The sequence below is a fragment of the Stenella coeruleoalba genome (assembly GCF_951394435.1).
Source record: "Stenella coeruleoalba genome assembly, chromosome: 14".
Lineage (NCBI taxonomy): Eukaryota > Metazoa > Chordata > Mammalia > Artiodactyla > Delphinidae > Stenella > Stenella coeruleoalba.
In genome coordinates, this window is record NC_137160.1 from 19,506,835 (window position 1) to 19,651,013 (window position 144,179).

At 37.7% G+C, this 144,179-nt stretch overlaps 2 protein-coding genes across 3 annotated transcripts; one reads left to right on the top strand and one right to left on the bottom strand.

Annotated features, from left to right (window-relative positions):
* The first annotated feature begins 13,773 nt into the window (after positions 1-13,773).
* CCDC68 (coiled-coil domain containing 68) lies at positions 13,774-49,255 on the top strand. 2 transcript variants are annotated; one of them, XM_079942640.1, is made up of 10 exons: positions 13,774-14,019; positions 15,153-15,239; positions 16,770-16,910; positions 17,907-18,032; positions 19,582-19,710; positions 25,269-25,351; positions 33,223-33,328; positions 34,652-34,735; positions 43,438-43,514; positions 45,956-49,255. In XM_079942640.1, the coding sequence occupies exons 1-10, from the start codon at positions 13,903-13,905 to the stop codon at positions 46,011-46,013; spliced, it is 1,008 nt and encodes a 335-aa protein (XP_079798766.1). In that variant the 5' UTR covers positions 13,774-13,902; the 3' UTR covers positions 46,014-49,255. The 2 variants fall into 2 exon arrangements, with proteins under 2 accessions (XP_079798766.1, XP_079798767.1); XM_079942641.1 differs by lacking the exon at positions 17,907-18,032.
* A 7,603-nt stretch (positions 49,256-56,858) lies between these two features.
* Positions 56,859-118,024, bottom strand: RAB27B (RAB27B, member RAS oncogene family). Its single transcript, XM_079943211.1, has 6 exons — positions 117,776-118,024; positions 68,528-68,699; positions 66,636-66,721; positions 61,949-62,052; positions 59,335-59,458; positions 56,859-58,234 (listed from the first exon to the last, which is right to left on the bottom strand). The coding sequence occupies exons 2-6, from the start codon at positions 68,678-68,680 to the stop codon at positions 58,045-58,047; spliced, it is 657 nt and encodes a 218-aa protein (XP_079799337.1). The 5' UTR covers positions 68,681-68,699; positions 117,776-118,024; the 3' UTR covers positions 56,859-58,044.
* Positions 118,025-144,179: the final 26,155 nt, after the last annotated feature.

Here is a 144,179-nt window from a genome sequence, read left to right on the forward strand (position 1 = left end):
CCATAGTAGCATAATTTAAAAATAACTGATAGGAGCCAAACTTGTATTTCTATTTATGAAAAATATATTCCTGATATGGATTGCTGATATTTACCAAATGTCATAACTGTGATCTTTCTGTGATACTCCATGAAAGTAGTAAATCGTAAATCCTGTGCCAGTGGCAGGAAGCATCGGTCATTTCATATTCTAGGTTGGACTTAGAAGACGTTTAACTCTTTTTTTTTTTTTTAAATGTGAGAATTTATTTTGCCTTTATTTTATTTTATTTTTTTATTTTTTATTTTTTTTGCGGTACGCGGGCCTCTCACTGTTGTGGCCTCTCCTGTTGCGGAGCACAGGCTCCGGATGCGCAGGCTCAGCGGCCATGGCTCACGGACCCAGCCGCTCCGCGGCATGTGGGATCTTCCCAGACCCGGGCACGAGCTCGTGTCCCCTGCATCTGCAGGCGGACTTTCAACCACTGCGCCACCAGGGAAGCCCTTGCCTTTATTTTTGATAGATAATTTTGTTGGATATAAAATTCTTAGTTGACATTTTTTTCCCTTCAGCACATGTAATGTCACTATCTCCTGACCTCATTGTTTCTTTGAGAGGTCTGCCTTCAATTTTATTTTATTTTTTTTTTAATTTTTAATTTTTTTTATTGGAGTATAGTTGCTTTACAATATTGTGTTACTTTCTACTGTACAGCAAAGTGAATCAGCTATACATATACATGTATCCCCTCTTTTTTGGGTTTCGTTCTCATTTAGGTCATCACAGAGCATTGAGTAGAGTTCCCTGTGCTATACAGTAGGTTCTCATTAGTTATCTATTTTATACATAGTATCAATAGTGTATATATGTCAATCCCAATCTCCCAGTTCATCCCACCACCCCCCTTCCCCTTGGTATCCATACTGTGTCTCTATTTCTGCTTTGTAAATGAGATCGTCTATACCAATTTTTTCAGATTCCACATCTATGCGTTAATATACAATTTTTGTTTTTCTCTTTCTGACTTACTTCACTTTGTATGACAGTCTCTAAGTCCATCCATGTCTCTACAAATGACCCAATTTCATTCCTTTCTATGGCTGAGTAATATTCCATTGTATATATCTACCACATCTTTATCCATTCCTCTGTTGATGGACATTTAGGTTGCTTCCATGTCCTGGCTATTGTAAATAGTGCTGCAATGAACATTGTGGTACATGACTCTTTTTGAATTATGGTTTTCTCTGGGTATATGCCCAGTAGTGAGGTTGCTGGGTCATATAGTGGTTCTATTTTTAGTTTTTTAAGGGATCTCCATACTGTTCTCCATAGTGGCTGTATCAACTTACATTCCCACCAACAATGCATGAGGGTTCCCTTCTCTCTCCAGCATTTATTGTTTGTAGATTTTTTGATAATGGCCACTCTGACCGGTGTGAGGTGATACCTCATTGTAGTTTTGATTTGCATTTCTCTAATAATTAGTAAAGTTGAGCATCTCTTCATGTGTTTCTTGCCCATCTGTATGGAAAGACGTTTAACTCTTGACGTTAACTTCCGTAGAGAGCCTATGTCTCCTTTGCTACGTTTTCTTCACAAATGATATGCATTTAAATTTGGGGGATTTTGATGAGTGTTTGGTCCAACAGTGATAACTGAACTACTCTTAAAGATATGAGCACTTCTTAATAACATATTTTAGTGGTACACTTAACATAAAGCATGAGTCATCTAGAGCCTTAAGCCAAAAAGTAGAAGGGAGTGCATCTGGATTGACATGCTTTTCGTTTTATTATTCTGTAGTTTCTATGACTGTGCTAAAGGATGAACCTGATACAGCGGTTTGTTGATTTACCAAATCAGGCACTAGTTTGAGCTCTTAAAATCTAAAACAGAAGAAATGCCACTCCTTGTTCCTCCAGGACCTTTAGAGGAGCTAGACCAAAGTAATAAATTATTCCAGGTTCCTATTACGTGGTGGTGTTTCTTCTATGAGTAGTCTACAGAACAAATGAAATAAGAACTCTCTAACACTACAAAAACACTGGCTTTTGGTTATACGTCTCTTAGGAAGCCGGGACCTTGAACAGCAGTTCAGTCAGAGCTGTTTTCTTAATTAGCCCCATTCACCCTGCTTTGTGCTAACTCTTAAGACACATGCATTTTTAGTGGGTTACGTTTGACAACTTATGCTCTAACATAGATTTCTCCAGTTGAGTGGAAACTTCTGTAAAATGTTGGCAGATTCTGTGAAACTAAAGAGAAGACACTATGTCTCTGAATGCCTGTAAGTTACTGCTAAAATTGCAAGATCCTATGGGGAAAAAAAGAGCATTCAGATAACTTGAAGGTCTTTTTTATGGACAACTTGGAATGCAAGGATTTTAATTTTATGCTCCTAAAGTTTGAAAATAAGGTAGCCTAGGTTAAATAGTATAGTTTTCTGAAGCTGGATGTGCTCATTTGGAGCTCAGTTTGTCTGCTGGTAATATCAAAACAACTTGCTGAACTCATGGCTCATAACACTAATGTTTTGCTGATCTGTGGTTAGATGAATTAAGTCTCTGTTGGCAACGTCTCTCTCTCTCTCTCTCTCTCTCTCTCTCTCAACTTGGTAAGAATTTAAAAATTTCTATAACAAATGTATTTTTCTAGTCTTACACTGACAATGTCATTCCAATTGTCTCTTGAGAGTCAAATGTCAATTACAGGAATCCATCTTCATCCTTCTCACCTTTTGGAAATTGGAGTGGACACGCTCCCCCTGTTGTGTCTGTTCACCAACAGCAAGAAGGGTCACTCAAGCACTGAGCTGTAAACTTCTTCTAGTTATTTTGGTGAGTTCACTCACGCATCACTAACGGTCACGTGATCTGGTATAAGGAACTTGGTTTCACCCAGAGCCAGGAGCTGCTTCTCAGCCTTGTATCTTTCTATTAGCCCCTGGACTTTGGTAGGATGCCGCACTGGGATCAGTCTAACCTCTTCCTGATATAGGAGGATGGGCAGAGGGGGCAGTGAAGCACAGGGTCCGGGCTGCTTCAGGGGTGGTCACACTTAATAGACTTTGTAGTCACTGCCTCAATGGTCTATGTGTTTATGCTCTACTGTGAAGAATGAAAACATGCGTCTAGACGATGATCAGAAAAGGAATGGGTAGATGAAATAAGGAGTTCTAGGTTCATGAATTAGATTTAAATCTTCTTGTTGCAAATATCCTTGAATACGTCTTATATATTTTTATACATTTCCTCCTACTTTTCCACATTAGTAAATAATAATCATGATTAACTTTCTTAAGATGTTTAAGATTTCCCTTGTTTTTGTCACAATATTGAATGTCATACTTCATGGACTATTCTTCTAGGGGCAACGGCACTAACTACCTGTCAGCAAATCAGTTCCTTGCTTTTTAACAATTCCGATTCTGTCACTATTTTTTTTTTTTTGTCATTTACACTTCTGGAGGGGTTAACAATTTGAATTAAGGAAAACAAATTCAGCTAATTGTGCCTTCCAGTTAGTTCTGGTATAATCAGTGAAGTTCCTTGGATTTTGAAATCACCATTGCACTTTGCATTTTCTAGGGTACTGTTGAATTACGGTTTAAAAAATAAAAGCATATAAATCCATCTTTTTTAGTGTAGAGTTCTGTAGGTTTTGACGAATGGTTACAATCATGGAACCTACATCACCATCAAGATTGAGAACAGTTCCATCACCACTCTCCAACCCCCCAAAATATTCCCCAGTGTCTCCTTTGTAGTCAATCCCTCCCCCACTCTTAATCCCCAGTTCAGTTTTCTGGCCCTATAGTTTCAGATTTTCTAGAATGTCATATAAATGGGAGTACGGAATATGTATCCTTTTGGATTTGGCTGTTTTCAGTCAGCATAAGGCATTTGAGATTCATCTATATCGCTGTGGGTATCAGTAGGTCATTCTTTTGTGTTGATGAGTAGGATTCACCTGTTGATGAATATTTGAATTGTTTCCAGTGTTTGGCGATTATAAACATTTCTGTTTTACGGAACATAAAAATCCCCTAGGAGAGAGGTCGCTGGGTTGTACCGTCTGTGCTTAATTTTATAGGAAACTGCTTACGTGCTGCTGTCCTGCGTGGCTGCACATTTGCTTTCCCACCAGCAACATACAGGAGTTTCGGCTACTCTCCATCCTCACCCACACGTTGTATCATCTGTTTTTCCCTCCTTCGCTGGATGATTTTTAAAGTGACGTAGATGATGTTGAAGCTCAGCTATCCCAAGACCAGCTTAGGAAGCTACAGATATTTTGTAAATGCCTGAGCCTTTTGCTCTTAAAATATTTAATAAAGCCACAAAAATTTTCCAAAAGGGCACCTTCCTTATAAATGTTACAGATGACTGAGATATATGTCAGTGACAACTGCTTCTCATGTTTTTTTCACTGACGAGTCATAAGTGGCTTTTAAGTTGATTGTTAACTGAGAAGGTCAAAGCAAGAGGAGTAATTGACTGGTGGGGGTGGGGGGATGAGAAGAGGGGGGACAACTGGGCTTAGGTGTTGACACTTTCAAATGATGCCCTGTAAGTAAATGTCTACAATAAGTTGTGAACATAAAGATAATTACTTAATATTCTCTGAATGTGTATTATGGTCAGATACGCCATAAGCACTTTTGATGCTGTATCCCATTTAGTTGTCATATAACTCTATGAGGAAGTTAACATTTTCATTTGGATTTTTCAGTTGAGGAAACTAAAGCCTAAGGGAGTTTAAAAACTTTTCCAAGGAGGAGTTTGGGATTAACAGATACACACTACTATATATAAAATAGATAATCAACAAGGACCTACTGTACAGCACAAGGAATGCTACTCAATACTCTGTCAGAACCTGTATGGGAAAAGAATCTGAAAAAGGATAGATCTATATGCATAACTGAATCACTTTGCTGTACATCTGAAACTAACACAACATTGGAAATCAACTATACTCCAATATAAAATAAACATTAAATATAAAAAAAGATGAAAAAAAAGAACAGACATATACCGAAATAGATTAGAAGAGAATCCAGAAATTTACCCCCCAAAAACAGTTGATTTTTGATAAAGATAAAATTTAATTCAATATGTAAAAATTAATAATTTCAATAAATGGTGATAAAGAAATTGAAAAAAAAAACTTTTCCAAGGCTGCTCAGCTAGTGGGGAAGTAAAATAGTCTTGTGGGCAGTACCGAGTCCGAAGCCCTCATCTTTAAGCCATGGAGTCACACTGCCTCTGTTTGTGGAATAAATCTATTGCGACAACATCTGCTTAGGCTCCTGAAGGACGCACCTGGGGGCTCATGGCAGGAGTCACTTGACTGTTACTTAGTCACTTACTTTGGAAAACCCCCGTTACTAAATGAGCTTGGACCCAAGAAACTAGGCTTGGAAGTCCATGCAGAATGCAGCAGGAGACAAAGTGGAAATTTGGAAAGAGCCCAAGCCCTGTGGGTTGGGGTCCATGACCATCATTAACGAGCTGTCTTTGCTTGACCTTGGGGAGCTCATTCTCTCATCTGTAAAATGGGGACAATAACACTTAACCGCCTCAGGTGTTCATGAGGATTATTAAAGGCAGCATACACCAGCCTGCATGAGGTGGGCTGTCATCGGATCCCGGTCCCCTCGCTCTTCCCCAAATGGGAAGGGATTCATGTGATTTGCACCACTCTGCAGTTGAGCTGCTATACTGGTCATTGGGCGAAACCTTCAGCTGTTTTTCAAAGTTTCAAATTATACCAGTGAACTATGAAGATAGATTTTCTCATTACAAAGACACTTGGATTTGGGGGTCAGTCTATCTGGGTTCAGGTGATAAGATTAACTTATGATCTTGAAAAACATGTCACTTTTCTGTGACTTGGTTGCCTTATACCTATGTCTATATTATACATATAGACAGATATAGATATATAGGTAATAATTATAGCACAGTGTGTTGGGATGATTAATTCTGACAATATATGGAAAATAATTTTTGGTAAATGGCACAGTGCTTTGTCAATAGTATATATTTTACATTGTGTTTGTACTAGGATTTCAATCCTTTTTTCCCCCCCAAACTAAATAGCTTTCATTTCATATCTAAGAGCTTGCTATAGCACTGGCTATGATATAAATATATTTGTATATACAAATGAGTAGCATTTAGAAATGAATAAAAATTAATTCTACTTTAAAAATCTTAGATTATTTCTTGCAAACAGCATTGCAGTTACTTGGGCTCCGTGTTAACATGCATGTCTTTTGATATACTGTACATCATTTTCAGGTAAACTGCACAGTCACCTGAGATTTAGCCAGCTGACACTGGATGTCACCATTGTGCCGTGTAATGTCGCTGCAGAACAGGTGTGCTATTCAGCATTCAGTACATGACCAGTCTCTTCAAGTGTCTGGAGATATATTAGCTTTTCTCCTCCATCACATAACCTAATTACCCTTGTAGCACTTTTATTGTAAATTACTCTTTCAGTTTCTAATATCAAAGCTCTCTATCATAGTGGCCAAGAATGATGAGACAATTGTCAATATTGTTAGCTCAGAACTGAGGAGGTGAAAACTCAGAAACTGTGCGAAAACAGGGCTCTCGGTCACTAAGCAGAGTCACTGACTCTGGCTAACCTAAGTAGGAAAGGAATTTACTGGAAGTAAATTCATCTTCCAGAATCGATGGGAAAACTAGGTATGGAAATGGGAGAATCCAGTCCCAGTACCTCAGCAAAGATCAGCCTGTAACAAGAGGGGGATAGACTTCTTCTGGCATTGCCACTGGTCACTAGATACCACGCTGGTGTCCCTGCTGCTGGACACAACGCACTCTCTGTGCCAGACTCCTTCCTGCCCAGAATAATGATGGGATTTTCACTGCCTCCAGCTTATCAAGCCCAAGGGACAATCCTTTGCTGGCCTTTCCAGGAGGGAGCGCTCAGTTGGCTGAGTCTAGGAGTTGTTCCTGTGCTCCAGCCCCAGGGAGTGAAGGAGAAGTAAGGGATCTTTCCTGAAAAGACTCCTGCAGATGGTGACCCTACATACCTGGGAGGGAGATTCAAGCCAGGCGTCCACCACGGTGCTTTTCAATCAGTACCCACAGAAGTGAGTTGAGAATGCTGCCCTGTGGTCAGCTGCCCTGTGGTCAGCTGCCCTTCGCTACTCCTTCCATGGACCTGGACTCAGTTGCATGTGCCCTGTGGCACCTGACAGCATCCCAGACTTTGCTGTCCCTGTCTTTCCTTCAACCCTGAGGGAGCCTTACCAGCCAGGGCTAGACCTATTTTAAGTGGCCAAGGAGAAAACTCCTTAGGTAAATTGAAAGTCTTAACAAGTTCGGTCTATTAAAAGAAAAATTCCTGCCCATTAAAAGAAAAAAAAAAAAAAGGTAGGCCACACTGCCTACCTTGTTCTTAGAATATGACTTCAAGCAAGTTCCAGCCTCAGCTCTTGCTCTGCCCTTTGCCTGGAATCCTCTTCTCCCAGATGGCCACACGGCTTCACCTCCTTCATTCACGTCTTTTGCTTAAATGCCACCTCTTCAGATCGACCTTCTCTCAGCACCCATCCAAAACAGCGCCGCTTTTTATTCTGTTACCCTGCCTCCGCTTTTCTTCATGACACCACCTCTGATTATGTTCCCTATATATTTATTGTTTTGTTTCATGTCTGTTTCCCCCCTGTACTGAAAGTCCCGTGAAAGTGGGGTCTCTGACTCATTTCTATAGCCACAGCTCCTAACACAGCTGTATTCAATAAATGTTTAATACATGAATGAATGAATCAAGGGTTAAGTAAAGGAAGGGAACTCCTTTGTTAAAATCTCTAGACTATAAGTACCACAAACTGAATGGCTTAAACGTAGTACTTTCTTGTCTCAAAGTTCAGGAGGCTGAAAGTTCAAGATCAAGGTGTCGGTAGGGTTGGTTCCTTCTGAAAACTATAAGGAAGAATTTGTTCCAGGCTCTCCTTCACCTTCTGGTGGTTTCCTGGAAATTTCTGGCATTCCTTGGTGTGTAGAATCATCACCTTGATCTCTGCCTTCAACTTTACATGGAGTTTTCCTTGTGTGCAAATTTTCCCTATTTATAAAGACATCAGTCATATTGGATAAGGGTCCCCCATACTCCAGTGTAACCTCATCTTAACTAATTACGTCTGCAACAACCCTGTTTCTATATAAGGTCACATTCTGAGGTACTGGGGGTTAGGGCTTCAACATGTGAATGGAAGGGGGGACAAAATTCAACCCACAACAGGTGCCTTCTTTGTGTTTATTGTATAATGGTTGAGCCATGCTTAGGTCATTAATCAGAAAAGTAGGTTTGGTTACATAATCCTGGGTGCCCAGTGCTGTGCTGGTTTACCACATGGATAATAATTCACAATAATGTGTATGAATTGCTTTGTAAATGGTAAACTATTCATTGGATGTTAGTATAATCAGCTGGGGATGTTGACAAATTATTGACGCATTATCAAGAAAGAATCAATACTATGGATTTGCTAGTCTTAAAATACCCCCAAATGGATTTTCCTTTACAGCCCAGCTCGCTCTGCAGACTGTTTAAAGTATTACCGGACTTTTTTCTACCAGTCAGACTGCTTGTCAGCAGTAATTGTGGATAATGGCTTTATGTTTTATTTACTTATTTGACAAACATGTACTAATCATTTATTATGTGCTAAGCACTATTATAAGTGCTTGACAAATGTTAACTCACAACCACATGTTTATTATTTATATTATTATTATTAATAATAATATTATCTGAATTTTACCGATAAAGAAACTGAGGCACAGAGAAGTTAAGGAATTGCTTAAGGTCACACAGCTACTGAGTGGCAGAGTCAGGCCATGAAACCAGGCAGTCTGCCTCCAGACCTTTTAGCTGTAGAACATTCTTTGTTCACAGAAAGTCTCGTGGAAAAATTCAGTGTGTGACAGAACAAAGCAGAGCTGCTTTGGTTCAAGTCCAGACGGCAAAGCCCTGTCTGGGCAGTGCCTCCCCTTCCCTGGGGAGCCCTGTTTGAAAAGGCCTGATCTAGGAAATAATACCTCTTGGCTTGATGCCACTTGTAAGCTGTCTTCAATCCACTCTAGCATAAAACAAATAAAATTCTTTTCTCACTTTAATTAACTGATTGTGTTTTATTTTGAAAATTTTATCTGCTTAAACTACTTCTGGCAGAAATAAATGTTAAGATAGATTTTCCCCCGGACGGTAACGCCATATGGCAATTTGGACTTTCCTGGCTTAAGTTCCCCTTTGGTTTCTTTATACAAATGAAGGACTGTGATCGTGAAAGTTTCCTGAACCAAAAGAGAAATGGGATTTGATTTCCTATAAATAGAGTTGCATATAAACTTTGCAACCAGATAGGCATGATCTACCCTCTCTGTTACAGACTGCTTATTTTCTGTGGTTATTCATAATATGAAATAATCGGAGCAAGAATTTTAAGAGTTACTGTCCATTGAGTGCCTTCTGCAACCAGGGATTTAAAAAACTCTTCATTTTTTACAACTCTAGGTGTTATCACCCCTATTTTACAGATATGTAAGTCGGGGCTCAGGTTTTATGTAACTTGTTTAAGTTGGCCCAACCAGTGAGGGGAGGAGGGAGGATGTTTTGAGAAATATCATTGGTTAAGGAGCAGAATTTTTTTTTTAATTGAAGTATTGTTAATTTACAATGTTGTGTTAGTTTCAAGTGTACAGAAAAGTGATTCAGTAATACATATAGATATAGATATTCTGTTTCAGATTCTTTTCTGAAAAGAAAAGGTTATTGCAAGATATTGAGTGTAGTTCCTTGCAAGATATAGGTTATTGCAAGATGTTGAGTGTAGTTCCCCCCTGGGCTATACAGTAGGTCCTTGTTGTTTATCTATTTTATATACAGTAGTGTGTATATGTTAATCCCAAACTCCTAATTTATCTCCCCCTACTCTTACCACTATCCCCTAACCATAAGTTTGTTTTCTATGTCTGTGAGTCTATTTCTGTTCCATAAATAGGTTCATTTGTGGAGCAGAATTTTTTGATATTAAGAATAAAAGTCACATAAGAGAATATATTTTAGGATGTATAATGTGAGGCCTGATGCAATTTTCAAATTATGAAAGACTGAGAATGCAGTGGGATCCATTCTAAAGAGTGATTAATTCCTGTGATGAAATGCCCCTTATCATTCGGTAATGTACACAATTATATAACACACTAAAAAGAAAAGAGACGGTGAATCAAACAAATGCGACTATAGATCAAGGGCGATTGGATTGACGAACAAGAAAACAACGCAGACCAAGTCAATTGCTTTGCTTGCCTCTATTTTCCCCCTGCTTTTGCTCCCACCTGCTGCCATACTCTACCTCAGGGGAGGGCAAACTTTTTCTGTAAAGGACCTGTTAGATAGAAAATATTTTAGACGTTGTTTGCCATGTATTTTCTGTGTTGAATCTACTCAACTGAGCCGTTACAGTGCAAAAGCAGCATAAACAATACGTAAGTGCACGGCCATGGTTATTTTAGAGTAAAACTTCATCTGTGAACACTAAATTTGAACTTCATATAATTTTCATGTGTCCTGAAATGTTATTCTTCTTTTGATTTTTTTTTTTTTTGAACCATTAAAAGATGTAAGAACCATTCATAAGCTGTCCTAACAGGCTGGAAGCCAGACTGGGCTCCCCGCCGTGGTTTGATGACCACCACTCCAGCCTGACCACCCCTCTCTCATTTCCAAACACATCATTTCTTGTCTCTGTGGGCATTTCTTTTACTTCCAGCATTTAAATGTTGTTTTGGACTAAGAACTTAATCCCGGAAGAGACTTCAGAGGACCAAGTAACAGAAATAGTTCCGCTCACATCCTGCAAAAAACAGACATGCAGAGCTGCTACGGCCAAATCAAGTTCCCCTGAAACAAATAGAAGCCACGGTGGCTGTCTAAGAGGATTTAACATAAAATGGAAAATTCTTGGCATACTCTGTCAATTTCATTGAAGATTAAAGGATAAATGCAGGACTTTGAGTCATCCCCAGAAGCTATTTAGTTTCAAAGTGATGCTAGCAAATATGAAAATTCTTTGTGTGTTTTAACAGCATAGGTCATTGCTAAATTTTAATTTTTTTCCCACTAGGGAATCTGACCTTAATGTGATAGAAACACTTTTGATCTTGGTGTCCAAAAGACAAAGGTTTGAGTTTCAGCTCTGTTAGTTTTACTGTGATCTTGGGTAAATGAATAGCACCTACTAGATTCTTGGCTTCCTTATCAGTAAAATGAGATTAATAATCCTACCTTACAGGACTTTTATTTTATCTTATTTTTTTAGTCCTTTACTATTTATTATGAAAATTTCAAAGAGAAACAAAATAGTAGAGCACTGTAGGGATCCCATGTGCCCTCACCCAGCTTCTACAATTCCGTGCATTTTATCAAACTTCTTTCATTTTTACCTCACCCCATTTTTTCCTCTCTTTAAATACTAGAGTAAAATACTCTCTTTAACATTTCAAATGTAATATTATCTCACCTGCAAATATTTCAGTATGTATAACCAACAGAGAAGATCTTTCTAAGGAATATCAATTCCACTATCACACCTAAAATTACAATAATTACAAGTAATGCTTTGCAAAATTGCAATAATTCTTTAACATCATCTGTTATCCAGTCAGTGGTAAAATTCCCCTACTTGTTTCAAAAATGTCTTTATATAGCTGGTTTATTTGAATCAGGAGCCAAAGAAAATTCATATATTGCATTTGGTCATATGTTTCTTAAGTCTCATAATTTCTGGCAACTTCTCTTCTCTTCTCCCCATCTTTCTTCCTATAATTAATTTGTGGAAAGAATAATTATTTGCCCTGTAAAATTTTACATAATCTGGATTTGGCTGTTTGCAACCTTCACCTTTGTAGAGTCATTGAACAGTTTCCTCTTTCTCAGATGTTTACCGTCAGTAGATAGAGGGGCTGCATACTTCATAGGTGATGCTTTCTACTTGTGCTTGTACCACATCTAGAGAGCATAGCGTCTGGTTGTCTCTTTTTTAGTTTTCTGTTAAGGTTGATTAGTGGGGTCCCTCGAGTTGATGCATTCTTCATCAAGCTCTCACCTGATGTTTTTAGAGCTGGTTGATGACTGTGGCTTAGATCCATTACTTCACAAAGGGTTGCAAAATGTAGGTTTTCTAATTCTTTCAGTCCTTTTGGGTTTATTAGCAGAAATTCTGTAGCAAAATTTTCCTAATCAACTGTTTGGTTACCAAGAAATACATGGTAAATTCATATCATAAAGGCAAGACCAATGCTTGTTGGTGTCCCCCTCACCCCTTTTTCTGGGCTAATTTTTAGTATAATCGTGGCCCGTCTCCATTGAGTTTGAGGATTGTTGTTGTTGGTGGCGGTTTTTCTCTTGTCAACATAATTTCAGGAATTAAAAAAGTTTTGATATGTTTTAATCCATCACAGTCATTCCTCTTCAGGTTGGTTTTTGTGTCTTATTCAAGTAGTATTTGGTTACTGTTTTGCTTTCTGGTATGACAAGATATCTCAGGCTCACCTTATATACTTCTTGCTCCAGATCTAAATCACTCAAGAAGCCCTGGCTGCATTTTAGTAGAAAATAGTGTACTGAGACCATAGTCTGGGCACTGGGAGTGTTAATTGCTTCTGTTTCTAAATTTTCAGTGGATAGACTTGGAATATACATTTTTAAAGGAAAATAAATCATTATTTTCTACTCATGGTTCCAGTTTGGATTGTAAGGTTTTTACGTAACATTTTTGGTTCTGATTTGGATTTCTTCTTCTCTTATGCTAAAAATCTTGGTTCTTAAGACATTAAGACCATGACTTCTTGACTTTATTCTACATCATGCATTTATGTGAGTGAGTCATGTGAATGTTTGCACACACATATAATAGTTTCAAAATAGCAATACCAATATTTCCACTAAAGTATTATTAGTGAATACGGTTTAAGATTGTTTGGGGATTCTTTTTGTTCTTAGGACATATCACATCTGGGAAAAATAGTCCCTGGTGCATGTTTTAAAGTCACTTCAAGTAATTCATGAGGATATGCCACCAAGTTTGTATGCAGATATATTCATTTGTTTTATTAGTTTTTTATTTTTGAGGATTTTATTTTTTCTTTTTAACTTAGTTTTATTTTATAATTAGGTAAAATAATTACATTTTTCAGTGTCAAAACTGTAAATTACAGATTTTCCCCTTCTATCCTACTCTCTCTTCTTAGAGAAATTATATGTATCCTTTTCTGCACCATGCTTTTTCACTGAATAAATATATCCTAGAGAAAACTCTATAGAAGTAGGTAGTTCATTCAGTCAGTCCTCTTTTTGTGGGCATTTGGGCTTTTCCAAATCTTTTACTATTACAAATAGTTCTTGAGTAAATGGCCTTTACAGGCTACTGAGAGTTAAATGAAATGCAGTTCATTAGAGGTCTCTGTAAAGTATAAAGTGATATACATACATGTATATAAGTTTTATATATATATATATGATTTTGTTATATTATTAGCCCCACAGACATTTATTAAGCACTTATGAATATGAATAAGGCATAGTCTCTACTCTTGAGGTTTTATAGTCTAATTGATACTGAATGAAAAGAAAATTTTCCCATTTTTCATTCTCAGTTTAATTTTTAAGTTTCTAATCAATGACTGTTTCAACTGGTGTCATTTTAATATTAAGTTAATTCCTGAATTTTGGATATATACAGATTTCCATAATTTATAATATTTTTTACTATATTTGATTACAGTGCTAATACAGAACTCCTTTCAGTTTACAAACCACATAATTATAACATCAAGGAGGTTAGTTTTGTCCAACTGATTTGGGCTGGGCTTCACAATGACAGCAGTAACAGTGACCACGACAGTTCCCCTGAAGGGGAAGATAGAAGATAATTCTGCCTCGTATGAGTCCACATCAGCTCACATTATTGAAGAAACCGAATATGTGAAAAAGGTATGTGGGCACTGGAAATCATGTTACCATGGTATGATTTTTTACAATAAAGTCTGATATGAATTAGTGGGCTTTGTTTCTCCGTCTCTAGAACATGTGAGGAAGAACAAACCTAGCTTGGCAAAGGACAACCTTGATAGCTGAAATTTAAACACATGCGTTGTCATTTCTCTTGAGGGTATGAACCTCTGTTCCTACACTTGGACTAAAACTGAATAAAGGGCCAGGAGGGTTCAGAACACCTATCAGCACTTAATTTGTCCCACACTATTCACCACTGCGTCCTACTGTTTTACATCATTTCTCAGTTCTTTCATAAGTATTGATACTTTGTTGCCAAGTAGATATTTATGATGCCTGCTGAGTTTCTGTCTCTCCTTACCTTGTTCCTTCTCAAGCAGTTCAGAGCCACTATCGCCAATGACTTGTACATGTTGGCATGTTACTTCATTAAAAATGTGAAATCTTATGAGAATCCAATGATAATGTCTGACAAAGGTATATATTCTCATGAACTACTTTTTAGAACAGATGGAAAAATTTGGACATAGCTAGTTTGTGACTTAGAGCGATTAATTTATCTTTGAGTGTCTTGCAATTCCATAGGTCACCAAGACACGGGGCTTGTATTTCATGCATAAATTTCTATGATCTCCTCTGAGTAATTATTCTCTAGTAATTATTAAATAGTAGTTATTCTCTAGTAATTACTAGAGAGTAATTATTTTGCAGTAATTATTGGATAGTAATTATTTTATAGTGATTACCAAATAGTAATTGTTTTATAGTAATTACCAAATAGCAAATTAGTACTAAATTACTATATAGAAAAAAACAGAACTAACTAGTATTAAATACTAATTACTAAATTGTAATTATTTTGTGGTATAATATTCATTTGCGTTATATTTTAGGTTTGCCTAAGAAACAGTTGTAAAGACCAAATGCTCATTTTCTGCAATCTAAACAATATTAGCCTAAATGCAAGTTAGGTCAATGGCAGTCATTTAAATCTGAGATTGACACAGATGTAATACTTCCTAGATAAATTTGGCACCCTGTAACTGGTATAGAAAAAAAAAAAGTATTTGGTGTTAAATGCCTTTGAAAAAAATATTTTTCTTTTCTTTTAGATTCGAACTACTCTGGAAAAGATCCGAAATCAAATATTTAAAGATGAAGTAAGACATAATAATACAAATCACAAACAAGATGCAAGGGTAATGAATTCATCAAAATGTACCACTTTTATTCCTTCAGTAAATGAACGTAAAGCCATATAGACTTCCTTTAAATAACTTTCTGATATTATTAAATTATTCTTTGAATGATGAGTATTAAGTATTTTGTTGGTATCTAAAGATGTTAATGGGCATATGTATATTTAACTACAGATGTCATTAGTAGGATCAGATTGGAATGGCCAGGTCTTACTTGAATATTTTAAACTTGGCTTACTTATCTAAATTGTATGGGAAGATATTGGCTCAGCCGGGATACATACAGGTTCACCTGGGCCACACCAATGGACATCTAGTTGAAGCCATTACGCTGCGTGATCAGTCAATAAGCTTAAATGCACCCCCTCCCCTGTGACCAGCCTTTTATTCTTAAGGTCAAATGATGTGCACTTAGCCTTGTCTGGATTCTGCCAGCTTAGACCTCACCTGAGCCACATGCACCTCATCAATGTCAGTGTTATCCACTCTGCAGGATGGCCACAGAGAACACTAGAACATAGCGTAAGATGTATAAACAGAGTCTTCTTTATCATCCTCAGCTCCTAAACTGACACAACTCACTCCAATTATTTTCTTAAGTGCTCTGAAACTGAAAAAAAGATTAAAGTTTGTGAATGATAGGAAAGATCAAACATTCAGTTCTGACTATGTTGAGTTGCCTATCAGAGTGGAGGTTTCTGATGGAAGTTGGATATCTGATTCTAGAGTTGAGGGTAGAAGTCTGGTATAGAAGGTCCAGGCTATGGAGATTTTGGGAGTAAGGATGGTATTTAAAGTTCTGAAACTGGAGGAGATCACCGAACATATCAGTGTGGATAGAAAGGAGAGAAAAGCTAAGCATCTAGTCCTGAATTTATGATATTTAGATGTTGGGAAGAAGAAGAATCCATCACAGGAGGCTGAGAAGTGAGGCTAGTGAATTAGGGGGATAAACAGGAGAGAATGGAGCTACTGAAGACAAGGAAAACAATGGGTTTTAGAAAGTGAAGAGGGACCGCTGTGTCAAATGGCGTCCGTGGGTTAAGTAAATTGAGGGCTAGTTATCGACCGTTGGCTATAAAAATGGGGAGGTTGTTGGACACCTTAATAGGAATAGCTTCCTGGGAATGCAGATGAATTGTGTTGCCAGTATGTCTGCCTCGGCCATCTCAAACCACAGAAGGTCAGCAGACAAGTTAGATTAAAAAAAACAAACAACTGGCTTTGTGGATATCATTTATCTTCTTAAAAGGTCTTAATAGTATATTTTAAACTGTAGGGAATATAAAAGGCATGAAAGATGTACTTCCACCTTCCTTTTAATATAAGAATCTATTCAAATTTGAGCAAATATAGAGGCCAGCTGCGTTTCATCTGGAACTTCCCATTGATATTTGAGATTCAAAAGATTTATTTGTGTTGATCTGAATCTTCCTTGAAATATGTAATACTGAGTGATAATTATTGTTATCAGAGTTAGTAGAGAAAAGGAAAAGTCAGGTGAATGACTTTCTTGTTTGTTCTTTTCAGCACTGTCGACACGTTCAAAATGGCCTTGACTCTGAAATGGACCCCTCTTGTTGCAGTTTGGATCTGCTCATGGAAAGGATAAAAGGAAAAGACCTACAGCTCTTAGAAATGAACAAAGAGAATGAAGTGTTGAAAATCAAGGTATGAGCAGTAGGAGAAATTTCTGATTTTGTACTTTGTGCCGGTAGGATAGATTTGTGGATCTGTGAAATTAGATAGACATCCGCACACATCCATAAATCCACACATGTGCTCACATACTTAGAGAAGCACTTTTACAGTTGATCAATTAAATCTCACTGTTTTATTCTGAAGGCGATTTTTATTATTAAAATAATTTTACAAAAGTTCAACGGGCATAGTTTCAGTTGTACAAGATGAATAAGTTCTAGAGATTCACTGTACAGTATTGTGCCTATATTTAGTACTGTACTGTACACTTAAAAATCTGTTAATGGGGCAGGTCTCATGTTAAGTGTTTTTACTACAGTAAAATTTAAAAGTCTTTATATATGTAATAATTAGGTATTAAAAATGGCGTATTAGTTAGAGCACTCAGTCAAATGTCTCATTGTTTTATTTAGCTAATCTATTGTTGGGTGCCTTATAGTTTCCTTTTTTGGCTTATTTTATATACAGTCCTACAGTGATTTAGTAGGTAGATCTTTGCAGCCATCCTTGATTATTTCTTTAGGTTAAATCTTTGAAAGATTCGTGACACGTTGTCGATATTGCCCCTAACACTTCAATCTTGTCCTCCTTCTATTTCAGGAAATATGCCTTTTAGTACTGTTGTGGCCAATGATACGAAAACGCTTGCAAATACGTGTATACGCTGATGCGGCACTGGGGAACACTTTGCAGGGGTGTGGTCTATATATGCAGGGCACTGATGTTCATAGAGCTCGCTTTGGCCTGGCCAGTGCAAATCACCTGCATGACAGCCCCAATAAATAGGGGGTCCTCATTTTGTTTTCTTCTTACCAGATAACAGCATCTTTCCTCTTACCCATTGTCTATGAAGGTGCAAATGGTACGGTTACAGCCTCTGTGTTTCTGGTTGCCCATCAAACAGTTCTGTCTTTAACCCTTTTTATTGTAAAAGTCAAAACATGCACAGTGACCTTTTGTTTCTAGCTCGAAGCCTCCAGAGAAGCAGGAGCAGTGGCTCTGAGAAATGTGGCCCAGAGATTATTTGAAAACTATCAAACACAGTCTAAAGAAGTTAGAAAGAAGCATGAGGACAGTAGACACTTACTCCAGGTACCGAGCTAGCAGCTTGCATACTGGTGGACTAAGCTCCAAGCTGTTCAAGTCTCTCTTCTGGGGAGGAGTTAGATGTGTAACAAGCAATGGCCACGTGACTTGGCAAGACCTTGGAAGGGCAGGCTGCCCGTCTTCTGCCCTGATCTCCCCCCACCCCTGTTTAGCCTGGTACCCGGATATTATGCCTCCCTTGCCCAGAGCCCTGCCACCCAGCCTAGAAATCAGGGCTGGCCTCATGACACTGGCCAGTGGCTTCTCTTCTGGTTCTGCCTTTGACTAACTAGGTGACCCAGTTTGAATCACTCTGTCTCTCTGACTTGATTCTAAAATGAAAAAGTTGGGCTACATAAATGGTTTCAAAATTTTTTTGGTCCTGGAATACATTCTTCAGAGTAAACGAACAAAAACATGTATGTGTATGTACATATATATATATCATATAAAATTATATATTTTATATTTAATATATAAATTAAAATATAAAATTATACAAATATATATGTGTGTGTATATGGGTGTCTCTATATCATAGACACACACCTACACTTTGTTTGTTTTTGAATCTGAAATATGTGTCCTAGGGCCAGTAAAACTTTATCTGGAGAATGTATTCTAGGACTGGAAGAGGGAAACGTGTGTATGTGTGTGTTTGCCAAAACTCAAAACAGGGAAGCTCATTCAGGCACGGGTAGGGCACCTGGGTCTCTGCCAGCTCAGGCCCTAGGAGGGTCCCCAGGGAAGCACAGTAGGAATCCACTGCATAGGCGACACGCCCTCAAGCTTCAGGTTGGGGTGATGATGGTCACAAATGCCTAGGCACGCAGGCTGCAGGTAAAGTACCTATGTGAAAGAGTGAGCAGGTGTGTGTGGACGGGAGTGCCCATGTCCCAGCAAAGGGAGTGTCTGGGCAGGAATGCCCACCTGGTATATTCAAGGGAAGTCAGACACTTTTTTTTTCTAACCGTAAAATCTTGAGTTCTATTAAACACACAAGCAGATGTGGGTGCGTATGTCAATTACAAGTCAAGTTGAAACAATCCCAAGTGTGGCCTATGGGCTGCCCGCTGAAGACTTCTCTCCTATGTCTTTTAGTATAACTCCTGCTATACGCCTAGGAGATAACCCCCTGACACAGCGGGGATAATTATTCTGCTTTTCTGACACTTTCTGGTTAAAAAGAAAACACTTTTTACTTGAACGTATAAGATTTTATTTTTGTTCTAGATAAGTTTTGTTGAGAAAAAGTCAAAAGTTTTGCTTTTCTTAAATTTTTCTCTCTCTTTCTTATACCAGTTCACAGAGTATGCTTTATGGTAGCAAATGTCAACATTCTAGAAATAATATTTATATGTTATTAATTCTCCATTGATTTAGTGTTGCTGTAGTCCATCAGGTTTATTTTGAAGAAAGACTGAATTCAAGGAAGTAATTCTAAACAAGTGTGAATTATTACATTTTTTTGGCGACTCAGAAAATTTTAGAGAGAGATAATATCTGTATAGGTTTAATGAAAACGATAGTCTGATAACTGTTTTTCTGACAAAAGGTTAACACACTTGAAAAAGAACAGAAATTGAAGCAACATGTTGAAAATCTGAATCAAATTGCTGAAAAGCTTGAAGAAAGACATAATCAAATCACAGAACTGGAGAATCTGGTACAGAGAATGGAACAGGTAGGCCTCTGGAGAATTAAAGGGATTTCTTCCTGACAGTGTTAGGGTGAGAATTAAAGAAGATAATATGAAAATAAATAACATTAAGTGAAAGTGTTCTTTGCAACTCCTAAGAGCTTAGGATGTACTCAATAATGTTCATTTCTTCCCTTACACGTTTAATATGATGTGTATTGTAGTTACTGATTTACCTCTTTACAAATACTGCACTCGAATCATTATCTGTCCCTTTTTCTTTTCTCGTAAATGTATGGCTTAGAAAGGGGAAATGTGAGGCTATGAAGAGAAATAATGGAAAAAATCACAAAGTCTACCTACTGCTAGTAATAATATAGCGAATCCCTGTAATTACAGCATTTTTATGTATTGGAGTCAGCGAAGTGTTTATTTTTGGTCACCCAAGTCCCCTTTAGATTTATAAAAACCTATGACTGCCCTAGGACAGGTATAGTTCACGATTAAGAAAAGACATTCTTGGGACTTCCCCGGCAGTCCAGTGGTTAAGACTCCACGTTCCCAGTGCAGCGGGCACGGCGCACGGCTTGGCCCAATTTAGGGAAGAGTAATAATAGAACAAAAGTTATTAAAAGTTTCATGCAGTGTTCCTTTAAGTAGCTGCCCCTCCAAATACACACAAAAGGTTAGCACATAAATTTCGTTTTGCATGCCTTAGAATTTAGATAAACCAAGCAATAGTTTTTAATAGTAAAACAAACCAATAGAAAACTGGCATCTTTGAGTTGGAGTAGATAAGAATACAGACTTTAACTTCTAGTAAATATTGCCCAGTACATTTTTATATTTATTACATGAATTCCCTGATTTTCCTCCACTCTGCTCAGTCTTACTGTTTTTTAGGAGTCTCCTTGAATTGAGGCTATTTCAGAAACATCACTTCAAAAGCATCACATTTCAACATTCAGGATATTTGCCTGAGAAACCTTGAGTAATTTTTTACATATTTCCCAAGAATTTAATTTATAACACTGTGAGTTTGGCTCAATTGGTGATCTTAATGAAGGTCCTATGAAGAAATCATGAAAATTAAATAAGCCCAACCTTAACTGAATCTAATAATAATAATATACAGCTACATCTGTGTTGTATGGTGGGTGATGCTGAGTGTTTTACTTTAGCCAAAATCACAGGGCTAGAATGTCCTCAAGTAGCTGGTTTGCCCTCGTGTAACAGTTTATAATTATGATGTTTTGGACAAACTAACATTTGGATGAATACTTTACAATGTTAGAATATTTATCCTGTAATAAATAGTTTAGCAAACTAAGACAGCACAAGGAACGTTTGCATTTCGGAAAGGAAGACAATTCTGGAATGCAAATAGGGTTGTTTAATCAAAGTACTTGATTAACCAGCTTGACATTTAAATGTAGATTTGCCATCACCTCAAACCTGGTAACACTGGGTCATGTTTACTGGTCAGCTGTCAGTCCCTGAAAGTTAACAAAAAAAATAGTGTAATGTAATTTCTATCTTCTAGAAACCCCAGGAAATCTGTACTGGATGTGAATTCATCTCAGAATTCCGGGGTGTAGTCACTGGGCTATTTATTCAACAAATATTTGAGCTCCTACCGCCTACCAGGCAGAGCTCCAAGCTAGATATCTATTTGTGAATGAACCAGATACAGTCTCTTTGTGGAGATTGCAATGTAATATATCTGGGTTGTGTGAGACTCAAGGAACTGCCCAGATCTCCTTTCATTCATTCTCCCAGGGGTCCTTAGGGAAGCTGACATCCAACTGAAGGTAGGGATGGACCCCAGAATAAGGTTAAGTGGCTTAGAGACTGGCAGATATTTTTGAGAAATGATGGCCTAGCATTTGTCTTAATATTGACCCATAATGGAGAGCTGTCTCTAGGAGCTCTGTGACATAGTAAGTGGACAGAATGCCCATCGTTCAGCAAGGCCATGCAGGAACCTTCCAGAACATTCTAGTTCAGTGACTTCCTAGAGTGGCGTCTTTTGGAATCTCTGGGAGGTGGAGGTAGGTGGGGATACAGTGGAAGGAAAATGTGCAGGAGTTTTATCTTTATTTTTTAAACATATTTAGTTTAAAGATACATTACATTTGTAAAATGATCACGCAAATAAATAAAACTATAAGAAGCAAAGCTTGGTAACATCTTGGTCTAAGGAGATACTGAGGATAAAAGCTGTGATGAAGGGTTTCTCAGGAGGGAAGTGTGTATCGGAATGAGAGGAGGGGGTACTGAGACCTTTGTATTAATAAGAAAAGGCCATGAGTTCAAAAAGGAAATGAAAATTAAAAATAAACATCCACAACAAAGGTTGATAAATACTGCCCTGGTGGTGGGCACCCCCTGGAGAAGGATTCATTTTCTACTCGCTTGCACGAGCCACTGCTCCAGTAAATAGCCATTAGTGGTATGAGGTCTGGTAATGAACGCATTACTTAAAACCTTCACCATCTGTCCCACTTTAATCAGGAATGCAGTGAGAATGAATTCCATAAACACAGCGATAAGCCAGCAAAACCGCCCAGTAAGAGCATTTTAATACGGCATATGTCCCTTTGGCTGGCAGTGCACTTCTGTTGCATCATATTTGCTTTCCAGTGTCATTGATTTAGCTCTATTAGCATTTTAGAGCTCAAAGGCTCTTTTGAGACCACCTAATTCCTCCTCATCATTTTATAAACGAGGACAGTGCGAATGAGGGACTATTCCACCATCCTCCACTTAGCAGTTCACAATCCTTTCCATTATGCCCACATCTTCTCTGATGTGGGATAAAAGGGATGCCATTGGTTCCTAAATCATTTAGATGTTAACATATGGCAGTGATTTAAGTTGGTGTCCACTCCACCTTGATCCATAAGGTGCGGGAACTCTTACGCTCTTCAGAGGTGTGGTTTTGGCAAGAGTGGATTGCCCCCTGGGTGGTGCTGTGAACGCCTTTCCCTTCCCAGAAGACACTGTCCCTGAGAAGTGCTAGCTGATGTAGTGTGATTTTCCGTGTTGTCAGAGAGGCAGCATTAAGAGTCCAAGCTACAAGGACCTACTGTATAGCACAGGGAACTCTACTCCATATTCTGTAATAACCTATATAGGAAAGAACATGAAAAAGAACGGATATACATGTATGTATAAATGAACCACTTTGCTGTACACCTGAAACTAACACAACATTGTAAATCAACTATACTCCAATATAAAATAAAAATTAAATTAAAAAAAGAGTCCAAGCTAAATACCGGAGGCTTGACCAAGGCAGAACATTTATTTGTCCAGCTGTCTGGTCTCCTTGAACCCTGGTGATAAAGATTCATGAATTGAGAGTAAGTCCGTTAGAAAGAATGTTTGTTAAACACCATTTTTCCTCCTATAAATTCAAAATATATTATCAGTGATGTGTTTCTTTGATGACCCAAGTGTCATAATAAGCTTGCAAAGAGTATCTTGATCCCTCAGATCAACTAAGGCTACACCAGAACAGTATCTAATATATGGACAAGAATGCTACAGGAAATTTTTGAAAAAGTATAAATTTTAAAAATAACGGAGCACATAAGATATGAAGTATTTGGCACCTTCAAATTATTATATATTGAGGTCCTAATATGTTTCAGAGAAGCATGTAGACCTTTCACATACATCTCCAATCATCCCAACATTTCAATATAGATAGTATTATCCCCATCTTAGGGATGTTCAAAAAGTCAAAAACATGACTCAAACAAATATAGAATGAATACATGTCAGATGTTTTAGTCAACTCATTAATTAATGAGGGAACCAGTAAGGTTGTAAAGCTGGTTTAAATAAAATATTTTTTGAAATTGGCTATTTGCATGCATTTTGAGAAAAGGAATGTAGAATAGGATTACTAGGTTAGATACAAAGGTAGTTAATATTCTTTAAGGCAATAAACCATAACCTTTGGGATTACCTTTTCTACCAGGCAGAAACCCACAAATTAACATGCAACTTCACAAAGTCAGGGCTCTAATCAAATAATAAAGTCACACGCAAAGAAATTCTCCAAGAGAATTAAAAAAATCCTTGTGTCAGGTTATTAAACAATGACCCAATATGACATTAAAATTATATATTTTGATTTACAAGTTTTGGTTAATTTTTCTTAACAGTGATAAGGTCTAGAAGGGTTAAAACCTTGGCAAAACTTAACACAGTCACCAAGTTTCAGAACCAGTTCTGTCCATGTCCAAAGACATTCTGAGATTTTTGCTCTAATGGCACTGTCTTGTCTTTTACCCATATAAATACTACAGAAGGAATGATTTTAAACAGCATTGTAAATACTGTCAAAACATCTATTTCCATCAGATATAAAAAAGAACACAATCCTCCCAGCTTGGTTTTTCATGGACTCATCTATTTTCCTGTTGGATATAGAGAGTTTGGTTTAATGGTGACAATCAGAGACCTCTTTAGGGATTCTTTCACAATGTCAACATTTCTGTTATATCCTAATTAGGAAGTGACTTTATCACTTATGACTTTGATCTTTCACTAAATATACATTTACTACTTTTCTACCTCGGACAGATGCCATGTAAGCAGGTAGGTATCAAGACAAGTGCAATAATATCCTTGGATACCAACAACTCAAGATTACCGGAGGAGAAGCAGGTGGAATGATGGGAGAGCCAGTGTCTAGAGAGAGATGGGCAGGCAGTTAGCATTTAGGGCGGGATGGAGAGACAGAAGAGAAGTTTGACTGAGCAATGGACTGGGGGAGGGGCCAAAGCAAAGCTCTCCAGAAAAACGTGGTTAGTGAAGACAACTAGTCTTGATCTGTCCTTGAGCGGCTTACGTTACCGAGTCCAAAACCGCTCTGCTCGCCGCACGACAGGCTAATAAATCGGAAACGAGGTGTTGAGGCAAGGAACACGACTTTATTTGGAAAGCCGGCAGACGGAGAAGACAGCGGACTAAAGTCTCAAAATAACCATCTTATCGGGGTTTGGATGCCAGTTTCTTTTATAGCACAGAGGGGGAGATGAGGAAGTAAAGTAAAAAGGCGTAAGTTTTGCAAATATCACCTGGAATGGCCAGCCTCGGGGAGCGGATGTGTTAATTTCTTCTTTTTTGCAGCCATCCATGGCTGGAACAGGGTCTGGATGTTTCCCTGATCAAAGGCAGTTTGGTTTAACATTCAGACAGAGGGGCAGGGTTCCCCGAGGCAGGCCGTTATGTATAGACAGTATCCTTTTAGTGAACAAAAGCAGTGGAAAGCAAAGGTTAAAGTAAAAGAAACAGATTCAACATGTAGTCAGACCTGGCTCTTCCCTGTTACACTTGTAAACCATGCTGGAGAATGCCTGCCCCGGACTTCACTGGGGTGGGTTGTAACAGCTCCGTATGAAATGAGCTCTTTAGCTCAAAACATATTTCTAGTATTACAAGAAGCATCTTTTGCGAACAGTTTGCAAGAATTCCTTGCTGAATACACACGCACATAGAGAGAAAGAGAACGAGAGAGAGAAAGACAGAGAGAGAGAGAGAAATAAAGGAAAAGAAATGAGCAAAAATTGTATTTTATTTTCTCCTAGGAAAAGAGGACACTGCTAGAAAAAAAACTGTCTTTGGAAAACAAGCTGCTGCATCTCAAATCCAACGCTACATATGCTAAAAGGTTTGCAGATCTCCTACGTAAAAGCAGTCCCTGATATCTTTCCTCTCTTCAGGTCCACTGACCAGTGGATAGAAGGCAGCTATCCCCCAAGGGAAAGGAAGCCTGAACGTGCAGGAGGAAGGGAGATTTCTTAGCATTAACAGCCGTGTGCCTCTCCCTCCCTACCCACTGGGGAATCTGGATGGGGCAGAGGTCACTGGGGGTACGGGGAAACTGGTGTGTGTATATGTGTGTGGTGGCTCGTTAATCCTTTTGAAGAGTGAATGAGCCTGTCCCCTCCCTGTTTACCCTTGGTGCTGAAGAGGATGCTGTTGAGGTCTCCATTCCCCTGATGCTTCTGATTTTGTTAATGGATCTCCGCTACAGCCGGCCTTAAATTAGCTAGCCCGCAAGTGGAATTGTAAGATAGTTTTGTCGTGCTCCCAACTTCGTAGAGAATGAAGGAAATACTGTGAAAAGCATCCTTAGTTCTTGGGACTTACTTACAAATATTCGTAATTCACAAGCAGTCCTGGTCCTTGTGTGCTGGGGTAGGGATGGATTTATGGGTTGATGGGTATCGAATGGCTTGACTACTTGGCTGCTGTTAGAAAAATTCTCTGGAATGTCATAGAATAACTCATATCATATGAAATCTCCTGAACTTTTTCTTTTCTTTTCCTTTCCTTTCTTTTCTTTTAATTCTAAACCTACCACAATCATTCTATATTCTGATATAACATCCAAAGTCAAATCTATTTCAAGATCTTAGTTTATCCATCTAGACCTCTTGATCTAGGCACTATTATGAATCTCAAAATGTACACATTCTTATTCTCATTTATTCAATAACATCTGCTCAGACATCACTTTCTCTTGGTCTTTTGATTTTTTCCTATCTCCTTTTCCTTTCCCATTATCTCTCTTTCTCATCATTGGACCTCATAAGCCAAAGTCCAGAACTGGGCTGACCCTGGCAATTGTACCTACATATTTGAAACACACTGGGATACCACTGATATTAATTTCCTTATACGCTTCCCTGTGAACACGCATATAGCCCCAGAAGGTGGATTTCTGAGTTTCATAGCACTGTACTCTCTGTAGAGAATAAAGGAAATATTATGGAAAGTATCCATAAGTCTTTGAAATTACTTGTATATACTCATAATTTAACTCTAAGTAAATTTTTGGCTTACCTCTTTTTTTTTTTTCCCTAAAGAGAGCTTTTCCATGCAGCAGAACTACAGCTGGTACACTGTGCCTTCCATTAAGAGTCCAGACAATGAGTTTGATTTATTCTTTAAAACATGATTTTTTATTGATAATAGAGGTTTTGTCAGTCTTTGAGCCAAAAATGTAATGATTTTAAAAACCAAGCTGAGCTATTCTTTCAGTTCTATTATATATGAGCAGTCAGGATAAAGAATTCTCAAAAAGCTCTTGAGGAGGTTTTAGAAATATCTTGAGGGAAATGGAGTTTCTGTGTTTCCAGAAAGGTGTTTGAACATCCTGGCTCGTGCAGTTTTCATAAATTGCAGGTGTCACAAATATTTATTTTACTTGTTATTTTGAGCCGTGCGTAGAGGTATTCCCTTTGCTAAGTGACAAGAAAATGAAATCAGTATGAGTCAGATTCCTTTAGTTAAAACAACAGAGACTTGGTTAAGCTACCATAAATAGGATTTCTGTTAGGTGAAGACTGAATAGATATGGCCATAAAGAAGATGTACTCATGGGAAGACAGGAGGACAACCCTTTAGCACCTAATGTGATTTGAAAAACCAGATTATTTTGCTGATCCCACTTAGTGATGCGTGTTTATGCAGTTTCACTCTTTTCTTGTTCGTCCTGGATGATTCATTACCTTTTCCCACCATTTTTCACCAGCTGGTTTGTATTCTCTGTATTCTCCTTTCAGATTCCAGAGGAAAGAGTCTGACTGGCCTAATATTACTTCCTGTATTGGACAGATAGATCATCTTGACCAACCCCTGCATTGACATCCAACCAATAGCCTTTGGCAGGCGTCCCCTCCCATCTTTGTGGGTGGCCTCCCCTTACTCAAAGAATAGCCTAGGGCTTCTTCCCTGAGCAGGGGGCTATGGGTGATTTAATTTCCCTTAAACATAGATAGTTTGATAGGTGCCATGACTTTCTTGAATTGCAGTGAGTTTCATTCTACAATTTTGATAAAGAGATAAAAAGATTCAATATGTTGTAACTTGGCATTTCTAATATTAGAAAGCATCTCTGAGGGTGATAACTTTTAAGCTTTTATAATTCAGAAGAAAAAGAGTTTCTTCTTGCACATGGACTTGTATGTACCATTATATTAAGCTACTCCTCACAATTACTTCTTTTTTTTAAACATCTTTATTGGAGTATAATTGCTTTACAATGGTGTGTATGTATATGTATAGCTGATTCACTTTGTTATACGGCAGAAACTCACAATTACTGTTAACGGGAGTAAAAAGGTTTGGCAGAAGCCATCTTTTTTAAAAACAAGGTTGACTCCATATTTCTACTACCATCACTACTAACTGACACTACTAACTGACTAACTTTCGGTTTATAAAGTAACCTGAGGGACCTTATTTAATTTGATCTTCCCACGGACCTTTCAGGGAGGAAACAGAGCTTCTAATTGGTTACATGACCTGTCAAGATCACTCGGCTCTCCAGAAGTTGTAGGGCTGGGAGTTTGGGCTCTAGTATTGCGGTAGCAAAGCCTGTGCTTGTTCTTCTATAGAGGAGACTTGACTTTTTGTCTCTTATTTCTGGAAACTCCAGAGACCTTTTCTCTGCCTGGTTTCCTCAGTCCCCTGTGTGGCTCCGAGCAGAAGGCAGTTTTCCAACTTTTCTCTCTGCCCTGTGATGTCACGGACAAACACACAGGCCCATTTTAGAGTTATCCCTTGGGGAACACATTTGGGCTTTGTAAAGACAAGTAGTGTGTTGGCTTCAACATACCTGTAGAAGCTGCTTAGGGATGGTACGTTCCTTAGAGGAAGAAACAGGGTATCTTGAAGATGTGGTTGCATGTCGCAGCATACTGTTGTTACTTACATTTATCTTTGGTAGTTTTGAGGGCTGTCTTAAACACCCCCATGCCCCGCCCATCTAGTGCTACCACTGAAAACAACAATGGGGAAGATTTTGACTGGCAATAGTAATACATATTCCTGAGTTCTGGTTGAAATGTGAACAGAGCTATACCTACGTCTTGTTTATTCTTTCACCTTGGTCTGGCCTGGGAAAGGTAAGGACCCGGCTCCTCCTATTCTTATGGTTGTGATTGTCAGTTTCCCTCTCTTCTACTGGCCACCATAAAGGTCCAAAGAAACATCAAATCCTAAATAGCAGGAAACCTGAGTCCCTGTAGATTCTAGTATGATTTTTTCATAGCTTCAAAGAAGCTCCAGGATGCCACCAATCTCACTATCTTCTCTCTCAAGTGGGAATTCCATATGGGGTTATTCATATGCCCAATGCTATGAGTAGTGTGCCCAGAAGTAGCAGCATCTGGTACATGCAGCATAGTTTCAGTTGCCACTTTTATTGCATTCATTTTGTCTCTCAGTATCTAGCTCTTTTTATTTCTTCTGGAATTTTCATTCCTATAAACAGCATAATGCATTAATCCCTGATAATAAGTACAATTTATAAAGACTTAAAAGGGTTATGTTCTGGGGTTGTGCAAACATGGCCATCCTCATGTTCTCATACCCTTTGCAATTATGTATTTATGTACCTGAGTTCTAAGAAAATGTAAGATCATTTACAAAAACTACATAAAAGTAACATAATCCTTTAACCGGAAATAGATTAGATGAGAAGGCCAAGGAGATACAAGAACAGGTAATATAATGAGGTTGCCCCACAAAATGTATACACGTGCTCACAGTGGACCACTGACTCAATTTTAAATTTTCTAGCAGCCAATCCAACGAGAAAATTATGATTAGTTTTGTGATTCACAATGTCCAAATGACTAAACCCAACCAGTTCTTTAGGAAACGTCCAGTTCTTTTTAATGTATCTGTAAGTCCAGAGAGAAAAATTTCCAGGATATATTCATAAAAAGTACCATGAACGATGTCATTATAGTAAACACAGAAGCTGTACCTCAGAAAATACTCTTCAAAAGGTTACCATGCCTCCAAAGAACAATTCACTCAAAGCCATTTGAATAGCGAGCAGCAGAGGGCAGTGTGGCAGGGCTCAATAATGCTACCTCGGGTGGTGGACGTTAACCCCGAGATAGATTTTAAAGTATCCTGACCATTGGATGGAGAGACAGTCCTCCATGACCTTGATTTCCTTTGACCACGTCTTTCGCAGACATTGGCCAGCAGAGAGATTGAGGATGTGCTTCTTGCCTAGTACTCATTCTACCGTTATCCTGTGTTACTAAAGACAAACCATTTGTTTTCACATTTCTGCAAGTTAAAGATAAGATTGACTTCCTCTCTTGAACACTAGGGAATCTAACATGAAGAAAACCAGAAATGGTACTCGGTTCACTCTCCATCCATAGTGATTTGAGAGAGCATCTTCAGTTCCCTTTCTCAAAAGGGTGGAGCCAGGGTTTTCCTCTCTTTTTGTTTGGGCTTTTTCTATGCTCCCATTGCCGTTTCTAGGCTGTGGACTTACTCAGCTCCAAGCCTAGCATCTATAAAGCAAAAAGAAAACCCAGGGAGGTCACCATTGTGTTGTTCCCTGCATCCCAAGGTCCCAAGCTAGTGTTCCTCCTTCTTTCCACCTCTCAGAGTCTTCTTGTGTTTGTTGATGTACAATGTTCAGGGTTTGGGTTGACTTAACAGGAAGAAGAGGGGAAAACACATCTTCTACATCTTTCTGGAAGCAGCAGTATGCAATTCTATTTTAATTTCAACATTGACTTTGTATTTATATTGAGGCATTGGGAAGCAGAGCATAAATCCTAGATACAGACGTTTGGCCTCCTTTCCTAGGCCTGGCCTTCATTATGTTTCTTCTTACTGTTTTGCTTTAGTACATTAAGACTGAGTGCTTCAGCTGAAAGATAAATAACAGAGATTAAAGGGAGCTCAAATGCAGCTTATTTAGCTATATTCTCACATTCAAAGACCTTAAATGGATGACTAGGTTTTCTGTTTGTTGAACAAACCTAAGAGATTTTTTTTTTGCAACTTCCTTAAATCACTGTTCCAGTGTATAATGCACATAAGTCTGAAACCCCTACGCTCTCCAGAGTGCTTCCAGAAATACTTTTCTTCCATCTTAAGACCTGTTTCAGATTTTTATTTATTTACGGTGAGCTTGATGGTAATATTCTCCTGAAATACATGGGGAAATCTCCTGAGTTTTCTATTTTCGAGAACATATCTACCCACTCCCATCCTTCTAAAGACTATTTTTCTTTTCAGTCCCCGAGTTCTGGGTCATCATAAGACACGATGAGACCATTTTGAATACTCACCTTCAATAACATACGGTATTTTCATATTTTATGAATTTTCAAAGCCGACCTGGCTCCGCAAAGCATCCCGAGTTCCTTCTCATTACTCCCCAGGAAAGTCCTGAGTCTGGCTCCTCTTTCCTTCTTTTCTTTTCTCTTTTTTTCCCTTCTCTCTGGAGCAATTTTGAATCTTAGCACCAGCTGTGGGCCAGATTTCCGTTTGCCTCCGTGTCACTTTGATCCTTATGTCCACGACTCATCTGTTTTTGTGAAATGCCTTTTTGAGTCACTTTCTAATTTTTATGCTGAGTTCCTGTTCCATTGATCTGTAGATGTTCCTTATATATTCTGGATACAATGCCTTTATTAGTCATTTATGTTACCGAGATTTTGAGGCTATCCTACTCACTCTGATTTGATGACTAGAAGTTTAAAATTTTTGTCTAGTCAAACTTATCTTTTACTTTGCAGGTAATACTGTTCTAAGCTCTATTTGAACAATCTTTCTCTATTCCAAATTCATGAAGATGCTCTTCTGTATTATCTTTTGAAAGTTTTTTGGGTCTCCGGTTTTATCTACATGGAATTTATTTTTTTGATGAAGCGAGGTTAGGATTAATTTTCTTTTTCATTTTTTCCTATGAGTATCCAGTTGTCACAATATCATTTGTTGAAAAGACCATCCTTTTATAATATTCTGTAACATCATCTTTGATATAAATTGTCTATTGGTCTATCTCTGTTATATATATGTAAAATAAAAGTAACATGGATACAGCATAATTTGTTTTATCAGTCTATTGATGAACATTTGGATTGTTTCCATTTTTTAATGCTATGAACAATAATGAACTACATTTCACGTATATTTTGTGACATACATTGTGTAATTGTACAGTATTTTATAATATAAATTATTTCATTCCATAGGATAAATAAATAATAATGGCTATCATTATACATCATTTGTACTTGTGCAAACATTTCTATAGTTTTATAGAAATTAATTTTTTCTACAGTAAAACAAACTCTTTTTAAAGCTCTCTCATACAAAACTGAACAAGGGAAAAAATCAAGACTGTCTTAAATATTGCAAATTGCCTGAAAGTTACTTGGCTTTGAGTGACCTTACTGTATATTAAACATTATTGAGACAACTGTAGTGGATTAGTGCTGTGCTACTCAAAGCACTCAAAGCCTGGCTCATGGACCAGCAAAATCACTGGAACACCTGGGAGCATGTTGGAAATGCAGACTCTCAAGCCCTTCCCCAGGCTATCGGATTAGAATGTTCATCTTAACAAGATCCCTGACAATTTAACAAGATCCTCCAATGCATATTAAGTTTGAGAAGCAATGTTTTAGTACATGATGTAAAACAAAATGGAGACTCTTTTGAAAAAAATGAGAACAAGTTCCGTCGTAGTGTCACATGAATTTCTATGACCTTTGTAATATTTGTAGAGACTCTGAAAATCCGAATTGCGATTGAATTGGATGTTGGCTACTAATTGTGAAACCTTAATAAGCTAAAATAATATATTACTTTATAAAACGCTCGTTTTCAGAAAGCACATTCACTTTATCTCTTTAAGTGTGCAGTATAATCTTTCAATGCTGTAAAGGTAGGGATTGTTATACCTGTTATGCTGAGGCTTAGAAAGGTTATGTGACTCCAAAATTACAATGCTCCCAAGTTTAGGGGTCTTGTCTCAAGGCATTTTGCCTCAAACTCTAATAACATTGGCAAGAAGAGGAATAGTCAAAAGGCATGTAATCAATACCAGTTACTTAAATGGAACTTTGGGAAAGGATGAATAATCTAAATTCAAACTTCACTCATCTTTCCTCACCATGGTTCATGTGGACTCAAAATATTAGCTGGAATTTAATTTTTCTTTCCTTGCCTTATTTACATGTAGTAGAGTTAATGAAAATAGGAAGCCAAAAAAAAAAAAAAAAAGACAAAACAGGCAATTCACAACCTGTACTAACCCCTGTATCGTTGGAAGTTGGTTTCTGATATATGTGTTAAGTCTCCATTCCTGGCCCCATGTTCTAACCCTACTGTCCCATATGTGTGTGTTCTGATGGATGCTAGGTCTGTGGATGCTCTTAGGTGAGACAGATTAGATATATAAGTGCTTCACCTGGTTCGATGCAACTTGACTCAACTACCTGCTGGAGGGAGGGAGTCACAGGTGGCCAGAGAGGAGCTTTGGACATGAATTGATCCTCTCATTCAAGTTCATGTCTGAGCTAATCAGAGCATGCTTCATGACTGTTTATCTTCAGTGTGTCTTGTTTGGCATAAGGGACCCTGGGCATCTTACCCACATGTTGCCCAGCAGTAGAGTCAGTGAGGAGATCCTGGTAGCACAGCTGTAAAAATAGCTGTATAATGCTTTAGCAAATCTTTCTCTCTTTTTTTCCTTTGCATTTCCAGTTGCCAGGATCTTCAAAAGGAGATTTCCCTCCTCCAGGAGCAGATCTCTCATCTGCAGTCTGTGATTCACTCCCAGCACCAGAGCCTGCGCAGTGTCATCCAGGAGGTCAGATTAATCAAGTGTGTTTCTGCGGTAGCTAGTATGTTTCCAGTGAGAAGACCAAATACGTGTGGCTTGCCTGGACTCCACGAGCACTGAGATTCTTCTCCCCGTTGACATTTCCTTTTTATCCCCACGTGACAAGGCTCTGTTTTCAGTGTCCTCTTTTGTCTCTGTGCTGACACCTGTGATGTTCTCAACGAAGATATGTGGGAAATTGTGTTTGCTTTTTCGATGTTTTGGTGTTTTTTTTTTAAGTGTTCTGAGCCAGATAACGCACTCTGTTCTTTAGCAGATTTTGTAGATTAGGAGGTTCAGCCCTTTCTTGAAGAAGAAATGATCTGTTTTCATAACCTCATAAGTGGTTAATTTACGTAGAGGGTGTGTTAGCACAGGGCTGTAACCTGGCCCTTCCTCGCTGGGAACATCTTGGCAGGTGAAAGAGAAGAGGTCGTCGTGATGGCAGCCAGATGGATGGTGAATTGCATACTCATACAGTTTACATCCAGATTTGTATTGATCTGGTTTGGGAATCTGCTTTAGACTTAAAACCAGAACTTCATCCATTCGTTTTTTTTTTTTTTAAACTACTTAATATTTGTTTCTAAAAGGAGTCCTTCTAAATAACTCAAATGCCTTCTTGACATAAATGTAACATTCATGCTTGCTGCGGTAGGACCTCTCCAAACAGCCAGAGAATTGAGTCATAGCACTTGCGAGTCAGGGAGGACAGAGGGGGCATCCCATGTCCTCATTTTGCAGATGAGAAAACTGAGGCCCACAGTAGTTAAATGATAGAGCTAGCCTTGGAATCCACGTGTTTCTTCTCTTCTGGCACCATCCTGGATATCACCCCACATCCCCCAGTTCCACGTTGCCTCTTAACAGATGCTTTTCTTCCAAAGCAAGTGGGCTCACCTTAATATGCTGCTGGTTGACCAGATCTCTGCCGCAGGGAGCTTCCCCATGCCAGACCATGGCCTTGCATCATGTCCCCTGGCCTCTGCCTGTGCAGGATGAAAATGTTAGGTGGCTGAGACACAGAACAAGGACCAGTGTTGCTTCCACAGGATGCACTCCTGCTGAGTTTGGTTTAAACAGGTTTTCTAAAGATTAAAGTGTTTAATTGCACTGTCTGTGTGCTCTCATCCCCAGGTGCCAATTTGTCCTGTTATTTTCTGTAGCCTGCTGAGTCCGCCAATGCTTGGGATTTAATTTTGTTGATTTGATAAACATTACTTGACCACAGAAACCTGTACAATTTCTGACTTAAGGAACTATTCTCTGTTGCCTGACAAGATTTTTGCATTTGTGTTTCTTAAATCTTAGATGGAAGGCTTAAAAAATAATTTAAAAGAACAAGATAAAAGAATTGAAGATCTGAAAGAAAAAGTTAACATACTTGAAGCCCAGGTAAGGAGGGAACCTGTTCTATATTTCAGTATGAAGTGAGTATGTGTGTGTTCAGTATATCTGTGAGCCTGCGTACGAATGTGTCCTGTGTGTTTGTGAGTGCTTGTGTGCGATGGTGTGCCAGTGTGACACTGTGTCCAAGTATGTCTGTATGTGAATGTGTCTGTGTGATTGTATGTGAATGTGTCTGTGTGATTGTGTGTGATGTGTCTAGGTGTATGTGTGAGGACATGCATGTGTCTCTATGTGGGTATGAATGCCTTTTTGTGAGTGTGTGTGTGCATCTTCTATGTATAAGAATTATAGCTTTGTGGGGGAGGTACTCTTAATCATTATTAAAATATTAAGTATTAAACATAATTTTATATTATTAAATTATTAATATTAAATATTACTAAAGAATTGTTGAAAGTTTATTCAAATGTTCCAGAATACTTTCTCTACTGGGGAGACCAGTGATACTATCTCTCGATGTGGACTTGAGTTAGAAGCTTGGTCAAGGCCTCTCTTGCGTGAACTCAGCTCTAGCCAGATAGCCGGGTCTGCTGTCTCCTGTCTTTGTTTCTTTCCCCCGTCCTGAGACTTACTATTCCTCCTCTTTCTCCATCCGTATCCATCAGGGCATCCAAGCTTCGCCTCAGGGCTCACCTACTTCAAGAAGCCAATTGAAATTTTCTTATGTTTCAGTGTTTTAAAACTTATCATAAACCTTTATACTACACTGTGATAAGATGTGCTTTACTTTTGCCCACTCATCCCCGCCTTGACTGGGGAAGCCCTTTTCAGGTGTTGAGCTGCAGTCCTAGGCTGGTGGTACCCCTACCTCACAGGAAGTACAGAGAAGCCCTGTGGTTATTGGAGCACCTGACGACCCCCAGGTGTCTCCAGCCCAGCTCTGCTTTGTGCTCAGTGTCACCCCTTCTGTCTCTGTTGAATAGCTCATCACGGACCGCCTAGACCTGGTCATCTTTTCTACTGCATCCCTCAGCATTGTGACTTCTCTGTGTGTCACGTTGTCCTGTCCAGAGATGCTCTGTCTTCCTTGGAAACCTGCTTATCTTTTGGAGCTGTTCTCTTCCCCAGGACAGACCAGAGAGGAGCTCCATGATTGGACTCCCAGCACACGCCTCACCATTCTTTCCACCACCACATTCTTTCTGCTTCCCTCAAACAGAAGAAAAAAATCATAATAACATAAAGAGGTTGTAAATATTTTGCAACTTAAGTTTTGGAACCATCCCCCTGTTTTGCCCTTTCTACCTTCCTGGGACCACTGTTCTCTTTATTTTAGAGGGTAAGCTCATCGCGTCTTGGGTTTTCCTTAGATTCTCACCTAAGTAAGATGTAAATTGGTTAGTTTACATCAGGTGATGTGATTTATGTCGCATTAGAGCCCCCCCTCCTAAGAAATGTCTTTAAACGCATTTCCTCCCAACTTTTCTTATGTAGTGGCCTTTTGACAAATGTTACTTGATAAAATATTTTTTCTTATAAATATTTTTCTTATAATATTTTAATAACTGTTTTTTATTTTTTTACATAACTAACATATGGTCATTCATCCCATACAAATTAGGAAACATGGATGAGCAAATATAACAAGAAAACCACTCAAACATACCATCCAAGGGCAATTATTCAGCACAGTTGTGTATCTCTCTATTTCTGTGGGAATTTTGTGCCTGTTACATACTTGTGTGTATATATTAGAGATACAGACTATATATGGCATCATTTTATTGTGTTTTTAAACTTTTATTTGTTTCAACAATTTTTTCATATCATTAGTTACGTAAGTCTATAAATACTTTTTTTTTTTTTTTTTTTTTTTTGCGGTACGTGGGCCTCTCACTGTTGTGGCCTCTCCCGTTGCGGAGCACAGGCTCCGGACGCGCAGGCTCACCAGCCATGGCTCATGGGCCCAGCTGCTCCGCGGCATGTGGGATCTTCCCTGACCGGGGCACGAACCCGTGTCCCGTGCATCGGCAGGCGGATTCTCAACCACTGCGCCACCAGGGAAGCCCCTATAAATACTTATTGAGTGGCTACTATGGTGTAGGCACTACGTTTGGATAAACAGTGTTGAACAAAATAGACATGAGCCCTGCTGTCTGGAATTTACTAACTGATGAGGGAGATAGATACAAATAAATTAATATGTAACTAATAATATCTTGGAAAAGTTCTGCAGGAAAAGGACAAAATACTCTGGGCAATAATACCTGGATGGAGGAATGTATACGGACCATTTAGATTGGTGGGTGGGAACAGTCTCTCTAAGAAAATGAATTTCAATATGACCTTTGTGGAAAACTGGGTGGTAGGGCCTGTCAGGTAGCCAGACAGGAGGCCATTGTGGGTGCTTCTAATCTAAAAGCTGTAAATAGCGTAGGATGACATTGGAAAGGTAGGAAGGTGCTAGATCATAAAAAGCCTTTAGGCCATGCTAAGGGCTCTTTTTCTCTATAGAACAGTATAACAAGAAAGTCTTTGCTTACCAGGCAAATTAAATTTACATTATCTTTTTAAAGAGCCACCAAGGTTTCCACTGTATTGCTATGAAATAACTTAGTTAACTTAATCCCTGCTGTTGGATTGTTTTCCAGTACAGCTTTTGTAAACAGCAATGAATTCAACAGACTTTTACAAACGTTACCGATTATTTGTATAATTACTTCCTCCCTTAAGATACATTTTCAGAAGTTGAATTGGTAACTCGAAGACTATCCATTTTTAAGATTGTTGATCTGTGTTCTCTGAATTTCCATGTCTGCTGGATCAGACATCTCCCTCAGCTGCCACAGCCTCACCTGCTGCTGCCTCTGCTCTTGCAATTAACTCTTTACTCACATTCAGTCTTTCAGTTCTGACATTTCCGATCTGCTAATAGCCCTCTTTTTTCCTCTTTATTACTAAGGGATTTCAATATTTAAAAATCCTTTGGTATCATTCTAATGAAATCTAAGAAAGTAGAGATGAAAAACACATGTGCTTAGGGCTTCCCTGGTGGCGCAGTGGTTGAGAGTCCGCCTGCCGATGCAGGGGACACGGAATTCTCATTTAGATCCAAGTTTATCTGTAATTCAAGGCAGTCCGGTGTAAGGTAGGGATCTAATTTTTTAGTTGTCTCACTTTATTGAGCAGTCTGGCCTTCCTTCATGATTTTGAAATGCTGATATATCCTAGACTAAATTTTTATGCTGGAAATCTGTTCCAATGGTGTATCTGCCTATTTGGCTCCAATGCCCTACTGCTTTAATTATCATACATCTGTAATACATTTTAATTGGAGAGATTGTTGTCTTTCTCTGATCTTTCATTATGGTCCTAGGCTCTGGTCATGTCTAATTAAGTGTTAGCCCTCATCACAGAGTCAGGGCATCAATGGTGCTACTGCTTCTAATTCAATCTTATATTTTTAGTTGTGTCTCTATTTATATCATCCCCAAAGCTAATTTTATTGTCCTAAGTAAACCGGCAACTTAACCTATACACTACATTATCCAATTGGCCTTTTGGTATAATAGTTAGACCAGAATAATGTATTGCTTCCATTGCACTACTTCTATATCCCCAAATTTAGCAAATAATTGCAGACTAGCCACTCAGTGTCATAGGAGGAAGCAATAGATTGTGTTCTCCTCATGGAAACTTCTTGGTTGGATGCAGTCTGCCCACATTGATGGGACAGCATCTCTCAGTACTGCCTAAGATTCTCTGTATGAAGTTGATTCAAACTACTATTTTCTAACATTCTCTTTTATTTAAAAAAGTCTTCAGATAAAGCAGTATTGATGAATGTCTTTTATGACCTCAAAATTTTTTGTCTTCAGTAGATAAATCATTTCCTTCACTGTAAGGAATGTTACAACGCCCTTTTCAGCTTTAAAAAGCCCGGCCAAGCCACATTAGTTTATTTATTCAGCAAATAGTTTTGTGTGTTTATGATGTACCAGGAAATGTTCTAAGTGGTAGGTACATAGTAGGAACAGGACACACTGTCCTGACTTCATCTAGCTTTATTTTAATTGAAGATACATACAGTAAATACATAAACAAGTAAGTATACAACTTAATTAGGGACGGGTAACTGCTCCAAGAAGAGTAAAACAATGTGACAGTTATAAAGTGATGGGAGTCAGGAAGAGCATCTCTGAGCCTGTGATCTTGGACCAGGTACCTGAATTTAGTAAGTGCTTGAGCTGGAGTGAACCTGTTTCTAGTCTAGCCCTAGTCAATGCTTCGTTATGAAGATCTTAAACTGGGAGGGCACGCAGGGGTACACTATCTTGCACACAAACTTAGGACTATCCTATTTTGAAATAACGGTGTGAGCCGATTCAGTTTGTGAAAAATTGGTCACCAGAGCTGAACAACCCTTTTAAAGACATCAACTTTCTAAACCATACAGACAACATAGTTTTCTCATCCATAATAACTCATCTCTTTTAAGGCATGCTACATACTTCATTTTGTTTAATCTTCAAAGCTACTCTGGGAGAAAATTATTATTTATTCCCTCAGGGATTAAACTGAGATTCAGAGAAGTTAAGACACTTGTTCAAAATCACTCGGCTGCATTTGAGTCTAAATGAACAGATATAATGTTAAATTTGCAGAATCATTTGTATGTATTTTAGCCATTGTCACAGTTACTACATTAAATGTTTTTCTGTTTTCCAGTTTTTTGACTCATGGAAACTAATACTTTTTTCTGTGTATTCTTTTCTATCCTACCAAGGACTTCCCACCTTCCCCCCCCCACCACAAGGGGATAAAATTCACTCATCTAACTCTGTCCTTTTTTTTTCTTTTCAATCTTTCAGGATCTTAAGCCTCTTTTAAGTATCACCAGAAAATTTCTGCTTAACTCTGCCAAAATTATTTACTTTTCTTTCTACTTTGGCATATCTTTCATCATCTTAATTTACAGCTCTGAAATTCATCTCACATTTCACACATTTCTAACTTCTTCACTAATGACATGCTCATATGAAAATGCATCTTCAGAAATTACTCCATTTTCTAGACTTTGAAGAGTATCCTACTTTATGTAATCACCATCATCCCTAAAATTTAATTTACTTCCAAGAGCATGTTGCTAGAAGTTTAAGTATGCAAAAATTAGGTTCTTTTGGAAAACTGTGTCTGTGAACTATCCTTGGATTGAGTCATAATAATGGTGGACTTACTCTGGTCATTGATTTGTAATTTTGTAAACTAATGATGAAAACTCATGCATTTGGTTGTTCTAGTTAAAGAAAAGCACATGAAAGCCCATGAATCAAAAATAAAGACCTAGGGCTTCCCTGGTGGCGCAGTGGTTGAGAGTCCGCCTGCCAATGCAGGGGACACGAGTTCGTGCCCCGGTCCAGGAAGATCCCACATGCCGTGGAACGGCTGGGCCCGTGAGCCATGGCCATTGAGCCTGCGCGTCCGGAGCCTGTGCTCCACAATGGGAGAGGCCACAAACAGTGAGAGGCCTGCGTACCACACAAAAAATAATAAAATAAAAAAAATGAAGACCTAAATCCAGTAGATGAAATAAATCATCACAGAAGTTGAAATATATGAAAATAAAGACAGTCTAAGCTGATAACTCTTATGCTTCTGCAATGTTTGGAAGGCAACAACTTCAGAAAGTAGGAGTTTATTTTGGAAAAACTCCAAATAGCTTTTACATACTTGTCCAGCCACAAAAATATTTTTATTCCAATGCTTGTTGTCATCATGATATTGTGTTTCGAGTTGTGCTTCATAACTTGTAAAGTACTGTACAGAGAGGAGTTTTTCTTAGCCACGTACTTGGCCCTGATATATGCCTGCACTTGTTTGGAGTGTATATTCGATATATCTCCATTATACAAGGAACATCTATATCATCAATTTGTCAAATCTGAAGTACATTTCCTGAGTGAGACTTAAGTGCTTAACTCTTGAAATATCACAGTGAAATGATTCATGTGTGAAGATTTTTGCTCCATCTTTTAGTTATTATTCTGTGTAGATGCCGAGGGGTAAGAAGGTACAAAATTCACATCTTGTCTCTGCTTTCCTTAGTTCAGTAGTTCTTCATCTTAACTGTACATTAGTATCACCTGTGGAGTTTTGAAAACTCCTGAACCTAGATTACAACCAAATTAAATGGAAACTTTGGGGGTAGGACCCAGGCATCACTAGATTGTAAATCTCCCAGGTAATTCCAATATACAACCAACATTTAAAACTACTCTGGTCCAGTGGCTCTCCGATGTGAGCAGACATCAGAATCATCTGATGAATATCTTAAAACACATCACCTGGCCACCCCGGATTTCTGGTCCAATGGCTTGGTTGGGAATTGAGGATTTGTAGTTCTAATAAGTTCCCAGGGGATGTTCCGATTGTTGATTCCAGGACTACACTTAAAGAATTGTGTCTTCATCTTTTTTCTCTCCCTTTTTTCCACCTAACCCATTTCACCTTGTCTTCAAGGTCCAGGTTAAACGTCCTTGTGTAGGAAAATTATTCTAGTCACACTGATTTCTGTTTATACCTTTGAATTACTGGCTGCCTTATGGCATCTCTTGAATCACATTTAATTAATTTATTTTTAATTTTTGAATGGTCACATGTTTATCACCTCCACCATACGGTGCATCCTGTGTACTAAAAGGGAAGATACTATCCTTTCTTGTGCTGTGTCACATTCTCTCTGCTACTGGTATGGTGCTGCAGACATGGCAGGGACCGAGTAACTGGGTGTATTGCGGGGGGCTGGATGTTTGGGGTAGATTCATTGTTGATTAATTCCCTGACAGTTTGCTGTCTTCTCTTTCCTATATATCATACCTGGAATCCTTTCAGAAATCACTGAATCTCTTTATCTCCTGGGGTCCACCGATTGCTTATTTGTAATATAAGGAGGCTGGGCGAATTCCTCTGGTCACAGAAAAATAACTTCTTGCAGGGAAAAGAGCATGAGCTTTGGAGTCAGACAGGCCTGCATAAAGCCTGCACATTTGCAGACCCATGCTGCATATACTGCCTGTGGGTCATTGGAAGCAAGGTTCCTCGTCAATTTGAGTTTTGCCAGCTTTATTTCTTTCACATACATAACAGCAATGAAAGTTACTCCTCAGAGATGAGTTTATATCGAAGAAAAGAATGTCTGGAAAACACCAGGCAAAAGTCTTGACATTTGCTAGGTACTCAGAATTATGAACTCTTCTGCTTCCATCAAAATTCTGGTGTCTACTTCCCAAAACCATGCATTCTGGTGCTGGCTTACTCCAAACCAGCAGATGGAGTCTTACAAAATAACTTTTATTCAGTCCTTCGTTTCCTACACGGGAAGGGAGCTGGTGTGTTGCTGTTCTTTGAAAGCCGTGGTGTCTCTTCTGCCTTCCTCCCACGGTTACCTTTCAGGCCCAGAACTTTCTGTACAGATGTATCCTTGAAGGACTTCTGGCCTGCCCATGCAGCCAACTGGCAAGTCAACCTTGGGCATGAGTCTTCACTGGAAAGTCTCACTTTCCAGATCTGTAAAAAGCAATTGTTTGGCTTTGCTGCATTGTAGAGAAAGTATTGTCTCTGGACTGGGAGGCCCTGACTTTGTGGGGGTTTTTTCTTTCACTTTTTCTTTTTATTAATTTTTATTGGAGTATAGTTGCTTTACAATGTTAGTTTCTACTGTACAGCAAAGTGAATCAGCTATACTTATACATATATCCCCTCTTTTTTTGGATTTCCTTCCCATTTATCGGAGGACCTGACTTTGAATCTTCAGTTCTGCCCTGAACAAGATGTTGGGCACTTAAACTCTTTGGACCTCAGTTTTTATATATAATATATAATAATGGGCCTTGGACTAGAAAGTCATAACCAACTGCCTTTCATTCTTAAAACCTGTGCCAGACACCGAGCTGAGTAGTTTATGTACTTTTATTTCATTTCAGAACTTGTGAAGAAGAGACTATGATCATATCTGTTAATACAGATGAGGAAATTAGGCACAGAGAGGATAAGTAAACTAAATGAGGTCACACAGCTAGCAAGTGGTTGTGCTAGGATTTGTACCTGAAAACTTAAACGCTTTCCCTTCCCGTTATTAGCCATTGCATTATCTCCCAGAATTCCAAGGTGCTTCCAGATTTAAAATATTATGGTCGTATGATATCTGTTTCTTCCACCTTATATATGGTAGTCAGGACCACTACTACTAGAGATGAAGAAACTGAGGCTTCAATGAGAAAATTGAGGCTAAGGATGCCGTGAACCAAAAGAACAGATGGTGCCTATTTTCATGGAGTTTCTAATCAAGAGATTGCACAAGAAAGACAAATGTGTAATAAATATTGTGCGTGTCTTTCAAAAGGTTCTTTAATAGAGTTCTTTCATGAAGTTCTTCGCATCTGTCCATATAAAAGAAACTGTAAATTGAAACAGAGAGTTCAGCTGTTGAATTTCAGAGGCTAAGTCAGAAGACTGAATTTGAATCCCTTGGTAAATTATGCATTTTTCAAGGAGTGTTTGTATTTTCAGAAGTAATATTTGGGGACTCGCAACTGGCTGTGTTCTGTGTTCTAATACAGTGACTGAAACAACAGACTTACTGCTAAAGAGGGATGTAGATGGTGGGTCGTCCAGAAACACTAAGCACATGGCTAGTAAATGTGCTAACATGCATGTGATCTCTGCACAATTTTTGTTTTCTATTTCAGAACAAAGAACTAAAAACCAAGGTGGCACTTTGGTCTGAAATTCCTAGGCCGAAGGTATCCAAGGCCATCTCTACAAGGTAAGGCCTCTCTTCTGCCCCCACCATCTGCCTTCACGACTCCTGTTGAACACGGTTGACATTTATACCACTTGAGAAATTATCCATTCAATTAGTACTTACGTAATCACGTGTTTACGGTCTGTCTCCCAGTTCTTTGAGAGTGGGAACTCTATTAATCTTGTTAACCACTGAATCCTTGAAGCCTGATATACGAATACTTACTTTATGAGTAAATGAATGAACAAATTTAGATATCATTTTTCCTCTTCTTTGACATAAAACAAGCCCAGTCTTGGCTTCATCCAAACAATACAGATTATCTCCTCCACCATCCTTGTTCCTCCATTGCTCATATTTTCTGTGTCACCGATGGGCATTTTAATCATAAATCATGTGTATTTATTTAGGTTTCCATGTCTGTCTCTCAAGTCGATTGTAAGTGTCAAGAGGGCAGGAATAGTTCCTTGTTTTTCCCTTTATTTCCTGCATTGTTAAAGGCAAGTGTCTTCAACAACTACCTAATAACGAATGAATGAAGCAATGATAATGACCCCTAAAGCAATGGAAATAATAGTCGAAACCATCAAATCACTTTCTAATTTTGACAGAATCAGAAGTGACAGGTTTGTTAAAAAAAAAAAAAAAAAGCCTTCTGGGCTCAAGTCTCATTTCCATAAAATTCCATGAAATTATCACTTAAAAGAAAACATAGTCTGTAATTACATGAATCATTTAGAAAGTGACTAAAAACTTCCTGTTCTAGCAACTTTTGAATTTCCAGCCTAGTCTCTCTAGGGCCGAAACCCATTTTCTGAAACTCTCTTCTGCACAGTGCCTGACGTGGAGAATCAGGTCCCCTATGATTAGCCCCAGTCTAGGGAGTCAAGTAGATCTTTCTCCCTCTTCAAGACACCCTGCAACCATGCTTCACTTTGCTAATGATGTATGTAATTAGAGACTAGAGATGAAGCATTATGCATCAAGTCTTCTAAAATCTTTGGGCCCCCAGAGGCTAAGTCATTAACTTTTTGGCCAATAGCCCTGCAACGTCTAAAAAGGAAAATTAAGCCCAAGAAGTATTGAAAGAGGAAGTGAAATGCCCACATTTTAGAAGCAGTAAGAGAAGCAGACATTTCAGAGCAGGAAGAGTTGAAGAGTTTAGAATAGAAAGGGAAGCATGACTTTCCAAGGAAAGGGAGGATGGTCGATTTTAGCTCCTTTACCATATACATCCTCTTGGGGTAGTGAGGTATCATGGCCAACCTCAGCTGTTTTGACCCTGGAGGGAATGGAGCCAGAGTGGAGCAGAGGAAGGAGCAACACGTGGTCTCCATATTGTACTGACTCCAGTATTGCGTGATGAGACTCAGGCTGGTACAGAGGGGATGAGTTTGGGAGAATGACTTCTATGGCCAGTTCTTTAGCTGCAGTTCATTAATAAAGGTAGTTTTAAAGACTTTTTTTCTCCCTATGACTGAGGAAAGGTCAAATGGGAAATTTTCCTAATTGAAATAGGGAAACTGGAATGAATATGCCCTTTGTTTTATAATTTTGGTAGAAATTCCAACAGTAATGATATATCTATAATGGTAGGTCTCATGTTTGCCAAATGAAATCTGACCAATTGGCCGTTTGAGAATGTAAGTGGTAGTATGGTTTGGTAAGTCTAGATTCACCAACGTAGAATGGAATTATAACTCTCGGGAGGAATTAGAATGTAAAAGTAGCTGTTAATGCAAAGAAAAACAAGCATCACATATATTTAAAAATTAATCTTGGCAAATCTCTTAAATCACTCATAAAATAGAATTCTCTCAGTCAGTGCAGGAAAAAAAAAAAAGTTTTTTTTTTCCCCAAGCATTAGAACGTATAGATGTTTCTTAAGTTGAACACCAAAGAAATGGTTTGCTGGGTATTAGGGATCAGGTTCTTAGAAAACAGCAAAACAGCAACAATAAAACACACATATATACATATATGTGTGCACACACATATTGATGTGTGCGTGTGTATATTTGTGTGTGTGTGTGTGTGTGTGTGTGTGTGTGTGTGTGTATACATATTTTTTAAACTAGACTCACACAGTGAGGAGAGACGTTTAGGCTATGAGAAACCCACAGAACTAAAACGTCCTGACAGAACAGTCTATTTGTGTGTCCCATCTCCAAGTCACTCTGGTGCACGTCTTCACTGAGTAGAAGGGCAGACACACCCTCACTCTTCCTCACTCCTGTCCTCTTACAACCAGATGCATTTACCTAAGGTTAATGCATCCATAACGTGCTTCTACTGTGCCTCATGGGGAATTAGAATCAATTAACCATCATCAACTCGGTTAAAGCAATTTGTTCAGACTTGGTAGTACAGCAGTAGTGGAGATGGTGATGAAGGTGGTACAGCAGTTATGTCAGTAAAGCTTTATGTGCTCGATTTTGAGAATTGTGTGGTCTTTTCTACAGTGAATTGAAGACTGAAAGCATGACCCCATATTTGATGTTGGTTAGGCTACGGAAATGAGGCGCCTGGCTGAAGATCTGAATGAGAAAGACCACTACCTGCGTCTTACTTACTCCTTGAAACACAGTCTAAATTTACATATTAAAACTGCTCAATGACAGTATTTAATGGAATGTATTGTATTATATTTAATGTATACATCAATAACTTTGCAGGAAGATGACATTTCAGAAAATCAAACCAATATATATTCAAAGAAAGGACCTCTTTCTTCAAAACTTACTAATGGATGAAGAAACCAGATGCTTTCCTATGATGGAAGATGAATTTTGCTTTAAACTTAAAAAAAAAAAAAACTGAATTTTTTTTTTTTGGCAGATTTTTGCTGAAGGGACTGGTTAAGGTTGTCAACTTTGACCTTTTGATAGTGTTTTTTATGTACAGTCATCCCTAGGTATCCACAGGAGATTGGTTCCCAGAGCCCCCTCGGGTACAAAAGCCCATTCGGATGCTCAGTCCCATATATAAAATGGCAGAGTGCAGTTGGCCCTCTGTATCCATGGTTTCCACATCCATGGATTCAATCAGTCGTCAGTGTGGAACCTGCAGGTACAGAGGGCTGACTGTACATAAATATAAGGAAGAATATACAGGCATGCTTCCTTTTACTGTGCTTCACAGACTCTGTGTTTTTTTTTTACAAATTGAAGGTTTGTGGCAACCTTGCATCGTCAGATGATGGTTAGCATTTTTTGGCAATAAAGTGTTTTTAAATTAAGGTATGTATATATATATTTTTAGATATAATGCTATTGCACACTTAACAGGCTACAATATAGTGTAAACATGACTTTTAGATTCACTGGGAAACCAGAAATTTCATATGACTCGCTTTATTGTGATATTCTCTTTAGATTGGTGCTCTGGTACTGAACCTGCGATATCTGTGTGTGTGTATGTGTGTGAATAAATGATATATTTTAAAGTTGACTTTTGGAAAATAAGAAATATCTTACCATGATATAAATCATCTCCTAACCCATGGTCAGTGGGAGAGTTATTCTCTACTGAATTAAGGGCAGAAAAAGGAGTAGATTCTTTTTAGCTAATTCCCCAAACCAAACAACCCTCCAAAGTCAAGAATTCTGCCTGCTTCACAACATCTTAGGAGGCGGCTGTTCTTCAGCTGGGGTTGAACTTTGGTTGCTAGAGGCAACCCGTACATCAGCACAAAGAAATACACCTTGTGATTCTGTCTTTGTGACTGATTTTCTTTTCGATCTTTGTTAGTATTATCTAAGTAAAATGTTTAGGGGAAAGAACAGAACACAGTGCTGTTAGCTCATACCTCCCTAAAAAGGTAGTCATTATGGGTTCAAAGGAACAGTGGCTGCTGTCTGCAGCCAGGAGGAATCTGAATTCATGAACTTGGAATTATATGTCTAGTGATTTTATGAAAGTGACTTACATTTTGATACATGCATTCGTTACAGGTGGAATTTGAAATTGCTATAAGTAAAAGAAAACTCTAACTTGTAGTAATACAAACATACTGACACTCAGGAAAGCAGAACACACTTCAGCTAAAGGCATAATGGGAGACCTTTGTCATCCTAAAAGGTGAATTACCTGTAGGTTTTTTCATCATTCTCTTTGGTGTATAACTCTAAACATTTTCTCAGGAAAGATGCTTCATGCCTTTCAAGGTAGAGTGTGAAACATCTGTATGATCTATGAAATATTTAAAGGTATTTACAAATGAGATGAAGTAATATCTTTCTAAATTCAGCAAAGTACTGTAATCCTTGCAATGTTGCGTAACTATTTTGTGAGTTTCATACTTCTTGTTTTTATTGCTTTGTAGTTTTTAAGGTGTAGTTACCTAATAACATTTAGGACACAATCACCCTATGCCAGGAACAATTCTAAGTACTTCATCTGTATTAATTTCTTTAATCCTCCCAGCAACCCTCAGAAATAGGTCATATTATTATCCCTGTTCTTCAGAGGAGGATACTGTCATTGATTAAGTAATTTTCCTAACTGCTAACTACGGAGCGAACATTTGAACCTTTGACTTGACTATTGATACTCCTACCTGGTGGTCTGAGACACCTCCCAGCTATAGAAATGTCTCTCTTTTTGCTACTTTAACAAACACAGCTTTTTTGTTGGCTTTCTGCACCACACCGTGGATGACAGTCAGAAACAACACTTACTAATCAGGTAAATACTTTGCTGAGATGAGTTGGCCTTTCGCTGTTGGTCTACCCTCGTGAGTACTTAGTACAGAAAAACTTCCTGCTAAAAATCTGCTAATTTTATCATTCATGCCTTTATGCCACATTGAAGATTTCTGGTAATGCATTTCCTGGCACATGTGTAGGGGTGTGGGGATCATGAATTCTGCTTTAAGCATCTGCGTGTGGTAGGAGATCTCACCTTTCACTTAGAGATCACTTAGGTTCCTCTTATACCCCAACCATCATGCTGGGTTGTAATAAATGTGAGCTTTTGGAATGGACCCATCTAACTGACCTAACAGCCTGGATGATTTCCATTAGAATAATGTATTTTCAAATCAAAAATGGAAGGACACTGTTGAATTTTATTTGGGTTTCACTATATTCATTTTTGAACACAGAAGTACAGTTCAATGTAATACAGGTAGGACCTGCTCATGTGGTCTCCAGCTTCACTTTGGGATGGTGTTTGGATCTTTTGAGAATAAGAATAAGCATCTTCAGAAGCCTAAAAAGATCTGAACTCTTCAAATACAAAAGTATTGTTTTACTAACATCAGTAGATCATTTATACGTCACGTATGGATCATTTCCTATCTCCTCATCGTTTCGGCTTCATCATTTGAACTCTTCGTTTAAATAAACATTTCTGAGTGATAAAAAATCATTACAATGGAGAATGAAATTTATTAGTCTAAAACTAGTACCACACAGAAAATACAAAAACAAAAACCTCAATTGTAGTCAAAGTATTTGTGCTTATAATGATACTCATCAAAGTATTGGATAAGAAGGTCTGAGGTGGGCTATGAAGTAACTACGTGGAGGTGGGAAATGAAAAGAAACTTAGTTTCACTTTGATTACATATATTGTTACAAATTATCATTAAGAAATGTTTAAACAATTGGTATAATATATACCATTTTAATAATTGCTTATGATATGCCTTAAAATAAAGAAAATTGATGCCATATTTTGTGGGTTTTGTTTTTCTTTTTACATTAAAATTATTATGCATAAATGAATTAAGTAGCTGTTATTTGACTGTTAATGACAATATAACCCATAATAAATAGTTTTTGTCAGTGAGCAGATATTTAGATAGCTCCTTGAATTTTTCTCCTAATTTTCTGTGAATCCAAATTAACAGCAAAAGTAATCTATTATGTTTTTATTCTAAATTTGAAAAAAATGGTAGCATTATAAAGTTAAGAACACACAAACACTTTATCGAATTCTTTCATACTGCTTCAGTTTGAAAATTCTTACCTGGCCTGAAATCTTCTGATCTGAAAATAATTATAGAATCTTTATCAATGTCAGAGTAGGGATCCAATCTATCAATAACTAAAAATTCTTTAAACAAATATCATAAATATTATGATTCCTTTCCTACATCTCTTCCTTCCTTCCTTCATATTGAAATATAACTCAACAATAAAAACAAACCACAATATTACAACAATGGATAAATATCAAATTATTACACTTGAAAACATCCAGTAGAAAAACAGAGGATATACCATATTATTTTATGGGGACAGAGAGCAAATCAGTGTTTGGGGACAAGAGTAGAGGGAGAGAGTGTGAAGGAGTACAGGGAAACATTAGGAAGTAATAGCATGTTCAGTGTGTTGATAATGGTCATATTTTCGTGGGTATGTTTTATGACAAAAAATCAATAAATTGTACAATTTAAACATTTACTTCAATAAAGTAGTAAAAAAAAATTTAAGTTAACACTATGTTATTCTACAATCCACCCAGTTCGTTTCTCACACTAGATTCATTCATTTCTTCTTTCACCAAATATTTATTGGGGCTCTCTATTTGCCGGGCGTTGTTCTAGATGCCAAGGCGACAGCAGTGGGGAGAGGGAAGAGGTGCATCTGGCAGGGAAGAAAGAAAAGGGGAAAATCTCTACCTTCATGGAAATATCTTCCAATGATGAGGAACAGATAAACTCAGGGAAGTGCTGTGGACTCTGAAGAAAAGTGAAGCAGAACCTAGGGAAAGGGAGGTACCAGGGGTGAAAGGCTGTGGCGGCAATTTTTATCTGACCGATAATTGAAACTAAACTGTGTGTAGATTGGTCAGTTAAATAGGATACTGATTTTAAATAAGACCTTTCTCTTTGAAGGTAATATTTAAGCAAAGATAGGAAGAATGCTAGGGAAGTGATTGGAAGGAGATGTTTTTTGGTGGAAGAGGGGTCCAGGCAGAGGCAAGCACAAGTGCATGAGTCCCTAGGGGCAGGCAGGCCAGCTGTATTCCGGAATAGCCAGGAGGACATCAGCTGGACGGGCATGTAAAGAATAAGCCCCAGGGGGGCTTCCCTGGTGGCGCAGTGGTTGGGAGTCCGCCTGCCGATGCCGGGTATATGGGTTCGTGCCCCGGTCCGGGAAGATCCCACATACCGCGGAGCGGCTGGGCCCGTGAGCCATGGCCGCTGAGCCTGCGCGTCCGGAGCCTGTGCTCCGCAACGGGAGAGGCCACAACAGTGAGAGGCCCACGTCCCGCAAAAAAAAAAAAAAAAAAAAAAGAAATGAAATTTTCCTTGGTGTAGAGAACTGTGATCATACAAATACCTTACATCCAGTTTTAAAAAGAGAAATCCTACCATTACAAGATGGCCTTATTTTTTCCTCAATAGGGGGCATGTTATGACTATTTTTACACCCTATAAACCATTAGTAAAAGCAAGTTTCTACTGACTTGTCTTGAATTATTTAAGATGAATCCAGGAGGCAAAAGATTCTGCCTGTGTGAAACAGCATTACTGCTACCATGGAGTAAAGTTGAGAGAATGGTGCCAAGGATTTATTTGCTTGCAGTGGGAGAGTTGTTTATCTTTAAATTAAAAACTCATCATTATCTTGGCAAAGCCTATCTAAGTAACATATGGAGGGAGAACAACTCTGGGAACAAGGCAGCCTTTGCAAATGAACATTTAAGAGGAAGCTGTATGGTTGTGGTCTTGAATTGGCCTTGAACATTTGTCCTGTCACCAGTCTGTAACTAAAGGAGATATTACCACCTGCCTCAGCATTTTATTATGGTGAAGAAATAGGTTATAATACATTGAGGTGTTGACATACCATGGAATACTGTAACATGCTAACTGCTAAATTTATAAATGTATCATTTAAAATTATTAGAAAAGGTGCCTTGAAAATTCCAGCCTTTAAACAAATAATAAATTAGAAAGTTTAGAGAGATGGATAAAAACCACTTGGCCTTTTTTTTCTTAGATTCCATTATATGTGTTAGCATACGGTATTTGTCTTTCTCTTTCTGACTTACTTCACTCTGTATGACAGACTCTGAAGAACCTAGGGGTAAGACAGGAATAAAGGCACAGACCTACTAGAGAATGGACTTGAGGATATGGGGAGGGGGAAGGGTAAGCTGTGATAAAGTGAGAGAGAGGCATGGACATTTATATACTACCAAACGTAAGGTAGATAGCTAGTGGGAAGCAGCCGCATAGCACAGGGAGATCAGCTCAGTGCTTTGTGACCGCCTGGAGGGGTGGGATAGGGAGGGTGGGAGGGAGGGAGACGCAAGAGGGAAGAGATATGGGAACATATGTATATGTATAACTGATTCACTTTGTTATAAAGCAGAAACTAACACACCATTGTAAAGCAATTATACTCCAATAAAGATGTAAAAAAAAAAAAAACCACTTGGCCAAATCCAAATCACTTCTTTCCTAGTTCTTGATGGATATCACTTTTAATGGGATACAATTCCCATACTGATGCTAATTTAATGTTCCCCATTCACCATTCATTCAACTTCAGCACAGAAATAAGATTGCCTTGAATATACAAAATAATTGATAAAAATGCATTTTTATTTGAAAAGTGTGCAGAAACAATCACTGAATACAGTTCTCAACCATAGTTTTGAAACCCACACACCACAAAATCATTGGATGCTCTGATTTCTGAAGCTACTAGAACTTTGGTACAACAAAATCCTGACCTAACAGTGTCTGTCAGGCACCACAGTCTATTCAGGGTCACAGAGAATAAAAACTCCATGTTTAGGGTTTTAATTTACATTCATGGCACTAGACAGAACAGAGATCTGAGTAAATGACAGACAAAACAACCGAACGTGCTTAGCCTAAAACTGAAGATAATATCACTTAAATGTAGACCATTGGGGTACAGTGCAGCACTTCAGCATTATGCCAGAACGTTGTCTACTTTTAACACATTAAGTGGGATAACTTATTTTCCTCAAATAATTTCAGATACAGTCAGTATCTTTTATAAGGCTGTGGACACAGAAGCCCTATTTATACAAGGAGGATTTTGGCCCGATTGTAATATACTATCTAGAATGTAATTGGATTCCTTGAGAGAAATACAAGATGACCTACAAAATGAAATAGGACTCATATTTTTTCAATAACTTGAGATATATTAAACATTTTCAATCAAATACAATGACAGTAAGCCGACTACCCATTTCAAGTTTCCAATATCTCGACTAAAATTAGTGTTTTGTCCCTGCTATAACACTTGTGAAAGTACGGTTGTGAAAGTATGACTGTGATATTTTATTATTCTTAGCTTGGGATAATAGTGTCAGTTTATGAAATGGAACATAATTTACAAACCAGTTTCTACATATGTTCTCCTTTGGGCCAGACATGAACCCTGTGAGGCATGTAGGATCTATAAGCCTCCTACTTGGAGAAGCCATATTTAATGACATACCCATGGCCCCCAAATTGTTCTTTTTGGCCACTTTCCTTTCTATAATACTAGGCTTCCTCTCAAAGAACATTTGAAAAAAACAACCTGGAGAAGAGTAAGGATAAGCATATGTTATTACTTTGCTAGGGACAGATACTATTTTGATGTGCCGGCAGACATAAGGACAACAGCCATTGGTTAAATAAGGGATCCATTAGGTTAAGAACAGACATGCGGCTCCTACAGAACTTGCTAATGACTAAGTCGACTGAGGGATAATAGCCAGGACTTCCACGACCAGTTGGAAAGAAAATGAACTCGGAAACAGATTTAAATAACTCAATTCAAAGACAATTTCTTTGTACTCTTTTTCTTCAAAAGAGAACACCTTTTTAAATAACCCCATTATTTTGGTACTCATGGTTTTTTATGTTTGCTTGTTATTCTCTCTAACTATGAATTTAGAAAATATCTCAATCATAGGCTGTTGGGAAAAAGAGCTCTGCAGAAAGGCATCTTTGTGATGCTACCTCTTAAAAAATTAAAGTGCAATTTATGAGAAAATTTGATTCAGATAGAGTAAATATTTCTAATTTTCCCAAATTTTGATGCCAATCATGAAATATTTAGTGTTTCAATATTTTTATTAGCTTAGTTCTAAGGGCATAAACCTCTAGTTGGTTGATAAAAATAATGGCTAAACATTTGCCATAGATCTGGTTACAAACAACTTGGTCAGTCTTTTTTTTTTTCCTGCCTAAAAATCAACCTTGTAAGTATGGTCTTCTCCGTGTTCTGCCATAGTTAGAAACTCTATTTAGACAACTTTAATCTCTAATCTCTACAGTTCTTGCTCAACAGTGTCAATGTGGTTGAGTCTCTACCCAAGAACTCCAGGGCAATAAGTTTATAAAATTCCCTATTCAGCTAACAATGTTTCATTTTTATCAGTTCTACTTTATGAGACAAGTATCTCCACAGATTTATAAAGCATTGAGACAACACTCATCTCAGAGAATACTCTCTATCTACTTTCCATATTTAAGAGCTCAGCACTCTCCCCAGAAATAAACTTATACCACTTTGGTCAAAGATCAAGAAGAAAATACAGCTTTGGGTGAATTCTTAGACAAGCTTTTCAAACATAGACAGTATCTTGGAATCTTTAAAAATGATAAAGCTTTCCCTAAAATATTCAGATACACTAGACTTCTTTTAATGCTTTCAAGCTTGGGAGTAGAAGGTGAAAGACAACTTTTCTATCACTTTGGCTAATGTAGCTCCCAGATCTTCCTTTTAAAGAGTTATTAAGTATCTTAGGACACCAGAAACTTCAATATTATCTCTTTACAATTAGAATTTTAATCTCAAAAATTCTTTATGGATGAGGATTCTCCCTCAAATGTTTAGTTCCAGGCTATATGCTACATCGTTATACACTGTATCTCTTTACACATATTGCTTCTCCTTCTAACCGATGCACCCACTCCATTGGTGAGAATGTATATGAGCTTCATCAAATTTGTTGATTCCCAGTGGACAAAATTTACGCTTTAAAGAATATTTCAGCTGTTAGTAAACTATCTTTTAATGTAGTGAGTCCTCCTCTATGGTCAAGTTTCTCTCTCTTATAAAGAAGACAAGAAACGCCTGATAAAAACTCTTGCCCCGTTCCTCCTATCTGTACAGACTGGCAGAGAATAACATACTAGAAGCATAACAAAGACACCCACTGATACATAGAATGTCCCATCTGGTTCAACACAACAGGTAAAATATTTACTTTAGAAAACGCTGGTTTCAAATTTGTTGCAGCGTGCTAGCTGATAATATGGAAATGACAGCAACTTGGCTGGAGTGGGACTGGCCGGAGTCTTGAAATTCTTACGTAGAGACCCACAAGCTCAATTCCCAGCATTTAGCATTTTTTTTCCTGCCAATTTGTGACTTGTTACCCTCATCACACCAAGACAAACATGTTCTCTCAACTATATTTGATACATTTTTCAAAGGATTTTTTTCTTTTTTACATTAAAAGGTAACCTTGTACCTAATCACAGAGTCTCAAATAATGCCCACTCCCCAAAAAGTGACCAGGAGATGGTGGTAATAATCTCCAGATTTGAATAAGATTCTTATACCCTTTGCTGAAAACCTCAGAATACCTTTAGCTGCACTAGAGTCTCTGTGAGGCCTTCCTACAACATGGTATTATAGGAAATAAGCTATGGGGCTGGAGACAACTCTGGTCAAGGAGGTCTCCGAGGCACTGTGTTAGAGCAATGTAAACATTAAACCAGTGTAAACACTTCCAAAATGGTTTCTATATCAGAAAGGAACTTCATGTACATTTTAAATAATTCTCCAAAATATGATATGGTTAACTAAAGCATTTGGGACAAAATAAGTAATACATATTGCTGTGTATTAAAGGGTGTATGCAATTGTTTAAAAGCAGTCTGTATACTTCGTGACCCCCAAGTCAATTTGAAATTGTAAAATGAATTATACAGAATAATTAATTCTGAAATAATGAAAGAGTAATGGTTACTAGTAATGGTTACATAGACTTCAGGGTCTTACATCAAACTTGACAGAGAAAACATTTTTTTTAGATTAAGTGTTTATTTATAAGTAGAATACTATTTTAAATTAATTTTCTTGTCTGTTTTAAATTTCATTCCTCTTGAGATTACCCAATAATTGTTATTTTTATAGGAATAGTTCTTCAATTATAAGCATCATCACCCTCTGCTTCACGCTATGGCTATCAAATAATGATCCTAAAATAGACCCTGAATAAAGGCTTGTTAAATAACTGACAGTGACAGAATCTTGGATAAGTAAATCAATCATGTAACTGGAAAATAAATAGAAACAAAAAGGCATATCAAAAATAAAATGCTTTTTGGATTTTAGAAAGGCTAAGTGTTTCCTGTTGTGGAAATACAGGGGGCATCATAATTTGAATCTGAAGGAGAAATCGACCTAATGACCGAAAAGTTCACCAAATTTTGCCACACCAATGGTTACATTGTTTTTGCTCATATTCGTTTCAGAAGAAACATCTTTGACGATAGCTAATAGCTTTCTATCCTCCTGGCACAGGCACTGAGGTCATGAATAGCATCATAGAGAAAAGCATCCTGGGAGCGAATACCCACTCATGACCAACCTTAGAAGTTGGCATCGTGCTGCAGAAATCAGAGGACCTGGGCAGCTGACAGTGAGAACTTGTTAATCTGTTAAGGACTAACTCCATTAAAGCTTCCAAATTACCTGGATTCATGGCACATTTCTGGGTCTTGTAACTAGACAGTCCCTTGGGTCTGTGTTCCTAAAACTGATTGACACCCAGTGGAGGTTGGCAGACGGAGGTTAAAGGTGGGGGACTGGGATTTAGAGTTTCCTATGTTTGTAACTTAACAAAAAATATACAGAGAGTCTAGAAAAGTGAAGTTTAATTGGAAAATTTTTCTACAAAGAGGAACTATCCTGTAGAAAAATCATATATTCACAATAAAAAGAGAAAACCTAAAGTATGATGACTTTGTTATTGACAAAATTGACTGAAATACATAAATAATAGTAATAGGAGTGGTTTACGTTTACCAGAAACTAAATCAAAAGCCAATGTTTAGATGCAATAATAATAGGCCAATGGAAAATACCTTTGTGATCATTTTTAGAAAGAAAAGACAGCATTATGTGAAAAATAAAGCCATTAACAAAAGTTTTGCTTAGATCAGATACAGCTCCATCTCTGCCAGCCCCCCAGTATAGTTCAAGCAGAGGTGTTTTGCCTTAGGCAAAATAAAAACAGATGCTAAACACACTGTAATGTGGCATGATGTATCATCCATTTTTATGTGATGAATGACATGAAAATTCAGAGTGACCATAAAATCGATCCATCATTATTCTAAGTTGATCTACAAAGTGACATCCCTCTATTTTTACAATCGATTCAAAGCCAGGGGTGGGTGTGGGTTGGAGGAGAGTAATGTGATTTAGAGTTTCCAGTACTTTGTAAATCAGAAAGAAACCTAGAATTAATAGTCACTTTTTATTTCATATCACCGACATATTTTATCTAAAAAAATTAAGGCTAAATCGTTTTTCTTGAGTGCATAAAGAGATAGTTAATAAACAGCAATCTTTAATTTCTCTTTGTGACTTTTTATCATGATTGCTAAGAAATGTGAAATGTGAAGCTGAACACTACACCAATTTCTAAAATTTTGTTGGAAATGCAAACCTCTGGAGACTCTCTTAATCCCAATTGATAATGTCAGCTTCTAATTGGCTTGAGTGAAATTTGGCTAAGTACCTCTCCCAGACATCTGTAACAGATACATTTAATTTCAGTTGCCCAAATGCCACGTTCCCATACCTTCATTTTTCTCCCTGGGCATTTCTCTTGTCCTCTGTCATTCAGTCCTATTCTTGTCTATCTGCCATTTATTAAGAATATACAAATGGCATTATTACGCAGTCTCCTACATTTTCTCAGAAGTCTGACATTCATCCTCTCGTAAGGTAGTCATTCTAGCACAGCTTATAGGATGCACATGGTAATGTCACTCTTAATGAACCACTTAGAATTCTTTTTTGTGTATACGCATTTTTAGCTAATGTTTCTCCCAATGCAAACCTATAAAAGTACAAGTCAGATTCTATATAAGAAGTAAATCCAACTATTTAAAAAAGTCATCTTTCTACGTTATCCCTTTAGAAGCTTATTCTTGTCCCCCATGTGACAAGGTACCTTTGGTTCTTTTGGTCTGAAAACTCCCTGATACTTCTTCTTGTGTACTTCTCTTATACACTCATCTTCTTTATAAGGAAAACAAATGGAGCATCCACGATGGTATGATGACAATGGAAAATCTTTGATCTTGTTTGGATGGGCCTCAGGGACTACTGGTCAACTCTTTTGAACACTGTTGACTACTGTGACTTCTTAAAATAGATTTTCTGGCAGAAAAAGAAAGACATGCCATTATGCATGGTCTACTCAACAACAATCGTGTGGTTTGTCACTCTTTTTGGAAGTGATGCTTGTGTGGGGTTCTGGATGATCAGTTCACATGGTAAAGTTTAGCAGGCACACTTCTTTTTTTTTTTTTTTTTTTTTAGCAGGCACACTTCTTCTCTGCTGGTTTGTCCCCATCCAGCTTCCCAGAACTACCACCATTGACAGTGTCGGGGACTTGCGTCTTCTCTACACACTGTTCCATTCGTTTCATTATTAAGTCCAGAAGGGTTTCCACAGCCTTTTCCACGTTCTGGCCAGTCGCTGCACTTGTTTCAAAATATGGTATGCTAGCATGGAAGAGATGACAAATATTTTTGAGAGGAAGGAACCAGAAAAGATACAACAAGATGCGCCAATGAGTCACACATGCAACAACATGGCTGGCTGAGAGATTGTGAAATAATCACGATCTTGCTGGCTGAGTTGGAAAACATCCTTGTTTTTCCTCAGTGAGTGAAAGCTGGTGGGTTTCTTTTTAGTATGGGTGTAACAAGTTTTATGGGCAAGGAAACTGATACAGGAGGTAATCAGGGACTTGAAGCCAAAGCATCATCCCTGATTCTTAAAAATTAAGAGGGTAAAAATGCCTAAACTAGTGAACAATATTACCATCAGAACTATTACTTCCCTCCAATCAATTATCTAGGGGTCTGATTTAGACTTCAAGCGGGCACTGTATAGGGTATTTATGTGAACACAGTCTATATTTAGTTGGAATCCAAAGTTCCAGAAAGACATGTACATTTATAAAGCTCTCAAGGAGAATCCTTCAGCAAAAAATGGACAGATTTGGCAAAGATGCTTACATTTGGAAAAGAATGACAACTTCTGCCTTGGGAGTCAATTTACAATTACATGGAATATTTAAAAAATTTTAAAAGCTGCCATTTAAGCTCAGCTAGGATAATGATTGCAATATTATGTCCAGGTCAGGTATCACTCCTTAGAGTTTTGTAGTTATTGACTGAGAGGCAGTAGAGTACAGTGTTGAAAAGCATGGACTCTGATTTCAGTCTGCCTGGGTTGAATTCTAGCTCTACTACTTACTATCTATGTGGCCTTCCATCAGTTACTCAATCCCTCTGTGTCTCAATTACTCATATATAAAGTGGGATAACTCTAGATTTCCTACATATGATTATGAGGGGTTAGATGAGTTAAAGCCTAGGAACAGTTGCTAGCACATAATAAGCATTCAGTAAATGTTAGCTGCTAGTATTATGAAATAGTTCATTAAAAACATCACATATATTCCTCTGGAAGATCTTTTTCATTCATGCGACATTCCTGAATCAAAGGTATCCCTTCTAATATCAATCTTGTGAGCCTACCCCATTATAAGCAGCAGTGTGCGAGTTTAGAGGACATCTCCACATGACTGACTTACCTGTATTTGTCAGCCAGGTCCCGGGCTTGCCGTTCGTTGACTTCTCTCTGGTCTGACAGGTCCGCCTTGTTGCCAATTAATACTATATCTGGATTTTCACAATAAGCATTTGCTTGCAGTTGGCCTTGGAAAGAAAACAGATGGAACCAGCAAGTTAGTTATAAACAAGAGATGTCAAATGACTGCTCATACTTCAGAGTCCTAATCTAATTGTTCATCTGCAGCTTGGCTGCTTACGCGTTACATTATATTAGCCAAGTTGCTTAACTCTTCCCAGCCACAGTTTCCTCATCTAGAAAATGGAGCTAATTCCTCACAGGTTGCAGGTTGTGAAGATTAATAAGAGTGTATATGAAGCGCTTGTATGAATACCTATCAGTGCTCCTCTCTATCTGGGGAAATGCCCTTTGAGATGAACATACTGTTTTTCATTCCATTTATTCTTCAAATATAAGTGGAGATAATGGAACGTGATCTTAAAGTACATAAGTTTGCTCTTTCCTTTAGGAGGCTGCTACATTTCCCTTTCCTGAAGTTCAAGGTGATGATCCATAAGAGCAGAACCTTTTTGAACCACCACAAATTCATGTAGAAACAATATTAAGACAGGTCACTTGTTTTTCTCTTTTCTCCAGGAGACACTGTTTAAAAGAGAAGGGGGGTGGGGGGAGGAGGAGGAGAGAAGAAGAAGGAGGAGAAGAAGAAGGAAGGGAGGGAGGGAGGAAGGAAGGAAACGATAAAAAACACTTGTCAATCTATGTTTTCAAGGTTACGGGACTATTTTACGGTCTACCTCAAGGCAAGCTATTTGCAACCTTGCTGAGGTCAGAGAAAGAAGACAAATGCTTACTCTATAACACCAATTATTTGGATGTTAGAAATTAAAGCCTTATTAGATACGGCAATTAATTATCTTAAATCCCAACTGTATCTTTCTGGAAATTTCAGTAATAAGGGAGCATCTCATCTACCTTGAAAAATGATGAACGAATCAGTCTCTGAAAGAACTGAATAATCTTATTATCTCCTTATCTCCCCAGAATCTAATAATAACACCAAAATTTGGATAAAGAAATGTAATAGCAAAAGAAAATGGAGACAGATCCTAGGATAAACACTCATTTGGAGAAGGAATTAAGTCAGAATTTGTTGGTATTTTTCCCCACTGTTAGTGAACTTACATTTAAAGCATTTATATATATTAATAATTATATATAATATGTAATAATAAGATATGTATATATTTGAGAATCTACACAGCCAGACACTCAGCCAGGTGATCTGGGGTATCGCAATGGAACAAAGAGGACCAAGTCCGCACCTTTATAGAGCTTACATTCTAGTGGTAGAAAGAACCCAAACCACAAGTAAACAAAGAAATAATATAATAAATATAATATAATATAATAAATATAATATGTGTCAGGTGGTGGCAGTGACCAAATGAAATAGAAAGTGTATTGAGGGCATACAGAGTGGTGAAGAGCACTGTTTTAGATGGGGCTGTCAGGGAAAGCCTCTGCCAAGAGATAAATAAGGTTTGAACGAGAACCTGAAGGAGATGAAAGAACTAACACACGCTATAAATCGGAAAAGAGAAATCAATGCAGAGGCGAACAGAAATCAAAGTCCCCAAGGCAGGACTGTGCTTCTCAGGGGAGAGACCTTTAGCTGGAGGCCAGTGAGCTGGGGCAGAGTAAAAGTGAATTAAAGAGGCATTCCAAGTGAGATGGGAGATCCCCAAAGGACTTCGAGCAGAGGAATAATATGATCTAGTCTTTTAAAAAATATCACTCTGGCCACAGACAGCCCTGACAAATCTAGAAATGACAAGTAGCACCAGCCCCATGCGACTGCTGGTACGTCCCACTAGGATCAAAACTGGTATTTGTAATTTAAAACATGCAAATGAAATATTGTCTTTAGTGCTACATCAGTTAAAAAAATAAAGGAAAAATCAAATACCACGCTTCTGTGCTGACATATCAATGTGGCTTTAATAACTGATTAGGCTACTTTGAAACTTTATATTATGTTTAAATTGCCATGAAGGCTGGAGATTTTTCTGTACCAGTCTTCCTCACATTTGAACACTTTTCTAAAAAGAAGTAAAATTTCAACGTCAGCTTGCTGACTGACACGCTACCGTATTTTCACGTGGCTGCTCTGCTCTGAAACAATTTCTCACCTAATTAACCCATTAGTTCATTAACACTTTAGTTAACCCACGTGCAAGGGCACACACTGTAGGTACCAGATGCCCCCTCAGAAAACGCTGCTGTTTTTCTGTGTCCCCACCAGGCTAGATGGAGTAGATGTGACCACTCATTTAGTTTTAAGAAGTCCTTCAAGACTTACTGGATACGTGGAATTAATGGCCTGTCAATTGCAACAATAAAGTCCTTACGTATAGGTGGTGATTCTTCTAAGGCGTCAAAGGAAAACACAATTTTAAGCCACTTTGGATGAGCCATGTAAAAGCCACCGCTTTGAAGGTGACACAGGAAACACTAAACCTGTGACTTTTTAGAGTTAATCTGTGGTCCCCAATCTGGTTTCATCTTGTGAGGCAGAGAAGCAACGTGGCCAACGGAAGTTACTCAGTCCCACTTACTCATCCAGTTTCTGACATTTAAGAAGCTCTGTTGACTGGTGAGGTCAAACATTAATAAGAAACCCATGGCGTCTCTGAAAAACGCAGTGGTGAGGCTCCGGAATCTGCCAAAAAAGCACAGTGGATAGTTCTGGAAGTCAGTCCACATGCAAATTCTGATGACAATACAAACAACACTATTTCCCTTTCAGATATGAACTCCCCATGGCATCCCTCGGGATTATTCTGCCGAATGGGCAGAAAGACTGCTGAAGGGTCGGGGAGAACACTTGGTTGTGGATTTGTTTAAGATCGCGTCCCGGCTTTATGTTCCAGAGCAGGTAGGCGTGCAAGAGTTTGTAAACTTCAACCACACGCTCGCTTACACAGCCCCTTGGAATCTTTCTCTCATTGGCTCACGGGCATCTTGTGGCCCACAATTAAAATAGAAGCCACTTTAGAGTTGGGACTTCAACTTATACTTTTCAAATTTCTTGTCTGTGCCCAGAAGGAAGCTTGGCACATGGTAGCCTGAAGATGAATGCCTGTGATTACATGCAGAAAATCACAACTTGTTAGCAGCTGGAACTAGGGTTCTTTTGTAAGGAAGAACATTGGTGAGAAAACTCTTTTATAAGCACTCCTTAGGGATAAAACTGAGCTTTAGGCTGGCATGCATGTCTCTTAAGGAGAAGGACGACAGTGAAGAAAGGAAAAAGAGGATGTTGATTAGGGGAATGAGGGAAGGGCAGAGAGACTTGGTAGTTGAGGAGAGAAAGCAAGAAGTCTCATCTCTAATGGAGGATTCTGAAGAATGCACTCCTTCATGTGCGATGACTTTCCCTTGTTCCAACCCCTTCTACCCCAACATCCTCAGGGAAGTTGAAGATGCTTTGAGATCCACTTCAATGTCAGCAATGGGCGAAACAAGAGATCACACGTAAGGTCCAGAGAAGGTTTGGGTTATACTGATAAAGAAGTGAATTTGGCAATTGACTTTTAGAAAGGCACATGACTTTGAAACAGAGAAGCGTATCACTTCCTATCCTAAATGTCCTCCTAATTTTGGATCTCCTATTTTGGCCTATTTGTAGATTCTTGGGTTTCCTCTGGGTTCTATTCTTGACCCCTTCTTCCTCTACCTATATTCACTGGTTAATCTCATTCACTTCCCTGGCTCTATTATCCCCTATATGTTGAACCCCAAATTTATAGGTCTAGATTTTTCCTGCCCTCCGCACCATATGCCCAATTACTTGTTTGATATTTCCACTTGGAGGAAACTAAGGTACCCTCAACTTCATGTGTTTAAAACCAAACTGGCCCCTCCTCCTGATTTTCTGTCAATGACATCACCATCCTCCTTGGTCACCACAGCCTTTCTACCTCACCTGCTATATACAAGCAATCAACAAATATCTCCTGACTTTCTCATTTCTGTCCACGTACCCTGCCACTATTCTAGTTTTGGACCCATTATCTTCCACCTGGATAATTTCAACAGCCTTCTCAACAGTCTTCCTGTCTCCAGTGTCGTATGGGATCCTCCCCTTCCCTGATTTCTTCCCACTGATTATATAAATCCTCTGCTAAAAACATTTAAATGATGGTACTTTGCTTAAGATAATGACTGAACTTTTCAACAATCCGTCAAGGCTCTGCATGAACTAACCCTTGCTCATCTATCCAGCTTCATCTGTTGACTACCCACAGGCAAGCTGATCTTCTTTTGGTTCTTAGAAAGTTCACACTCTCCCCTGGGCTTTCACACACACTGTTATTCCTGTGGGAAGCCTCACCTTCATGCTTCCTTTACCTTCTATCCTTTTAGCCTGGATAAGATTCACTCATACATTGTGTATGAGTATGTATATTTACATATAACAGTATCACCTCCCCACGCTGACTTCCCAACACCCTCATGTAGCTTATGGGCTCCTCTTGGTGCACCTGACAACCACTCTTTGTTTTCCTGTTAGTGCCCTAAAGCTATTATTGCAATTGTTTATTTGTCCAAATTCTACCCCGGTAGCTCCAAGAAAAAAGGAGCTGTGTTTCTAACTTGCTATCCATTGCGTTTCTATGGCCCTGAGCACATTTTTGGCTCGCTAAATGCCTGTCAAATATAGATAAAGAAATAAAGAAAGAAAATAGCAAAGGATATAAATCATTAAAGTGTTAAATGACTTCAATAGAGAACAATACTTTCAATACCAAAGCAGGGAGAAGAGTTTTTTTTTTTTTTTTTTTTTTGCGGTACGGGGGCCTCTCACTGTTGTGGCCTCTCCCATTGCGGAGCACAGGCTCCGGGCGCGCAGGCTCAGCGGCCATGGCTCACGGGCCCAGCCGCTCCGCGGCATGTGGGATCTTCCCGGACCGGGGCACGAACCCGTGTCCCCTGCATCGGCAGGCGGACTCTCAACCACTGCGCCACCAGGGAAGCCCAGAAGAGATATTTTAATGACTTTTTATTTCCAAAATAAGATTCCTTTGGTAGGACATACTCATGATGATTATGAAATACCAAAAGTTTTACTCAGTTTTCTTCCTGTGGATTTGTTCCTACCAGTCACTAGAAGCTCGGAGATTACAGGGCTTTTATTGAAGGGTTCTTTCTCTGTCTTTGGGAACTAGCTGTACTCCCAAAACTGTCTCCTGCTCCAACCACAAGAGTGTGGCTAACTCAGCCACAATAGTCTCCTCTCTGTCCTCTCCTTAAGAGTGTGTGTGTGCGTGTGTCTGATTTGAGGATAAGACTGTGCCTTATCCCCCTCTCATTGCCCACAGCACATGACAGTTTCTTTAAAACACACTTGCTCGATAAGATCTCATTGGAGCAAACACTTCTGCATCCACAGCAACATGGGTAAAATACTCTTGCTCTGGACCAGCTTCATACCCTGGACCACTCAGCCCAGTACCCTTGTTAACCCCCTTACTTTCCAGGGTTTACTCCAGGGGAAAGCTTATTGATTTCTAGCTTCACTCACCAACCTCATTGTGGCCCCAGGGTGGAGAAAGCTAGGACCCCATCAGAAAACAGATCCTAGGGCGCATTATAGCTCCTTCTCCCTCACTGAGAACTAAGTCTGTGCCCTACATCCTTTAGGTTTACATAAGGGGTATGATTTCTGTCCTCCTTCCCATAATGTGCCTTTTATCAATAATCATTATCTTACATGGCTTATACTGCCAGCCGTCCTCAGGCACAGGGTTGAGGTGTGAGGCATTGTTCATCCTGCTGCTTAGCTGCACCTTTTGTATACAGAATGCAAAATTCTCAAGGAATGAATAACCTTGATGTACTAAGACTGTCCTTAGTATTTCCTATTTCACTCCTGGAGCAGCTGTCTTAAGGGGACAGATGAGAGAAGCCTGCCATCACGCTAGGCTGACATATCGTGTGCGAAGACATATGGGAACCACATTTTCTCATATTCCTTCTTCAAAAATGAATTAAATTGGTCTATAAAACATACATCTTTGTGACAACAAAACTGACATATGAACAGAGATTCTTGTAAGGAATGACTTCAGAAGAACCAGCCGTGTTGAAGGATGTGTGTAAATGGAATTCACAGTCAAAAAAGCTCACAGAGAGGGCCCAGCCCCTCTCCTGGCGTTTACACTCACTGAAAGCGAGAATGTTTTGGATTCATTTCAAAGACTGAAGTGTTTACCAGCATAAACATTGTAAGACATGTGATGTAGAATTGGGAGGTATGTGCCTTCTAAATGTCTTCTCTGACAATCTATTGCCAATTTCTGTTTAATCTAATATTGAAAAGCTTCACTAGCTTGGGGTCTTTTGCACTCCGGAAGTTTGAATCTCAAAGAAATATATTTTCATCAAATAATGGCATAGCACCTCCAGCTCTCAACAAGCCACACTACTGTCTACTGAGTGTCTCTTGACTTGGACGCTGTACCAGAGACGAGGCTGAAAAACCAAGTATGGCCTCTGCCCTTATAAAGCTCACAATTGTGTTGGGGTGAGAAGGTCACAAGTGAATCAGAGACCAGCAGTTACAGATAAAAATAAAAGATTCACCTTACTGCAAGGTGGTATATAATTAATTGAGTAATTTAAGGGATGGAAGAATAGATGTAGGAGTTCAAGAAAGAGGGAGTTTGTTTCACTTGGGGTGTTCAGAAGAGCCCCGACAAGCAGGTGTAATGTGAGCCAGGCCTGGTGAAAGGAGAGGCTCAGGGAAGGTGGAAAGGGAGTAAAACATTCCAGCTGGAGGCTGATGGTGAGACCAAAATCTCAGAGAGTTAAGCCAGTCAAACGGCACAGGATGAGAGTCTGTGTGTAAGGGCAGGAAGAGATGAGAAAGATATTAACACCTTTTCTTCAACTCCCTCTTCAAGTAGTACTTGTAACAATGTCAATTTCCCACCTCAATTTAATTAAATTCTGGAGAAGTTTTTTTCTTTTTTCCCCTATTACAAAGTACAAAGACAATGCATAAGAATTTTCACAGAGATTTCTGAAAATCTGATTTTTGAAATCTGTACCAAATACACAGTGCTAGTTATGGTCGATGAACTACAAGTAATTTATTTTTATTTTTTGATACAAATGTTTATTTTGAAACCAGAAGGAGAGTTGCATATCCTTACAAGTCCACATACCACATACAGCGTTCACATTAAAATAAGTTTTCCTAAGATATTTGTAGCTAGAAACAAAGTAATTCACTGTTACCTCTCTTGTCCTGCTGTGTCCCAAAGCTGAAGATGTACCTTAACTGCTTTCCCTGTTGACCCATTTGGTCCCTGTGTGTTATAAACCTGAAAAATACAAATGTCATCAGTTGATACTGCTTTGGATTATGTCAGCATTCAAATTCTCTGGGTTCACTCAGCATATTTTTTCTTCATTACTATAATCAAAGTTCATAGTGCAAAATAAATATTTGCTCTGTTTTGTTTCCCCAGAAGTATCACATATACTCTCACTTTTAAATGTCAAGTATAAGTATGGTTTTCAAAACAATTTAGGCATCCTGCAAACTTAAATTAGACACCTTCTGTCATTTCCTCATGGAGGCAGCAAACATTAGATTTAGGACCCAACTTCTACATTCAAATATAGACTCTTCATTTAACTTCATAGAATCTTATTTTCCTTTAGCAAATTTAGACCCATCATTTCCTCCTACTTTACAGAGTTACTGCTAACTTGAATGAAATAGCAGATGTGAAGGCATTTTTAAAACAGTAAAATGCTTTACAAATACCTGAATATCCTCTACTGTGAACTGGACTTTCAAAATGAAAAACACATGGAATTTCTCAATAAGTTTACACAGGATATTTCAAGTCTTTCCTTGCTAGTCGTTCCTTCAAGGGCTCTTTTTAGAAAAGTTTAAATTTTTTAAATGATGGCATTTTGACTTCTTATTTAAACAAAGCATAGAAATTTTAATATTTATCCAGTTCTTTTACTTATGGCTTAATGAAGATGTTTTAAAGATAAGCTTTGCAAAGATTTATACCTAGATTGGGGTTGGGGGTGGGGAATTGGGAGGGGAGAAGGCACAGAAAAACCCTGGAAGGGTTGGGAGCAAGTTTGCTAAGACTATAGTACTGGACTTTCAGATAAGGTACAGGACATTATAAGGAACCATGATTTAACTTCTCAACATCATTTTCTTTGTTTGTTGTTTTGGATTTGTGATATCAACTGGAAGCCACCGCCATCTTGGCAATCAAGAATACCTTGGGTGGCAGTAAATCTGGCTAAGCTTCTGTGCCTATGTTACACGTCTCACATGTCACAATATCCTTGTCATTAGCGTCTAGCATAGGAGAAGGAAGTGGTTGTGATTCTCACTTAAAATCCCTTATCTTGAAAAATAGCAAGGATTGGTCTCACATTCTGTTCATAAGAAGCTAGTGATTGATGGCTGAGTCTACACATAAATAAAAATGCAGCAGGAACTCACAAAGCTCACGTTCCAGCTATTTGCCAATCATTCTTTTAACTTTTTTTGTAAGCATAGGGAAATGAACACTTGTTTTTATTGAGGAACTCAGATAAAGAGTTAATGATTTTAGATACTAATTCATGTTTTGAAAGTTTCCTTAAGAATTCATAGAAAACACACTATGCAAACCCATAAATGATTTTAGTTGCCCTGTGTACTTCTGGGGGCAAGTGATAGTGCCACTCAATTTTTTCTAAGCAACATGTTATTTATAATTGAGACAGTAAAAAATAATATTTAAATTGGATTAAAGTGACAGGTTATGAATTTCATGTGATAAAAGACGGTCACCTTGCAATGCAATAAACATAGCTTCTTAATCCTTATCTTTTTTTTTTTTTTTTTTTTTTTTTTTGTGGTACGTGGGCCTCTCACTGTTGTGGCCTCTCCCGTTGTGGAGCACAGGCTCCGGACGCGCAGGCTCAGTGGCCATGGCTCATGGGCCCAGCCGCTCTGCGGCATGTGGGATCCTCCCAGACCGGGGCACAAACCCATGTCCCCTGCATCGGCAGGCGGACTCTCAACCACTGCGCCACCAAGGAAGCCCTTAATCCTTATCTTATATAGTAGGATCAGCAACCAGTTAACAGTATGGTTAAAAACTCACCACACGTTTTTCCCGAAAGTCTATCCCTACTGTCGTGATGAACTTGGGATTGAATTTATTGTCTGTGTAGCGATAAAGAAATGTCGTCTTCCCCACTCCCGAATCTCCAAGGGCCAGGAGTTTGATCAGATAATCATAGTCCCCATCGGTCATAGTGATGGTCTTGGTGGGCCTGTGTAGGAGGAAAAATAAGTACTTATGATTAAAATTGGTTTTCCTTTGCCTTCCTGCAAAGCAACGTCAATTTAGCTTTCAAGGGTAAAAACTTGGAATGCCTCTATTCTGTGACTCAGTGAGTTAACTAGTTCAGAGCAGCTTCAGGAGTAAGGACTCTTCTATGATTTCACTTAGTACCTATCTTTTTATATCATGTCAGGTAATATGGAACAAAAAGCTATGTGATACCCACCATGGCTATTGCCACAGCAATAGTAGAACTTAAAGAGTTATAGCCTTTTTTTTTTTTTTAAGCCAGTGTCTCTTGGAATCAGGAGTGTGGTGCTAGGAAAAACAGTCACAGGGAATAGAAAAAACTGTCCAAGATGATGCAGGTGTGCTAGAGGGAGACTGAAATTATATATGAGTAATGGAAGAGAAAAACCTAGGGGGATATTCTGCCTGTAATCCTGCAGGATGACCTTTCTATTATATGCATACAAAATATTCCTTTTTAATTTAAAAAATTTCACAGCTGAAATGACAACCTTTAAAAACACTGATTTGAAATCATTTCAAAAGCAATGTTTTAAAATCTTACGTTCTGAAATACTGAACCCTCTGTTCTCCAACGGCAAATATGCTGTATTTGGCAAATCTGCCGAATATTTTCTAGGCCTTGAAAAAAGGGAAGAGCTATTCAGAGGCATAACTATGGTAATTCTTCTAATATTTCTCCTGAAGGAACATCACTTGCCATTTCACCCACTGCCCTAACCTCTCCTGCCTTGGTTTTAATTTCTTCCGTTGTTACAATGGCTATGGGTGATGCCAAGGGCCAATGCCAAAAACAGTGATGACATGAAAACTACCACCACATACCTTTGAATTACACCATCACCCACTAAATACTTGATGTACTTTCCACTCTTGAGGTTAGCAAAATGATTTGCCATTTGGTACAACTTTCTGATTTGTGGGTTATACAGATGGATAGAGGAAGGCTTATGAAGACATCCCTAGAATAGAAACATTTCTCTCCTATTAGGTAAGAAGGAGGAATATTTCCTCACCTCTACAATCCAGAAAACATTGTACCCTTCAGGAGTTCTGAGGTGATCAAGATTAAATGTCAACAACAGGCTGCTCCATGGACATATCTGAAAACTGCTACATAATTCGAATCATTTTTCTACATGTAAGAAAATGATGCACATATTCATCAATTTACACAAAACTTTATTTTTTACATTGTCATTTTGGTACAGGGTCAAAACTAAAAGGTTCCATGTCTTTGGATAAATAATGATGAAGATGATGATTAGGTAGTTAGCCAGCCAGTATTATTACATCGTTTGGAAGATTTACAATGATTTTACATTAGAATTTTCTAAAATTTGAACCCTATTGATGCTAAATCCTCCTAAATGTATTATGGTTGATGGATGTATATTTCTTTAATTAATGAATGGTTTTTGAGGTCAGGTGTTTTGAGGGCTGCCAATATATATTTTTGCACTAAAGTTTTCCTCTCTTATAACATCCTTTCTTCACTGAGTAGGGCTCTCAGGGTAGATGTTTGCTGACTGTGAATGTACTCTTTTTCTTTTTTAAGATCTATACAAAGTATAACCATTGCTCAGGAAGAGGTGCATAGCAACCATCAACAACCAGCCTTCCTTAATGCAGGGATACAGATATCTCCACTACTGATGTGAAATTCTTCTTAGAAAATGTCTGCATTGATCAACCCCCTGGCAGTGAGTAGTTCTGCGTTTGGGTTGGTGCCAAATATCTTACCAGGACTTTTTGGTTGAAGATGTTGCTGTTTCTAGTCTTTGAGCCAGATGGGTTGCTAGAGGAGATTGCTGTCAGAGTTGTAAGGTTTCCCCCATCTAAGGTCTATCATCACCACCATCACTCTACCTTAGTCTCTCTTTCCCTTCCAAACTTGCTCATGTGAAACTCCTCTGAAGGGTGATAAAGTCTGTTATTTCACCAGTAAAATCAGATAAAACTGTTAATTCTCTTGTGAAAAAAAACAGATGAAATTTAAATATTCTAAGATAGTTAAGTAATTAAAGCAAAATTCGTCCCTGGACACAATCCTTGATAATCAGAGGGAAGAAACTGAAGCTACTGGTTACCTAAATACACGATAAAGTCGGAGGATATTGTGGTTTCCTGGAAACATGAATAGAATCAAGAAGATACATCAGCACATTTTAAAACTTTGCTTACAGTTAACTATGCTTTTTGCAATATTTTTGGTGACAGTGTCACTAAAGGCTAAGTCTTGAGCAAATCTAGTTAAATACCTCCAATATACAGTATCAGGCCCAAAGATGAAAATTCCAAAAATGTAATCCATAATCTACTTTCTGTCAAGGCACGCATACCCCGAATAAGGATGAAAGAAAATACAACATAATTTTACAAGACGGAACATGATTAGTTGATAAATGAGTCAAATCGTTGTGCTTTTAGTTCAAACAAAACAATAATCTTCATGGACTGCAATGGTCAGAGCAGATTTTGTAGAGGAAGGTGAACTTGCATTTAACCTTATAGCATAGGGAGGAATTAGGTACGAGAGGAGATTCAGGACCATCGCGTGGGAGATGAATTGTCACTTACAGAATGAGACTATCACTACTTGCCAACTACATGCCCTACCATGTATTTCTGACCTGTAGCCAATCTGCAGTCCATAAACTGCCTGGGGTTGCCTCCCAATCAGGCTCTAATCCAGAGTCAACAATCCTGGCTAACACAGATCAATTCTACTGCAGCCCACACAGGGTCTTTTCTTTAACTGAAAGATGGTGGAGATTTTGTGGCATTGAACATAAATTCCACCTGAAATGAATGCAAGCTTGGTACTGTGGAAACCATTTATTTAGTGTCTTCAATAGACTAGTTAAAGAAATTGACATATTAAGCTGGGTATGAGATAGTTTGCCTCCAAGTTTCTTTTAAAAATGAATTATTTTATATATACAATTCTTTTGCATTTAGTTTGTAACTTTTAAAGAAATTTCTTTTGTATTTAGCTTCGTTCCTCTTTTATTACTATGTGATTTTCTGAGTCCTAAAATCATGTGACCTCAGTAGTCTATCCCTGGCACAGCAAATACACCACCACAAAGAAAAATAAAAGCCTTGGTAAAAAAAAAGGCTGTTTTCCAAGAACTGGGCTAAAAGAAAAGATCTGGTAAGGATCAAAAAGCTGACAAGTTTAGCAGTATTGTTTATTCCCACGCAATGATTGATGGGATTGTTAGTTCTTGGTTCTATGAATCTAAAAGGGAAGAAAAAGCCAGAGGATTGCCATGTTTCAGGAAATGCATCTGACTCTCTGCCATTATCACTGTGTCACAAACGATACCACAAGAGCCAGAAGGTCTTTTAGATACAGAAACCACAGCATCGACCTCAGAGTCTTTCGTGGGAAGGTAAGAGGCTGGAAGGAGTAGGGAAAAGAATTCACAATGCCCATGAGTCTCTGTTTAATGAAGACTCTTAAAGGTAGAAGGAAATCTAAGTAATCATGTGGTCTAGCCCTTAGTTTACAGATGAGAAATCACGTGCAGGGAAGTTACTTAATTTATGGGGTGACATTTCTAATAGAGGAAACCCCAAGACTGGTGTTCATTATGATTTGAAATGGAAACTGGGTTAGATAGGTAGAAAGTAGAAATATATTCATTCTATGAGGGAAGGGAATTTTCTCTGGGAACATGATTTTCATAGTTAGAATATCTCAAATGAGGTTGCCCATACTGTCTCTCTCTCTTTTTTTTACCCTGCTTTGTTTCATTCTTGTTCAACATAAATTCCATTAGCTCAGGAATTTAATTTCCTTGTCCACTGCTGGATCCACAGAGCCCAGTATAGTGGTTGGCATACAGGAGGAGCTCAATACATATATGTTAGTGTATATTTAATATTTAAGATTCTCAGAGCCATGCAAATGTCATGATTAATGAAATGTGTCTTTGGGCAGTTGGTGGAAGTGGAGTCTCTCCAAGTTCAGAGCTTGGATTCTCCTTCCTTCCTCATCTGTAAAGTGAATGTTTAGATTAAATAATGACCTTGGTACTTTCCAGGTCTGGCTTCCTGAGCTCATTTTTCTATTTTAAGTTGCACAAGAGTATAAAAACTTCCTCAAAGTAGAATATTTATATCTTCAGAAGAGCAATTTCAAATAACCTGGGAAAAGAGAAAGTACAGAGGGACTATAATTTTTGAAAGTGAGATTTGTGCTGGCAGACAGCATATTAACTTGTCAGTTGAATAGGTCAGAGCTCAGAGAACTGGGCTCCCCTATGAAAGCATCCATTTGTCCATCTAACACTCATTGGCACCTTCTGTTTTGCATGATATTTTGCATGGCTCTGAGGATACACTCCGATTTGTCTAGTGGGGAGCTTAACAAATGCTACAGATATGTGTGGACGACTACTACCCAGATGGACTAACCCATGCAAACTTTGCTAGTTCTCCAAGTAACAATCTTAAGGATGCCATGACAAGTTATGACCTTGTGACGTGAACTTATTAAATTCATAAAACCATTCTTAAGGTACTTCAGAAAGCTTAAAATAGTAGACAAATAAAATATCACGGATACTACGTTGCATTCAGTGTAGATGGTTTCCATAAAATAAAACTATCAAGCATAAAATGGACAGATGTTTACTATTTCCTCATTTATCTTTATTTGATTGGTTTGTGTTGGGCTCCAGTAAGAGCATTTGGGGTCTGGGATTCTCACAGCAAGCACTTCATTATCTGAACGATAGCCTAAAGGTGGTTCTCATTAACTGACCTTGAAATACGGCTTCCTACCACCACATTCATGTCCAGGAGGTTACAGTTAAATTATGGACGGCTGAAGTACTCTAGGGGCCTGTAGCCTGTGCATCAGAACAGAAGGCATTTTCTGGAAGGAGGGAAGTTGTGGGGGAGGGTGTAAATTAAAAAATAAAAAAAAAAAACCTCTTCAGTGTATTCCATAGCATTTTGTTCGGTTAGCAAAGTTTATCAAAGGTAATTTTTATTTCGATACTTCCTAAATGCTATTTAGAATTAATGGATGTGAGCCTATATGGAACATTCAAACTAAACTGCAAATATAAATCAACATCAACTGAACTGAACTTTTATTTGTTGACAGTGGTCAATGTGTCTACTGGAGCAATCAAATCTATTTTTAAATGTGTTCATTTTGTTTCAATTTATGGTCAAGGGATATAATATAATAGAGATAGACTAAGAATTCACTGAGCTTACTCACCCCGAAAATAAAGGGTAAAAATTCCAACACAAGTCAGCTTTAAATTGGTTTTTCTCCATTGATATATCATTATTCTCACATAGTAAGTGCACTTCTAAGCCAATGTATAATTTTATTTCTCTAAAATTCTTTTTTCTATAAGGTAAAAATTTCCCTTTAGCTTAATTTTGTGGTATCCTTTGAAACTGTATGAATTTTCCCCTTTTTCCCTTTACTTTTTATTATGAGCACTTTCAAACATATACAAAATTTGAGGGAATAGTAGTGTACACCCATATACTGATGGCCCTGCTTCTAAACTACCAATACATGGCCATCTTTGTTTCATGTATCCAAAACTCTCCCTTTACCAGATTATTTTGAAGCAAATACCAGGCATCATAACATTTTTTTCATGAATAATTCAATATATATCTCTGAAGATTTCTCAGCTTACCATTTATATTGTGCTTACCTATAGAGAAGATTGTCAAACATCTGGCTTTCTATTTGATAGGTCTGAAGCCATATCTTAATACTGTTTTAGCCTGTGTTTCTTTTACAGTGATCAAGGTCAAGCATATTTTCATACGTTTAAGGGTTATTTGTATTCCTTTTTTGTGTGACTGGAAGGCTCATATCTCTTGTTCAGTTTTTAAAAATGGTTTATCTCTCCTATTTTTAGAAGTTCTTTGTGTATTAGGGACATTAAAACCTTGTTATTTAAGTTGCAAATACTTTTTCCCCATTTGTCTCTTTGCTTGTGACATTTATGCCACCCAAACGACTTTTATTGTTATTGTTGATGTCTGGGGGAGGAGAAATCAAATTCTGAATCACAAGAAGGTTTTCCCATGCCAGATAATAAAGTAATTCACTTATGTGTTCTTCTGCTACTTACATGGTTTCAACTTACATTTAAAAATCTAACTCACCTGGAATTTACCATAAATATGTTATGAAGAATTGATCCAAACTTATCTCGTGATAGCTGTGCAAATACAACTTACATACAAATTCATCTTTTCATCACTGATTTAAGATACTACCTCTATCATATAGTAAAATTTCATACACAGTTGTGTCTATTCCTGGATTCTTCTCTTCTGTTCCCCTGGTCTAGCTGTCTGTTCATGAAGCACCAGTTAAGTATACAATGTTTAATATCTGAAAAAGTTATCCCCTCCTCATTGTTCTTTTCTTAACATCTTTACAATATTGAGTCTTCTAATCCAAAATCATATGTCTTCCATGTATTCAAGTCATCTATTGTGACTTCCAGGATTAATTTATGGTTTCCCTCATACAGATTTTGGATATTTTTGTTAAGTTCACAACTAAGTATATGATTTTCCTTATTTGCTTTTGTAACTTGGGGTTCATCTGTCAACTTTGGCCTATTATTGTTTTGTTGTTTATGTGAAGATTATTGACTTCTGTATATTGGTTTTATTACTCAGTGCTTTGCCAAATTTTCTTATTTTTTTAGTGGTTTTTCAATTCATTATTTTGAATTTTCCAGATGTACAATTATATCCTTGATTAAGAGGTATACTTTATTTCTTCCTTTCAAATTTTTATGCTTCTACTTGTTTTTTCTTGTCTACTTTCAATGGCTGATGCCTCTACTACAAAATTAAAGAGTAGTAGAGACAGTGGACATCCTTGTTTCTGATTTTAGTTGGAAATTCTCTAGTGTTTTTCCATTAAGGAAGATGCTGGCTGCTTTTAACATGAGTGGATATTAAATTTGTCAATTACTCTTTCTTCTTCTATTGAGATGATCTCCTGGTTTTTCTCCTTAGCTTAATTTTATGAATAGATTTCCTTATATAGCAACACCTTTATATTTCTGAAATAAATTTCACTTGCTCATGATGTAGTATCTTTTAATGTGCCACTGGTTATGTTACTTACATTTTATTTAACTTTTTCATCAGTATTAATAAGTAAGATTTGTCTTGCTTTTGCAACAATCTTTGGTTTTGAGCTTTACATTACAATCACTTCATTGAAAGGATATGAAAAATGTCCTTCTTTTTCTGTGCGCTAGAGTAGTTTAAGTATTATGGAGGTTATCTGATCTTTAAATGTTCGAAAGAATTTCTATATGAAACCATCTTGTCCAGGTGATATGTGTGTGTTGTTGGGGGGGATTAAATTGCTCTCTATTTCTTCTCTGGTAATTGGTCCCTTTAATCCTGTCTCCGGTAGGATCAGTTTTGCAAAGTTGTAATTTTGTAGGACATTAATCATCTCATCTAGAAATTCAAATGTACTTTATAGAGTTGTACAAACTACTCTCATATGATTTTTTAAATCCCGTTTTGATACTTATTTTTCCACCTGACATTTCTAATCCTGTATAATTGTATTGTACTTATTTGTGGAAGGCTTTAGAAAATCAATGAAAGTACCAGTCTTATTATCTCAAGAGTTTATTTTAATTTTCATATTATAGCCCATAGTCCAGTAATCCTATTTTCTACTATCATTAATTTTTCCCTTAGAATGTCCTCTCTACCCCTACTCTTTACCTTCTAAACTCAAATCATATCCACACTTTCCTTGTTCGTGAGTTCTTACACTTCTCCAACTTTATTCCAGTTTTTCTGTATCCATAAGGGGCATAGTACTCTGGGGTCAAGGTCTAGCAGACCTTGAAATTCTGGACTTGAAATTGCTAAAACCCAAATCTGCTCAATGAGTATTCTTACTGAGAACACTGCAGCTTGCCAATAATTCTCACAGTCAGGGTCAGGATAAGGCTGCTCCCTGATCTGAGAAATTTTTACCTGAATTGAAAGAGCTTCTAAATCATTTGGTTCACTAATATAGATCCATTCAGAATCAATGCTTTTCATGTGTTTCCCTAATATTGGATCATTATGACTCTGTAGGAGGCAGCAAAACACAAAGCTATTTTGTTCCCAGTTGCAGCATGATATTGACAGATGTTCTAAATGGAATCATTCTGAAAAGGACATGAGAGCAATGGTCTAGCATTATCTCTGAAGCTCACATGTACCCCTGGATAGAAAGCAAACCCCTAACGGATGTGTGCTTGAAAACACTGTTTAGCAGACATGACTCAAATCTCAGGGTAGTTAAAGCAATTCAGGCTTTTGGCTTCAGATGAGTAAATTATCAACAGGAACAAAATAGTACTTTACAAAGTTGCTGTTTCAGATTCAGAGAAACCTCTGAAGGCTTGTACTTATATTTACAAATGCTGATAAACTGAAATACCTCTTAAAAAAGAAAACTTCACAGTCTTCTTAGAAACTTAAATGTGTGCAGTCCCAAAGTGTGTCCAGGGTCATACTGAGGGCACAGGCCTTGAAGCTCACATAGTTTGTCACTGATCTGTCACCTCACCTTGTTGGCACAGGAAAGAACTGGGCGTTCAGTTTCTCTAGCTCTGACAAGATCTCCTTGTTTGGCTTCTTGGAATCCTAGGCTGGGTGTGTGTGCAGCTCCATAGAGAAGGCACAGACTCTTTGGCAGGTCATCTGCACCACTGAGGTTAGAGGTGGTGAGAGATGCAGGCAAGTTCCAGGCATCCTCCTGGATTCCAGTTTGTCCTCATGGATTTTCCTGTTTGACCTTGCTCTGACTTTATGTCCATCTTTCTCTCCTGACCCTGGTTCGGATGACTTCAGGTACAACACAACACAGAAAAGCAATAGGCTTACATACACTGCCAAGCCAGCTCCCACAACTGTGAAAAATCCAATCGGATTAATAAATCGCATGTTCTGTATCACTTACAGTGATTCTGCTTTTTTTGATAAAACCCTCACTGATACCAAATTCTAGAATCTTGAGAATCTCACTTCATTTTATTTTTTAAGGTTTAGAAAATTAAATGGACACTGTTATAACCAAGATAGTGGCAGGGAAAGTATACCTATTTCATATCAGATCTCCTGTATAACTTACTTCAAACTCATAAATTCTAGTTTTGAAAGAGAGCCACAAAATTACCACATTAAGCATTGCTTAGATATCCTGATCAACAGCTGAGAGGGTCTTTCAGTGCACTCTCCTGCAGTATTTCTATATCCACCGCAAAATAGTTTTAAGCTTTAACATTAACTTACTCAACTCTAAGACATGGTTTTGGCATTTCCCACCAAAGTCTCCAAAAGAAGCCCAGTGGATGCTGACATGTCTGTAATCAATGAGCAAGTGAATCAAAGACGAACTTCACTTTAAATGTACACATTAGCCTTCAGCTCACGTTGGTGATTTAAAGGAATAAGTTGGCTTCTAGCCAAAGCAATCTTTAGAAAGAAAAACGGAGCTGGAGGAATCAGGCTCCCTGACTTCAGACTATGCTACAAAGCTATATTCATCAAAACAGTATGTTACTGGCACAGAAATAGAAATATAGATTAATGGCACAGGATAGAAAGCCCAGAAATAAACCCACACACCTATGGTTAATTAATCTATGACAAAGGAGGCAAGACTACACAATGGTGGAAAGACAGTCTCTTCAACAAATCGTGCTGGGAAACCTGGACAGCTACATGTAAAAAAGAAAGAAAAAGAAAAAAGAAATTAGATTATTCTTTAACACCATACACAAAAATAAGCTCAAAATGGATTAAAGACCTAAATGTAAGACCAGACACTATAAAACTCCTAGAGGAAAACATAGGCAGAAGTTGGCTTCTAGCCCAATTTACAGAGTATTAAGCCAATGGGAAAACAATTATTTTATGGATTGGAATAAGAGCATTTGCAGATATTATTCTTAAGTTTAAGACTTCATGAAATTCAGAAATAGTAATGAGAAACTTCACAGATGCTTCTCTACAATGTTACAATGTGGGATTTTATGACTTCTTCTCCAGACAGGTAAGAATTACACTCAGGCAATTCTAATAGATTTTACCAATTAACATAATTTTCATATAAATATAATAATTTTTACCAAGGAAAGCAATTTGTGACTATGAAGAGAAAAATGCCACACAGAAGACAGTTGCAGTATAAAATACAGACGTATCAAACAGAAAGGATTACTTGAGACAATTCAAATGATAACATAGTGATATCTAACAACTTATATTGCCTTCTTATATATCAGGCACTTATTCTAAGGACTAAGTACTAAGGATTAACACAGTTAATCTTTAACATAACCCAATAACACACAGATTCAACTCAATCTCTATCAAAATCTAGCTGCCTTTTGGCAGAAAATACAAGCCAACCCTAAAATTCATAGAATAGCCAAAATAATCTTGATCAAAGAAGAACAAAGTTGGAAGATTCATACTTCTCAATTTCAAAACTAACTACAAAGTTATAGGAATCAATACAGTGTGGCACTGGCCTCAGAGTAGCCATATAGATCAATGGAATAAAATTGAGAGTCTAGAAATAAACTTATACATTTATGGCTGTTTGTGATAAGGGAACCAAGACAATTCAACGGGGAAGGAATAGTTTTTTCAACAAATGGTGCTGTGGCAACTAGACAGCCACATTCAAAAGAACAAATTTGGACTGCTGTCTTATACCATATATAAAAATTAACAGAAAATGGATCATAGCCCTAAATGTAAGAGCTAAAACTATGAAACTCCTAGAACAAAACATAGGAGTACATATTCATAACCTTAAATTGGACAGTGATTAGATATAACACCAAAAGTACCAGTAACAAAAAATAGATAAATGGATTTCATCACAATTTCAAACCTTTTTCTTCAAAAGACACCATGAGACAAGTGAAATTACAACCCCCAGTTGGGGTGAAAATAGTTGCAAGTCATATTTGAGACTTGAATCCAAACTATATAAAGAATTCTTACAACTCAATAATAAAAGACTAATAACCCAATTTAAAAAAATGGACAGAGGATTTGAATAGATATATTTCTCCAAAGATTTTATACACATGGCCAATAAGCATACGAAAAGATGCTAAGATAGCATCAATCATTAGAAAAGTACAAGTCAAAACCACAATGAAATACCACTTCCTAACCACTAGGTGGCTATAATAAAAATAGGGACACCATCAAGTGCTAGTGGAGATGTGGAGAAATGGAGCCCTCCCATATTACTAGTGGGGATGTGAAATGGTGCAGCCACATTGAAAAACAGGTTAGCACTTTCTCAAATAGTTAAACGTACAGTGATCCTAAGACCATCAATTCTACTCCTAGCTCTAAATCCAAAAGAAATGAAAACATTCATCCACACAAAAAATTGAAAACAACCCAAATGTCCATCTGTGGATGAATGTATCCAGACAATGGAGTATTACTCAGCTATAAAGAGGAATGAAGTACAAATACATGCTACAGCACAGACGGGCCTTGAAAACATTATTCTAAGTGAAAGAAGCCAGGAGCGAAAGGCTACATACTTTATGATTTTATTTATATGAAGTGTCCAGAATAGGCAAACCTGTAGAGACAGAATGTAAATTAGCATGTGCCAGGGGATGCAGAGAGGAAGAATGGGGAGTGACTGCTAACGGGCATGAGGTTTTTTCGAAGAAATGATGAAAATTTTCTGGATTTAGATATTAATGGTGACACAACTTTGTGAATCTATCAAAACCCACTGAATGATACATTTTAAAAGGGTGGATTTTACGGTATATGTATTATATCTCAATAAAGCTACTATTTAAAAAAACCCAACAGTGTAAGAATACTATATTTTATACTAAAAATAATTGATTGGGCCTAGCTCCTCTAGCTAGGTGTTAATTAATACTTGTTTACAATGGAGCCACTCCCTAGTAAGTGTCTTGTGTATTCAAACAATACGTTCTTACAACCTAACGGAAAGGGCCTGTAGTATATACTCAAGGAAGTATATTCCTGAGACTCTGTAACCCCTTTCAGCAACTGATTCTAGTAGAGAAAAACTCAATGGTCAGGAAAGGAGTCAGTTATCTAATTTGATCCTGTTACAGTTTAGAGCAATTTCCTCTTGCTGATTATCATCAGCAAAGCTCAGCATACAGTGGATTCCTTCCTTTGCTGAAACCCATTATGACAATGCCCTTAATATGCTTTCCCAGCTACATGCTTTTGTTCCCTCACATATCCTAAATTTTGCTTCCCTACACATTAGTAGCCCCAAATCAATACTTTACTTGCTCTAAACACATACACTATATCACTGAGATGTTACGTAAATATTTGGATTAAATAAATGAAGCTTCAAGAATTTTTTGCAAGATTTAACATTTGACCCGGAAAGCTTTTCCATTTGGTTTCATAAATGGACTGCATGACTTACTTTTTTTAAGGGAGTCGTACTTTTTTTAAAAATGCTTTCCTAGGTCCTTTTCTCCAGAACTTCAGCCAGGAGCAAGAAAAAAAAAGTAAATCCCTGAAATTCTGCAAAGCCTTATATTGAAAGAATCTTTGACATATTATTGATATATCTCTTCCAGGCTGGAAAATCTTGTGATGCAATAAATCAGATTAGTAAGTATACACAAAGAGGTCAATGCCTTCCTGAAATCTATCAGCAAGACCAGAAAATAGGTTTTTCCAACTTAGTGGTTCTCAAACTCGGCTGCATTTAAAATTCCCTGATGCCTAGGCCACATCCCAAACCAAGTAAATCTGAATCCTGATGGTGAGACAAAAGTGTTAGTAGTTTTTGATGCTCTCCAGATGGTTCCAATATGCAGCCACCTTTGAGAACCACTGCCCTATCTCCTAGCCCAGAGACTCCTCACTGCCAATGAGTGATTTCTAATCTGGAAGTAACCTCAGCCCCCCATCCTATAGCTAACAGAAGAGCAGAGTGGACCACATTCATAAAGACATCTCTTTTCCTAAGATAGTGGCCTGTTGGAAAGATAGTCCTTTCCCACTATAGGCCTCTGCTCGATGGGCCAACCAGCACCAGTCACAGGAGTGTTCCTTTCCCTTACCACAACAAGGACATGTCATCCTCTATGTTAGCGGTCAATCTGTAGAGTGATGTGATATATGAAAGGACATTCAGTGTAGATATGTAACTTGAACCATCTACACTTAAACCATGTCTTCACATGAAAAAAGACATGATTTTAAGTTAAAGAGATGTTTGTTGAATAAGATGTTTTACTAAGTTTTCCGACTTCGGCCTAATAATCTTGCAGATCGGGTTCATTTTCCAGCTGGCCGCTGCTTTGAGAAAGTCATGCCACACTTCTACTGCTTTGCTTCAATATCTGAGAAAGGACATACTAATCAAAATATCTGCCCACAACGTCTGCCTCTCTGACATGTGAGGAAGCCAAATTAGATAGCATCTAGGAGTCCACAGGCAAATATCTATGAAAATAAGATGAGGGCCATATTATTACAATTTTCTCACTTAAACATAATTCTAGATAACTCCCAGAGCCATACAATTCCAAGAATAAGACAGATAAAAAGTCCAAGGCCTCTTTAGGAAAAGAACGTTGGCTGGTCATTATTTTAGCCAATATTTAACAAGATGCATTTTATTAGCTTAATTAAATGCGGGGAAAAGAGAGATTGTATCTACAAAGAATGGAGTTAGTCCAAAGAAAGTGCTTATTTGTCTCACAAGGGCTCTTTCCACATTATGTAGATGCGTATGTTAATTGAAATTTCTAAATCGGAATTTTATTTCTGCAATAGATGTGATCGGAGGCTGAATAGAAAATTTTAAAAAAGCTATTCCACGTGGTTCTTAAACCTTATGTGGTTGGGGAGAAAAATGAACAAATGTTCAGTCCTTTCCTCTGATAAGTTATTTGAAATGAGGTCTACATCAGAAAATCTAGGGCTCGAAGTCTGATAGATGTTCAGAGGAGAGAGAAAAACTCATAAAGAGGAATATGCAGGTGGGGCCGGAATTAATCAGGCGGGCTTCACAGAGGAGGTGGGATGAGAGCTGGAGTTTGACCGGGAAAGGGGAGAGAGAGGGATTGGGATGAAGAGAACATGCACCGGTCCTGGAAGCAGCACGTGCACCGTGGAGCCCTGGCTACAGGAAACGTGGCTCAGGTGGAAGCAGAAGCAGCTTTCTGGGGGCCTTGGCTGATGCGGTGGGATGTGCAGAATCAAGTGTTGGCTGTAAGAGGTGTAACCGTAAGCACTGGAGTCCATAGTCCTTGTTTACAAGTTCAGTTTTAGCTATTTGCCAACCATGTGGCCACGGGCAGATTACTTAACCCCTTATTCTTAGGGTCTTTATCTGCAGCTGTAAGTAGGTAAAAATACCTGGCTCGATGCATTCAGTCACCATGAATTCCCCTTCACTCTGGGCTTGCCAAGAAGCAGAGAACCTTAAAAAATGTTTTGATTGATGACACAATGTAACAAAACACAAAATGATTAATCAACTAACACGGGTCACTTCATAGCCTAACGTGAAGTCACCAAATTTCTCAGAACAAAGGTGGTGTAGAAATCCCAAGGAAAAGCCGGTCTTACTTCTCTTTAACAAAGCACTAGATTATTTCAGCCACTTTATCCCCTGATGGAGCTCTGATTAAAAATACAATATGTCAACAGTGACTAATTACAACTTTAATGAGTCTATTGTTTACTTCTTGGCGGTAACCTAATCAACTAACCATGTCTTAAACTCACCTAGCGTTTTCCAATATCAAATATTTATAATTTTGAATTGGATAACTTTCACCCCCAGCTGTTACTGGTGTGAAAAGAAAAGTCATCATTGGCACAAAGACATTTATAGCAATGCCCTCCTTTTCCTGCTGTTTGGTGCATTTTAAAGACTAATCCGAACAGAGCAGACGGCAGCTTGTTTAGTGCCCTGCTCAGAGCCCGCTAAGGTTCTGACAACAGAGAGAGTCCTAACAGGGCCGTGTGCTTCTCCTTTCTACAACATTCTTTAACTTTACAGTAGGTGAACATTTTTTGGTTAATAACAATTTGGGGCTGAGAAAAGGTATGAAATGTTCAAAAGTGTGAATGGTTTGCTGAAAGGACACTTATGAAGAGGTTGCTCCTCAGAATTTTGCATTATGCCTTTGGTTAACTTTTCCTTAAACCGAAAAAGGGACTTTCGTGTGGAAACTTACTCTCTCCATAGCTCCTAGTCATAGTAACTGTTCTCACTGTAAAAGGATCACGGTTTTAGCAAAGAAATAAGGGCGGAGAGTTGGACTTTTAATAACCTAGCATTTGTGATAAGGCAGCTCTTATGAAATTAGCTTGGTCTGTATTTTCCAGATTTGACCTAAAATGAGAGGAAAGCTCATGGGAGGCTGGGAGAACACAGACTGGCTTATATTGTATCTCATTTCTGCAAAATCACCTTCCTGATATCCACTCCTGTCCAAGGAAAAACATGATTACATTTTCCATTAAAGATTTACATTTTACTTTCTGGTATTTTTGGCCAAAAGAACAAATACCATAATCTACTATAGTAAGTCAAAATACTGAAAGATAAATGTTAGCACTTTCGTGGAAAAAAATCACAGTAAGCTATCTGACATGAAGAATACATTTGCTATATCCGACACTTTCTAGTGTATAGAAGGTCTGTGTCTTGAAGAAATCGTTAGCAATCAGTCAATTTCTGCAACATCATAGAATGTTCTTCCTATATCATTTCCATCAAGTTTTTAAAAAGGAAAATTCAAATATCTTGCTTTCACTGTCTTTTTTCTTACGGTTCCAGTAACTTTAACTGCAACCGGGGGCTTCTGTTATAGTTAAACTAAAGGTTTTCCTGCTAAAATCTGTGCCCATTTTGGTAGGTTCTATTATTCCAATAAATGGCAAAATTATGAAAGTTAAATGCTTGCATATTAAATTTCAGGAGTATAACTTCTAGTTACATAGAATAGCAAAAGAGAGAAGTTCCACATTTGTTCCTTCTAAATATTTCTGTTGAATATATTAAGGTGAATATACACACCAACATGGATGACTATTTGGGGGTTTATATTTTAGGATAAAGTTGGCTCTGCTCTACTCTGGTAATGTTACTCAGCAGCTAACCTTCTAGTTCATATTTACAGAATGATGAACAGAGGTTACTACTAAGTTCCTTGTCTTTCCCCTAATTGAGCAAAGGGTGGGACTATGATAGTATACACCTTGAAATCTTCCAACGTCATCTGAAGGAGCTGAATTTCCCTAGGATCTGAAACAGAAACTAGTTTTATAAATCCAGCTAGAGGTAAGGTGTCATCATTGAATAATCACAAATGTCAGCAAATGATATAGTCTACGTCAAATACGTAGGGTAAAATATGAGGAATGAGTATAAGAATACAAGCTGGAATATTTTTTCTCCAGCATAACAGCACTGACTGGGTTACATGAGGTATTGATTATAAAGAACTGGCAGGGTTGTAATGAGCGCATATGCATACAGATGCTCAAGCACACACACACACACACACACACACACACACACACACACACACACACACGCATGCAGGCACATCACGCATGGAATCATTATGACTGTGTATACACTCTCTAAAGTCAGTCTTCTATTTAACTTGACCTTGTCAGAAGATATGTCTGCTTTGAATATTAATGGAGTAAGCCAGAAATACATACAATTTATAATACAAATTTTATAAAATAAAACAGTTTGAATTTTTTCTACGTCCATAAATCAAAGTACGAGAGGAAGATAATATTTCATGTTGAGAATTTGGTGCAAGTTATACAGCATGCAAAAGCGTCTCTACCTGCAAAGAGTGGGAGGTGGTCTTATGGACATGATTCCTAGGTTTCTTTACCTGGGAAAAAGGTGGTACTAATTTCCTGGAGGAGCAGAAGAGGACGGAGGAGGGGGGTCCCCTGTCAAAGAAGCGAGTGGAATGTTAGGGCACCACGTACCATCAGCCCTAGTAAACCAACCCTGACAGATTGCCCAGGTGGAGGCCTTCTGAGATTGGGCATTAAAAATGACACAGGATGCTTCAAAGAAAAGCTCAAAAAGTTGCCTGGGGATACTTAGACTGTCAATGCCTTTCAGATGCCTGCCTTTGATAAAACTACTGCAGCAAATACATTTCAGAACCTCTGTATGTAGGACACTAAACCCAGGAGAGAGGAGGAGATGAAGGAAGAAAATGGAAGTCTGTGTGAGATGGTCTAGAAACATTTAAAGAGCAGCAACAGGAGGTATTATGTAAAAAAATTGAAATTGTGGTTTTTTATAATCAAAATTAGACTTCACAATATACTTGTAGCACAGCAACATTTATAAGGAAAGGATACTAATCTCTCCCAGATTCGGTCATTTACTCACTCACTCAACAGACATTTCTTGGGCACCTACTGTGCGCTGGGCACAGAGAGTTTTCTGTGGAGATCAAATGAAGTTACCTAACAGGTTCTGCTACTCTCACCCTCCAGGACAACTGTAAGAGCTACAGCAACCACAGGTCCTGGTATGCCCAGCTGGGCCCAGTTTCTCCCCGCTATTCTATTAATAGTCTCCCCTTTCACTCTCAGAAGGATATTAATCTGAACAAACTGTATGATCACTGAAACTAATAAGAGCCTCCAGACTTGTGTTCATGCCCCCAGTTCTGCCTTGCCCCCATCCATCCTCCACATAACAGGCAGAGTTATCTTTTAAACATGTAATACAGGCCATGTCACTGTTCCGCTTAATCTTTGCCAATGGCATCGCATCAAACCGAATCTGAACATCCAAAGTCCTTCTTCTGCCTTACAAAGTGCCGCGTGACCTGCCTCTGACTCTTCTCTACCAATTCTCTTTTCCTTGAAGGAGCCAAGTTTCATCCTGTCTTAGGACCTTTGCACTGGCTATTCCCCCTGCTGGTTTTCACAAGCTGTCTCCTTACTATCATTCAGTTCTCAGTTTAACTGTTTCTTTGTCAGAGAGATCTTGCAGGGCCCCCAAATGCAGAATGCTCCCATTCACCTTCTACGGCATCACCCCATTTTAATTTGTTGAATAGTGTTTCTGCCCCACAGATATCTGTCTTCCTGTTTATCATCACTCACTTTCCCCTCTAGAATGCAAGATCTTGCGGGGTGGTGCGGGGGGCGGAATTCTTACAGGCCTTGTGCACTTTGAGGTCTAGGTAAAAATGGACGTCAACAAATGTTTGCCGGATGCACTAATATATGCCCTGTTAGAGCTAATTTAGTGTAGCTCTGTTATAAAGACTGCTGGTCTTGGAGAGCTTCAGGTTGTGCACTAAAAAACTTGAATACTCTGTATAAGAAAATGTATCTTTACTAACAAAGTTACCTTGTATCTTAAGAAGAAACCAATCTAAAACTTACAAGTTGAGTATAAAGCTACAGAACTAAAGACTCTGATGGGTGAATGTATAGTTTCCAACTCTATTAATACCAATTTTTAAGAGGGTAAAAGGCTTAATACCTACCTCGGCTTCCTTGATTCTTAAAACCATGTCCAGGAAAAATAAGTGATGGGGGATTTTGATGAGGTGCGGGGAAGGGTCTTATTTAAGTGCTCCAAGGGTAGATTACTGAAGAGGGAATCTCCTCTGGGTTCCTGGACCTAATTCCAACGTGTGTGTCTATGTGCGTGAAGCCTTCCCCCACACCAACAAGCAATTCTCAGACATGAGCAGGTGTCTGAGAAATCAACTCAACTGAACTCAATTCGGACACTGTCTACCCATCAGATTCCACAGGTAAAGGGCTGAGTCCCGCAAGGCTGCCCTCCACTTCAGATGCCAATCACAAGCCCTTTGCTTCTGACCAACCAGCTACAAATCGGAGGTTCCAGCGACCCCCTCCTACTCAGGATGCCAATCCCACAGCCAGGTTGTTACCTGAACTTCTGACCAACTGGCGGTAAATCAGAGGTTCCCACAGTCCCCTCTTGGAGTTCAGTTAACTTGCTAGAGTAGCTCGAAGAACGCAAGAAACCCACTTATTCACTAGATTAGTGATTTATTACAAAGGATATTAAAGGATACAAAATCAACAACCAGACTAAGAGATACATATGGTGAGGTCCTGAACAAAGGAGCTTCTGTCTTCATGGAGCTTGGGGCCAGGCATGGTGGCATGTGGGCTCATTATGATTCCCTATCCTGGAAGCTCTCCAAACCTCCTCCTTTTAGGTTTTTAAGGAGGCTTCATTACTTGGACATGATTGACTAACACATTGGCCATTGGTGTTTGATTCAACCTCCAGCCCTTACCCCCTTCCCCCCAAATCAAGGGAGAGACTGAAAGTTCTAACCCCCTATTCGTGGTTGGTCCCCTTGGTAACCAGCACCATCCTTAGGTGCTTTCCAAAAGTTACCTCATTCACATAAACTCAGTTGTGGTGGAAAGGAGTTTGTTATGAATAACAAGACACCCATTTTGCCCTTATGGCTCTGAAGCACAGGCACTGAGGACAAGAGACCAAATATTAAAATAAAAGATGTCCCATTGTTCTTATCACTTAGGAAATTTCAAGGGTTTGGGGAGTTGTGGGCCAGGAACTGTGGATGAACATCAAATATATATGAGAAATATATTTTGATCATCTGAATGACCAAATATATATATTTCTTACAAATCACAATATCACAGGATCTCATGCAAGAGAATCATTGGCTCAAGCCCTCATTTCTACCATCCCATATGCAAGGTTCTTAATGGAGCAACACACTGTCTTGGATATGCACTTTTGAGGATATATGATAAAAGTAGTCTGTACTTCAAGTAAAAGCAAGACCATGTTTTAAATGTATAAAAATGGCTAGTATTTCAGGAAAATTCAAGAAAACATTATCACCATAGCAGGCAAATAACTCATATTATATGTAAACTGAAGAATGAAGTTTGCTACTGAGCCATTGTTTTTACTTTGGACTCGATTCTTGGAAAGAATTGCTCAGTAAGGGACTAGACTCTGGAGGCCGGTCTGCCTGTGGACAAATTTCAGCTACACTGAAACCTTCAGAACCTGTATTATAGACATCTTATGGACGATTAGGAAACTTTTTACTTAATTTATCTGTTTTATTTTTCAACCTCCACATATTTTTAAAATAAGGTTTACGGTTGATCTTCTCTTGTGCGATGCAAATGCAAACTGTATCTTGTGCGCTCCCATATCTTTTTTCCATAGTTGTTCTCTACAAGTGGCCTCTGTGGACAGTTTTTTTGTTTTTGTTTTTTCTTTTTTTTTGGGGGGGGGGTACGCAGGCCTCTCACTGTTGTGGCCTCCACCGTTGCGGGCGGAGCACAGGCTCCGGATGCGCAGGCTCAGCGGCCATGGCTCACGGGCACAGCCGCTCCGCGGCATGTGGGATCTTCGCGGACTGGGGCATGAACCCGTGTCCCCTGCATCAGCAGGCGGACTCTCAACCACTGCACTACCAGGGAAGTCCTGTTTTTGTTTTTTGAGGTATACTGAGACTGTCCTGGACCCCAGCATCTACCCAGCCACAGTGACTGAAATCCTCATGAAATCAGGGTGAAACAGACATTCATAATGAGTCTAGTTAAAGAAGTAATGTTAACTGTATTAGGGCAAGAAGTCACCAAGGAAGTAATATATTAACTAGCTCCCTTCTTAGTGTTGACTAAGTTAACTCATTAAACTCATTACCTCCCACTGTCACCAATGCAAGTTTTCATTAGCAGTGTACCTGGTAAAAGGAGATGTAACATACTTTGTTGAATGAATAATGAAAAGGTGGACAAGATCAGAACAGGACATATTTGTATTAATGAAATTCCTGAATGGGAAAGTAGAGAAGAAACTTAGTAGAATAAGGTCCACGGGCAGATGGAGGGACACTAAAAACGATGGGGGATGGGGGACAAAGCCAAGGCCCCATCACTCCCCACTTGGAATTTTGCTCCTAGTTGGCCGTAAAGATGTCATAACACATCCTAAATATCTGTATTGTAAATGGTCTCAGCCCACATTTGTTGAGCTCTTCAGATTCTAAAAGCTATTGTAAATAATTAACTTGGGAAAACCACTCTGCCCTTTACTGGTGGCATTTAATTAAATCTATAACAATCTGAACTTTTACTAATATACTAAGTCTAAAGCTGTGTGTTGACAAAAGATGCAGTAAAATGGCGAGGAGTCAAAGGGAGACACCAAATCGTTCACAGCTAGAATTTATAAAGACATACTCGTGTTATGTGATTCCAGAAGCAAAAGAAGCCACTGGCAAAAGGCTACCAAAAACTCAAATGCAAGGGGCCTGAAGAAAGAGAGGTGAGAACGTTAGATGTGAGATAATGATAGGCCTGGCCTGGACAAAAGAGATTTTATAAACTTCCAGCAAGAGCTATATATCATTCTGAGCTTATAAAGGCTAGTCCCTCAACGACAAGAAGGTGCACCAACAGTAATACACATGAAGAGAACCCATTGTGATACTTCTGAAAAAGAGTCAAGAAACTTCAGGCCGCTTCATAAAATTAACAAAACACTAAGAGAGGGGCTTCCCTGGTGGCCCAGTGGTTGAGAATCCGCCTGCCAATGCAGGGTACACGGGTTCGATCCCTGGTTGGGGAAGATCCCACATGCTGCAGAGCAACTAAGCCCGTGCACTACAACTACTGAGCCCACATACTGCAACTACTGAAGCCCACGTGCCTAGAACCCGTGCTCTGCAGCAAGAGAAGCCACCACAATGAGAAACCCGCGCACCTCAACAAAGAGTAACAACTAGAGAAAGCCCACGCACAGCAACGAAGACCCAACACAGCCAAAATAAATAAATAAAATTAAAAAAAAATAAGGTAATTAAAAAAAAACACTACGAGAATTAATAAAAATTAAGAAGTTGCTCTGGTTTCCATTTTTTTTCTTCTTTCATAGTCTTTAGAGAAAACTACTTACAATTTCTTTTGATGCTGTCACAGCATTATCCTTCGGATTCTGGGCTGAGACCCAATTCCAAACTACTGGAATAACTCAAACTGTGGTTTCATGGATGTCTTTTTTTTTTTTTTTTTTTAAAGCAAATCCACACTTGCTACAGACTGCCAAGCATCAAGTTTTCTCTGAAATTCACTGGGCCTTAAAGAGTTCTTTCTCATCTACTCTTTGCTGAATGTTAAGATTTCAAGTTTAGTTGAACTTCTAAAGATGCTTCTAGGTGAATTGAAGTTGTCAAAATTAAAAGAATTTAAGATCCCATTGCAGCTTTATGGTCTCTGATTCCATGATAACTATGCTTTCAGATTCCGCCCCACTGTTGTCTCCACATTGTCAAAATACCCGGAACATAGTATACCTTCAGTTTTAAAAAAGAACATCAAGACAGTTCAGCAAACATTTACTGAACATCAGCTACATGCAAGAGACTTTCAAAAGTGTCTGTACTGTCCTGTGTGTTTTTTGCGTGTCTTCAGAACTGTATTTAAAGTTTCTCTTCCTCTCCTCCTGATGTAAGTATTTACATCCCCTCAAGAGATAATGAACAAGAGTTAATACAGAAGCCCTTGTGCTAGCCCACAAATAAACTGTATCCATACTGGAAACAACAAAAGTCCACCAATACTGAAGTACATATAGACATTGTAGAGTATTCATGTAATGGAAACTAAAACACTAGGGAGGAGAAAAACCTACTATTATAGGCAACAAAATGGGTGAATCTTCATGAATGCGCATGAGGAGAGGGGGCGTGTCACAGAACCCTTCTATCATTTACGTTATGTGAAGGTTAAGATCAGGCAACACTCATCTGTAGTGATGGAGATCAGAACGGTTGTACAAGAGAGGGGAGTACGAAGGAAATGAGAGTGGTGGAGGCAGTGGTGGTTGTACGGTATACATGAGGGGACCTTCTGGGGAATTAGGATTTTTCTATCTTGATTTGGACATTGGTTACATTTTTATATATTGAAATAGTCATTAATCTGTGTATATTCATGATCTCTTCACATTATAGTGTGCAAGATTTGCTTCAATTAAAATGGAAAGAATAGGGACTTCCTTGGTGGCCCAGTGGTTAAGAATCCGCCTGCCAATGCAGGGGACACGGGTTTGATCCCTGGTCCGGGAAGATCCCACATGCTGCAAAGCAACTAAGCCCGTGCACCACAACCACTGAGCCTGTGCTCTAGAGCCCGTGAGTCACAACTACTGAGCCCGTGTGCCACAAGTACTGAAGCCTGTGCACCTAGAGCCCGTGCTCCACAACAAGAGAAGCCACTGCAAGGAGAAGCCCGTGCACCGCAACGAAGAGTAGCCGCACCCCCCTTGCTGCAACTAGAGAAAGCCCACATGCAGCAACGAAGACCCAACGCAGCCAAAAATAAATAATTTTTAAAAATGAAGGAATAAATGAAGAAAATTAAGTGCCAAAATCTGTACTGTGATGGAATTTCCCACCATCAATCTCCAATGAAGAGACCGGTGGTGTGATATGACCTAACTGTTCATTGTATAATCAGTTCCATATGAGTCTTATTTGGGGTGTTTTCCTCATCTTTTAACTCCTCCGTCTCACAACACTGTTATAACCTTTGAAATAAATAGATTCATTCCCCCCCTCCCACAAAAAAGTGCCGTAAATATGGAGACAGATGAAAGCAGCTAAGCCAGGAATAGAATTCACTCGCCATGTGCAGGACAAGATATACACTGCCAGTGTTTTAATTCAATTCCTTCATTTAGTCACACATCCAGACATGGATATGACAGACACCCAATTTGATCAGAAAGATAAGGTTCATTAGCAAAAGACACTGCTTCCTTTCCCCCTAATTCACAACTTGTCATTATGTCTGTTCAACTCTTTTTTCACAAGTCCATCACGCTCAGGTGATACAAAGCAGGTGAACCAAACAACAAAATCCAGAACGACCTTAAAGGATTTAATAGCCATGAAAGAGCCTTGAGCCTGAAGGAATTTTTCCTGTTTGGTTTCTCTCCGGCTGGTTCTCTCAAGAAGGTATTTTAGCTGAGATAGTCATCCACTGAGAAACAGAAACTCCTGCTCTAGATCTTTTTCCAAATTAAAAATAGGAGTTTTTGAGGAGTGTTAAGAGAGCTGGAATCTCAAAATTAGGCCAGATTGGGATGTGACCTGAGCGAGACTTTGAGGTCAGACATGGTTCAAATCCCAGCTCCTCTAATTACTAGCTACCTGGCTTCTATTTTATTTAACCTGGGTCTCAGATCCCACCGATGTAAAGGGGGGGCGGGGGGCGCCGTCATACAGTACATGTAAAGCCCCTGTCTCTCCACTTAGCCAATGGGGAGACAGCAAGCAGGTGGAGTTGATCTCTTTGTATAAAGCACTGCGGGGAAACTATTTCTTTGCAATGTCTGTGTGTCTTTGTAATTAGCGTTGCAAACACTCATTAATAACATTTCTCATTTTGTGCATTAAACCTAAATAATGATTGCAATAAAGGACTTTGTGGCTAATCAGCCTGCATTTATCTGAAACACGAATGAGTGCTCAAGTGTTAAGGAAGAAAAGTAGCATAAAATACAATGCTTGCTCTAAAGCATTTACACTTTAAGAAATCATTTTTGGGTGATTGCCAAAATATATTGTTAAGTAAAAACAGGTGTATTTGTCAACGTTCATTGAACTGTACACTTAAAATGGGTGCATTTTTTGGGGTGTAAATTATTCCTCAATTAAAGACAATCACTGAAAGAAATTCTGTTGCCCAAGTACAGCCATTAGAGATTCTGACGAAATTGGTCTGAAGTGTATGACTTGGATACAGGAAGTTTTAAAACCATTCCAGATGATTCTAACATGAAAAAAATAAAAAAACAAAAGTGGACAAACAAGATGCCAAACAATGTGAATAGTGATTTAGGGATGCCAGAGTTAGCAAATAAAATTCAGGACACTCTGTTAAATTTGAATTTCAGATACAACACCAGTTAACTTTTTAGTGTAAGTGTGTCTCAAATATTGCACATTTAACTGGATGTCATGTATTTCATTTGGCAAAGCTAAATAGTATGTTAATTTTGTGCAAAAAAAAGAGAGAAAAAAGAATATGTGAATCCAATTGTTTAATTAGATATGCATAAAATGGATTTGGAAGATTTGCTTCTGGGGAGGAAACCCAGACAGGAGGCAAGGAAGGGAAAGATACTTTTCACTGTTTAGTTTTTGTGCCTTTGTAATTTTGAAACATATGAATGTATTACATATTTTTAAAAAATAAAATTATAAAATTTAAAATAAGTTCTAAAAGGAGTGAAGATTCATTATAGGAAGACAAAACTAATACACATGATACACTTAGAAAATAAAACTGACTGAAATTGGCCCCAATATTTTATTCTATTATACTCTGGTAGTTAGATGTAAGTAGAATATTAACAACCACTTGCTGAGTTGCCAGGCTATAACGGGAATTAATATTAGCAACCTCCTGTTCAGTTGCTATTATGTTAATTTAATTTAATCCTCACAATAATCTTTGGGGGTTTTCCAAATGAAAACGCTGAAAAACAGAAACATTAGTGGACTTGCCCAGAACCACACATTTAATGATTGGCAGGTCTGGGGTTTGAATCCAGGTTTTTCAGTATCCATAGCCTGTTGCTTTTAAACACAAGACATCACTGTACTGTCTTCAAGAATATGAATTCCTAAAGTCAGGACATTTGTACTTGGGCATGAAAATTGATACAAAAAGGAAGAGCAATGAACGAGCACTCTCATATGCTAACATCAGTTACTGAGCTATGAAAAAGGACACACGGGCAAGTATCATGTTTGTTTCTAAGTAAATATGCAGGTATATTTCACTTTATGTGGTCCTTCTGTTCCAAGACAGCCGTTTTTATACATGACATTTATGCAAATGTAACCATATTTAGAGTGCAATTGGGAGTCTACTTTTTAGATAAACTGTTAAATTCTTTTTTAGAAGGGAAGCTATTTCTGTAATATGGCTGACCCAGATTCAGTTGGTTTTGGACAAGGTACAAAATGGGATATTCTCGGAGTTTGATAATTGTCCTTTGGAGTTAGGGGTCTTAATACAAAACATGATGGATGGTCTATGTATGGAGAGGGTACTTTGCTACATGACAAAGGATTTAACTAGTTAAATTAAGTTTCTAACTGGAGCCTACCTTTAGCAGATTTAATGTCTAAAAAGTATGAGTAAATATTTGCCAGGGAGACGCAGAACATTGCTTCACTTATCAAACCTGTACTATCTTCGCAGCTTATCAGACACAGGAGTATTTCGTTTTCTAACACGAATGAGTAGAAAGTCTTCTAAGACTTCTCCAGAATTTGTTCTGATCTACACCTTCTGTACATTTCCCAATGATCTGTCCTCTTTATACTGCAGGGTGTGGTGAGTGGGATGAAGGGGTCTATCTGTTGCATATGACAATTGAAAGCTATATTTAGTCTTCAAAAAATTAGTTTTAAAAACAGTTGACCAAAAACTATCATTCCATTGAGAGGAGAGCCACAGACTCCTTAAATAGTTGTCAGGATTTTTGTCAGGTATTGGGGATGGGAGTGGTGGTGAGGCAGGTAATCGTCCTCTCCAGTCCAAGTGCAACCAGAGCAGGGCAGCTGAGGTTTAGGCAAGATTTGACTTCCCCATGTTTAAACTTTGTGCTTTCTCTCATCACACATTTACTCTTCTGAGCAGCCAGTATTACAATTCCAAATTCAGGCTTTTAAAATATCGACTCTGGACTGAACATTTAAGACTATGCCCCAGAGGTGCTGTTGGCTGGGCAATGGTTCCATTTGTCAGTGTTGGTCGCCATATTTGCAGAGCAATGTTTGTGCCATCATCTGAATATTCTATTTATTTTCTTCTTTATTCCTTAAAAAGTGAGCATTTTCTTTGAAAGAAAAAAATGAAAGGATATGTATAAAATGCTAGATCTACACCATCAAAGATTGTGTCTCAAAGGCCATGAGTAATTGAGAATTTCACATCACTTTTACTCATGGAAACAGATACCCCTCCATCTCCCTACTTTTTACCACCCCACCCAGCACCATGAAATTTATTTACTTTTTAACATATTTACACATATTTGATTTAGTGGACATTTTTCAGAATGTATCACATTCTGGTAAGGCATTACCAAGAATTAATCTGCATAAAAATTCATATAGTTTCCAACAAATCAAATCGCATCTCCATTTAATTCTAGTTTTACATCTAATTGAATCAAGTTTTTTGTTTACTCTTCTTAATTTTAAAAATAGGGAAATTGAATGGTTTACATCTTTTATAAATCATAATGGTTAAAAAATGTTTTTCCCTCAGTTTTCTGAAGGTCTTTTTTTTTTTTTTTCCCCTGTAGGTCAGTAGCCTGTTCCTCCTTAAATGTCTCCTCATCTAGAGTCTGGGGCAATATTTGTACATTTATTTATGAATAAGTTCCATGAGTTTTCCCCATTTAATATTTTAATAATATGAAGGCCAACATTCAATAAAAAACTTTATATAAAAATTTCGGATAATATAGGGTTATGAAACAGACATAAACACCTATTTTTATAAATTCTGACAAGAATTGGGTTAATATTCAAATCAGGACAAATCAAGCCCAAGATTTTGGACATCAACAATCATGAAATATGTGTTGGGAGGTTTAAATGAGTTTATAAGCTTTCGCTGAATTTTTTTCTTAACATTTCTTTACTCACTCGTTGAGCCTATAATTTATACCTTCCTCCAAATCTTACCAGAAAATTCTTAGCACCAGTGGTAGTATTAATTAATAAATAAAAATGATCATTGCTATTTAAAAGAGTCAAAGCTTGGAGGGGACAGTTTCAGATATGTTTATGCTCATAATCAACATGATACTTCTAGTTAACATCACGTTCCTAATTGGAGTTGTCTGGCGTGGGTTGGAGGCCATAGCCTTCCTCATTCTTCTGGCCTCCCCCTGTTGACTCTCTAATCCACAGGCAAATGCAGATATCCTTGTTCTACAGTGATTTTAGAGGCACCAAAACAGCCACCTGCTCAAAGATAACTCTTCCTCCAATTCACCAGAGAACTGGGTAACTCCACTATTACAACCATTTCCTCTGAAGCTCTTTAGAATGCAAATGTCAGCATAATACCTGTGATAGTACTGCATTACATGTCAGCGTCCCAGCAATATACAGAACATTCAGATCCCTTTAGAAATCCTTCCTAGGACGATGAAATAGTATTTGTGCCTTGGGCTTTGTTTTCAATATGAAAGCAATCACATAAGGTCCTTTTCTACATCACTTATAAAACTACCATTAGAAACATTATCTAGTCTGTGCTTGTGCCTTACAGTTACTCTTAGAACATAATAATAGAAAAAAAAGTCTCTCTCAATAAACTGATATACTTTCTTTAATCTGATAAGAAAAGCTGTGGTACTCATTATCTTTTTTGCCCGGAAGATCAGAGTTCAGGGTTTTTTTTGCTTAAATACAATAAGCATCAAGTTTCTCTTTTTTTAAGCTACTTTACTTCTCTTTAATTCTGAACTACATGACTCAGTTTTTGCTTGTTTTTTATTCTTCCTTTAGCTACTTGACCGCATTTTTATCACTAGCCCTTAACTACTGCAAATGCTTTTACGGGAAGAAGTAAACATAGTCAATTCTTGTTATTTATGGTAGTTTTATTCTATAAAGTCACTGCCAACACTGAATTAGCAAACACTGAAGAATTACTTCTAGGGAAAATACAGGGTGAGGTTCCCGTGAGCCTCTGGTCACAATACTTTCACCAAGTGATCCACACATCACCTTGTTTTATGTGTGTTTCTGTTTAAAGAGACCTTATTGAATATAGATTGCTGATTCAAAAACATTGAACTCAGCTAATAGCGCAATAACTCATGCCTGAATGAAGTTCATCTAACACACGTACATTCTTCATGGGACACATCACAGTTTTTTGAGCTTAGGAACATTAGCCCTTCGGCAATATCCTTGGGAGCCATTTTAAACAGAAAAACTACCACCTAAAAGCACAAAAATGCAAAAAGTGTGGCTCTAAAACAACCACGAAAAGGATACTTGTTTACTGTATGAGAGTTGAAATAAGAAGGGAGAGTGTCAACTTGTTTGACCTCAGCTGGGCACTTGCACGAAATTCTCCCCACTCCACGCGTGTCTGTGAACGCCTACAAAACCACCATGAGTATTGATTTGGGAGTTACAAAGGAATTTCAGCCAGTAGGCACATTCACAAATACACAATCAGTAAATCACGAGGATGGATTGTATGCTTTCCAAGGTGAACATCTTATTATATTTTGGCCAATTAGCACATTAGTAACAATTAGAATACTAAATGATTGAGTAGAAAGGAGGGCCCTCAGGGAATGAGGTACCTGGGACAGGTACTTTTTGTTGATCCTGTGGAAACGTGAGAAGGGTAAAGACAAGAGGAGTGGATGCAAAGGGAGCAACCAGAGAGTCCCACAAGGGACTCAGGTCTCTGGGAAAAGTATAGGAGAAACAAGATGAGGCTAAAAAGGAGATTGCATTAACCTATTTCACAATTTTACTTTTTTCCTATTGCAGTGATCCTTTTTTTATATCCATTATTGCCTACCTCGGGGAATTCAGGGGAACTTCTTGCTTACCTAGGGGAGTTCAGGGGAACCTCTTTTCTTCCCCAGTAGATTCCTACCCTAAAGTTAGAAACATGTATCAGACTATATGACCAAGTATTGCAATGCTAAAATGTCTGAGGGAAAAGCAGCTTCATATGTACTTAGTTAGTAAAAGTTGTTAGTAAAAGTTAGTAATTGTTAGTAATTGTTAGTAAAAGTTGTAATACCAGATTCAGAGGGAAGATCCCTCTTTCTAGTGTTGATGATGAGAAACAGAATTAAACCGGGAACAGCCACTCCCCTCCCCAAAACCTCCATTTTCCCAGTGACACCAACATAAAGACACATACTAGGCAAAAACTGGCAGAAAGGCTGACTGGGAAAGATTCTTATGAATTTTGTAGGGCTAGTAGTAAAGCAGATCAGTCCATTCAATTAGGATGTTGCTCCTAGCGAAGTCCTCCAGGGATCAGCTATGCAAGAAGTAGCTCTGAATGAAAACTTATTAGCTCAGGAAGTGAAAATTCAGCCTGGTTTTCTGCCTGTACTTGGCTTATCATCAACACTAATTAACTCTCTTGGATCTTTCATTCAGCGAAAATTATTGCGATTATTAGCACCGCAGGGCTCTGTAGATATTTTAACTCATGGCTATTTGTCATGGTTGATGGCTAATTCAATGCCTTTTTCACAAAGTTATTGTCTGTAGAAGATATTGATGTATAGATAAACCGCAATTGTACACTGTGCTTTATTCATGAACTTGGCTTGGTTCTTCAAGTCACGCCCTTGTTATTTCAGACCCCACCCTGATTACTGTGATACTCTTCTCTGCTCACTAAAGCCATCTCAGGGTAAGGGCTTTTCTAGTTCTGGGACACTTGTACTTCCTGGGCTTCATTTGGACTATGGTCCTAAATCTATTTGGATGAGCAACTGGCATACAGATTCCAGTATATGAGGAATGGTTTCTCTAATATTCATGTTTTTTTAAAATTAGTTTAATCTTGATTATCTGAAAAGGGAGAAAAATGTATAGCTAGAGTTTGGCCAAACTTTATAGAGTTTGAAGAAACCTTTCAAAGAAGACTTTATCATTCACATTTTATATTTCATGAGAATAGAAGTAATCATCTTGTTATCATAGAATATTTTAAAGCATTAGAATCAAGTGGATTGAGCTAAAAGTTTGAATGTGTTGTATTTCCAAATAAGCCAGTTTGCGCTGCTTTATTTTATAATAGTTTGACATTGGTCCCCCGGCTCAGATGATATGCACCAGGTACACAGCAGTGTGGCTTAAATGTTCCTGTTGTTATTCTTATTGGTCAGCAGGTGCCATGGCAGTTGTTTAATGTGTTTAATATCAAAGCCCTAGCCCCTTGGGACATCAGGAGAGGAAACAGGAAAGATGAGTGCAGATACATCCCTGACGCTATTTCTAAAACCACAAGTGCAAGTTCTCCTGTCAGAAACATCTTCTTAATATAAGGCAGTTTACCACTGCTAAGACAAAATAATGAATTTTATTGAAAATGTAAAATTATAGGTACACTATTACCACAAAGCTTTAACAAATAACAACGGTACGAGGTGCTAATTTTTTTAATGCCTTCCTAAACCTCAATCACAAGAAAAAGTTTAACCACAAACTCTCATCGGGTTATATTACTTGCTGACACAATGCCCAGTGACAAGGGTACAAGTAAATTTGAAGGACAGTGACTGACCTTATAGAAATCTACAGTTTCAGCTCATGAAAAAATAATATAAATGCATGAATTCAAGATACGTTTGCCTGAAACTAGAAAATCTAAGGTGAGATTTTTGGCTGCAGCAGCCCTCCGAACGAAGAATATTTTTAAATAGGCTTTTTGCTCTTAGAAGTAGAGACAGATAAAACCTAATGGTAATCGGTGTTTTAACATATATTGCAGTCAGTGTTTTGAATTCTGCTTTGACCCACAGTAAAAAGGAATTCTACCTAGCCTATTGATATGTTCTCAATGGATATTTTCTTTGGTTTTTTGATATTATCATCTAAGCTTTGATGGAGTTGATAATGTCCCGATAAACTGTGTTATGCTTAAAAATTATTTGAAAATATCTATAAATTTCCTTTCAAACATGAAGCTTTACAGAACTCTCTTTCTGAAAAACAGCTCACAAACCTCAAGTCCTTGAAAAGATACTAGAAATTATTTCAGTGTTGTTTACATGTTCTAGTAGTTCTGCAAAGAAAAATCCATAAAATATTTCTAAAAATTTCAGTAGTTATCCAACGTAGGTTTTCCATATAGTGGAATAAATGAGAAACTGCTTACATATCACTTCGTTCAAACAAGAGGGTCAACCACTTTCATGACAGTGTTCTAAATTTCACTGACTTAAAATTAATTATTGTTTGGAAATAAGCCAAGTACAGACAGAAAACCAGGGCTAAATTTTCCCATAATGAAATAAGTAATTTTACTTTAGGGCTATTTCTTCCATAGTGGTCTTATGCCATGTGACATTTGACCTTTCTTGTTACTTGACAATGCTTCCAAATATTTTTATGTGGCAAATACTGGACTCCATTTTGCTTACAATGATCCATAATGTATGTTTCTGTCTCTAAGGAAAATCAAACTGTTATCTCTTTGTGGTTCCTGTGAATTGTTGAAATCCTCAGTTTTGAACCATTTTATTCTATGTAATAAGTCTGTTTTTCTAGGCTGGCAGGCTAGAAAATGAACTGAACAGTAGATGGGTATCCATTTCTGAAGGCAGCAACTCAGAGGGCATTGATGGTGTTAAGGATTACTCTAAAATTACGAAGATGCAAACAACTGTATGTATGCATCTGGCTGATTCACTTTGTTGTACAAAAGAAACTAACACAGTATTGTGAAGCAATTATACTCCAATAGAGATCTATTAAAAAAAAAGAGAGAGATCTTTTGTGTCTATAAGTTTGGCTATTGAGTTTGCCATTGTGGATCTGAATCTATTTAGAGAAACTACAGTTTTTTATGAGCCCATCTCTTATATTAGCAGTTGGCTGAGGTCACCTAAGAAAAATGCCACCATTCCTGATGGAAAAATACTCAGGCAGTTACTATTAATTTAACCTGCAGACTAACCAGAATGTCTGCCAGTTTATCAACTGAGTTTATTTACATATACTTGTCATGTTCACCCAGAAGACAGGAAACTAAGAACTTACTGTCAAGGATACACAGTTAAGTGTTTCAAACAGTTTTGGTGATCAAGTCTCAAACTCTGTGAAAGAATCTTTCCGAGGATGGACTTAAGAGGCTCTACCGAAAGGACATCCTTTCTACAAAGGGACCATATTTTCAGAACTAGGGATTTGAATATCTATCTAACCCAGATTCTGCCCTGGTAAGGGAAGATTTTAGATGGTGGCTGCTCCAGGAATTCTCAGCCAGGGCATCACCATCCACATAGGCTACGTTAGCTTTTACTGGTAAAGTTCTTTTTGTACCAAATTGTTCCCCTACAACTCTATTCTTAAGCCTGGAACTTCTAACATTAGGCATACCTTTGGATTTTTGCTACATGTTTTAAAGCAAACATGCTTACCAGGAAGAGTGATTCATTAGCTGTTTACAGCTACAACAAATTGGTAGCAACAAATTGGTACTAGCACTGTAGAAAAGTATCAAAAGAGATAAAAGGGGGCTCTGAGATGAAGTTCTGACTGTACTAAAAAGAAAATTCCTTGCTCCACCTTCAATTAATGTCAAAGAAAAAAGATTCAAGGAGATAGTCTTCCCTCCATGATATAATAGATATGTAATAAAACGATTCACCTAGACAGGAGTTTAGGGGCTGTAGGGAATATTTGGCCTTATAAAAAGCTTCATTATTTCCAATTACATAGGAGAAGCTGAGGATATATCATGTTTACAAAAAGTCTGCAGAAAAGCATCTTTTGTTTCTTCCTTAATAAAGCTTCATGGTAAAACCTACTATTGTTAAGAATGTTACAGATTTACTCATAGACACCATGGCTACAGTATAAATGTAGTTCTGGAAACTCACTCCTGGAATGGATATCATAAAAATATTCACTCTATTTAATTCTAATATAAATTCATTTCAGATCCAGTTAAACAGGAATATTTTTAAAGTAATCAGAATTAAGTGATATTTGCTGTAACAAACAAAAAATATTATTCAAGATCTAGTCTACTCCTTAGGGTTTTCTTAATTAGTACTGGATTTTATATATGCTCTCAGTATCAGGACAAGAGAAAGGCCCTAAATAGATAAAAACTTCTATTTTTGCCCATATATACCCCTTTCATTGGGACTCTGTGATTTGGAGAAGACGTCCCTGTTGCTTCGGTCACTCAGTTCAATTTTGCCTTTAAATGTGCCTGGGGCCAATTCTGTCAATCATATTAAAAGAAACTAGACTCATAAAGATTATGGATAGAATGGGAAAAACGTTTGTTTAACCTTCTTTCACCTCTTTCATACTTTGGCATGTAGCCTGTATTAGTGTCCTGAAATCTCAACAAGTTACATGCAAAAAATTATTCCAAACAGGAAGCAGTTGTAAGAGAAAGTAGAATTTGTAAAGCTGTACCCATTAAAATAAAAATTACCAAACTTTTGATTTTCTTCCACAATGGCCTAGACTTGAAAATTGGTGCATTCATTGAACGCATTCTTCGGGTGATGATATTTCAAAGCTGAAAATGAGGATGCTTGCTGTCAGTCTTTAATCCAAGGTTAAACATCAGTGCAAATTTTCACCCTTGACAACCATGTCAAACAGTCATAATTTATAGTGATATACAAATGTTCATCATAAGTTATACAAAGGATTTTTTTGCAGTAATGATATTTGTCTTTTCTTCATATTTATTATTATACTCCCACACAAGTAGGAGTGCCAAAAACAAGAGATTTGTGTCCCTAATGTTAGCTTACATATACTCAAACCTATACAAGAAAAAAAACACACTGATATTTCCCAAGAGACTATGAAATCTTGATGAATTTACAGAATGGGATAATCTAGATTCTAGAAGATTCACAATCACAGTTGGATAATAGCTTAGTAAATAATGTAAGGAGGGCTTCCCTGGTGGCACAATGGTTAAGTATCCGCCTGCCAATGCAGGGGACATGGGTTCGAGCCCTGGTCCGGGAAGATCCCACATGCCATGGAGCAACTAAGCCCGTGCACCACAACTACTGAGCCTGTGCTCTAGAGCCCGTGAGCCACAACTACTGAGCCCATGAGCTGCAACTACTGAAGCCTGCGCACCTAGAGCCTGTGCTCCACAACAAGAGAAGCCACCGCAGTGAGGAGCCCGCGCTCTGCAACAAAGAGTAGCCCCGCTCGCCGCAACTAGAGAAAGCCCGCGTGCAGCAATGAAGACCCAACGCAGCCAAAAATAAAAATAAATAGATAAATAAAATAAATTATTTAAAAAATTGTTAAAAAAATAATGTAAGTAACCAAATGCTGGAGAACAAAAAGCACTAAAGTCAACATGGATTTAATTAGAAATCTTGACTGGGATATTTGTAGACATGGATTATGTGTCTAACTCATAGATGAGTCATTAAAATGTTGTTTAGAATTTTTCCTTCTCCATCTATAATAATCAGAACACAAATAACTGAGCTATTGGCATATTACAAGAAGCTTTTATGGAAAAACACATTTGTTCAGAACTAGATGTCTGAAATGATGCATCCATAACAAAGAAGACTTTAAACACCTGAATCCAGAAGGAACAGAGAGAAACGTCTCAACTGGACAAGTACTCATGCGGAATAGTCTCATGTTGATAATCTAATAATCAGAAATACTTTGATGGAGGGTGAGAGGCAGCCAGATGGTTGTATAAGGAATGTTCTTAAATGTAATAAAATATTTCCCAAACTTTTTCAAACAATGAACTGGAAAGAGTATTAACATGGGGATGGAGATGGGGTGGGGAAGAGGAGGTGGGAGACAGAAAATAACTTTCCGTAAACTAGACATATATTTACAAGTCAATTACTTAACAATATTTTATATAGGTTGGAAATTTAAAAAGTAATCATTACTAGATAATTATTCTTTAATTCTTTTAGAACATAGAGATACATTTTGTTGAGATTTCATAATCAGATCTTGAGGTTAAAAGTGTCATAAATTCAGACACAGCAGAGCTAGAAAAAAGCTATTGCGTAAAATAAAGAGAATGGCAGTTAATTTGTTCTTAAATTAATACTGGTTGGGCATCAGTTATTAAAGCATGGTATTAATGAGCCAAAATCAATAAATTCAATCACTTTAGTAATCTATTAGGTTTTTTGTTCTACGGTACTAGAACACATTCCTAATGGAGCTATGACTTCTCATTTTTCACAAGGGGGGCTGGGAGAAAATATGGGTGAATAGAATTCTAGGTAAAGGAAATGCTTAAAGCGGTTGTCCCACAGAAAGGGATAAATGGCACCTGTAACTAAGAGTTACAGGTATATTTAATACGTCCTCCCAATTTAATAATAATAATAATAAACATAATTATATATAACATTACATTTCCCCAAAGTCCTTCCAGAGCTTAAATGTCATTATTAGCCAAAGCGAATCAGTGCTGACAGAATAGGAAGAAAATTATTACTCCTATCTTATGGCTACTACTCCTCCCTCTTTCCAGGGTCTCCTTAAGGGATGGCACTAGGTCTTGTGGATTTTCATGATCACTTGCAGGCCAGTACTTCCCAGTTACTATTACCAGCCTGACCTCTCCTAGGAGATTTAGATTCCAGAAGCCATTTTCCTGAACAAATCCAATTGAATCACTAAAGGTACACAAATGCAGTATGTCTTCCTCTTTCAATGCGCTTCACCTTTTCTACACCTAATTTCAATTTGGGGGACCACTGTTCATTCATCTAATGCCTCCTTAAAACCAGCAGTTGCAACTATAAAAATCTCTCTTTTCTCTCAATATCTAATCAACGTCACTAGTTAATTATTTCCCTATTCTGACTTCTCCAACCTTACAATCGTTGAGCTAATTTCAGACCGTTTGTATTTCCCACTTCTAACTGATCTCTCTACAGTTTTAACCCCCTTAGATTTATCTTCCTCTTTATTACCACAATACTGCATTCAAACCACTAACTTAAACTTTACCAGGTTATACTCAAATTATCTGCTCATGTATCTACTGCACCAGATTCTAAGTTCTTCAAGGGCACAAGCTATGTCTTATCCATCTTTACAACCAAAGTACCAAATATGCTGCTGACACAAAAAAAGCACTTAAGGAATATTTCTAGTAAAAAATTCAGATATGTAAAAATTATACCAGAAATTAAGTTGCTATTATTAGTTTTAACATGGTGAGCAGATCTTTTTATTGTAAGTAATAATGTTGTCAAATTTAACATAACTAACTTGACATCTTCTCTAAAGTTTATACGGTACAGGTAGAATTTGTGCTCTCCAAAGGATGTCAATAATTCTTGAAAAAAAAATTTTTTTATTTTCATGCTTTGCGTCAAGTGATGATGCACAATAACATGGTTATGGTAGAAAAGACTAAAAGTAGTTTAGAGCTATTTCTTTAACCTTCCAATTTCAATTTCTACACACTTTTAAAAACATGATTCCTGAGAAATAAGACAAATAAAAGCGTTTCTACTGGTTATAAAATATTATGATGAAATAGACATCTTTCTTTGAACATATAGCTAACATTTATGAATTCGAATTTTTCTTTTTCTCTTTTGAATTAGTTTTCTGTTCTCAAGGTGCCAAGCTTATCCCCATAGGTGTCTGCATTTTTACTATATTGATTTTAAGAATCAACACTACTCTAGAAAAACCACACCATACCTCAGGCTTTATTTCACTAAAATCACCCTAATCCAACACCTTCCAAGAATTAAAGGATAAGAAATGAGTTTACGGTTCCCTGGGCCTCACACAGGAGTTGACTTAAAAAGTCAAAGTGGACTTTGAAAGAATGAAAACTGTAATGAGTCAGAACCATGAAAACCACACTTGATTAGCAAAGCTGTTGGGAACCAGAAAGAAGAACATTACAATTCAAAGGAAATTAATCTTCATAGCAACTCAGTTATTGTCAGATAGTTGTTTTACAGAGAAAACCACACCATAGAACTCAAAGACCTCCTCCCCAACTTGCACTGGAAACAGACACATGCCAGGCTTCCTTCAAGTCTGCTGAGCAAAGCAAGCCCACAGCTGGTGAAACTACCCCGGTTAGAGGACAAAACACACGTGGGACATGGGTCCATACTTTCCATTTCTCACCTCATTCTCACCTTTATCTAAGTATACTCTTCGTGATCTTAAACGGAATGACTTCTCACCAAATGTGCAAGCTCCTGGTGGGGGGAGAGGGCACCTCAATTAAGAAGCTATCCAGGATAGCCTCATCTACCAGAGGGCAGACAGCAGAAGCAAGAAAAACTACAACCCTGCAGCCTGTGGAACAAAAACCACATTCACAGAAAGATAGACAAGATGAAAAGGCAGAGGGCTATGTATCAGATGAAAGAACAAGATAAAACCCCAGAAAAACAACTAAATGATGTGGAGATAGGCAACCTTCCAGAAAAAGAATTCAGAATAATGATAGTGAAGATGATCCAGGACCTCAGAAAAAGAATGGAGGCAGAGATCGAGAAGATGCAAGAAATGTTTAACAAGGATCTAGAAGAATTAAAGAACAAACAAACAGAGATGGGGGCTTCCCTGGTGGCGCAGTGGTTGAGAGTCTGCCTGCCGATGCAGGGGACACGGGTTCATGCCCCGGTCTGGGAAGATCCCACATGCTGTGGAGCGGCTGGGCCCATGAGCCATGGCCGCTGAGCCTGCGCGTCCAGAGCCTGTGCTCCGCAACGGGAGAGGCCACAAGAGTGAGAGGCCCGCGTACTGCAAAAAAAGAAAAACAAAACCAAACAAACAGAGATGAACAACACAATAAATGAAATGAAAAATACACTAGAAGGAATCAATAGCAGAATAACTGAGGCAGAAGAACAGATAAGTGACCTGGAAGACAGAATGGTGGAATTCACTGCTGTGGAACATAATAAAGAAAAAAGAATGAAAAGAAATGAAGACAGCCTAAGAGACCTGTGGGACAACATTAAACGCAACAACATTTGCATTATAGGGGTCCCAGAAGGAGAAGACAGAGAGAAAGGACCGAGAAAATATTTGAAAAGATTATAGTTGAAAACTTCCCTAACATGGGAAAGGAAATAGCCACCCAAGTCCAGGAAGCGCAGAGAGTCCCATACAGGATAAACCCAAGGAGAAACGCACTGAGACACACAGTAATCAAATTGGCATACGTTAAAGACAAAGAAAAATTATTGAAAGCAGCAAGGGAAAAACGACAAATAACATACAAGGGAACTCCCAGAAGGTTAACAGCTGATTTCTCAGCAGAAATTCTACAAGCCAGAAGGGAGTGGCATGGTATACTTAAAGTGATGAAAGGGAAGAACGTACAAACAAGATTACTCTACCAGGCAAGGATCTCATTCAGATTCAATGGAGAAATCAAAAACTTTACAGACAAGCAAAACCTAAGAAAATTCAGCACCACCAAACCAGCCTTACAACAAATGCTGAACGAACTTCTCTAACCAGGAAACACTAGAGAAGAAAAGGACCTACAAAAACAAACCCAAAACAATTAAGAAAATGGTCATAGGAACATGCATATCGATAATTACTTTAAATGTGAATGGATTAAATGCTCCAACCAAAAGACACAGGCTTGCTGAATGGATACAAAAACAAGACCCATATATATGCTGTCTACAAGACACCCACATCAGACCTAGGGACACATTCAGACTGAAAGTGAGGGGATGGAAAAAGATATTCCATGCAAATGGAAATCACAAGAAAGCTGGAGTAGCAATACTCATATCAGATAAAATAGACTTTAAAATAAAGAATGTGACAAGAGACAAGGAAGGACACTACATAATGATCAAGGGATCAATCCAAGAAGAAGATATAAAAATTGAAAATATATATGCACCCAACATAGGAGCACCTCAATACATAAGGCAACTGCTAACAGCTGTAAAAGAGGAAATCAACAGTAAAACAAGAATAGTGGGGGACCTTAACACCTCACTTACACCAATGGACAGATCATCCAAACTGAAAATTAATAAGGAAACACAAGCCTTAAATGACACAATAGACCAGGTAGATTTAATTGACATTCATAGGATATTCCATCCAAAAACAGCAGATTGCACTTTCTTCTCAATGCACACGGAACATTCTCCAGGATAGATCACATCTTGGGTCACAAATCATGCCTCAGTAAATTTAAGAAAATTGAAATCATATCAAGTATTTTTTCTGACCACAACGCTATGAGATTAGAAATCAATTACAGGGGAAAAAAAAAAACGTAAATAAAAGAAACACATGGAGGGTAAACAACACATTACTAATTAACCAAGATATCACTGAAGAAATCAAAGAGGAAATCAAAAAATACCTAGAGACAAATGACGAAGAAAACACGATAATCCAAAACCTATGCAATGCGGCAAAAGCAGTTGTAACAGGGAAGTTTATAGCCATACAAGTCTACCTTAAGAAACAAGAAAAATCTCAAATAAATAATCTAACCTTATGCCTAAAGGAACTAGAGAAAGAACAAACAAAACCCAAAGTTTGCAGAAGGAAAGAAATCATAAAGATCAGAGCAGAAATAAATGAAATAGAAACAAAGAAAACAATAGCAAAGATCAATAAAACTAAATGCTGGTTCTTTGAAAAGATAAACAAAATTGATAAACCATTGGCCAGACTCATCAAGAAAAAGAGGAAGAGGACTCAAATCAAAAAAATTAGAAATGAAAAAAGAGAAGTTACAACAGACACCACAGAAATACAAAGCATCCTAAGAGACTACTACAAGCATCTCTATGCCAATAAAATGGACTACCTGGAAGAAATGGACAAATTCTTAGAAAGGTATAACCTTCCAAGACTGAACCAGGAAGAAATAGAAAATATGAACAGACCAAATCACAAGTAATGAAACTGAAACCGTGATTAAAAATCTCCCAACAAACAAAAGTCCAGGACCAGATGGCTTCACAGGTGAATTCTATCAAACATTTAGAGAAGAGCTAACACCCATCCTTCTCAAACTCTTCCAAAAACTTGCAGAGGAAGGAACACTCCCAAACTCATTCTATGAGGCCACCATCACCCTAATACCAAACCAGACAAAGATACTACAAAAAAAGAAAATTACAGACCAATATCACTGATGAATATAGATGCAAAAATCCTCAACAAAATACTAGCAAACAGAATCCAACAACACATTAAAAGGATCATACATCATGATCAAGTGGGATTTACCCCAAGGATGCAAGGATTCTTCAATATATGCAAATCAAACACTGTGATACACCATATTAACAAATTGAAGAATAAAAACCATATGATCCTCTCAATAGATACAGAAAAAGCTTTTGACAAAATTCAACACCATTTATGATAAAAACTCTCCAGAAAGTGGGCATAGAGGGAACCTACCTCAACATAATAAAGGCCATATACAACAAACCCACAGGAAACATCATTCTCAATGGTGAAAAACTGAAAGCATTTCCTTTAAGATCAGGAACAAGACAAGGATGTCCACTCTCGCCACTATTATTCAACATAGTTTTGGAAGTCCTAGCCATGGCAGAGAAGAAAAAGAAATAAAACGAATACAAATTGGAAAAGAAGACGTAAAACTGTCACTGTTGCAGATCACATGATACTATACATAGAGAACCCTAAAGATGCCGCCAGAAAACTACTACAGCTAATCAATGAATTTGGTAAATTTGCAGGATATGAAATTAATACACAGAAATCTCTTGCATTCTTATACACTAATGATGAAAAATCTGATAGAGATATTAAGGAAACACTCTCATTTACCACTGCAACAAAAAGAAAAAAATACCTAGGAATAAGCCTACCTAGGGAGACAAAAGACCTGTATGCAGAAAACTATAAGACACTGTTGAAAGAAATTAAAGATGATACCAACAGATGGAGAGATATACCATGTTCTTGGATTGGAAGAATCAATATTGTGAAAATGACAATACTGCCCAAAGCAAGCGACAGATTCAATGCAATCCCTATCAAACTACCAATGGCATTTTTTACAAAACTAGAACAAAAAATCTTATAATCTGTATGGAGACCCAAAAGACCACGAATAGCCAAAGCAGTCTTGAGGGGAAAAAAAAATGGAGCTGGAGGAATCAGACTCCCTAACTTCAGACTATACCACAAAGCTACAGTAATCAAGACAATATGGTACTGGCACAAAAACAGAAATATAGATCAATGGAACAGGATAGAAAGCCCAGAGATAAACCCACGCACCTCTGGTCAACTAATCTATGACAAAGGAGGCAAGGTTATCAATGGAGAAAAGACAGTCTCTTCAATAAGTGGTGCTGGGAAAACTGGACAGCTACATGTAAAAGAATGAAATTAGAACAGTCCCTAACACCATACACAAAAATAAACTCAAAATGGTTTAGAGACCTAAATGCAAGACCGGACACCATAAAACTCTTAGAGGAAAACACAGGAAGAACACTCTTTGACATAAATCACAGCAAGATCTTTTTTGACCCATCTCCTAGAGTAATGGAAATAAAAACAAAATAAACAAATGGGACCTAATGAAACTTAAAAGCTTCTGCAAAGCAAAGGAAACTACAAAGAAGACAAAAAGACAAACCTCAGAATGGGAGAAAATATTTGCAAACGAATCAATGGACAAAGGATTAATCTCCAAAATATATAAACAGCTCATGCAGCTCAATATTAAAAAAAACAAACAACCCAATCCAAAAATGGGCAGAAGACCTAAATAGACATTTCTCCAAAGAGGATATACAGATGGCCAAGAAGCACATGAAAAGCTGCTCAACATCACTAATTATTAGAGAAATGCAAATCAAAACTACAATGAGGTATCACCTCACACCAGTTAGAATGGGCATCATCAGAAAATCTACAAACAACAAATGCTGGAGAGGGTGTGTAGAAAAGGGAACTCTCTTGCACCGTTGGTGGGAATGTAAATTGATACAGCCACTATGGAGAACAGTATGGAGGTTCCTTAAAGAACAAAAATAGAATTACCATATGACCCAGCAATACCACTACTGGGCTTATACTCAGAGAAAACCATAATTCAAAAAGACACATGCACCCCAATGTTCATTGCAGCACTATTTACAATAGCCAGGTCATGGACACAACCTAAATGCCCATCGACAGATGAATGGATAAAGAAGAAGTGCTACATATATACAATGGAATATTACTCAGCCATAAAAAGGAACGAAATTGGGTCATTTGTAGAGACGTGGATGAATCTAGAAATTGTCATACAGAGTGAAGTAAGTCAGAAAGAGAAAAACAAATATCGCATATTAACGCATATATGTGGAACCTAGAAAAATGGTACAGATGAACCGGTTTGCAGGGCAGAAGTTGAGACACAGATGTAGAGAACAAACGTATGGACACCAAGGGGAGAAAACGGTGGGGGTGTGGGGATGGGTGTGATGAATTGGGCGTTTGGGATTGACATGTATACAGTGATGTGTATAAAATGGATGACTAATAAGAACCTGCTGTATAAAAAAAATTCAAACAAAAATACACACTACTATATAGAAAATAGATAACCAACAAGGACCTACTGTATAGCACAGGCAGCTGTACTCAATATCTTGTAATAACCTATAATGGAAAAGAATCTAAAAAAGAATATCTATCTATCTATCATCTATATATATATATATCACTTTGCTGTACACCTGAAACTAACAGAACACTGTAAATCAACAATATTTTAATAAAAATTGGAAAAAAATGCCAAAAAATAAATAAAGAGAGAAGCAATCCAGGAGCCTACTAATCAGTTATACATTCTACTTTTGTTTCGTTGGGTTTTCTAGTAGCTAAGTGCAAAATTATCACCTAACAAGGGGTATTTGGGGAAATTAAATAGGTCAATTTCAAAATGACTAGAACCTGATGATGGCCTAGTGTGGTCCTGAGAAAAAAGCAAACCCAAAGTTGTTCATTACACTTTATTGCTACCATGTAGTCTTCATCAACTAGCATCCCGTTTCTTTTTTTTTTTAATTTTTAAATTTTTATACAATTTTTAAAGGTTTCTTTCCATTTACAGTTTATTACAAAATACTGGCTATACTCCCCATATTATACAATACATCCTTGAGCCTATCTTACACCTAATAGTTTGTACCTCCCACTGCCCCACCCTACCTTGCCCCCACCACTGGTAACCACTAGTTTGTTCTCTGTATCTGTGAGTCTGCTTCTTTTTGTTATATTCACTAGTTTGTTGTACTTTTTAGATTCCATGTATAAGTGATATCATACAGTATTTACCTTTTTCTGGCTTAGTTCAGCTGACTTAGTTCATGACTTAGCGTAATGCCCTCCAAGTCCATCCATGTTGCTGCAAATGGCAAAATTTCATTCTTTTTTATGGCTGAGTAGCATTCCATTGTATGTGTGTGTGTGTGTGTGTGTGTGTGTATATATATATATATATATATATTTATAATATATATATTTTATATTATATACCACATCTTCTTAGCATCCCATTTCTAACTTAAGATTAAAGAATAGGTCTTTGTCATACCATGTCCTATTCATTTAAACCTGTTTCAGTATGTTTTTACCCCTCAGTTATAAATACAAGGATATTTTCAGTAAAGCGACTTTTTCCTAAGATATGTTTTGCAGTGTTTGTTTTCTACATTGTTTCTAATAGAAGCTTTCACTTCCAAACCCTGAGAAGCAGCCTTTGATAACTGGCATTGCCAACCTTGGAATGATTAGGATCAAAGGTTGAATCGGGGAGGGATAGGGGCAGAGACTGGGAGTAATAGTTTCCACGTATTTACTTGTGGTATTCATCTTTAGTTCACACAAGAAATTAAGAAATTAGCAAATGAGGTGCATTGCTCCTGTACTTCCCAGCATTTGGAAAAAAATTTCAGAAAATCGGAAGCCTAAGTCAGTCCAAGAAGGTGCCTTGGGTCAATATAAGGCAGTTCTTGATCTTGGAAAAGGTTTCTACTTTTTTTAGGCACTAAGAGATGCTTCATTTTTTGTTCCCTCTTTGAAAAATCTACGTTCGTTCTATATTTTTTACCATTTTGACATATCCAGAAACACTTATCAACAGTACATTTTGTTTATGAAAACAGTATATTTTGAATAACAGTCCATGAGAACTGAGTACCTCTTTTAAAGAACTTCTCAGGCTCTGAGGACCTTGCCTAAGTTAGATTGGACAAATATCATACAAACCCATTTTGCTTTTTCTAATTATTTTTGTTCTGGTGTAACCCTCAGGTCAGACTTAACACACAGTTTCATTTTTCTGAGAAAGTTAAGAAGAGAGCAACAAGAAAACAGATCGGGTTGACCCCAAGTTCACTATAATTGAAAATAAATTTATGGGCTACAGAAAGAAAACTAAAATAAAATCTTGTATTTTTTTCCTAAGCCTCTTAAAATGAAAATTTTCCTCTTTTATAGAGTGTATGTATTTCTCTTTTTTCTTTATCTCTCTGTGTATGTGTGTGTATACACTTACACATATATACATCTATATCTATGAACATTGATACTCACACACATAAAAACATCTATAACTATGAATATCTATCTATCTAACTAAATGGGTAATAGGTACATAAATGAAAGCGAGGAAAGAAACAAGGAAAAAAAGGAAGGTAAGGAACTAAACATGAAGTAAGAGTTGTAGGTTACCCAGGCCTAGAGCTAGACAACAGGGATATTAAAATAACCAATCTATTGCTTTTATTTTACACCGGAGAAAATTATGCCTTAAGGAGGCTGAATGCCATACCCATAGCTATACTATTCAGCACTAGTAGAATTTGATTAATGATGGGCTTCTTAAAGGTTTGATTTAAATCCCACCAATTTATGATATCTATATCTGCCTTCTCTAAAATTTCTCCCAGATTATGTGAGTGAGTCTTGATGTCCTTTTTACCTACTAAAAATATGTTGGTCCTGCATTTCTGGATATTAGGCATTTGGTTTGTATCACAGCTACAACTTACTTTACTTTGATATTATTTTTTACAACTGTATTAACTAAACTCTCACTATTATCTCTTAATTTGTGATCTAGAATATCTATCACATACCAAACAAATTGTGTCCTTTCTTGTGTTTGTAGGATCACAGTTTTGGAAGAGGGGTTGAAGGTGACTTAGTTCCTCTTCTCGGTACAAACCATCTCTACGGTGAATAAGTCATGCAGTGGACTTAGTTTTCTCACATCTTATCGAGCCTTTGCAATGGCTTCCCACTTCTCTCCAGCCTCACCTTGTGCCCCTCTCCAGCCCCTGCTTTCTACTCTCTAAACTCTTCTTTTCAATAGACAATATCTAAATGCTAGTCGTCTTCTTCTACTCCGAATAAAAATCAAAAGCCAACATGTACTTTCAAAAGCCTTCTGTGACCTGCCCCATTATCGCCCCACCCCCAGACATACAGACAGGCTTCTTTGCTGCTCCTGGAAGATGCCAGGCAAACCCCTGCTTGTCGTTCCTTCAGTCTAGACAGCTCTTCCTCCCCGTAACCACAAGGTACGCTGCCTGGCTTCCTTCAGAGCAACCTTCAAATGTCACTTTCTCAGTGAGACTTTCCCTGGGCACTTGATCTAAAATTTCAGCACAGCCTGGGCCGTGCCACTGCCACTTTCTGTGTGCTTCCTCTGCTTTATATTCTCTCCTTAGCTCTTATCTCCGATATAGCATGGATCCAACTTGCTCATCTCGTTTGTTCTCTAAAGTAAAAGGCAAGCTCTCTGGGGTCTGGCATTTTGGTCCATTTGGTCCACCTCTGTCCACACACAGCCCAGAACAGGGCTTGACACTATTAATGAATATTTGTTGAATAAATGAACAAGAAACTTAAGTCCTTTTTCTCACTGCATTCAGCAGTTGTTTAGTTAGAAAAGACAACTTACTGAAGATTTTTTGGCTGTGTGTTAAACAGCATTTCATTCTCATTACTGATAATCCAGACAAGTTTCCCTCATTTAAGGAGGGCCTATAAGAGAAGGTTAATATTTAAAGAATATGAATAATGCAAAGGGTGTGAAACAAATTAAGTAATACTCTGAACTCCATTTATGGGGTTTACAATAGGTTTTTATTGTGCTTTGTGGTGTTGCTACTTCCTACTACTATATAATAAATGTCAGCTCCATACTACATCTAATAATGAGTGAAAAATCGCTCCCTTTTAGCCACCAGCTCCAGAAAGTGGCATACCCTTCATGGGAAACCCCTGGTTTGTCCTGTCTGTTTTTACTGTCATTGTTTTCCTGTCTCTCAACACTGCAAAAACTTGCTTAAGAGCTGAACTGTTGGTTAACCTACCTCTATGAATCAACTCAGGCAACTGGATTAATTGTGAGCTGAGCTTTATGGGAATAGTTGGTCTATGTTTCATGCTCTCCTGACCTGAAAGACCTGAAAAACTAACCAGAAATGTCCCAGGCTGAGGGTGGGAAAAGAGCAGGTTTCTGTTCTGAACCACCTGGGGCTTTGGATGACTTCCACCTTTCCAGAAGTACAGCTAAATAAACGAAAAGCAATTCAGAAACCAGTAGATACTTTTAGTCTAAGATGGTGCACCAAGGAGCTGAGCAAATCAATTATATTAGGGTTACCTTTCCTGTAAGGGCGTCAAAGATTCCTGTTCCAGAAACGGCCTAGGAGAGAGCTGTGGTTTGCTTACATTTGAGATTCCCTTTATTCCTTCTTGGCATCTTTGAGAACAGCCTCATCCAGTTTCATCTGCAATGTTTTGTTCTCCTTTCTAAAGCAAAGATGGTACCATTTTATGGGAGGCCATTGTCGGTTCTTAAGCAGAAAAGGCTCATTAATATTAAACTACCTGCCAAGATGACCTTGTTTTGGTCATTCCTGAGAATCCCTTCTTGCCTTCAAGAAGGACTGATTCCCTCTGGGTAGAGGATTATGATAGGAAACTGTGAAAAATAAGTATTTAGGGGGAACAGCACAAGGCAAGTATGGCTCTCACTTCAAACTACAATTTGGACTTTATAGTAGCTTAAAAACTCAATAAACTTAAATTCCTGAGGCTATCATGCTGAAGTTAACTTTTCTGTTAACTTTCCAGATTTAGAACTCTATACCCATGCATATAAAAATATATATATTTATAATATTACCGTGAATGTAACTCAATTTTAAGAACAGTACACATTTTTCTTTGAAACAGACTAAATCAAAATTCACAGCTATTATTACGTTCAACAATAATTTTGTTGCTAAGAGCTCTGAAACTACATGTTATTAACTTGGGCTTAATTTAATAATGTGCCATATACACAACTGGAATCTTATATACTCTTCATTTTAGGTCTTGAAATAAAAAGCAGTGTCCGTATTACAAGCGTGATGAATTTAACCAAACTCAGCCTCTTCCTAGGAACACAGCCTCTAGCTTCTGTTTAGGGACATTTCACCGGCTTTAATAGTTTTCAGATAATGAGATAATGTATTGAGTGGAAAACTCTTGGAAGCTAATTTATTGTGACCAGTTGAACAAACACACATGTACACACCCTCTAGGACTGCAACACCCGGATCACAATTCAGAAGGAACACGGGGGAAAAAAAAAAAAAATTGGCAGACAGACATTGCTCTTGAGTTCTCTGAAGCTCTTTCACCCACGGACGGACATAGAAATGTCCTGTCGCTTACCTGGCTTGCCTCACGAAATGACTTCTCCTTAAACGAAACTCTAAACACATTATGATAATGAATTGTTTTTGGTTTTTTGTTTGTTTGGGGTTTTTTTTGAGATACAGATGAAAGGAAATTGACATTGCTGTGCTAGGTTCTTCTGTAATCCGAACCAGCTGTTTGATAGGCAAAAGCCAAAGTAAAGAAAGACAACCAGCTAGTTTTTGGATGACGTCCGCGTACCCATCACGTCTGCACCTGGATCTCGGTGGAAGCCGCCCCCCTACTGCGCTCACACCCAAAACCAGGCTCCAGGACCCGTCTCCCTCTCCGCGAGCCTGCGGCCCCTCATCCATGTCTCACTTCCTTTTCGCAGGCGAGCCGCCCAGCAAACCCCGAATTGGTGGGAACACATTCCAGCAATAACAGCCCGGCTTCCCCAACTCACCAGCCTGCGAAGTTTCCGCGGCGGCAAGAGGTGTCGGGTTTCAGAGGTTTCCTGCCCCCTTCCCAAGCCTTTGGACTCCTGGGGTCCGACTCCAGCAACGATCTGCCTTCCAGGGCGACAGTCCTGGGGACAGCTCCTATTTTTCCAACCTGTGGCGCTGGATCGGTGCAACGCCGGCCGGTTCCCAGCCCCTGCCAGTCAGGACTGCAAGTGGCCGGACTTGTAGCACCACCCCTGAGTCCGCGGAGACCGGGGATCTGGAAGGTTTGTGTGAGAAGAAGGCGTGTCTCCCAGTCCTAACGCGGACGTGCGGAGCGCACCTCAGGCTAATCTTGGTGGCGACTCAAAGGCGCTCGGCTTCTGGTTCACTTCTCTTCACTGCAGGGCTCCAAGCCCTAGCAGGCAGCTCATTCTTAGTCCTTTATTTTTGCGTGTTTTCTTTGATTTCTCTTTTTCATAGAGCCCTGGGCACCGGGAGAACTGCTTCCAACGCACTGCATTTCTCTCCTCCGGGGAGATGTCTCATTAACTAGAGAGAAAGCAAGGAACTGCTAGTGGAGAGCAAACAAAGACTTCCGGAAATAAAAGGGCTTAGAAGGAAATCCGTGTTTTAAAAGTTAGAATCTGTTAATATGAATACATTAATCAGTATGCACCGCCCTAATCTTTGCCTCCTAAAGTCATTTCAGAGATAACGTAGGTTAGTAAATAGGTGTCATGTCTATGAGATCAGAAGAAACCAGGAGCACATACATTCACTGAACAAATCTTTATTAAGTACCTACTATGTGGCCGACCCTGTTCTAGACACTTCGGATTCATCTGTCCACAACCAAGATCCTGGCTGGCTCTCTTGAGGTCACATTTCAGACAGACTCTGACATCCCTGATGGTAACAGTAAGAATCCAAGGTTGAAGACATATAATAGCAATTGAGTTTTTCCACTGTGAAGAAAATCAAAAAGTTCCAAATATGTTGCTTGCATTCATGTTGGTAAATGATGAGGTGACTGCTAAAATGTTAATTGTTTGACCCAGTTCTGACAAGGTGCCTTAGAGACAATCTGAGAGGCACTGACATCAGCTATGGAACATCTCCTGGAGAAGTGCTGTGGGAGGCATCTGAAAAGAAAGAACCTAAAGCCAAAACCACATGCAAATAAACAAACAATAGCAAAGCAGTGGAGAAGAGGAGTGTTGGAGAAAACATTTGGTTTCACAGGAATCTGTCTATTCTACTAGGAAAATATGGGAGAAGTTCTATTTTCTGTGCCTCAATGGTCTTATCTTGAAAATGGGGATAATAAAATGTCTTTCTTCATAGGGTTATTGTGAGTAAATGAGTTCATATCAGCAAAGCGCATAGAACAGCACCTGGCACGGTAAAGTATATATGTTGGCTATATTTATTATTTTGGTAGCACTTATCCACTCCATTCCTCCAAAGTAAGGTCCGATTCATAAAAATTATTCTGATCTACTGTGAAAAATTACTGGAGGTTTGGGTTGTAGATTTTCAAAATACATATGCTGGGAATATATATTTATAGTAAATCTATTTTGCACCATCAGCAATATTTTTATTGCTGTGTGTATCTATGGGGCCTGAGAGAGATAAAAGAAATACATAAACAACTTTGACTTTATTCCTCTTTTTATAGCACATTAATTTAAAATGATTCTCTGTACATGATATAAAATGGTAATGTGTATTCTTCACCTAGTTTATGTGTTCAATTACATTAATCCTAATAGATATTATTTCCCATACTCCACAGCTTTTATAATGCCATTGTCCATAGATCATCTCATTTGATTTTCACAATATTGCTTTGAAAGGAGCAAGGCCTCTATTATTTTTTATTGTCCCCATTTTTAAGAATGAAGAAACTGAGGTTGAGGAAGTCCCAGCAATGTGCCGAGAATCACAAAAGTCCATGAATGTAGAACTCAGGTGTGCTGATCTGGAAGACAGAGCTCACAGTGGTCAGGACACCGTGCTGCCTCCCTTCTGTTTATGGACAAAGTTCCTGTCGGGAGAAAGTCTAACACACACGTTTATCGTCTGCTCTCTTTGTCACCCTTCCCTTCCCCGGATACGTAAGTGTGTCAGCTGCCTCGTAAGGTTAACCCTTGCAGGGACAACTCTCCTGGAGTCACCTGCCACAGAAATCCTGTGTTTCTGGTTCCGAGGCTCAGAGGTACTAGTGTTACATTGTGATGCTATTCAGCTACTGGAGAGGGTGGAACTTTTCCTTCCCTGTGGGCAGAGGGTTCCAAAGATGAGACGGCAGTGGGAGAATATGAGCAGAATGATTCTTGGCCACTTCATGAAGGCCACTTTGACCAGAGATGGAGCAGAATAAAAGACCCTGGAAAACCATGAAAACAAGGTGACACAGCATCTTGTGTTGTAATAAAAAATAAATGTCTTCTGCACCTGGAGTTTACATAGCACAAATTTGATAGACGTAATTTCTGTCAATAGTTTTATCACTGAATAAACACAGCACTGAGGTAAACGGATATATAAATGTACATGGGTGACTTCTAGTTAAAAATGGTAAATTGATCACATATGTTTCGTTTTTCCTTCCCCAAACTCCTCTGACACAAGAATAAATACATTTTTATATGTTATGAAACCATAAAGACAAATAAAAGGGAGAAGAGAAATCAAGAGACAAAATAAACTGCATTGGATGATTTGGAAAAACCTAAGTCATACGGAGGCTGGGTAACTGATCTGGAAGAGGATGAGTTGGACACTGCATGCCTGTAGGAGGGCTGAGGGATGAGAAGCATTAACTCCCTGTGTAACCTGGGAGGCTCATGCTTAGGAGGCGGAAATACCACCAGAGAAGGAGGCCAGCTGGTGGGGTGAACACAGGGGCTTGGTTAGATGTCTGTATTCAGAATGCTTGGACCCAATGTTCCCTTCCGCACTGTCATGCAATCAACCAACCATAAGTCCCTCCATCTGCTCACCCCAGCCTCCAGGAGACTGGAGGTTTATTTTCTGGAGAAAGTAAACTAGAGTAAATTGTCGTTTAGCAAGATGAACTGAACACATGCATTTTTACTCTGCTCCTATAGAAAATGAATTAAAAAGAAATGTACCTTCAAGACAGTAAAAAAAGAAACCTCTTGAAATTGAAAATACTCAAAATTTTACAAATTTGAAAGATGGGTTATAAGATGAAATGTTCAGGAAAATAAATTTTTTAATTAAGTAATTAAACACAACAAGACATATCATTCTGAAATAATAGAAGCCCAGGAATAAAGAGAAGCTCAAAAAACATCTTCCAGAAACATAAAGCAAATCACATACAAAGGAAAAGAATAAAAATTTCATTGCATATGTATAAAATAGATAACTAATGAGAACCTACTGTATAGCACAGGGAACTCTACTCAATGCTGTGTGGTGACCTAAATGAAAATGAAATCCAAAAAAGAGGGGATATATGTATACATATAGCTGATTCACTTTGCTGTACAGTATACACTAATGCAATATTGTAAAGCAACTATACTCCAATAATAAAAAAAAAAGTGACAGTGGCAAAAATAAAAATAAATAAAAAAATAAACCAAAAAAAAGAGCAATAATGCATCCAGAAGATTCTTTAAATGCCTTCATGATTTATAAATGAAATTATTTTGAAATGAGGATCGTGTACCCATACACAATGTCAGCCAAGTGTGATTAAAGATATTTTTAGACATATAAGGATTCAAAAATATATTTCCTTTACTGTTTCTAAGGAACGGTCCCCCCAACAAGCTTATAAATCAAGAAAGAGGGAGAGATGGAACCCAGGAAATGAAGGTCCAACACAGGAGACAGTGAAGTGAATTCTCCAGAACAACAGCACTAGAGAGAAGCAGAAGTCTGGATCACAGAGGGAAAGTCTCCAGGAAAGGAAAAGAAAAAAATTACTTAATGTACATGTACATTTGAAATTTTTTTTTTTTTTTTTTTTTTTTTTTTGGTACGCGGGCCTCTCACTGTTGTGGCCTCTCCCGTTGCGGAGCACAGGCTCCGGATGCGCAGGCTCAGCGGCCATGGCTCACGGGCCCAGCCGCTCCGCGGCATGTGGGATCCTCCCGGACCAGGGCACGAACCCATGTCCCCTGCATCGGCAGGCGGACTCTCAACCACTGCACCACCAGGGAAGCCCTGAAAAATTTTTGATAACGTCCATGTAGTGGAGACTGGAAGTGCTCATCCGATCCCAGGTTCTCTTTTTCCTGTGCACCCCACTTGATTTCAGTCCTTAGCCCTTTGCCAGTAAGGAGACATGTAACTGAGTTCCAACCAATGGTATGGGCACAGCAGTGACATACACCACTTCCAGGCCATTCCCATAAAATGACCTATGACATCCTCCATGCTTTCCTTCTTTCCTTATTAGTATCCAGACACAAAGACTAACTGAAGAGCTCTGAGGCACTAGAAGACACTAAAGTTCTGAGATGAAAGGTATTTGTGGCTCTGAATGATTGTGTGGCATAGAAACCCTAACTGTCACACATTGGGCTGTGACACGAGCAAGAAATAAACTTACACTGAGATAAGCCACTGAGAGTTTTAGGAGTTGTTTGTTAACGCAGTCAGACTATTCTTTTTTTTCTTTTTGGTTGTGCTGCGCGGCATGTGGGATCTTAGTTCCCAGACCATGGATGAAACCATGCCCCCTGCAGTGGAAGCATGGAGTCTTAACCACTGGACAACCAGAGAAGTCCCGCAGTTAGACCATTCTGATTGTTTCAGTTTGAAAGATCATTTGGGAGCATTTATGAATAATTTACAGTAGGTACAAAGTATACTAAACAAATTGAAAAAATGATATTAGTAACTCCAGGAAAAACAAAAGGTTATGAGAAAAGAAACAATAATAATATAGCACCCCATTCAAATGTGAATATAATCAGAATAATGGTAACACTGACAAGAGAGTAACCATAAACTACAATATAGCTGCATATGGAGGGTGGGCAATAGGGAAAGACGGTGCATGTATGTGCAAAACAACTAAATTCTCAACTATTATAACATAGTTAATAAACAATGTATGAAATTACTAAATAAAGAAATAGTAGGATAAGCAAACCATTTAGAAAAACACATGTAAGTATTACAATAAAAATCCACTGAAAGAGTCAAGTGTTTTCCTGTGGGGATTGAAACTGGGACGTAAGAGGAAATCTGTGCTAGTTTTTAAGAATTTGAACACCTATTTTTGAACACTATGAGATGTTTTTTACCTTAATAAAAATAAAAATAATATTAGTTTTAAAATATACATAGGAAAACAAAAGGTATGTGTTTAATAGAGAAAACATTACAATTTATTATTAAAGTATTTGCATATTTTTTGCATAATAACCTATGAGCAATGGAGAAAGTGAATTTAGGGTGCAGACTGAAGATAGATTTGAGAGGTTTGCACAGTCATTTATTCACTCAACAAACAGTTATTAAGTAACATGTGCCTGATACTTGGGGATATCAGGCACGGGGGGGATAAAGTGGAGAACATGAAGGAAAAACATAAGGTACTCTGAGAAAATGAGCATGTTAAAGCTTTAAAGAACAAATATATTTGGTTTCTTCTCTCTTGTCCTAGGTGACATGAGCCACTGACTTAACTTTTAGGGTAAGAGATTGCCTTTCCTCCTTCAAAATACTCTTAAAAATTTCCATCTTGTCTTTTGAGTTGAACCCCACGCTGATGAGATCAGAGGTTTCCTAACTCACCCCATTCTTGGGATTGCAGTGAAAGATTTGCCAGGTAGTCACACACGGGTTTGCCTCCACCCTCTGCTGATTTGCAGTTCATATGATGTCGTCTAATCACAAATAAAAATCAACCCCTCCCCATTTTGAGGAAACCCCACAGCATGGCTCAAAATCACAAGCCTGGACTCCCAGGTCATGCTAGTTTTCCTAACTACTTTTAAAGATATAACGTCAAGGAATATATATGCTTAAGTGAAGTTTTACTGGCAAATTACTTTAAATGTGTAGAACGTCAAGACCTATTTTAGGCATCGAAGTGGACCTGTTCACATAATTACATGTACAGCATCTATTCTATGGTGAGGTCTTAACTTCCCCACTTCTAATTTCATTTTGACTCAGTTTCTTAAAACGTGAAAGGGACATACGCTGGAACCTTATATGGAAATCATGTAACTTAATCTAATTCTCTCTTTTTATGTTAAAGGAACATTCTGTGGGAAAGGAACAAATGGTTTCATGAGTAATGCTTGCATATAGACAAAAAACAAAAACTGCCATAATTATGGACAAAATTACAATTATAAACTTAAATCAATTTATCAAATTAAGGAGAAATAAATTCATATTAATAAAATTAATAATTGTATTAATTATAAATAATGATTAATTCATATTAATAAATTCATATTCATAAAAACTAAGCATTCTTTTCTATATATGTAGAAAAGAATGTAATGACAATATATATACATACACAGTCATATGTATACATATATAATTGCATGTGTGAACATAAGTATAGTCCTTTACAAGCACATGTAAAGTATATACGTATATATGCTTAATGCTAGCTTTACAGTGAGCTACAAAATAAAATGTCACATAAGCCTACCGTATAAGTGTAAACAACTGTATGGTGATTCCTTCATTTTCCCAAAATATGTTATCAAAAGAAAGTGTTCTTCTTCACAACTTTTGCTACTTTTTAACTGCAAACACTTCAGATTGTAATGCCACACACTTAGGAATAATTAAATCTGTCTTAAATTCTTTTGCCTGCCTTTTAACAAATTATCAGGTAATTTGTCCACACATCCAAACTAACATTGATTGATGTAATTTCAGGCAAATATGTCTTTTTCCCAAAATACTTTTTTGATCAAATTAAAGTTTTTTCATGAATGTTCCATTATAAGAGATCTATAATGATATCAATATAAGATAAACATCTCTTTTTTAAGGTATAATTTGGGAAATGATGTTCCTTATGTTTGATCATATATGATATTAAAAGATAATTTGCGAAAATAACAATTAGCAAATAAAGATTTGGTGATAGCCAAGAATCCCATGCTAACTGATTACTTTTTTTTTTTTTTTTTTGCGGTACTCGGGCCTCTCACTGTTGTGGCCTCTCCCGTTGCGGAGCACAGGCTCCGGACGCGCAGGCCCAGCAGCCATGGCTCACGGGCCCAGCCGCTCCGCAGCATGTGGGATATTCCCAGACCGGGGCACGAACCCCTGTCCCCTGCATCGGCAGGCGGACTCTCAACCACTGCGCCACCAGGGAAGCCCTAACTGATTACTTTTTAAAACTGTATTTTTAAGAAATAGTAAGACTGTCTTTTAAACAATGTTACATTATAATTACATGAAATATCATCTAATTTATTTTTGTAATCAGTATGGTAAAAGTTTATATATCCATAATAATTTTTATTATATTTCTAAGATATATTTAAATGTCCTATCTCCAAAATAACATGAAAATTTTAAGTACCGTAGCCATACATTACTTCCTGAAAATGCATCGCTGCCATAACCACTAAGTAGGTTCCCACGCTGTGGAATTTTTAGCTACATATTTTATTAACTACTGTAGATTGAAGGAATGGAAGAAAATCTCTGTGTACTTCATATAAAATATATATTTCATTAGAACTATTCAACTTATTTTAAATAAATTATAAATAATTTATTTTTATAGTCATATATTTAGTGTGAGTGTCGGGAGAGAAGATGTTTTAAAAGAACTGGTAAAAGAACACATGATCAGAATGAAGATACAACAGCTAGTAAGAACTTCTCCCTTTCTTGCATTTCTCCACCTGTAAAATGTGGTAAATATTAGTCATCTTCTTGGTATATGGCATTCAAACCCCTGTTTTGTTTGTGAGGTCTTCTCCAATTCATGTCTTGGTGAGAGTCCCCTATAAAAGCCAAAGGGGTCAGATACTCATGACAGGGGTGGCAGTATGCAGGGTCTGGATGCAATAGCATTGAGTGGTTCCCATGGTGGTGTTCTAATTACATGATTGAATGCTTTTAGGCTTATAACTCTAGTTCTATGCCAGCATGCCCTGGAGCGGGGACAATAAAATATCAAACCTGGGAAAAGCAATCTTACTTTTAGAACAAGAATTCTAAATCAAAAAGCTTGACATTCACTCCATAGTTAGCCAAAAGACATTTGTGATGATTCTTCTTTGATCTTACATGTTAGAAACAGGGATTTAAAATAATTTGTTCTGTTCATAAAAATTTCATGTCTGACACCAGTATAGGTGTCCAAAGAATGAATGTTTGTTGAATGAGTCAATAAATAAATGAATCTGTTCACTACCTTGACATCCTTAGCTAGGAAGTTTTCAAAAAAAAAAAAAAGCCGGTGGAGGGGAGTGGGGCAGAGAAGAGTCTCTTGTCCATTCTGTCCTTTATATTTCATCAAATCTTACTTTTCATAACTGAAATATTAAGAGTTGGAAAAATAGATTTGTGAAAATGATTCAAGGAACTGTATATCGGTCTCTCAAAGTAAACGTGATTTGAAATAAAAGGGTTCATAGCAAATTAAGGAAACTCCTTGAGGCATCACGATACAAATGTGCATATTATTTTTCAATGAAAATTAGAAAGAGAGACTTTGACTCTCTCATTTCAGTTATTATGACCTTATGTCACGACTAAAGGTAAACATACTGGCAACCCCCTCTCCTACTATTTAACGTAAGACAAATAAATCACAGAAATGCCTTGGCTACTGCTGGGCACCCTCAGCCTTGACTCATCCCATCAGTGACAAAACTGGATCTGTAACAATCAGAAATGCACGGCCCAACTTGCATTTAATGATCTGAGATCTTTTAACATTGGTCATCACAATTTGGAATCTGCTTTCTCCAACTAATGGCAAGTGATTGCAAGTTTTCTAATCTCTTCTTCCTCCTTGAGACTCTCACTGTAAAGACAAAAATATTATCCTTCAAGCTTCTCTGTTTTAAAGTTAGGAATTAAATTAAAATGAAATGTTTGCTTAAATAATTCATTCAACTATTAATAACCACCCAATAAGTTAGAGAAAAAAGTTAGTATATAGCTCCACACATGGCCATTCCTCAGTTGTTTTGGGAGAACTGTATTTACAGATTGAAAAATAGCACAAATAAAGCCTTTTGATAACACTGGAAATTTGTAAAGTATCTCAAAGTTGAATACAGTTCCTGACCCCATAACTCCATGACCCCATGATTCACGTAGTTGCAACTATTATTGTATGTAAGTTATTTTTCATTTGACATTGGCTTTTTGCTGTCAATTTGGTCCTGGGGGACCATAAAGCATCTGTAGTCCCTTAACACCCTCTTAGGACTCTTGCTGGCACAAATGACGACTTTTAGCTACGATCTGTAACTACCAAATCTGTTTCCCCACAGTAACTCTAAAAGGGCTTGCTACTTACACCTCTGCATGTTATAATAGTGCTTTACACCATTAATAGAAACCATAAATAGTTTCCTTTATACTGCTGAATTTGTGTTTTCACAAAAACAATTAAATTATAGTCAATAAACCAGCTGAAGAAAGCAAAGGATTATATACTCAAATTTAATAAATACAAACGCTGAGACAAAAATTTGTTTATATTTAAAAAGACAAGATTTACTTAGCTGATAAATTAAAAATACTAAGTAGAATATCAAATTCCCTGATGATGTCCCGGAAGTCAAACATTTATGTGCTTTAACCTTGAAAATTGAAATTCATAATTTTGGATTCCATTGGCTAGAATAATTATCTCATCTATTTATTTACTGATCCTCAAAATAAAACCCTTTAGTCTTCATTTTGTCTTTTTAGGGGTCCCTGTTTAATGCATGTTTCTTCATTCAATTAATATCTACCTATAATGTTAAAATTACATTGTTTGACTGAATAGCTCTCATGATTATTGTGCTACTGGTAAGAGGGAAAGGTCTGAGTTGTAACAAATACTTTTGTTCAACAGTTCTTATTAAATTTCTTTCTTTGAAATGTTGTAACTTTTTAACAATTTGGTAGGTGGTATTAAATTAAGTATAATATGGTTTGTTCTAGGACCCATGTAATAATCATGACTATTTTCTTGAGTCCTCAGTGTTGTTTTTGACCATTAAAAAATGTTTTCATATTTCCTGAAAATATGAAGCATTCTATTGTATACCTTACCTTAATTGATTTATCCATTAAATTAAAACTATAATGTCCTTTTATAACTAAAGAGTTCCTAGTTCTAGGTTGATTAATTTTCCTAAAGCCATAGCTTAGCACAGATTTTATACATTGTGACTAATCTATAGTCGAAAATTTAGACTACATTTTTTAAAGTTATCATTTTAACCCCAAAAAGGTAACTGCTGCTGACTTATCCTTTAGCACATAAATATTTTTAAATGAACAGTAATTTACACAATGAAATTCTACAGTATACTGGGCATAAGAACGCTGTTACTAACTGTACCTCTCATATGTGACTGCCCAATTCCAATGGTTCTTAACTTATTCATAATAAGTTTCATGAAGTTCTTCAGTGACTAAACCTTGATCAGCACAAAGGATCACTGAGGATTGACAATAACATCAGACTTAGGATGGATATGCTATGTCCTTTCTGCATAAAAATGGTGCTATTAACCCTTCAAGCCTCCTCTACAGTTTATTAGAACTAAACTGTCAAGTCCTATGCCCCAAATGCTTTGCTTATTGTTAGTTTGGACTTGACATCTACTTTATTTTTTTCACTTATTTGTGTCTGTTTATACCCAAATTTGTTTTACAAAGATGATAGTTTTTTATAACTGCATTGAATCCAGTAAGAAAAATAAAATTGAAATCAATAACCTAATAGAAAAATGGGCAATAAAGTTGAATAGACACTTTACAAAAAGAGAAAATCCAAATATCCAGTAAGCATGAAAAGTTGCTCACCCTCATTAGTCATCAGAGAAATGCAAATTAAACCATAATGAGATACAACTATGCATCTACCAGGATGAATAAAACAAAATACCAGGTGTTGGTGAGGGCGTGAAGTAAATGAAATGTTTATTTACTGCTAGTGGGAGTGTAAATTGGTTTGACTATTTTGGAAAACTGAACTTGGGCAGAGATATGGCCCATTTTAAATATATGGTTTGTAGAACTTTGTAGTATGTTCACCAGAAGTCTTTCACAAGAGCTACTTGTAGTAGCTGCACACTGAAAACAACCTAAATGTCCATTAATAATAAGATAAAAATTAAACTTAGGTGTATTCATAAAATGGAATATTACACATCAATGGGGATAAAGTATTTCTACCTGTGACATTAGCGAATTGCACAGGCATAATACTGAATGAGAAAATCCAGACACTAAACCTTATGCTCTATAGGATTTCATATATATAAGCTTCAAAGTCAGGCAAAATTAATCAGTGGTGTTAGCAGTCAAGACAGTGATTATCTTGTCGGGTTTGGGGGCACTGACTGAGAAGAGACAGGAGAGGGATTCTGGTGATGTTCTATTTCTTCATTTGTGTGCTGGTTACATAGACGCATTTGTTCTGTGAAGTTTACTCAGGCTTATATGTACAATTTGTACACATTTCTGCATGCATTTTGCTCAGCCGTAAAATTATCTTAAAATACAAATTAACAACAAAATGAAAATTGAAATCAGATTAAGGTGAAAAAGAGAATATGGACAGATGAAGTCGGAAGTTAGACTAGGATGGAAAAATACCTTCTCTAACATTTGTTCTGTTTGTTAGAGACCATGAAGTTAATATCATTCGTTATGTCCATAAAAAAACAAACGTGTCGCTCAAGAGACACCCGTCCATTCATAGAATGAAGATCTCTGCTCCCATGTTTGTGAAGAGGAGTCATCCTATGTAATGAGCTACGACTTCTGGAACTTTCTGACAGTAAAATACCATAATGAATTGTGTGGGATGGTTTCTTAAAATGGCCATTAGTGTAGAAGCATGGTATTAATAGTAGATTTTAATTCAGTAAAAGTAAGTAAGTAGTTCTTTGGACAAATTAGGGGCTCACAAAATGGCATTCTTTATAGGTTTAATCTAATTGAAGAATTGATTTTGAGAGTACAGAATTGATAGACTGTATCCTCAGTACATAGATTTTGATAAGTCCTGAGGCAAGTGGATTTCAGACTATATCTCCTCAGGAGTACATAGACAGCGACCATTATATTGCTGGTTAAATGAGAATCCATGGGCTTTAGCCAATGAGGGAAAGAGTGACATCTTGTTATGAAAGCTGAGAAGCTTGGCATGGGTGTGTGTATGACAGAAAAAGTTCCCGATTTCTGCTCAAGGCTAAATCAAAGGAGGCTCCTCAGAAGCAGTTTGGGGTCTTCGCTACTAAACAGTCATCACATCCCTGAAGTTCTACTTCATGGAGTATCAGTGCAATTCTTGGAAAAGAATTGAAGTAGGTTTAATCCATGCATTTTCAAAGGGAACAATATTACCCGTAAGTGGATGAAATTCATTCTTGGAGAGTGAAATGGTTTTACTCTTTTTATGTATAAAACATAGATATACATACAGCACATAAACAGATACACAGTATAACAGTGGTATTAATATTTCATGGTGGGGGGGGCAATTAGGGGAAAAAATAACTGAAAATGCTCCCTGGGTGGGGGGATGTATGTGAAATAAAGGTTAATAAATACTGATGAAATCAAATGTAAACTCAAAATAATAACAGCTACATTTCTCCAGCCCCAACTCACAGACATTTAAACATTTAAACTGGATCACTATAACCTCGTTCAGTATCCTTCAATATAAATAATTTGTATTGTATGTCCTCAGGTAAAGGAATAAGTTAACTCAGTTAAATGTTGGAATATGTCTAGTAAAAAGATGAATTTGGTTTCAGAATATTACTATTTTGGCTTGGTTGTTGTTCTATTAATGTCAATCCTATGTTGGGAAAATAAGAAATTGCATTATATTGCTTAACAATCCCTGTCTTTTTATGGTATGCACTAGGAGGGAGTAGATGTAGCTCACCCAAGAAGTGTATCTTGTGATTGTTAAAAATAAAAAGTAGCCAGAGGCTAATATGCTCTGGATCACTGAAGTGAATCACTGTTTGAAATTTAATTTTTTTAAAAATGGAATTTCCTCATTGTAACTGGTGAAACAATGTAAAAACACATAAAGAAAAGCCATAAATTCCCTTATTCCATTTCGTCCTACGCCCTGGAGTTAACCAAAGGTACTTCCATGAGCTTCTTTTCTTCTACCTTTATTGAGATGTAATTGACATATAACGTTGTATAAGTTTAAGGTTACGATGTAATGATTTTATACATGCGTATGTTACAAACTGATTACAACAATAGGTTAGTTAATACAGCAATTACTTCACATAGTTACAATTTTGTGTGTGTTTGTGAGGAGAGAACTTTTAAAATCTCTCCTAGACAACTTTCAAATATGTAATACAGTATTGTTAACTATATTCACGTAAGTACATTACCTTACATTACATCCCCAGAAACTGATTCATCTTATAACTGGAAATTTGTACCCTTTGGCTACCTTTACCATTTTCTCCCCCTCCCCCTCCTGTCCCTGAAAATCTGCTCTGTTTCTATGAGTTCGGCTTTTATAGATTCCACATTTAAGTGGGATCATAAGTGTCTTTCTCTTATTTCACTAAGCATAATGCCCTCAAGTTTCATCCATGTTGTTGCAAATGGGAATTTCCTTCTTTTATGGCTGAATGACATTCCATTGTGTGTGTGTGTGTATCACATTTTCTTTATCCATGATGGATAGATACTTGGATAGTTTCCATGTCTTGGCTACTGTAAATGGTGCTGCGATGAACACGGAGGTGCAGATATCTCTTCACGATAGTGATTTCATTTCCTTTGGTTATATACCCAGAAGTGGAATTGCTGGATCATATGGTAGTTCTATTTTTAATTTATTGAGGAACTCTCTGTTTTCCATAGTGACTGCACCAGTTTGCATTCTCACCAACAGAGCACAAGGCTTCCCTTTTCTCCACATTCTCACCAACTCCTGCTATCTCTTGACTTTTTGATAATAGCCATTCTAATGGGTGTAAGATGATATCTCATGGTTTTGATTTGCATTTCCCTGAGGACTAGTGATATTGAGCACTTTTTCATGTACTTGTTGGCCATTTGAATATCTTCTTCGGAAAAATGTCTATTCAGGTCCTTTGCCCATTTATACATTGAATTATTTGGTTTTCTTGCTCTTGAGTTGTATAAGTTCTTTATATATTTTGGATATTAATCCCTTATCAGATATGTGGTTTGCAAATATTTCCTCCCATTCTGTAGGTTGCCTTTTCATTTTATCGATCACCTTCCTTTTAGTTTGATGTAGTCCTACCTGTTTATTTTGCTTTGGAGGCTTGTGCTTCGGATGTCATATCCATAAAATCATTGCCAAGACCAATGTCAAAGAGCTTTTTCCCTGTTTTCTTCTAGGAGTTCTACGGTTTCAGGTCTTACATTTAAGTCTTTAATCCATTTTGAGTAAATTTTTGTGAGTGGAGAAAGGTAGGAGTCCAGTTTCATTCTTTTGCATGTGACTATCCAGTTTTCCCAACACCATTTATTGAAAAGACTGTCTTTTCTCTATTGAGTGTTCTTGACTTTCTTTTCAAATATTAATTGACCACTATATGTATGCACAAGCTTCTTAATGTTCATATACAGGATTTTTTCAAGAAGAGTACTTATAGTAAATAAATCTGGATCATAAATCTGGGTTTATAACTGCTTTCCCGTTAAAACGTCAAAGTTGATTAGTTGCTGTGACAAAGTAGTTGCCAAGTAACCCATGAGCCTAAAACACTTAACATCTGACCCTTTACAAAGGAAGTCTGCTGTCCCCAACAGTAGACCATAATAAATTATTGTTTATCCATTTGATGAAAGACTGAATCCATTAAAATGTTACTGTAAAAGAATGTGTAATTAGATGAAAATAGATTCACAATGCATATGAATCAAGCAATTGAAAACAATATACACGGTAGAGGTCAATTTTTGTTAAAATCATGGGTGCACTATGTGGGGTGCTTAGAATTGAAGGAGCCCAACTGTCAGAGTCTGACAGGCCCAAATTCCATTTCTGACCCAACCAATCACCAATTGTGTTGAAACAGATGAGTTACCTTACCTTATTGTTCCATTTCTTTTTTTATACACTGGAGATATTCAAATATGGATATTTCTCCCCCCCTTCCAAAAACTGATTTGAGGTGAATTAACATAACAATATCTACCCTTTATGGTGATTTTAATTAAGAAATAAAATGTATAAAAGTTTTAATGTGATGTCCAGCACATAGCAAGGCATACTACATTTAAAATTTTTCCTCTTACCTCTGCTTCTAATAGACAAGAGAAGAGACAAGAAACTCCTATCTTATTCTTTTTCAATAAGCAGATGGAATAGAGAAAGGAGTAAAGAAAACCCTTTCAAGGGCTGGGTCATTCCTCACCACAGTGATGGACAAGGACCACAGAGCCCCCGAGAAAAAAGCCACCACTGACAGCAACATGAGAAAAGGGTAATAATATATTTCTATGCCATCCATGACATCCGGTTTCTTCTCTGAATTATGTCAACTAAGGCCATAATTGCAGAGGATGACAAAGGAACTATGCTTCTTTATTCTTTCTATTCCCCGTGCTGAGGCTTAGAATTATCATTTGCATCAAGAAGTGGTTAAAAAAAAGTCTTAAGTTATTAGTTTTATTTGCCATTATTTTGTATATTTATATATGTATGTATACATATACATATGTATATATGTGTGTCTACTTGTGTATATATACACACAAATTTGTATGTATTTTTTCCTTACGCAAAATCTTTCTTCATTTTATCTTTAAATCATTAGAAATAAGAAAGTTATTAACAAATGTAATTCCTAAAATGTTCTTGTTACTTAATTTGGAGTCACAGAAACTCAAAATTTGGAAGCAATCATCTAGGTCAGAATTTTCTAAACTCTCTTCCAAGGAACACTATGTAGGAGAGGTATTAATTGTGTGCATGTGTAAGAAGCGTTCCTTAGTCAGACTACTTTGGGAAACACTGCTTCTGCTACTGCCTCTTTAAATCCACGAGTGCAAACACATTGAAGTGTCTGCAGCAAAAAATTCTTCAATCTTATTAAGCCTGTCTTATCCTAAGTAATTTGGCAATAAACTTTCTTTACTCATAAACTCCTATTTCACATCTCCTGGAAGTATTCTTCCCAGAACATCTGTATTCTTCCCAGAACATCTGTAAGTCTTCACCTAGTTTAATTCACTCATTCTATAGATAATGAAATATCATCATGTATAGCAAAAAAGTGAACACTGCAACTCATGTCTTCAGTTCATGTCTGCCAACCATTAATCTAAATGTTTTCTAGATCCCGAAGTCCTGTTGAATACATGTTTATCTTCTCTCCATCCCAAAACTCCAAAAAATGGCAATGAAGGAATTAGAAAGGTATTAATGCATAAGGACAAGAACAAGAGAAAGGGGCAACAGATATTTTGACGTTAGCAAGCAGATGGAAGTGTGCTAACTGCCTTAGCAGAGTGGCGGGAACCCTCTAAGTCCCTGCATGGGGGACACAGGGGAGGGTGAAGGATTCATTGGAGACACGTGGTATGAAGCTGATCTGTAAGGACTGAATGAACATCACTATACAGAGAATCTCCTCTCCCACTCAAAGCTTAGGAAACAGCTATTTCTGAGTGATTCAGGTGGGTGATGAAACACAGGCTAACTGAAAAGTAATAAATCAATCTATGTTCTTATATGAATACTGAATAATTATATGAATTATTCTTATATGAATAATTATTCATTGTTTCATAGGAAATGCATTAGTTGCAGGTCACCATCGTTGAGCACTGACTATATAAAAACAATGGACTAGACGCTGGGGATACGAAGATTCCTTAACAGTAAAATTTATATGACAGGGCTTCCCTGGTGGCGCAGTGGTTGAGAGTCCGCCTGCTGATGCAGGGGACACGGATTCGTGCCCCGGTCTGGGAAGATCCCACATGCCGCGGGGCGGCTGGGCCCGTGAGCCATGGCCGCTGAGCCTGCGCGTCCGGAGCCTGTGCTCCGCAACGGGAGAGGCCGCAACAGTGAGAGGCCCGTATACAGCAAAAAAAAAAAAAAAAAATTATATGACAGCTATATTCCTGGTCTTAAGAAATTTACAACTGCAGGGGTTCAGGGGGCTCACAAAGTTTTGCAGACTTTTAAAGACATTTATTCAACAGGTGTTTAGTGAGCATCTACAAATTTTGTGAGGTTCTGAGTCTGAATTTCAAAACGATATTAGTTCGAATAAGTTGCATAACTTCTCTAATCCTTTGTTTCCCCTTTTATATAAAGGAATAAGAATAATAACAATAACTATTTCATAGAGTTGCATGCCTGAAAATACTTTGATAGATATTTCTGATAATAAAAATGAGAAAGCACAGTATTTCCTAGAATAAAGTTTTGTTCAACCAAATTTATTGGGAGCCTACTAAGTAAGAGGCCTTATAATGGAACCCCAAAGTTTAACCTTATCGAAAGTGAGTGGGGAATAAGGAAGGGATTACAGATGGGCAGGAGGACACATTAAACATGTTGGATCTATTCAGTGTCCTGACTGTGGTGATGGTTCATTAGTACATATGCTCATGTGTCAAATGATCAACTTGTATACTTTAATTATGTACAGTTTATTTTATGTCAGTGAAACATCAATAAAGCTGTCTAAAAAAAGGAACATAAACATAAAACTAGGCTTAAATAGCAACCCCTTAAAAGAGACACCATCGTCTTTTTATTTAACTCCTCTCCTCTTACTCTGAGTCCCTCAGTGTGGGGTGCCTTATAAGCACTGGTTCTTCTATTTTATATTTTGAAGATGTTTATTTGTTCTCACATGGTATATTTTCAATAATACTTTCAGATCAATATTCTTAAAACTTCAACTTACACAAATGTTGAAAACCTGGACACTGAGAAAAATAAAATTATGATTATTTAGATTCTTAATGAATAGGAAAATCTAACTTTTTAAGCTTTTTCAAAATCAGTGTCATCCAAAGTAGGATTATCTGTACATAAATGGGCATCAGTGTACTCTATAAAGCAATTAAAGAAAGCCCAATTTTCCAAAAAAATTAATCTTAATGTGGGATCTATTTAATAACATTTATACTTAATTTTTAGTAGTGTCTTATGTGGCATGTAGGTAGATGCTCAATGTGGTGTTGTACTGAAGTGAATAATTATTTTATATAACCAACTGCTGTCTATTTAACAAAAGTGTTTCTAAGCATGTTTGACTCCAAACACTTGGTTTTGACTTTCGTACTGGTTAAGCTTTTACTGCAATAATGCAATATAATAAATCACTCCAAACAGCAGTGCCTTAAACCAATGTTTATTGTCTAATTGGGAAAATTTCATTCAGAAGACTTGATCATGTATTAATTGCTCTAATAACTATCTTTCCTTAGGAAAAGTTTTTTCTGTGGACCCTGGGTCACATCTTTTCACAGTGGCCTCCTTTTGGCATCGTGGCCTTTCTTTTGATTTCTCTTAGCAATTTGTTATAGTTCCTGGTCTAGTAAATGCTCATTTCGTTTTTGAGCACAGCTAGATATTAAGTGATTACTTTTCATATTTTTTCTGTTATTTTAATTAATATTTCATATTAATTGTGTTACTTCAGTGAAGTGGGAGTATTTAACTGGGTATTCTAATTGAAAGTTGGAAGCTTTTTAAGTTATGTACATGTGTTTATGTACACATGATAATCATTTACATTTTTGACCACAGATTGGAAAAAATAAATTGGTTTGGTTTATTCAGTAAAGAACTGCATGATCAATCATAAATTAATACATTTTTAAAACACATTCCCTAGTATACTGGCTTTGCTTGAATAGGTTGATTTGTGGCATCTTTACTTGTTGATGACTGGTAGAAATTTCTGATGTTTCCCACTAGCTAGTTCTTCTCTACTTCAGTGTTGGTGAAGAGTTGCACTTTCTTGCCCTTTGAGGTCTGCTTTGGCTATGTGATTAGTTTTGGTCAGGGAAATATGGACAGAGGTGATGTGATGTGTGCCACTTCCAGGAGGAAACATTTCTGAGCTGGTGCCCACTCTTCCTCAGGGACCACAGAAGCATGGGTTGAGTTGGAGATGCCATGAGACCACAGCAGCCTGGGATGCTGGAAAAACACACGGAGGACAGCTGCCCAGAAGGGTCGCCGAGACCATATGTGAATAAGGAATAAACTGCTCAGAGATGGGGACTTGTTTGTTACCACAGCATTACTGAACTTATCCAGATGAGTACAAGGAATGTATAGTACCTTAAGTAGTAAATAAACAAATTTTAAATATTCATAATGGCATGATAGGTAGCCAATTTTGTTTATTCTTACAGGATACCTTACTTTCATTATAATGGAAGCTCCTCTGGCTTTTTACTAGTTTTATCAATGTTTAACATGTAGATAGTGCCAAATTAACTCCTATTTTTAAAGATACAAACAGACTGGGGACAAGAAAAAGATCTAAAAGACCAAGGCTTAGTACCATGTATGTCTATATTCAGAGAGAGATGATATCCCATGAGGTGATGAAATAATAAGACGAATTTTAAGTTCTCATTTATTTTCTGAACTCTTTTTTTCCCTTAGTTCAGACATGGGTGGTTTTCACAGTGTGTACCCTGCAGTGCAGCATGGAGTTATCCCATTTTCAGAACTCATCTGGGAATGCAAGTGTAGATGAAGGGCTTGGGAAACTTGGTCTGTTCCCCACTGAGTGTTCAAGAACAAAACCAGTACATCACTAACAAGACATTGCAGGTGGTACTTAAATCCCACAAAGGTATCATTACTGACACACATTCACCAGGAATAAGATGAGCTTGTTTCCATAGCTGGCTGTCAAATGGTATGAATATTGACAGAGTCAAGAAATTAGCTGGTTTTGTCAAAGGCTGGGGGTTAGTGGTATGAGTCAAGTTATTGTGGTCACCCCTGTAAAGCCACAAATTTCTGGGGAGGTTATGTTCTTAGGGCAAAAAGCTGAGGACTTATACAAAGCCTGCCCAACTCTTCTGTTGCCCACTCCTACATGATAAGTTTAACCCTCACACAAGAAGATTATCCTCAACGTCAGTGCCCATCAATGTTTGGAAACTTTTTTTTTTTTTCCTGAATACTGACACTGCACATGATGGACTATATCTCAAAGCAGGACAAGTACAGTTACTTGAAAACTAAATTCCAGTTAATTTAACTAAACCTCAGAAAGTGGTTCAGCATTTCAGAATTAACCATCTTCTAGTCAATTCAAATTTGCTCAGACCTACTCTTGTTTGCTTATAAGAGACCTAGAATGCTTATTTCTGATATTGAGCAGGTCAGTATTGATGTGATCCTTTAATTTTTTGAATGTTATTTTTTTCTAGTCCGTAACAGATTAAACATGGTGTTAGAGACTCATGTTTCCTATTCACTTAACCATCCCAGCTTGAAAGCAACTAACAAAACATCCTGAAAGCTAATCTAACTATGTCATACATCTGAAAGGTTTTATAAAATTACATGTATATAGTCCTCAGACATGTATTTATATTCCACGTATGTTATCTTCTTTCATAGGTTTGAAAATTTCAAAGTTTTTGATTAATATATTGTCATTAATTTTAACAATTCTTTCTTCTATTTGCTCCTGTCAACATTCATTATCATTTTCAACCCATATTTGTCCTTAAATAAGGACAACTATATTTGTCCTATATTTTAAGAGTATAATATAGAGACAGTAAGATTCACCATTTTGGGTGTGTAATTCTGCAAGCTTTGTTAAATGTATTTGGTAAACATCATTTAGTCACCACCACTGTCAGACAGAACAGTACCATCTTTTCAAAAAAACCCTCCACGTTACCTGACCTCAACATCAGAGCAATTACTGATTTGGTTTTTGTCCCTATAGTTCTGCCTTTTCAAGAATGTCAAATAAATGGAATCATAGAGTATATAACCTTTTTAGTATGGTTTCTTTCAGTTAGCTTAATGTGTAAGTGTGGGTTTTTTAATCATGTCCTGCCATTTCTCAAAATTTGGTTAATTCTTACAGCATTAAACATACATTTCTGCCTCACTTTCATAATCTGATATTTCTTATCTAGTAATTTCTCATGTAAATTCTTCACATAAATGGGATAAATTTCCTCACAGTTTGTTAGAGCAAATTCCTTTCCACTTCAATATCTTTGTTTAGGTCTCCTTCCCCTCATGGATACCAAACCCATCACCTTGACTAGTTCAAATCCTTCATGTATTATTCCTACAGCATCAGATCAGGTCCCACCTTCTCAAATTGTTTTCTCTGAAAAATACAGCTGATACCAAAACCTATGTTGAATTGATTGATCATGTAACACCCGAACTGTTTCATATTTATTTGTGTATTCTCCCCTACCAGATTGTAAGGTCCCTGAAAGCAAGATAAGCTTCTAGCATGAGAAGGATTACATGTCACATATTAAGACCTATTATAAAGACACTCAAGAGAATTTCCTGGCGGTCCAGTGGTTAGGACTCTGCACTGTCACTGCCGAGGGCCGAGGTTCAATCCCTAGTCGGGGGAACTAAGATCCCACAGACTGCATGGTGCAGCCAAAAAAAAGAAAAAAGGACTCAGAAGGGGAACTTGAGAATTCCTACAAAGAGGTGTTGAAGGAGAGTAGGGGACTAGTATGCCTTCATAAACTTGATCAATTTGTGTTCAGGGAGAGTGAGATATTATACAAATTCCCCAATGAGTGTGCAAAATGAGAAGGCTAGTTTTTTTTTTGTAGATGATAGGTTTAATTGGTATGGCTTTGAGGAACTGATGAAGATTGGATTTACCACCGCTCATTGATTCATTGATTGCAGAAACAATCCTGGCGACTTCTTGTTTTCCCTAGATTTAACAACTAGAAGGAGAATGGCAAGCTCCTAACAGGAGCAGATGACTGCAGAGAAGTTGTTAAATGAACACTATTTCTTGATGTAAGGGTTGCAAAATGGAACTTGAAATTTTCTATGAGATCCATGAGAGGCAATAACTTCAACTAATCAACCCAAAGAGAAGTCACAGGTCAGTATTAGCTGTCAATTGTTCCCTCAGATTCCAGGGAAATTCATATTTGCTTCATAGCACCTAACAGCTAAGGGTATCCAAAATGAAGTACGTAGATATGGCTATATGAAAGTCACATGCCTTTTATTGTAAGAATTTACAATCTGCAGATACTTTGTGTTGGTATTAGCAGTCATACGTCTAATGCCTTTATTACAGAAGAAAATGTATTTCCTACAAGTAGAGACAACCAGCAGCTCTTTACACTATTTTACGAAGCAAGCAACTTTAGAAACATTTAGGTCAACAAACTTTAACTATTTTTGAAAATACATAGACTAACCAGAGACTGCCTGGTAGTGATAAAAGCATGCCCCATCTGCCACTGCTTCAGTCCCTGGTAACTTCTCCCCTCTTTGATAGGAGTCTTAGAAATGTGTTTATTTTTCTGCAGATCCATGCAGGTAAATCCTAACACATTCTCCATGTGTAGGTCACCTTGGAAGTGAGAAACATTTCAAGCGACTGATGAGGAGAAAACATGCTTTTTTAACACCTAACAGACCTAACAGAAAAGCAACAGCCTGAACTAGAGAATCATTATTATGATAATTTTCATTGTGATAATTCCTGTAATAATAACTTTTGAATAGGCATACATTTAACCACTTAAAATATGAATGAGAAAGAAATAACAGTGCCCAAGAGTGTTAGGTAGGCTGTATTTTTTCATTTGTTATTTGGATCCTCAATGCTTGTATACACTTGAAATCAAAGTGGCTACCTAAACAAGGAGATAAGAAGAGAGATGGCTCCTCTAATCAAAGTCTTACATGCCCCCCACAAGGTAACACAATAGTTTCCGTGTCACAACTGGCTTCATCTCTTTAGTAAGAGGTGAGTTCTGAGTTAAGCAGATGACTCAGATACCAGCACGATTTCTGGTTCTCGACCTAAGGCTGAGTACATTGCTTATCTGTACTGGCTGTCAACACTGTCTCAAAAGACGTGACTCTCCTCTGAGCACAGGATGTGGGCATCGGAAACAAATAAGGAAGCAGCAGCAAAGTGTTTCATATCTCTGAAGGAAATCCCACAGCTTGCAAGAAAATCCAGTGGACTGAATACATCATTCACTTTTATCCTGAAGAAGCAGCTAAATCAGATGCTCTGCAACAGAGCCACAAAAACAAATGAGAACACAATTTCATATGTAGCTGCTTTGTCTCAACTTATGAGAAAGAAATGCATGCTTTCAATGGAGCAGTGTTTACTTATTCAATCCATGCATTTGGGGACCTAAATTTTATTTTCCAATGGAGTAAAAAATACATGGTTTCTGAAGCATTTTTATTACTCAACATGAAACCCAATCTCTTGAAACTGATCTTCAGTTTAGAAACTTATGTTGCAAACAACAACTAAAGGTGCCTGTTTAGTGAATGGTGAGTGAACCTTGAGATTACATTCAACTCTATTAATATTTTCTAAGAAATATCTGCCCTTCATTTTCAGGGCATGATACACATGATCTCTAAACTCACAATCTCATGCTAGGGTTTTCAAGGCATCACTACCGGATTGTAGTCTTTTCAGAGAGGGACATCTTCAACCACATTGGGTAAAGACAAACCTACTCATGGATTCTCCAAGTATATGGAGCAAATCATTACCATTTAAGGTTGAGAAAATTGTTTTGTGCTTTGGAGATATACCTAGGGTAGTACCTTGACAATTTTAAATAGAAAGACATAACTTTCTACAAGTGGAGAAAAAGGCAAATAGAACGTTTTACCATTATGCATTGATGGGGAAAAAAAATGAACCCGAAGGAAAAGGGATTCGGAATTAAAAATGTTTCTATGGTGCTTTCTTGTAGAGCCTTTTCTGGGAATGAATGCCATAGTTTCCCCCTTGTCTACCCAAGTTTTTCCTCTTGCTACCTCTCTGACACTTGATGAGAATTCCCCCTTCCTTCCTATAACACCACTCAAAATAACAGTCATATTTTAAGGTACATAGGAATCTCACAGAGCTCATGTTAAAATGCAGATCCTGACTAATAAGACTATGGTGAGATTCTTGGTTCTGCATTTATTTATTTTTTTTTATTTTTTATTGAAGTATAGTTGATGTACAATGTTATGTTAGTTTCAGGTATATAGCAAAGTGATTCTCATATATATATATATATATATATATATTCTTTTTCAGATTCTTTTCCATTATAAGTTATCACAAGACATTGAATATAGTTCCCTCTGCTATACAGTTATACAGTAGGCCCTCGTTGTTTATCTGGTTCTGCATTTCTAACAAGCCCCCAGGCCATTGATGGTGCTGACCACACTTTGATTAAAAAGAGCCCATAAGACACCCAGTCAAGAAGAGGAAGCTATAATGAGGGCTGATTACCCACATCCCCCCTCATCGGGACTAACCCCACCATTCTTCATGCTTGTTTAATGCTGTCATATCCAGAAGCTCAAACCTTCCAAAATTATTGGTTTCACCACCAGAAATCCCAGCCTTCTAGAGCCGTTGATTTCCTCCATCCCAAAATGAACTCCCAGGCTTGTCCTGACCATCATTTTAGTGAATAATTCCATCATCCACCCAGTTGTTTAAATTCAAAACCAAGAAGTCATCGTTAATTCTTCTCTCATGTTCTGCTCCCACAGCCAATCTGGCAACACTAATTCCAAAACACCCCAAATCTGTTCACTTCTATTTGTCTCTGCTGCTCTTAATGCATTGCATATCACCACTACCTCCTGCACGACTGAAATTATTTCCCATCTGGTCTCACTGCTCCCACTCTTGTCCCCCTCTCCACAGCCGCCAGAGAGATCTTTTTGAAAGAGCATACCAGGTTCTTGGCTACTTATTACATTTAGGCAAAAAAAAAAAATCCAAGCTCCTTCCTTTTTCACAAGGACGGGTGTGACTTCTCTCATCTCATCCTTGCCTGTACTGTAAACTGGCCAGTTTGTTTTTTCTCTGACCAGCCAAGCTTCAAGCTGCTTCTGCCTTGGATAAGCTTCCTCCTGAACTTTGCATAGCTTGCTACTCCATATTATTCAGACCTCTGCTCAAAAACCAACCCCTCCAAGGACCTCCTGATTGCCTTATCTGTAATGGTCCCGTCCCCCAATTTTTTTACTTCTCTACTCACTACCTTTATTTTCATGGTAAGCATCATCACTCTGTGAAACTAAGTTATTTATTTATTTGTAGGCGAAGAAACATTGTATTTTTTTCATTGATGTATTTACGTTCCAATGCCAGATATAACATAAGCACTCAATAAATATTAACTGGAAAAAAATGAATGAAAGAGGGAATAAATGAGTGCTAGCCTAAGTCAAAATGTTTTGGTAAGCAAAAGATTGCCAATGAGGAATTGGTAAGGTATGACTTCCCACATGATTGCTCACCACCAGCGTATCCTTTCCAATCTGTGCGTGCTCCATCAACATAGATTTTAGGCTGGAATGACATTGATGTGAGGCCCTTGGACCATTCCTCTTGCTATGTCCAGGAGGCTACTTAAAGTTCTGCAGAATGATACCAGTCCATTTAGACCTTATACTCTTTGGCAGCCCAATGTCCCTCATTTCTGCTGGCCATGAATCATTACGGCATCATGGGGATGGTGGTGAGCTGGGATACAGCAATATGGGCGCGGTGATGACAATTTACGAAGAGAGGAAAGGAATCTGGGTTTTTAATGGGTGATTTCTATTGTTGCGAACCAGTTTTATAATGGTTTTTATAAATTTTGGAAATCAATTTTATAATGTTGAAAACCAATCCAAATTAAAACACAGAAACAAAACATTAAAAAACATAAAGCCACACCATGAGCCAAAAAAAAAATATGTCAGTGGTCTGGATCTGGCCCATGGATTGCTGGTTTGCCATTGCAGATTTAGTACTTTATTTATTATACATGAGATGACTATAATCACACAATTAAGGCTGAGCACGTAGGAGGACAGACAGCAGTTTAAAAATGGGCATTAGTCTGAACAATAACTAGAGAAAATGCCTACCAGTAAAAAAAAAGGTTAATATAAACAAGAACTAAATTTAGAGGGGAAAGTGGGGAGGGGTGGTGGTGGGATGAATTGGGAGATTGGAATTGACATATATACAC

Excerpts from the sequence above, each read along its gene's own strand:
- CCDC68 (XM_079942640.1), top strand. The coding sequence starts at position 13,903 with ATGACAGCAGTAACAGTGACCACGACAGTTCCCCTGAAGGGGAAGATA. Across the intron at positions 19,711-25,268 it reads TGGTACAGAGAATGGAACAG|GAAAAGAGGACACTGCTAGA; the intron begins GTAGGCCTCTGG and ends ATTTTCTCCTAG. Across the intron at positions 43,515-45,955 it reads TCCAAGGCCATCTCTACAAG|TGAATTGAAGACTGAAAGCA; the intron begins GTAAGGCCTCTC and ends TCTTTTCTACAG.
- RAB27B (XM_079943211.1), bottom strand. The coding sequence starts at position 68,680 with ATGACCGATGGGGACTATGATTATCTGATCAAACTCCTGGCCCTTGGA. Across the intron at positions 62,053-66,635 it reads GACACAGCAGGACAAGAGAG|ATTCCGGAGCCTCACCACTG; the intron begins GTAACAGTGAAT and ends CTTTTTTGGCAG. Across the intron at positions 58,235-59,334 it reads GACCTGGCTGACAAATACAG|CATACCATATTTTGAAACAA; the intron begins GTAAGTCAGTCA and ends CTTCCATGCTAG.